Here is a 144,179-nt window from a genome sequence, read left to right as displayed (position 1 = left end):
CCCCCCGCCCCCCCAATTATTATTACGCTTAGATTGATCTTCTAGAAACCTATAAGCCTTTGAGGCTCATTTACTAAGGAAACTACCCCCATTCATTATATCAAGAACCTCATGATGATGTGAAAGCCCCTTGAAGAAGGCACAAACAAGCGTGTCTTTCGCAAGGTTATGATATGGCACTACAACAGAAGGGATCAGTTGTAACACCATTAGGCGTTGCTATAAGGGTGAAAAAGTGCTGCAAATGAACAATGGTGACACTAATGCAGGCGTCACAAAGGCGCTGCAAAAAATTGGGTCACAAAAACTAAATGGAGACGAAGCAATTGGCGTCGCAAAAGCTTGAAGGCTATTGCAACGCCTTGACCGTTGCTATTACTAGATTAGCGTTGCAAAAGTATTTTCCCAAACTGAAATGATTTTGAAAATATTTTAAACTGTTTGCAATGGTGGGCATTGCAAAAGGTTGATTGTAACCACACATCCTAGCATTGCAAAAGGGTTTCTTTTAGCTGCACCCTCTGGCATCACAAATAAAGAAGAGCATTAGCTGCAGCATTTTGTCACAAAAGGTTTAAACCATTAGTCGCACCAGAAGCATTGCAAAAAGCGTGCTTTTAGCTACCCCACTATTGGCGTCACAAAAGAGTGATTTTAGCCGCACCAAATGTGTTGCTGATGGTGTAAACACATTTGTAGCATCCTAATTCGTTTACATCGAGCTCGGCATTGCAAATAGTTTTATTCAGATATATATTAGGTATTACACATTATTTTGAATCATTTCAATTTATATAAACATGTTCAATACAATTTATGATAAAACTCAAAAACCCCAATCAGAGATATTCACAATAAATCAATGCAAAATATATTTCATTAATTAAGATCATCCATAAAATTATTTGAGCATCCACAAAATTAGTCTTTGCCAATACACTAAATTACATAATCTTCAAAGCTATAAGTCATCAACTAAATAAGATTAATTCTTCAAAATAAGATTTTAGCCCCAAATTCCTATAGTCCACCGATTCAAATAGCATCCACCCAAGTTTTCCTTATCAATCTACCACTAACCAATCGGTCAATCTGGTACAAACAACAAATTAAAAATGAAAAGAGACATAAGTATACTTATCCAAAAGAAGACTAAAAGGAAAATGCAAGTAAGCAATGCATGTGAATATTTTTAGAAGTCAAAATATGGTCCCATCAACGACATAGAGATACCTCACACAAAGAATACTTTTTAAAAAATAAAGCTTAAAACCATAATAACTAACACAAGTTTTCTTAGCTGAAGATCTTGACTCGCTTTCATATTGCAGATAAAAAAAAAGGTAAGAAAGAGTTGTAAGAAAGATTTGTCTAACCTATTTTATATTCTTGAAGCACAGTGCAGACTTCCCTCGCACCTGGCTAGTACAAATCAGATACCGAGTAGTCCACCAATAGGGAAAACCAAACTTAAAAAGTCAACAAATAATGATAAATTGTGAAGACATTGACACGTGGTCGAGCCACGTGTCCTTGTAGAGTTAGTATAGCGGGTTATAAAGAACAATGAGGGTTATGTGCTCCATTGCTCCGTAATATATGTAAAGTATTCATTCCATGACTAGCTATATATGTCTGTACTAGTGCAACTGTGCAAGCCATGAATGAAACAAAACTAATGTGCCTGTGTACTTAGTCAAATATGCACAATATATTACTTCCTAATAAGTGGAAGCTCAAACAGAATTAATTGTGTGGAAGAAACAAACAAGATCTTAATAGTATTTAGCTTCATTTGCAGCTTTAACACAAACAAGATCTCAATAAATAAGCTCAACACTCATAGTCAGTGAATTCATTAACGTTACATCATTTAATCAGTTGTAGACGTTCTAACTAAATGAACATTCTACCCCTAAATTAACATAATAGAAATTGGACAGTGAACTGAGCTACAAACCATAATAAGCTTGGGTGAACATTGAAACACTTTCAAAGGCATACCTAGGAGCGTTGTAGGCCTAAAAAGATTTGAAGTATTAAAACATATATGCAAATGTTGAGCCTTGTAAAGAATATGCTAAGAAATAAAAACTAAAGTCGCAACATGTAGGTGAATAAAGTTTTCCACACAAGAAAAACCAAACAAAGTCAAACAAAATAGAAAAGCAACGACTGGAGTGGGAGAGTCAGAGTCGAAAAGAGGATTCCTCACTTCTTTCTCTCATTCAAAACTGTGCATGAGGCTTTCATCTCGCATAGCTCCTAAGTGATAAAAGAAAGAAGAACTCATCTTCTTTCTTTTTTGATTACCTTCCTCGCGTATGTATATGACCGAATCCGTTCGATTTCTAAAAAGTATTAATAATCCTTAACTTTTCGAACAAAGGCAACTAGAAATTATGTAAGATACAAAATAGCACCTCCCTCTCGCCCGTGTGCTTCATCTCTTCTGCTCCCTGATTTGTGATATCAAAATGTGGATAAGGAGTATAACCAACCCCTTATTGTGTTTTTAAGGACACCCGAACCATCGATATAGGAACATGCAATATAAGCAAAGATGAATGTTGTAATCTGTAATAGTAAAGAAGAAGCAATTTAAGTGAACAATATCTAACTAAGATTGATAACTAATGGATTAACCTAATCTCTAATGAACATGGGAAAGCGAATTTGCATACCAGCTAGGATTAGGATGACCTTACCTGTTTTGAACCATATGCCCGGCTGCAAAGATTGAGATTCTTGTTCCACCTAGGAAAGAGTATAGCGGCGCAAGCTTTGATTGATGAGAGGAGATCCCCCTCCTAAATACATATAGCCGGTCGGATTCAACAATTTCTTCTTCGGTGCGTGCTTTCTTTTCACTTCGTAATCAGACTTTTTTCTTCGCTACATTCTAACGAGTTCTAGTGCACCAATCCACTGATTTTCTTCACTTTGAAAGTTCAAAGCGAACCTGTTTCATTTAGTTTTCATTGCGGTGATCTTTACTATTCTCTTAGTTTGAGTTCCGTAGGTTAAGCGCAACCATTGGTAAACACTTAACCTGTATCAACAAGGTATGGTGAGGGGGTACCTGATTAGGCTCTTGACCCCTTAATTCCTCTCGAGCTGACTTCGACCCCTCACAAGAAGTCATTTAAAGCAAGCAGGCGTATCACTATAAGTAAGACGATGAACCACAAAACCAATACTAATAAAGCAGACAAGCACACCAATACATTGGTTGTAATACAATGCATGTTCACGCGATTAAGGAAATTATTCCCAAACAAGCTATCTATACGAATGAGATATATGACTTAACAAGACTAACTAAGAAATTGAAAGGGGAACAGAAAGAATTGTTTTCTTGTTCGGAGTAGGATGTACTAAAACAACGGGGCCCGGCCTGATCGTACACATTGCACATGACCATAATAGTGAGGGCGCTATGGGGGCTATCTCTTCGATCCGTGAGTAAACCAATTGAAACTGTGAATCCTAAATCCTATATTACCTATTTATAGGATTCGATACCAGCCTTCCCTGACTCATCGTCTTATCTTAAAGCTGGGAATGGAAGTACATAGTAAATGAGCCATGAAGTCGGCGGAACAACAAGATTTAAGCATATGTTACTACCAAAGCTTTATGGTTAGTGGCTTAGTGCTTACTTCATAGTTGAAATCCTGAAATGACAATGACGCATAATGTGGCCAAAAATATCAGGACACATATTAAATTATATACTAAATTTTAGAATATTAAGTGCCAAACAAAATTGATATGAAGAAACAACCCAAGTGCTAAAAAAAGAAAATCACAACACATAATAATAAGAGCACAACCAATAATACTCATACTAATATGAACAAACAACCAATCCTCGATACTAACAATTAATATGAACTATCCGGAAAATGGTTCAACTAAACAACTCAAAACTCAAAACCCATAAGTTAGACTCCAGCAATTCGATAGTATTTTGACCCAATACAAGTAAAAGTTTTCTTTGACGCTCCAGGATGACATGACTTACTAGTCTTACTACCAATCTAAAAAACCACCTATCTAAAATCCGGTTAGGAATATTAGCAAACACAATCAATACCCAACCAGTAGCACACATAAGAAAACCAGAAACACATTATATTCTAAAAAGAGGCACTGTTTGCAAACATAGGGACTTTTGCCGATGCAGTTGACATATCAAACTCACAACTATCATTTACCTAAAGTTTCAAGTCTAAAAATGAAAGAACCAACCTTCAAATCCTAGTGCCCATGTATACTCCCGTCTTTCTTGAATAAATAGTTCAAATCAACATGTTCAAATCAAAACTTATCTTCGACAAAACCCACTTCTTCTTTCTTACTAACTTCACATTCCATTCACCAAAAAAAAATAATAATAACCATTTCACTAATATATTGCACTGGAACAGATGAACTTTATCTAGAAACCACTTTTTTTTTTAAAAATAGTCAATAAAACCATAACCCCCACCATAAAACCCGGTACATGCTTGCCGCATGTGCCTTTGCCAAAACAATTCCGGAGCTACATCATGAATATTTTGCATATAAAAGTCAATAAGTGCAAACAATGACATCGGATAAGTACTGAAAATTAAGAGAACTCTGGAAAGGAAGCATCTAGAGTACAAAACACACAACCATTCAACAACTAAGACCCTTAACATCTAGTACAAATTGCGAATGTGGTTTTTTACACATGAATTTAATGGGTAGAGAGGTCAAAAGGCAATAATAGGTACTTTGCACATTTAAAACAGCTATGTTCACTATATTACATGCATTTACTACATTCTCGCAACAAAATATGATAGGTTGCAATTTAAAAATTCATATGAATCTTAAAAATGTACCTTCCATTAAGGAAAAAAAAAACCAAGCTTATAGTTCCTAGGTAGAGAGTGGAAGAGAGATAAATGTTAGTAAATAGAACAAAAAGGATCCATATATAAAAAATAACCACAAAGTTGCAATAACTAGAAATAGAATGCCACCCACCAATAAAAAAACCACGCAGCTAAAGCAAATAATCTTGTATGCTCACAATCTACAAACTTAAGTGCACCTCTCAATAAATTGAATAGACAAATAAACCTAATTTCAATCAAAATCGATACAGTATCAAGCAAACAAAAAATAATCATAAAAACGCACCTTTGAGTCGAAACTAAGCGATAGAAACTCTAGAAAGGGAACTGAAACCAAAAAATTCAAAAGAGAGTGAAAGAGAAAGCTAAGAGATAGTGGAAACCGAAAATTCGAAGGAGAGTGAAGGTGAATGGGTACTTACTGATCAGCAATAGTGAGAGTGACTGAGCAGAGCATGTAATAAAAGATGGTAACTTGAAAAGTGGAGACAAAGAAGAGGCGCTAACCCTAATTTTGTGAGAAGATGAAATACAAGAAAGAAATATGGACTTTAATTTTGGAGGAATTATTAGATGAGTGATAATAGCCCAAAACTGTAGTTTTAACCCCTTAATAATCATACTGTTAGACCAATTATGTGAATAATAAGTAAGAGTTAATACTGATTACGTGTTTTTATGCATTTCGTGCTTCAAGGTCCATTATGTGCGAAATGTGCCACTTTAGCGAGATAAAGGAGCAAAAGTCGAACTTCCAATGCCATATCTTTGGACTCGGACCTCGGATTAAGGCCTACCTTATGTCAAAACGACCGCTCGGAAAGAGCTTTGCAATGGTCCAAGCCTTGACCCAATCAGAGGAGAAGAAGTGGACGAAAAGTCTGTGGAAGCCAACTGCAGCCTGAAGAGGCCTTTTGGACTAAAGAAATTGGGTTTTGGGCCGATTTTCCGCCCAAAACATGGCTCCAAGCCCATGTACGATTTTGGATCTGGAAGTATAAAACAAAAGCTTGACTCTTTGTTAATGGCAGTTAGGTTAGGAAGCTAATGTTAATGGAGTTTAGGGTTAGAAAAAGATAGATCTAGATTAGTTTTAGATCTAGATCTAGTTTTGAATCTCCATTTTTATTAGTTTTCATTTCCCTTGTTTTAATTTAAAGTATTAAAATATTGTTATTGCTTCATTAGATAAATCAAGTAGTTTTATTATTGATCAAATTCGATTTTGTCATTTATCTATTGCTTAGATCTAATTTCATTTCTTGGTTGTTAGTCATTTCGTAGTTATTGATGTTAGATTTTAATTATTGTTTATTAAATTTCATAAACTTAGAATCTTTAGATTTAGTTGTCTTAAATTTATAATTAGTTTTAGTTTAAACACCAAACACATCACTCTCACTGTTCCTTGTGTTTGAATAATTGAATTCTATTTAAGTCTTGAGGGTTTAAGAGTGGAACGAATTCCTTACTCATTATATTGCATGATTATGTTTTGAGAGTAAGAAGAATTGATTTAAACGTAAGAACGGTAGAATTACGTATTAGTGTTCTTGTAGCATTAATATTTAGGATTCTATTATTTTTACGGTTATCAAATGGCGCCGCTGCCATCTTAATCTCGTTCATGACAAGAATTCAATTGCTTGAATCCAAGGGGCAATCCCCCATTCTCTACCCACCCACCCTTTTAATTTTTCATTCTTGTTTCTTGAATTTTCGGAACTGTTCACTGTTTCAGCTTTAGGGGCTGCGGATTCACAGAGAAAAACACTGCGGTGAAGGTATTTCTAAATTTTCGAAAATTCTGAAAATATTCATACATAATATTTAATGTGTTGTTGATTTATTAGAATATTTTCAGATTTTTCAAAGTTGGTTTACCTTGTGAAAAAAATACGATCTTTACAGTGCTGCATTTCAGTTTTCACACCGTATGTTCTTGAAAAACAGACAAATAAGGTTACTTAGGGAGTTCTAAAAATTCTATAATTTTTACAGGAGTATCTATCCTAATCCAGGAGTTTGTAGTAAAAATTTGATGAGTTTTTGATTTGTTTTGACCTCCTAAATAGTAGAGTGTTTCCAGTGTGTTTCTGCAGTGTTGCAAACACTTAATATCTGGAACACCATCCAATAAGGAGAGGTTGTAGACATCCAATTGCTATAACTTTTTTACAGGAACAACTAGAATCTGTCAGGAGTCTCCAGTAAAAATTTGGAAATTTTTGGATTTTGTTTTGATGGGTTAACCATTCGGTTGTTTGTATTGTGTCCGAAAACGGTTTCGCAAACTTTGGAGGGCTGTAGAGGGACTTTCACTGCTCCGATCGATCTGAAATTTTACAGGCTACTTGATAGACGTCTTAGCAAATTACTGTAAAAATTTCAGATTTTTTGGAGTACGATAAAAGGCCTAAAACTTGAAAACCCTGGAGCGCGCCCGCGCCCATGTTGAGCGCGACCCGCCCTTATTCACTGTAATTTCAACTTACCTTGAGCGCCTGCGCCCAACCCGCGCCCTACCCGCGCCCAACAAGGAAAATTCATCCGAACAGCCCAATTTTCATAGGTAAATGCATATTTTTATTCCTTAAAGTTATTTAGTGTTTCTAACTTGTTAAATACACTGAAATCGCGTATACAAGACGCTATTCAAACGCGTAGCAAGGAGGCATTCAGTACTCCTTCTTCCACTCCTCGCCTCTTACGTGAGGAGGAGTTTTAATTATAGTATAATCAGGCTTGTTTTTCATAGAAATAAATACAACACGCCTATCTAGAATTTCACACACTACACTTGCATCAATGGCTAAAGAACAAGAGACTCCTCTCTCTGATTTTTATAAAGCCCTAAACGATGGCCCTAAGTCGTGCATCGTTCTTGCAGACCCTAGTGGGGATTTTCGAATCCCCCTAATATATTTAACTTGTTACCGGTTTTTCATGGTTTAGACCACGAGAAGCCTTACCAAAGACATCGTAGGATAGACCAAGTTCTCACTACATTCCATCATCCTAGCGTAAGTCGGATCAAGTTAAACTTAGGGTGTTTCCTTTCACCCTAAATTTACAAGGCGGCGTCTTGGTTAACTGCCCTTAACGCCAAACTCGTGGACTCATGGGCTCAACTTGTTCAATTGTTCATGGAACAATTTTACCCACCACTGAAGACAGATGAAATGCTTCACAAAATTCATTTCTTCAGCCATAATCCTCATGAATCCTTTTCAGAGGCCTGGAATCGTTTCACTGATCTTCTCATTGAATGCCCGCATCATAATCTTGCGAAAGACACGCTTGTTCGTGCTTTCTTCAAGGGGCTTTCACATTATCATAAGGAGGTTCTAGATATCATGACTGGGGTAGTTTTCTTAGTAAAGGAGCCTTGGAGGCTTATAAATTCTTAGAAGATCAATCTAAGAAGAACAACAATTGGGGAGGTAACGATTCCTCCCGCTCCTCTCCTTCTTCTCTTGAGGTTAAACATGATCCCGAGCTTAAAACTCTTATCGATGCCCTCACTAAGAAGGTAGATGCTATCTCTGTTCAACAACAACCCACTCCAATCATGAACATTAACTCTACTTTCGTTGTAATGTCATTTTGTAGTCTTGAGCATTCCGACTTCTATTGTCCTCTTGTCTATGCACAAACCACTACCACAACCACCACACTTCAACCAGCTTAACTCAACATCAAGGACAAGAGAACTTAGGTGACCCGGAATAGAGGTTTAGTACCCATAACCCGAATTATCAACATCAAGACATGAACACTCAACAAGCTTTAATTCCAATACAACCATCTACGACAAAGTAGTAGTGACCTTGTTGGAGAAACAAAATCAAATTATGCAACAAAACTCCAACTTGATGAAAGATCGGCATGATCAAAACTCTAATATGATGAAACAAACGATGCAAATGATGCGGTCTTTGTGCCAAAAGGTTATTGACATGTCTTCTAACCAAAATAATAACCAAACCCGGCGTGTTTCCAAGTCAAGCGATTGCCTAATCCTAAGTCAACAAACACCGCCTTTGAAATAAAATGCGGTTTTACGGTAATGGTAATATAAACCAAGGGGACCTACAGGCAATCACTACCCTTCGTTCAGGGCGAGTAGTTGATAACCAAGTGACTATGCCTAAAGATTACCCACAAACTAAAAATGATACCATACCACATACTATAATAGAAACTGAAGACCCTACAACCTAAGTAGAAGTACCAGTTAAACCACAACCAAAAGGGAAAACATTACAAGATCCAATAATAGAAAGTGAAGACCCTACACCTGTAGAGGTTCCAATATGGACACCTAGTTGGAAAACGGCTAGAGATAAAGCAAAGACTAATAAAACTTTTATCCCTTATCCCCAAAGACTAGTTGTGTTTAAAAAGGACGAGAATTTTGATGAGATTAGGGAAGTGTTTAAAAATTTGACTATAAACCTACCTTTTCTAGAAGCTATAAAAAGTCTACCTGGACACGCTAAGTTTCTAAAAGAGTTGTGCACCAAGAAGAGGAAAACCAACATACCCCACGAAGCATTCTTAACTGAACAATATCCTCTTTTATCCTAACATAACGGAATTGTTAAGTACAAGGACCACCGGTCGCCCTCTATCAGACAATGCACCTTAGGTGATACCTTCATAACAACCTGCTTTATTAGACACGGGGCGAGTGTTAACTTACTCCCTTTTTTTATTTATATAAACAACTAGGGTCTAACAAAACTTCAACCAACCAAAATGACTTTGCGGTTAGCCGATCGTTCTATTAAGTATCCCAAGGGTGTAGTTGAAAATATTCTCGTTAAAGTTCAGGATTTTTACTATCCAAATAGACTTTGTTATTCTTGACACGCCTCATGATTCCATTCCCATCATCTTAGGCGTCCTTTCTTGGCAACCGCCAATGCCCAAATCAATTGTCGGGATGGCTCAATGACTCTTTCTTTTGGAAATCTTTCTGTAGAAGTTAACATGTTTAGACAAAAACAAGGACAACTAGGTTTGCCTGTAGAAAGGGAAGTGAAGTCCATTGAGAGTGTTGTACCTTACATTAGTCTGGTGACACTTTAGTCCCCACACTAGTAGATACCCTCTTATGGAAGAAGACAAGGATCACAATTTCTACTCCCTAGGCGTAGATAACATCAAGGAGGATTTCCTTCGACTCTTTTTGCAACCCTTCTTTTTGCTTTCGCGAAGTTCTCTCCTATTGACATCCATCCATCTCTTGGCCATGGCCGGAAGAAGAATTTTTTCCTTTATCCCAAAGTGATTCTTCTTACCTACCTATTGAGGAATGTCTTGCATATCTTAAGGCCTCGATGATATAGACTTAAGAACACTAGTTGAACACCATTCACCCACCTCACATCCTCATGTCACTCATTCACCTTCCATCACGAATGTTCCTCGCCTCTACCTTTTCAAAGAACCATTGAGTTTGTACTTGACCTTGGCGTTTCTCCTATGCTTCATAACTATCTAAAACCAACTGGTGAAGAAGTAACACCCAAGGATAAGCCACCTGACACTTTTTCATTCTTCCCACCCTTTTCTTCAAACACTTATCCACATTCCAAGTATTTTCCAAAACCATTCATTTACTCACGATCATTCACTTGGACACCTTCTTATTCAACTAAGTTCAAGGCCGTAGAAAGTTTTGGAGCTTGATTTTGTTTGGTGGTGCATTCCATGTTAACTATTTATGGAAAGATCCACAATTGTTTAGATTATTGATATATGGGAAACTGCATGTAAATACATATATATATCACTTTAAGTCTAGGGAATCTGACTTTAAAAGACCCACGTTTTAAAACAAATTTTTACAAACCTGTTTTCAAAAAATTTGTTTGGGGGTGGGTGTTTAGTTTTCCATTCTTGATCACTCAAATTCCTATTCTTACCCCCACCCACCCCTTGAAGAGTAGCTAGATTTCTTCTTGTTTGTTGTTTTGATGTTGTTTTTATTATTTTTAGTAGATAGGATATTACGTTGTTAAATTCCGTAGTTAACTTTGAATTTGGTAGTTAAATGTTGTTTGAATTTCAATTTTAATATAATGTGGTTCTTTTCAAATTGTGCATGGATTTTAGTGTTAATCCCACCTTCCCCAATTGTTTGGGGGTGGTATTATTTATTATATCATGATTTGTAGAAGATCCTCCATTTTAGAGTTTGTTTTGGAGTGAAGGTTGAGAATATTGTCGTAATTGGCATACCTATGATTAGATGTGGTGGTAGGATGAAATCTAAGAGAGTTTAGAAGTTACTAGTCTAAATCCAAAGATGAAAGATATTAGGGTTGTTATAGAATCAAGAATATGAGTTGTTTCCGTTTTGGTTCGAAATTTTATTGTTTCGGAAATTGCCTTAAAAGTTTTTTTTTGGCAACCTACCGATTCGTTTTAACAATTCAAAACCTATATAAACTTCCTTCTTTCTACACTAACAAACCACAATACATTTCACCATCATCCCGCACCATCCACTCCAAGTTTTACTTTCTTTTCATCTAAACTCCGGTTTCAAATTTCTTTCGAGGCCATAGGCCATTTCGCCCATCCAGCGGCCGCTGCGCCCTTCACATTTTTGGAAAATTTAGTTAGAGTCGCCAGCTTGAAGCCGACCGACCCCCTCATCTATTGACCTAGAGACCCATATGCTTGAGTTAGCCGACCAGCTCAAACACCGAATTCTAAAATTTCAGAGCGCCAGCGCGCCAAGAGCGACCACCAAACAAACACTTAAATTCTAAAATTTCAGAGCGACTGACTCGCCTATATAATGAGCGCCCGCGCCCTGACTTCCGTGGACCAGAAAAATTCCAGTTTTCACTGGTAGTTTCGGATCATTCACGCTATTCCAGGCGTAATTTTGAGATGACATCTCCTACATTGATACCGGAACAATCTTTCGAAGATTTGTTTCAAAGCACTACTTATGGTGCTTGGTTTCGCGAGGTGATCACACACGTAGGCTGGGACTGCTTATGGTTCTTGCAAGCATTTGTTCTTGGACTTGCCATGCCCGCTGAAATACAAAACCCATGATGCTATTGGGTAGATAATATTCATGTCTACACTTATGACTTTTTGCATGAGGCTTATAGGTCCGACAATTTCCGTGTAGAGGACCAAGGGACATATAATGTAGCCCTTGGTAACTTGTCCCTTAATGTGATACGGTAAAGTTCTTTATCATGCTAAACATATTAGGGGAGTGACATTTTTCTTCTGCGAATAATGCCACTTGCGATGTTTTCCTTGCTTTAGCCGAGGAACGCTGCTATATGACCTTCCTAAGACCTTAATGTCTAGTTTAGCACGAGCCCATAGCATGAGGCATAAGTATCTTCTTATGCCTATATTAGTTTGCCGTATTATACTATGTTTTTCTTCCCTGTTTTTTGTGTGCCCCTTTCACGGATTGGGTTGGGGTTCGACATTGTGAGACCCACCAATTCTATTATTCGATCTTTCCATAATGACTTGGCAAGGGTGGAGGATACAACCTCATCGGGGTTGCACCTTACACCCCATCCGACCAAGTGGCGCTTAATAGGTTAGCAATCATAGATGATAAATGGCGTGAAGCATGGCAAATTATCATGGCATGGCGGAGATCGAAGGAACCTCTCACTCTTTATAGAAGAGGAGGATGATGATGAGTAAACGCTGGAGTGGAGGTAAGTTTTTAGTTTCAGTTAGTGTCTGCTTATGTCCCAAGCAATTTAATTCTGTTAACCCCATAATGGGTGGAACTCTTATAGAGTTGCGTCAGTTTTTTTATTTCCTATATTAGTATATTCTAACCTTGTTTTGCAGATGTTCCAGAATTTCACGCATTTCCATGGTATTTTTCTACCCTCTTTATTTAAATGCTTTGAGGACAAAGCATGCTTCTTGTTTGGGGGCATAGAAACACGTGTAATTAAGACATCTGTTAGGATATAGATATGTATAATGTGCACTTGTTTTCTAGTTAAAATTTCAAAAATTCAAAAATATAAATAAAAAGTATGCTATACACTTAGGAATATTGGTATTGTTTTCTTTCTCCATGCTCTTAACAATCTAGAAGTCTCCACGTGAGGCTGTTGCATCGGAATAATTGTTAGAAACTTAGGTTAATATGTAGGTAATAATCTTTACATCTATCTATAAATTTATTACATGAGTATCTATGATTGTTAGCGATAAGTTTAAAATCTAGGCTAGAGTACTTATTCTACAAATCTGTGGAGAATATAGCCTAAAGCCTTATATGAGCGAAAACATTTGAGAAATGACACAAGGGAGAAGTAAAATCCGGATAGAGAAATCACACGTCCACTTGCTTGATCACTAAACCATATCCTAAGCGAGAATTTAGGCCCTCTTTGGATCGATATGGCCGGAAATTCAAACCTATGAATTATTTTCCGCTAGTTAAGCCCCTCCGAGCCTTTCTTTAGCCTTCCATAAACCACAATTCCTTTACCCTGTTACAAAAACAAAACAAAATAAAAAAAATCAACCTACCCAATTTAGAATAAGTCTGAGAATAGAATGAGGAAGAAAGAAGAAGAGAAAAACCTGTGTAAACAAAAATTAGTTAGTTGCTTGAGGAAAAATAAAGAAAAGAAGTTTCCATCCAAAGAGAAAAGAAAAAAAAAAAAAAAAAAAAAAAAAAAAAAAAAAAAAAAAATAAAACTCCAAAAATAGAATAAAAGGGAGTCAAAGGCCAAAGAAAAAGAAAAAATATGGCTAAGGATGGAAACAAAGTGTAGAAGCAAAAGTAAATAACAAGGTTTTCTCTAGTTACATAATATGAAGACTCTATTATCTCAGACTTGTCCTCTAGAATATCCATTTCCTTCCTTCTTAAACCATCTCCTAATCCCCATGACACCTAATAAAGACCTCTAGCTCAATTAGGAATAGGTTAGTGTGATAGTAAATAAGCAGATGTGTTTGATCGACCCGGCTTCCTTGTTGTCATTGAGATTGTAAGGTAAAGTGTGCCCACCGCACACCGGAGTAGCTAAACTTGAGTGGAAAAATCAAAGTGGTTTTGTCTTGACATTTATGTGAGGACCTACTTAAGGGGCGCTTATTCCGAAGTTTTTAAACGGACCTCGCTATTACATTTCATAGTATTACTCATTGTTATATGTTTATTTTAGATGATTGATTATTATGCATATATTAGCTTAGGGTAATTTGGGTTATTCTTATGTAATTGCTAGAGAGATGTATAGATAGTTGAGCATGAATAAGGAAACAATAGTTTTATTTCTTAGTCGTTGTAGTATAGATGAAGTTTGTGAGTACCTTCATTTGAAAACTCTCACGAGGCTATAACTTCGTCCACTAGGGAATTCCTAGTGGTTTAAGGCCTTGTTGCATATGGTCAATGCAATCGCACTCAGTAACGAGTAGTTAGAACTCCATTTTTGGGTCACTTATTCTAATTTCTCATCTTTGCTTGAGGGATAAGCAAAATCTTTGTTTGGGGGTGGTTTGATAATAGCCCAAAACTGTAGTTTTAACCCCTTAATAATCATACTGTTAGACCAATTATGTGAATAATAAGTAAGAGTTAATACTGATTACGTGTTTTTATGCATTTCAGGCTTCAAGGTCCATTATGTGCAGAAATGTGCCACTTTAGCGAGATAAAGGAGCAAAAGTCAGCAGAACTTCCGAATGCCATATCTTTGGACTCAGACCTCAGATTGAGGTCTATCTTATGTCAAAACGACCGGCTCGGAAAGAGCTTTGCAATGGTCCAAGCCTTGACCCAATCAGAGGAGCAGAAGTGGACGAAAAGTCTGTGGAAGCCAACTGCAGCTGAAGAGGCCTTTTTGGACTAAAGAAATTGGGTTTTGGGCCCGATTTTCCGGCCCAAAACATGGCTCCAAGCCCATGCACGATTTTTGGATCTGGAAGTATAAAAACAAAAGCTTGACTCTTTGTTAATGGCAGTTAGGTTAGGAAGCTAATGTTAATGGAGTTTAGGGTTAGAAAAAGATAGATCTAGATTAGTTTTTAGATCTAGATCTAGTTTTGAATCTCCATTTTTATTAGTTTTCATTTCCCTTGTTTTAATTTAAAGTATTAAAATATTGTTATTGCTTCATTAGATAAATCAAGTAGTTTATTATTGATCAAATTCGATTTTGTCATTTATCTATTGCTTAGATCTAATTTCATTTCTTGGTTGTTAGTCATTTCGTAGTTATTGATGTTAGATTTTAATTATTGTTTATTAAATTTCATAAACTTAGAATCTTTAGATTTAGTTGTCTTAAATTTATAATTAGTTTTAGTTTAAACACCAAACACATCACTCTCACTGTTCCTTGTGTTTGAATAATTGAATTCTATTTAAGTCTTGAGGGTTTAAGAGTGGAACGAATTCCTTACTCATTATATTGCATGATTATGTTTTGAGAGTAAGAAGAATTGATTTAAACGTAAGAACGGTAGGATTATGTATTAGTGTTCTTGTAGCATTAATATTTAGGATTATATTATTTTTACGGGTTATCAATGAGCGCGACTATTTTTTTCTTTTCCCTCTTTCCCCAAATTTCCAATATAGGGTTTTAATTTGTTTATTCTTTCTAATTTTGTTATGTTTTTTTTTTTATTTTTTTTTAATTTTTAATTTTTTATGGTATTTCTAATTTTTTTATGACTTGCCGGCGGTAACATGAAAACTGGGGCACGAAAAATATTTGTAGCCAAAAAGAATATATCCGCCCAAACCAAAGCCCATTGGTAACACCGAGAACGTCGCAACAAGGACATACACATAGTCTATCCTGGAATTACCAGTGACAGCAAGGGGGTTACAATAGATATTTAATTTATAGCAGCACCACACTCGTTGCCAACAATAAACATTTTCAATTTAATTATTTTTCATAAATTTAAGAGAACACTTTTTGCAACGCTTAAGGCGTTGCTATAGGTATTTCCCAAAATGAAAATTCTATTAAGACAGATGACCTTTAGCAACGCCACACAGTGTTGTAAAATATGACTTGTTGCAACAAATTTTAGGCGTGGCAAAAGAGTGCGTTGCAACAAACCCCTTTTGTTGTAGTGTGGACACTCTATAAGAAGATAAGTATACCAGTTCCAGGCTTCTGAAAAGGATTCATGAGGGTTATGGTAGAAGAAATGAATCTTTTGAATCATTTCATCTGTCTTCAGCGGTGGGTAAAACTGTTCCATAAACAATTGAACGAGTTTGGCCCCTGAGTCCACAAAATTAGGCGTTTGGGTAGTTAACCAAGATGCCGCCTTATCAGCTAAGGTGAAAGGAAACATCCTCAGTTTAATTTGTTCAGAACCTATGCTAAGATGATGGAATGTAGTAAGAATTTGTTCTATCCTACGCATATGCTGATAAGGTTTTTCGTGGTCTAAACTATGAAAAACGGGTAACAAATTAAATATATTCGGGGGAATTCCAAAATCCCCCACTGGGTCTGCAAGAATGATACAAGACTTAGGGCCATCATTTAGGGCTTTGTAAAATTAGAGAGAGGAGTCTCTACTTCTTCAGCTATTGATGAAGGTGTAGTGTGTGATATTCTAGATAGGCGTGTGCGTTGACATTTACGATAGATAACGTTAGATGTTTTTATCTTACCAGACCTTAATCTCATGCAAGGCTAAGTCCAATATGAAAGAAACACTAACATCAATCAAACAACCGTGATATACTAGAATTAAAACTCCTCTGACAGAAGAGACGAGGAGTGAAAGGAGTACATGAATGCCTCCTTGCTACGCGTATGAATAGTATTTTTATGCGTAATATGAGTGTACAAAAGAGGTTTGGAACACTAAAAAACTAACTTGAACGAAAAGAGAGTCTATAACTAACCTGTGAATCGGGCTTTCTTCAGTAGGGACGTGGGCACGCTAAAATATAAGGCCACAAGGGCGCGGACGTGCTCCGTGATTTTTTTAGCACTAGGCTTTCGCATGGTTCTTTAATGGGCTAAGCCTTTAAATTTGAAATAAACTTACTGGAAGACAGTAGCTAAGCGCTTCGAAACAACGTAGATAGAGCGCACGCCTCAGAAAGTACAATTGCGAAAATTTCCGATGAAATTTGCTTCCGTGGGAGCAATTTTCTGTTTTTCTAAAAAAAGTAAACACAGTGAGAACACAAACAATCGGGTGGGTGGGTGAAGTGGGATATTGGTAGAATTGAAAACACGATGGGAAACTATTCTAAACACAATTAAGATGGCAATGGTGCCATTTGATAATTCTAAAATAACACGTTTCTATCCTAACGAATAGTGATTTTGCTAGGAATAAGAAAACTAAATTATTCTACAATTAGATCAAATTCATACTCTCAATTATCATGTAATAACTTGAGTAAATATTCGTTCCACTCCTAATTGCTTAGAACGTAACAATTTCACTAACTTAAACAATTCAACAATATTAATGAGAGGAGTATTTTTAATAAGACTAATATGTGGGAATAACTAATTAAGATGTTCTAAATAATTCTATGGCAATTAAATACATAGATGTGAATGAGAGAAGAAGGGATTAGGGAGATTTGATATCCACCTTGATTAATCCCTAACATGCTAGTATAGATTTTTATTGCATCCCTAATCTTTATGTTTTCACACAAGGTTCAACATAAATGTTAGGTATTTTTATCTCTAATTATTCATGACATCTCTAACCAACTAATAATTAGCATGAGAGAAAGTTTAAACCCATTCTCATGGTGAATGAACTACCCTATAGATTTAAACTCTTAAAAGCAATTATTCTATACTAACACATCAAGTCTTCATCAAAGCTTCAATCAAACCCTTCTAATGGAGGTTTAGCTAAGATTCATTAGAATATCATGGAAAACATAATAAGAATAAGACAACATAATTAAAGAATATAATGAACTTGAATTTTATTAATGGTGGCTAGGTTAAATAACATAAACTAGGTTTACTAAAAAGAAAAACTAAGAGACAAGAGACTAATTAACTAATGGGTGAGATATCTAGAGTTTTGCCTTAGTCCTTTTTATATAGGAGAGGGCTAGATTTACAATTTCGTGCGTGGGCTTTGGAGCCATATTTTGGGCCACTAAATCAAGCCCTAAACCTAATTACTTAAGTCCAAAAAGGGTTTCTCTGTTGGAAATTACTGCAATAGCATTTTTGTCCACTTTTACTCTTTTGATTTGATCAAAGACTGAACCATTAGAAAGCTCTTTCCGAGCTGGTCGTTTTGACGTATAATAGGCCCAATTCCAAGGTCTGAGTCCAAAGATACGACTTACGGAAGTTATATTGACTTTTATGCTCTATTTATGCCCGCGTTGACTTTGAATTTTCAGCTTTTACTGGGCTTTAAAAAGTCTTTTTCTCCTTGAAACTTGGGATTTAACCATAGAACTTCTTAGCAACCAACCTTTACTCCTTTCTCTTGCAAAAGTGACATATTTCTTCATATAATTGATTCCAAAACCTGAAATACACAAAAGTACATAAACAGTACTAACTCTTATTTATTATAAACATAATTGGTCTATATGTAATGTTATTAAGGGGTTAAAACTACAATTTTAGGCTTTTATCATATGACAACAATATTTGCTATCCATTATAAATTATCAATTTCCCGATTCAATATTCAAGCATCTTCTGAATCTCATATTGTACCGCACTTTCATATAGGCCTGACCCTCCTATGTTTCTGATGCACTGGAATTGCTCCTTCTCTTATATTCAGCTTATGAGAACATATAAGAGGATCAATTCCTAGAAGATCAGCCATTGACCAAGCAAATACATCTTTATTTGTCTTTAAGAATTCTACCAAATCTTGCCTGATTTTTAAACTCATCTCTGTACCAATAAAAGTAAATCAACTTTCATTATCCTGAGCAATATTTACTTTATGTACTTCGTCCATCGTTTTTCTTGGAATTATTTCCAACTATCTCCGAGGTTGTAACGCCCGTATTTAAAATACGTATTTATTAATTAATTAATTAATTTAATTATTTATTTAAAATTTGCTGGATTGGATTTGGGATATGTGGGCCTGATTTCTGGGCCAGAGTCTGTGTTGGGCTTAGGTTTCAAACCCAGATATATATTCATATTGTTCTGGAGAATAGGGTTCAAAGATAATAAAATATAATAAAAATAGAGGCAGAGATAGAAGCTGGATTGCTAGAGTGTTGGAGCATGACGATTCGGACGATGAGGGATTCGTCGAGTTTTAATACAGGTGAGTAGTTAGTTTTCTACTTCACCGGTATACAGTAACAGTTTTACTGTTCATTCTTCTTCGTCATGTCTCGTTATTTATTAAACTGGTTAATTATTAGTATATTGTTTTGGTTATTATTGAACTATCGAACCTTGTTTGGGCCCGTTAATGGCGGCTAAAGCCCAAAGAAAGTATCGGCCAGTAAATGGGTTGAACTGGTATACAGTCTTGATGGTTGGCTGATGTCGGGGTTTATGGATGGATGTTGGGTTGTGGTGGTACATTGTTAGGGAGCTGTTCAAGCTCTGAAGGAGCGTCAATGGCATCGCCCAGCCAAAGGAACGGAATCGTCCTGTTCATATTTGTTTAAACTATGTTTTTTTGTGATGTTAAACTGTTGTATTTTGTTATGGGATTGATTGATGATTGGGGATGATTTGGTGGTGGAGAAAGGGTGCTGTCGAAGCTTTGAGGGAGACGTTAATGGCGTCGCCTGTATGATGTTGTTTGATATCTTGTCATTTTGATTTTTACATTGGTCGGCTTGAATGGGTTGTTGGTGATGGGGGTAGCTAGTATAGTGTGTGTGAGGGCGGCAAATGGGTGCTGGTGGAAGCTTGAAACAAGCTGTTAATGGCGGACGACCATATCCCATTCAAAGGGGGAGGGTTAGCAATTAATATAGGAAATCGAGTTGGGCTTTTGTTAAAGTTGGTTGGTTTTTGATGGGGAGTCAAACCGATGTGATGAGGAGGTGAGGAGTGGTGGTCGGCACGCGAGCTAGTGCTGGTGGTGGCTGATGGAGAAGATGACACTGTTGGTCGGTTTGGGCCTTGGGGCTTGGGCCTTAGGTGGTTTAGTTGCTGGGCCGAAATTTCTATTTTTTTGGTTGGGCCGGACCACATAGTTGCTTTGGGCCATTTTTTTTCTATTTCTTTTGTTTTGGGCCAAACTAAGTAGAGTGTTGGGCCAATTTCTATTTTCTTTGGGTTTGGGCTTGGCTAGTTGGGTCCGAACCATTACCTTAGTCATGAGCCCATGAGCCATGCACCTTTGACCTTAGCCATGAATCATGGCTATGACCATGAACTTGTTGAACATGGAAATGACGTGTTGACTTTGACTTTGACCGTTGACCATTGACCGTTGACTGTAGAATGTTGACTTTTTCTAGATTTTCACATATTTAAGAATATGGACAAATGTAGTAATAAAATATTATCGAAAATTGTATAACTTTGTTTGTCATTATCTAATTAAGATTTGACGTGAGTAGTGTGTAAAGAATATAAATATTGGTACGTAACAAGAGGGGAATTCTTATAAGACTTAGATATATACGTTTTTATAAGAATTAAACTACACATGGACTTAGATTCATGGACTTTAGTTTTGGGCTTTTTGATGGTTGATCAGTTTGACCTGACTTGTGATTTGAACTTGAATAATTATGCGTGCCTTTGATGGGGAATTGAGTTCACATAAATATATTGAACGAATACGTTACCGGATTGATTATTATTATGAGTTGCTACTTAAATGAATTGTAGTATGTATGAAGGCTTGAGATATTCCATATGGTGTAGTGCATTATATGATTGGCACGTGAAATAATAAGTTTCGAGATTTGATATAGAGATATTTGGATATCGTGCAATGAATAGTATTGGCATGTGATAATGTGGATTGTATTATAATGAGAAACGTTGAGCTTCAGTACAATTAAGTATATTGGCATGAGATAGAATAAGAATTATTCTGAGATACAAATGTATGACACCTGAATAAATTACGTAACAAAAATCCTAGAACCTAGCTACCACAACTCATATGATTTGGCCTTTGTGATGGGCGTACGTGATATGATTGGCTCTTCTGGCGTTTCAGTGAATTTGAATGGCCCTTCGGGCGTAAGTAACTTGATTGGCCCTTCTGGCGTTTCAGTGAATCTGAATGGCCCTTCTGTGTAGCCGAATAGTGGTTTGATTATTCCGTTCGCAAAATTAGAACGAGACGCGCGATATTTTATGCCGAATAGTGGCAGTACTTACATAATGGCTTTCGTGTGAGGGTTACCTGGTGTGCGACATTCCGCCTAGGGGAGTTACGCACGGAGTGGTTCATTATGTAAGGGGAGGCATGTGGATGTACATGTTCGGCGTTAGAAAGCGATTGTGGTAGCCAGGGAAACTAGGTAAGACATAGATACGACGTGATTTTAGGGACACACAAAGAAAGCCTTCATTAATCTAATTATGGTAATATGTTGGTTAATGATATATCTTTAGATAGATGATTGTATATGGTTTTGCAGAAGGGTGGGTCAAACTAATTAGTTGTGCAGAGATGACCTACTCTATAATTGAGCATGAAATGCGGTAAGTATAGAATATGCTTGGCTGGTTATTAGTTTAGTTAGAACCTAAGGCGCCTCGTGGAGGAACTAAATGCCTTTTTATTATGCGTATGGTTTGTTGTGTGGTTAGTGGGAAGTTAAGGCGCCTCAGTGGAGGAACTACCTGCTTTACTTATTGTAGTTAAGAATGTTGTATTAGTTGTTGGAAGTTAAGGCGCCTCGGTGGATGAACTAACTGCCTTATGGATTGTGTATGTAATGCATAAATATATGTTGTATTTTAGAGCTACTCACACCAGCATTTTTATAATGCTGACACGATTTTGTCGGGTGTGTTCATTAAATGAACATAGTTGATAAGTCTTGATAGGTTTAATACTGAAGAAGGTTGGTTGCTGCTTGTGGTTTGCATTAGCGTTGCATTTCAGGATATGTTTTGTTTTCCCTTGAGGTGATATAGATTTTCAGTTGAGACAAGGTTATTTATATTTTCATTTGTAAATTTAATTAAAGAGTTATTGAAAGGAGAGTTGTAACCTAATCTTATTTGTGAAGTTTTGTAATGAAGGGGACTTTTGTTTAATGTTAAATTCTTATTGGTTTTTAATTATCCGCATATTTAAACTGTTTATGGGTTTTTGGAAGTTGAGAGTGCGTCACACCTCGAAAATCGAAGAGTCGGGAACAAATATTGTTTTTCCGAATTCTGTCGAAATTCAGGGTATGACAGAGGTGAATCTAAAATCCTTTTGTTATTTACTGGTATCAGATTTTGGAGATGAAGATTCTGTTAATTGCTATCTGGTGCTCTCCGAGACGCCCCCAGTGCCCACTTTTTTGTCTTTCATCATACCCTTGACAGTAACAAAATTACATTTCTCAGATTCTGACTGATCACCACTTATCTCATGTGGCCCATAAGCAGTTGGAAATCTGATAACCTTGTAGAAAGTATTTGGAACTGCTCTCATAGCATGTATTCACTTTCTTCCCAAGATAGCATTATGATCTGAATGATGTTTAATGACTATAAATTTAGTCATTATTGTCTGCGGACCTGCTGCTTACTGGTAATTTAATTTCCCTAACTGGCCTAGTAGAGCTTTCAGATGAGACTCATCAAATCCGATACCCGTATATGCTTTCCAAAAAAGAATATTCACTAAACTTTCACAATCAACCAACGCCTTTTACACATCATATCCTGATATCCTTAATGTAATCAACAAAACATTATCATGAGGTAGCATTACCTTTGATAGATCATCAGGTACAAACATAATAGCTCTAGGTATGCTTGCCGATACTAATGTAGGGCTAACCGGTATCGGCTCCACGTTCACTTCTAGTACTTCTTTGACTGTGGATATCTTCTGAATTTTATCCCTTATGATCTTTTTCTATAGGATAACCCCTTTATATATCATGTTGATTACCCCAAAGGGCTTATCATTTACCATAGCTATCACTTCCGGTCTAGCTGTCACACCCCAAATTTCCAGAAAATTTAAAATAGGGAATTATCCAAGATATAAATATCTCAATCGTTACCCTATTCAATCATCTGAAAACTCAGGATGAAATGAAACCCTAATAACCCATTAAGAAACACATTATAAAAAAACTGAAAACAAATGAAAACAAAATGAACAACTCTTCATTCACGAATGAAACTATTTCAATCATTTCAACTTGGAAGACAAGTTAGTTTCTTCCCAAGTAAGATTTAAATCCTTATATACATTTCCAAGAAACTCATATAACGGTACTCAATATTCCCATTTTCCAAATTAACTCACAATATAAATACCACTTACATTCCACTTATTAAATACACATATAATAACTTATTTAAATATGAGTTTGATACACTTTACCTTTAAGCCAACACGTCGTCTTAGAGTAGGATATGTACGTCCCTGGGTACAAGATTAACAGATCCTACCCTCCTGCAAAATAGAGTTAGACATCACAATAAAAGGATTTATCTCAACCAGTCAAATTTCCATTCATAATCAAAACCTCATTTAAGACATTGAAGTCTAATTGATACCACATAGTTCGTCCCGCAAATTAGGAAATATCACTTATCATTACACTAACAGGTCATTCATGACACATTCAATGAATACCTGATTGGGTAATTCCCGCCACATTCAAAGAATACCTATCATAACACCAACAGGTTATTTATGACACATTCAATGAATACCTTTTTAAACCACCACTATCACGTACACAATTTAATACTAACATTGTACATATATAGTTATCACTAAAACTATTATATAATATGTAATATGGTGGCTGCACTTTTGCTCAAAGCTGCCTACGTATCCAAATCTTTCAAGATTGGAATCAAGCCTTCGTAGTTCTTACTCTTATTTGTCTCGTATAAATATCATATATCCCTCTTGTAGACTCGTACTTGTGAGTGGCAGCCATCTCTGGGCTTTTAATGCTCATAAACCAAGCCTCTTATGGGCATAAAACTAACAGGTTATTCCCATACATTCAATGAATCCAGACCTACATTCCTGTATACTCGAGGAATAGAACCAACCCGCAAGGGAAATACCTTAGTTCCTCTCTAGGGCGATTTCTTACACGACTTCACTAGTCATAATTAAACATTTCTTTTTATTTCAACTAGGAGGCATGGAGAGTTATAAAGATATGGGTGACACGTGTAATTAATTTTCCTGATGTCTAAGTGTCATAGCGCCATATATCATAAAATAATTATAGTAAGAATGTACTTTCACATATTAATTAATACACGTACCGCTTATGTAAAAAATAGTCTTAGCCCAAAGCCCGACACACTAATAGCCCTAGACCTATCCTAATAGACCTAATCTTAGCCAAGTCAAAGGTCAAACTTGGTCAATTAGTCGAAGTCAACCATGGTCAACTAGTCAAAATCAACTCTGGTCAACAGCAGTCAACCTGTCCTAAACTCATCCAACCAAAAACCCAAAGACTAAGGCCCAAAAACCTTTAGCCTTTCCCAAGCAAAACTAAAAACTTAAGCCCATATGTGAAAATTTAAAACAAAACACTCAAGCCCACAAGCCTGATTTCGGCCCAAGCCCAACAAAAACAAAAGAAATAGAATTACTGTCTCTTCTTCTTCCTCACCAACGCACCTCCACTAACGAATCAACCACCACAAACCTCCACTCTTTCACCACTACGAACCGTTCAGTTTTCGTCCTCTACAAAAACCCCATTCCATCACTGATAAACGTAAAATTGAATAATTTACCAACGAAATGAACGATGAAACTCAAAACGCAAGTGAAACTAAACTTAATTACGCGTTGCTATCAAAGATTTCTATACTCTCAATTCTATCGAAATAGAGTGGAGTGATAAACATAAAAAGATAAAGTTTACCTACGAAATGAACGATAAAACTCAAAATGTAAGTAAACTAAAACTTAACTACGTGCCTAAATTTTATCAAAGATTGTTCTACTCTCGATCTATTGAAAATATATAGTGGAGTAGGAAGTTCGTTCCACTCCTAGTCCTTCCGCATGTTGTGTTTTCTAGTCTAATTACTCTACTCTAAGTCTAATGAGAGATTTACGAAATGATAACTAGACTACGATGCAACTACCCACAAGATGCAACTAGTCGACTATTTAAACAACTATGAGAATACTACGTCGATTCTATGATAAGGAGTTAGAGGGGGATTGATTCCACCTTAGCTCAACTTAATCCACTAACGACGAATCATCAGTAATCCGAATTGAATCGCTTCTTGAGAAAATGCAGTTATTCCTAATCCCTAATTACACATGACATTTCTACCAATTCATAACTAACATGTGAACGATTACACCCATTCTCATGGTGAACTAATCATTTCTAGAGTGGAAATGAAATTACGACTATTTAACATTAACACGAATCAAGCTTTCATCAAGGCTTCACAACCCCCTCTAATGGAGGTTTAGCCGAGAATCATCACGCTATCATTCCCAATCAAATTCGAACAAAACATGATATAAAGATTGAAACTTTGCTTATTTAAACTCAAATGGAAACTACTCATGCAAAAATCTATTCAATCTAATAAAGACAAATAATTGAATCTAAGAATTGAACTAAATAAGTAAATGGAAAATGAAACTAGATTACCAAGAACACTATTTTATTAATCTAATGAATAATAAAACAATGATTCAAATACTAAATTAATAATCTACTTTGTTCTAAAGTAATTAATTAAACATGAAACTAGATCTAAAACAAGATATGAAAAACTAATTAATTAACTAATTGAAATTCTAAAACTAATTAATGGAGGCTAACTAATCAAAATTTTAATCTAGGTCTAACTATCTACCATTAACAAAGAGCTAAGCTTTTGTTTTTATATGTTTCAGATCCAAAAATCGTGCATGGGCTTGGAGCCATGTTTTGGGCCAGAAAATCAGGCCCAAAACCCAATTCTTTCAGTCCAAAAAGGCCTCTTCAGCTGTAGTTGGCTTCGACAGACTTTTCATCCACTTTTGCTCCTTTGATTGGGCCAAGGCTTAGACCATTGGAAAGCTCTTTCTGAGCCGGTCGTTTTGACATAGGGTAGACCCAATTACGAGGTCTAAGTCCAAAGATACGACCTTTGGAAGTTCTGCTGACTTTGTGTGTTGTTTCTGCCCGCGTTGACTTTGACTTTTCAGCTTTGACCGGGCTTTAGAAAGGCTTTGTCTTCTTGAATCTTGGCCTTTAATCACAGAACTCCTTAGCAACCAACCATTGCTCTTTTATCTCATCAAAGTGGCACATTTCTGCACATAATTGGCTTTGAAGCCTAAAACGCATAAAAACACGTAATCAGTATTAACTCTTAATTATTACTCACATAATTGGTCTAAAAGTATGACTGTTACAGGGTTAAAACTACAGTTTTGGGCTCTTATCAAACCACCCTCAAACAGCATTTTGCTTGTCCTAAAGCAAAGATGAGAAATTAGAATAAGTGACCAAAAATGGAGTTCTATCTACTCTCGTTTCGCTGAGTGCGATTGCATTGACCATATGCAACAAGGCCTTAAACCACTAGGAATTCCCTAGTGGACGAGTTATAGCCTTGTGAGAGTTTTCCAGTGAAGGTACTCACAAACTTCATTTATACTACAACGACTAAGAAATAAAACTATTGTTTCCTTATTCATGCTCTAAATTAATTATACCTCTCACTAGCAATGCATATAGAGTAATCAAGTCGAAACCTAAGCTAATATATGCATAATAATCAATCATCTACAATAAACATATATACAATGAGTAATACTATGAAATGCCTAGCAGGTTAGTTTTCAAACTTCGAATAACATCCTTAAGTAGGTTCTCACAATAATAGTCAAGATACAACACTCTCGATTTTTCCACTCAAGTTTAAGCTACTCCGGTGTCCAAATGGGCACACTTTACCTTACAATCTCAATGACAACAAGGAAGCCGAGTCGATCAAACACATCTGCCACTTACTATCGCACTAACCTATTCCTAATTGAGCTAGAGGTCTTTATTAGGTGTTCGGGGGGATTAGGAGATGGTTTAAGAAGGAAGGAAATGGATATTCAAAAGGACAAGTCCGAGATAATAGAGTCTTCATATTATGTAACTAGAGAAAACTTTGTTATTTACTTTTGCTTCTACACTTTGTTTCCATCCTTAGCCATATTTTTTTTTTCTTTTTCTTTGGCTTTTGACTCATTTTATTCTATTTTTTTTTGGAGTTTTTATTTTATTTCTATTTCTATTTTTTTCTTTTCTTTGGATGGAAACTTCATTTCTTTATTTTACGGAAGCAATTAACTAACTTTTTGTTTACACGGGTTTTCTCTTCTTCTTTCTTCCTCATTCTATTCTCGGACTTATCTAAATTGGGTAGGTTTAATTTTTTATTTTGTTTTGTTTTGTAACGAGGGGTAAAGGATTTGTGGTTTATGAAAGGCTAAAGAAAGGCTCGAGGGGCTTACTAGCGGAAAATAATTCATAGGTTTGAATTTACGGCTATATCGATCCAAAGAGGGCCTAAATTCTCGCTTAGGATATGGCATAGTGATCAAGCAAGTGGACGTGTGATTTCTCTATATGGATTTTACTTCTCCCTTGTGTCATTTCTCAAATGTTTTGCTCATATAAGGCTTTAGGCTATATTCTCACAGAATTTGTAGAATAAGTACTCTAGCCTAGATTTCAGAAACTTACTGCTAACAATCATAGATACTTATGTAATATATTTATAGATAGATGCAAAGATTATTACCTACATATTAACCTAAGTTTCTAACAATTATTCTGATGCAAAAGCTACGTGAGACTTCTAGATTGTTAAAAGCATAGAGAAAGAAAACAATACCAATATTCCTAAGTGTATAACATAAACTTATTTATTTATATTTTTGAAATTTTTAACTTGAAAACAAATGCATATTATACATATCTATATCCTAACAGATGCCTTATTTACACGTGTTTCTATGCCCCCCCAAACAAGAAGCATGCTTTGTCCTCAAAGCATTTAAATAAAGAGGGTAGAAAAATACCATGGAAACGCGTGAAATTCTGGAACATCTGCAAAACAAGGTTAGAACATACTAATATAGGAAATAAAAAAAATTGACGCAACTCTATAAGAGTTCCACCCATTATGGGGTTAACAAGAATCAAATTGCTTGGGACATAAGCAGACACTAACTAGAATTAAAACTTATCTTATCTCCCGCTTTATTCATCATCCTCCTCATCCTCTTCTTCTATAAAGAAGTGAGGTTCCTTCGCGTCCTGCCATGCCATGATAATTTGCCAGGCTTCCCGCCATTTATCATTTATTATTGCTAACCTATTAAAAGCCACTTGGTCCGACCGAGGTGTAGGGTGCAACCTGATGAGGTTGTATCCTCCACCCTTGCCAAAGTCATTGCGGAAAGATCGAATAATACTATTGGTGGGTCGTGCGATTAATGCGCCGTAATCCAATCCATGAAACGTGTACAAAAAGCGAGGAAAGAAATATAGCATAATCACGGAAATTAGAACAGGGCATAAGAAGGTATTTATGCCTCATGCTATGGGCTCGAGCTAAACTAGACATCAAGGTTCGGGAAGGTCATGACACATATGTCCCGTGGCTAAAAGCAAGGAAGACGCTGCAAGTGGCATCATTCACGTAAGAAAAACGCCATTCCCTAAAATATTTAGCATGATCCAAAACATAACAGTTCCTATGTTCATGGACAGGCTACCAAAGGCGACGTTATATTCCCCTTGGTCCTCTATACGGAAAATGCCTGCCCCATACGACTCATGCAAAAACTCATAAGTGTAGACATGCATATTATCTACCCAATAGCACCATGGGTCTTGTATTTCAGCGGGCATAGCAAGTCCAAGAACAAATGCTAGCAAGAACCTGGTAATTTCCATTAGTTCATCATCAATGTTGATGGAGAACACTTGTTCTCCATCTGGTCTCTCAAAGAACATGCAGTTATCGTAAAAATAAGATGCTAGTGTTGGAGAATAAAGTTCAGCAGGTCTTACCATAAGCGGCTCCCAGCCTACGTATGTGATCACCTCGCGAAACCAAGCACCATAAGTAGTGCTTTGGAACAAATCTTCGAAAGACTGTTCCGATATTAATGTAGGAGATGTCATCTCAAAATTACGCTCTGGAATAGCTGCGAATGACTCGGGAACAACCCGCAGAAAACTGGAATTTTTCTGGTCCACGGAAAGTCGTATGTAGGTGCGCTCCACTTGGCCGCGAGTGCTTCCTCGGGGTTTTGACTTACAGTGTTTTTTAGGTGCGCATCGGCTTGGCGCTCTATGCAAAATTTCAGAAAAATGAGTAGGGCGCGAGTGCGCTCCGATGTTCTGATGGTTGAAAAATGAGACAAAACGTGGGAAACGTGGGAGTGAAAGGTGAGTGATGGAAGTTAGGTGTAGTGTGGGTTGTGAGTGTAGAATGAATGGAGTTTTTATAGGTTTTAAGTTGCTAAAACGAATCGGGGAGTTGCCAAAAAGCTTTTATGGCAATTTCCGGAAAAAACTAAAATTTTCAAACCCGAAAACAGAAACAACTCATATTCTTGATTCTAAAAACAACCCTAGTATCTTTTAGGTTGAATTTAAGATAAAACTACCTAACTTATCGAGATTTCATCCTACCCCATATTTATTCATAGATATGCCCATATCGGCAATATTCTCTCCCTAACTCCGAAATAACTTCTAGAAATGAGGGTCATATAAAAATCATGCTGGAATAAATAATACCACCCCAAACAATTTGGGAAGGTGGGATCAATATGAAACAACCACGCACAATAAAAATAACCACATTATATTAATTTTTTCATTTAAAGTACATTTCACAACAAAATTCAAATTACGGAATTAAAACTTACATTAAAATAACTAACAATAATAAAACTACAAATAAAAATCATCAAGCTATACTATCTCTAAACACGTCGGTACTGGTAGCGGAGGGCACACGCTCAGGAGATGGCACCTGAGCTCCCGATGGGCCAACACCATTCGTCTTTCGGCGACGACGCTCGTGCCTCGATGATGTATCATATCCTCAGAAGGAGAATCCCTGTGAGGTGGAAAGCGTGCAAGCATATCGGCCCGGAACTGGCGCTGAGCTTCTAGCTCAGCCCTCATCTGTTCCCACCGCTCATCCTCTCGCTGGGTACGAATCTCAAAGTTATGGTGGATAGTAGCCTGTCGAGTTTGGAGGTCTTCGCAGATAGTATTGAGTGAACGCATGCCACGATGAATCACAGTCATGCATTCTGCATCTGACCAACACCTCTCCAAGGCATCAGCATCAAAACATGTCAAGTCCTCCTCGTCCTCCGAGTCATTCTCATTTCCACCATCTTCCTCGTCCTCTACCCTATCCTCAGACAACCTCCAAACTCGTTGGACACAATCCTTATAAATACGAGGATTTCGGTGAAGGGTGAGGTAAATCCTATCGACGCGTCGAGTCGCTCTCAACTTCAAAGATGATCATGGTTATCAAAACGGGGGAGAGGTGCAATAGACTTTCCCACTCCCCTAATCATGCTAAGCAAAAACTCCAAAATGCGGAACTTCGTGACTTACGCTCCCCGGAGTTTCCATAGAATGTGGAGGCAGTTCAGACCGATGTCGCTGACCTTCTCCTTCCCTAGGACGTTCCGACCAATCCACTGAGCTGCAGCCAGCTGGTTGGTTATGAGGGATGCCTGGCGAACACAATGCGAGCTTGTATTGTAGCTCCCATTGGTAACAGTCGCGTTCATCAAAGGCTCTACCCCATTATATTGGGACTCCTGTAACGTGGCATCCAGATGGATTCTAGGCGGAATGCCTAGAATCTCAGCCAACAACCCAATAGTTACTTCTTTCCTCTTCTTCGCCATCGTAACAAAAATTCTACTCCTATCCAACTCCCTCGTGTTGTAAAACCGTCGGACTAACTCTTCGTGGTAGAAGGTGTTGGTGGAGTACCACAAGCTATTCCAATCTTTACTAACCATTTCGTCACCATAAAACGGCGCGAAGGGTCGCCAATAAATGCTTGCTCCGGCAAAATTTGATGTTGTTGAGCCATTGGAGTGTTTGGAATGTAGTGGGGAAGCAATGAGGGACAACCTCACAAAAAACGATGGTGGTGGTGGTGTGGTGGCGCGGCAGCTTGATTTTTTTATTTTTTGGTGGTTTTTGGTGATTTAAATTGGTGGAGGTGGTGGTGGTACGGTTTTGAGAAGATTTGGAGTGGGTTTGGATGTTTGGCGTGGGTGTATTGGTTTTTTTTTTTTTTTTTTTATTTTTTATGTTAGGGTTTAAAGCTTTGTTTTTATTGTTAATGGTGGTTTGGGAGGATGAAGATCGCGACTGTTGGTGTGAAGGTAAGGCTTTGTGTGCTTGAGTTAGCCCAAGCCCAATTCGAATTTTTCAATTTTGTCGATTTTTAGCGCGACTTCAAACTAATATTGCCGCTTCGTTACTGGTCTGATTTTTGCGAATGAGATATGGAAATGATCAGGAGAGAATTTCCAATCCAATGATTCATAAAATACTCTATTCCGACCGTGGATGACATATAAGATAGTGGAAAACGCCTCGAAGTGTGTGCATGACGTAAGTTATGCGAACGAATGAACTCTAAATTCCTAGATTATGTCAACCGGAATCGGAATACAATTAAATGGCCTAAGCAACTCTAATGGAACATAAAACATTCTAGGACAGAAACACGAACACCCCACCCCCAAACAAATTTTTTACAACAGAGTTTAGAAAATTTGTTTTTTAAAAATGGGTCTTTTAAAGTCAGATTCCCGAGACTTCCTAGATTTCTATGTTTATTATTTAATATTTTTTATTTTTATAAGGAAAAACAATAAGGAATAAGGACATAATTCACCCCATAGAGAAACATGACTCAAAAATCCGAGAAAACATGCAAGAGTGGAAAACGTGAATTATGTTAAACGTGGACTTAGGATCCGGTACTTACAGCCGCACACTCTATAGGGAGGGCCCGGTTACCTAAATGGTGCACTCACCAATATCTAGAAATGAAAGAAAATGCACCAAATACAAAAACTGAGTCGTTTATAGTCAGATACTCGAGACTTTATCTAAACATATGTATGAATATGCAGTTTATCATATATCAACAACCGAAATAGTTGTGGATCATTCCATAAATAAATATCACAAAAAATATACCCAAACACAATCAAGCACCAAGATTTCCTATGACGCAACCTAGTGAAATGAAAGCGAAGTCGGATAGACCTATAACATAACCTAGCATGCACCTTCTTTTTCATCTTTGAACGAGAGGGTGTCCTAGTGAATAAGTGTGGAAAAGTGAATGGTTGTGGAAGATATGGTGGATATGGATTAGTTGTAGAAGGAAAGCATGTAAACAATAAGGATGTGGGTTTAGCACAAAACTCATTCATGGTGTAGGTAGGGACTGTCTCAAGTCTGAAAATGAAGGTGTCAAATGGTTTGTCCTTCTGAAGTATTTGTTTACTAGGTGGATTTAAAAAATTATGAAGCACAGGAGAAACAAAAGGATCGAGTGCAAACTCGAGATTCCTTTGAAAGGGTGGAAGGAGGGGAGTCGAGGTGGATGTTGTGCAAAGTAGTTCTTGATAGGGTGAATCATCACCTGCTCTAAGAAACTCATCGAATTCCTCATCTAGATTGGTCATATCCACATTACTATGGTAGTCCTCTATATCTTTGAGAAAGTCATCTATCTCGTCCTCATCCGTAATATGTGTATCGACTAGTGTAGGGATGAAAATGTTGGAACTTCCAAAGGAAAGAAATTTGGGCATATGATTATCAGGGAACGTGTTGTTGAAATAATATCGAGCGAAGCTCTCGATCATGCTAACCTCTCCATCCATAGACGAATCGGGTAAATGTGTCTTTGTTTTAAAAACATTTACTTCAACATCAAGATGGCCAAAAGACATGGACGTCGAACCATCGCGGTAATTAATGAGCGCATTGGCAGTTGTCAGGAAAGGACGCCCTAAGATGATCGGACAGTGGTTAGCGATTTCTGTATCGAGGATGACAAAATCAGCCGGATAGTAGAAATCCTAAATTTTTACCGGCACATTTTCGACCACACCCTTAGGATACTTAATAGACCGATCAGCTAATTACAACGTCATTTTAGTGGGTTGCATCTCGTCTAGACCTATTTGTCTATACAAATAAAATGGGAGTAAGTTAACACTAGCCCCCAGGTCTAATAACGCGGTCGTCGTATATAAATCTCCTAAGGTGCATTGTACAGTAGGACGACCAGGGTCCTTGTACTTAACAATTCCATTATGTCCAGATAGAGTTGGGAATTGTTCTGTTAAAAAGGCGTCTTTTGGTATATTAGTCTTACGCCTAGTAGTACACAACTCCTTAAGAAACTTAGCATGGTGTGGTAGCTTTTTAATAGCTTCGAGGAAGGGAAGGTTTATAGTTAGATTCTTGAAAATGTCCCTAATCTCTTCATAATTTGTATCCCTAGTTAACATGGCTAATTTTTGTGGAAACGGTGGTTTCTCTCTATATTTAGCATATGTATCACCTAGATGTTTAACCTTGACTTTCTGTTTCTTAGGTTGTGTTATAACTGGTACCTCTACAGTGGTAGGCTCTTCAGTTTCTATTTCGGTATCTAGTAAAATAGCAGGTGTAGGGGCTACTGGTGGGGTAACTATAGGCATAGTTACTTTGTTATCAACTACTCTGCCAGAACGGAGAGTGGTGATGGCATTTAGCTCACATACATTTTCATATTCATTACTAGTATTATCGGTTACCTCAAAGGCTGTGTCTGTTGTTTTAGGATTAGGTATTGCGTAACCTGGAAACACACCTTTGGGTTGGGCTTTATGTTGGGCCAACTGTTGGCTTAAATTATTAATGGATTGTAGAAGCTGTTGGTTAGATTGAGCCATGGTTTGGAAAAGTTTTGGCTCACTTGTATGAAGGTGTCAAGACGATCCGGTTATGTGGGTGTAGTAGTCACGGGTGGTGTGACTGGAACTATCTCGCGTGAATTATTTATGGGCGGATTTTGATAGTTATTATTTACCGGAACGATACCTCTATTAGAATTATAATTATTATAACTACCTTGACCTTGTGCTTGACCTTGTCGAGGTTGCACTTGGTTGTTATAATTATTATAATTACCTTGACCCTGTCCTTGTCGTGGTGGAGCTTGGTTATAACTGTGCGTTGGCCTAACATATTGATTATTGTACCCTGGAGGTGTGACGTGTTGGTTATTTCTCCAACCGAAGTTGGGATTTTGTCTCCAAGGGGCGTTAGGTTCACTATTAATGGAACAAGCATGTTCATAGGCTATAGGGCGATTAAGAGTCGGGATGCTTTCGGGACTCAAACGAAACTACATGGATTTGAATTTACATTCATGACGGGGATAGGCTTTTGTTGAACGAAATGGCCTCTACCTTTTTAGTGAGTGATTCGATTAGAGTTTTAAGCTCGGGATCGTGTTTAATTTCAAACATACCGCCGCCTTAATCGTATTAGAAGAACTAGCGGAGCGGTGGATATCGTCACTACCCCCAGTTGTTATTTAAAACTTAGTTTGATCCTCTAAAATTTATAAGCCTCCGAGGCTCCTTTACTTAAGAAACTACCCCCATTCATTATGTCAAGGACTTCTTTATGGTGGTGTAGAAGTCCTTTGAAAAAGGCACGAACTAACGTGTCTTTCGCTAGATTATGATGTGGACACTCTATAAGGAGATCGGTGAAACGATTCCAAGCATCTGAAAATAATTCATGAGGATTTTGTCGAAAAAAATGAATCTTGGAAAGCATCTCATCCGTCTTTAGGGGTGGGTAAAAATGTTCCATAAACAGCTGAACAAGTTTAGCCCACGAGTCCATAGAATTAGGCGCTTGGGCAGTTAACCAAGACGCCGCCTTATCGGGTAAGGTGAAAGGGAATACCCTCAGTTTAATTTGTTCCACACCAACCATAGGATGGTGGAATGTTGTTAGGACTTGTTCAATCCTACGCATGTGCTGATAAGGTTTTTCATGGTCTAAACCACGAAAAACGGGTAACAAATTAAAATATTTGGGGATTCGAAATCCCCACTAGGTCCTAGAACGATGCAAGATTTGGGGCTATCGCTCAAGGCTTTGTAGAAGTCAGAGAAAGAAGTCTCTCCTTCTTCAGGCATTATATCAGGTGGTGTGTGTGAAATAGTAGCTAGAGGTGTAGTGGGTGGTATACTAGATAGACTTGTCTGTTGACGTTGTCATGTAATTACGTTCGGTGTTTTTGTTCGACCAGACCTTAATCTCATACAAGGCTAAGACCAAACTTAGCTAAACACGTCAACACTCCAAACAATCCTGATATACTAGTATAAACCTCTAATAGGAGATCACGAGGTGTGGAAGAAAGGAATACCTGATTAAGGCCTTGCTTCGCTTATGAATAGTGTCTTGTTTATGCGTGTTCGATTGTATATAACAAGTTAGAACAAAAACTTGAAAAACTTGAAAAATCGAAGTTCGAATCAAACCCTGTGGAAATCCGGCAAAATTCAAATTTTTCGAGTGGGTGCACTCACTTTGGGCGAGTCGCTCGGTGTAAACTTCGAGTTCACGGTGTTTGGCGGGTCGCTTCAACTTCCAAAAGAACTTTAAGCGCGGTGGGTGAAATGGGCGCTCCTTTTGAAGCGAAAAGCGCTCCCAATTTTTTTTTTTTTCGAGGAAGTTTAATCTTTGAAAAAAAACAACCACAGTTAGAATCGAACAAAAGTGGGTGGGTGAAATGGGACTTTAAGAAGAGTACTTATACTACGAAAACAATGCGAAAGTGAAATTAAGATGGCAGCGGCGCCATTTGATAAACATAAAAAGATAAAGTTTACCTACGAAATGAACGATAAAACTCAAAACGTAAGTAAACTAAAACTTAACTACGTGCCTAAATTTTATCAAAGATTGTTCTACTCTCGATCTATTGAACATATATAGTGGAGTAGGAAGTTCGTATTGAACATATATATTGAACATATATGAATAATAAAACAATGATTCAAATACTAAATTAATAATCTACTTTGTTCTAAAGTAATTAATTAAACACGAAACTAGATCTAAAACAAGATATGAAAAACTAATTAATTAACTAATTGAAATTCTAAAACTAAGTTCTAAAACTAATTAATGGAGGCTAACTAATCAAAATTTTAATCTAGGTCTAACTATCTACCATTAATAAAGAGCTAATCTTTTGTTTTTATATGTTTCAGATCCAAAAATCGTGCATGGTCTTGGAGCTATGTTTTGGGCCAGAGAATCAGGCCCAAAACCCAATTCTTTAAGTCCAAAAAGGCCTCTTCAGCTGCAGTTGGCTTCGACAGAATTTTTGTCCACTTCTGCTCCTCTGATTGGGCCAAGGCTTGGACCATTGGAAAGCTCTTTCTGAGCCAGTCGTTTTGACATAGGGTAGACCCAATTACAAGGTCTGAGTTCAAAGATACGGCCTTCGGAAGTTCTGCTGACTTTGTGTGCTGTTTCTGCCCGCGTTGACTTTGACTTTTCAGCTTTGACTGGGCTTTAGAAAGGCTTTGTCTTCTTGAATCTTGGCCTCTAATCACAGAACTCCTTAGCAACCAACCATTACTCCTTTATCTCATCAAAGTGGCACATTTCTGCACATAATTGACTTTGAAGCCTGAAACGCATAAAAACACGTGATCAGTATTAACTCTTAATTATTACTCACATAATTGGTCTAAAAGTATGACTGTTACAGGGTTAAAACTACAGTTTTGGGCTCTTATCATGGAGGAAAAAGTTCGTTCCACTCTTAGTTCTTTAGCATTCAAGTTTCCTAGATTGACTAATCTATTCAAAGTCTAATGAGAGCAATGGTGGGAATTATACTATGATGTGAATTAAAACTAGACGTAATATAAAGATTATAACTTTATTAAATTTAACTAAACAATAATTGAATTCTAAATTAATAACTAAGAATTGAATAACAACAACTGAAATTAGATCTAACAATTTTAAATGACAAAATAGAAATGAACAAGAAATAACTATTTTATTTATCTAATCAATGAAGAACTATGATTCAAAGAATTAATCTAAAACAATGTATGAAACTTATTAATTTAACTAATTCAATTCAAAACTAGATCTACAAGCTATTTTAATGGCTACTCTCTATTCTAGATTCTCTAACTCCCCCATTCTTAAGAGCTAAGTCTTGTTTTATGTAAGGGAGGAGACCAGATCTACAATTTCGTGCATGGGTTGAGGTCTCATGTTTTGGGCCGGAAAATCGAGCCCAAAGCCCAATTTCTTCAGTCTACAGAGCCCGTTTCAGCTAGCTTTGACTTCAGCATACTTTTCATATAGTTTTGCTCCTTTGATTGGGCCAAGGCTTGGACCATTGGAAAGCTCTTTCCGAGCCGGTCGTTTTGACTTAAGGTAGGCCCAAATCCGAGGCCTAAGTCCAAAGATATGGTCTTCGGAAATTCTGCTGACTTGTGCACTATTTCTGCCCGTGTTGACTTTTCAGCTTTTGACCGGGCTTCATAAAGGCTTGTCTCCTTGAATCTTGGCCTTTATCACAGAACTTCTTAGCAACCAACCCTTTGCTCCTTTATATCGCCAAAGTGGCACATTTCTACACATAATTGAGTTCTATGCCTGAAATACATAAAAGCACGTAATTAGCATTAACTCTTATTTATTACTCGCATAATTGGCCTAAAAGTAGTATTATTAAGGGGTTAAAACTACAGTTTTGGGCTCTTATCAAACCACCCCCAAACAGCATTTTGCTTGTCCTCAAGCAAATATGAGAAATTAACATAAGTGACCAAAAATGAAGTTCTAACTAATCTCGTTTCGCCGAGTGCGATTGCATTGAATGTATACAACAAGGCCTTAAACCACTAGGAATTCCCTAGTGGACGAGTTATAGCCTCGTGAGAGTTTTCCAGTGAAGGTACTCACAAACTTCATCTATACTACAACGACTCAGAAATTAAACTATTGTTTCCTTATCTATGTCTCAATTATCTATACATCTCACTAGTAATGAATACAGAATAATCAAGTCGAAACCTAAGCTAATATATGCATAATAATCTATCATCTACGAATAAACATATTTACAATGAGTAATACTATGAGGTGAACTAGCAGGTCCGTTTCTGAAAACTCGGAATAGCGTCCTTAAGTAGGTCCTCACATAAATGTCAAGACAAAAACCACTATGATTTTTCCACTCAAGTTTCGCTACTCTAGTGTGCAGTGGGCACACTTTACCTTACAAACTCAATGACACACAAGGAAGCCGGAGTCGATCAAACACATTTGCTACTTACTATCACATTAACCTATTCCTAATTGAGCTAGAGGTCTTTATTAGGTGTTGTAGGGATTAAGAGATGGTTTAAGAAGGAAGGAAATGGATATTCAAAGAGAACAAGTCTGAGATAATAGAGTCTTCATATTATGTAACTAGAGAAAACTTTGTTCTTTACTTTTGCTTCTACACTTTGTTTCCATCCTTAGCCATATTTTTCTTTTCTTTGGCTTTGACTCCTTTGATTATATTTTTTTTTGGAGTTCTAACTCTTTATTTTCTTTTTATTTATTTATTTTATTTGGATGGAAACTTCCTTTTCTTATCTGAAGCGACTAACGAATTCTTGATTTCAAAAAGTTCTTCTCTTTTCTATTCTTCATCTCTATTCTCAGACTTATTCAAAGAATTGGGTAGGTTGATTTTTTTTATTTTGTTTTGTTTTGTAATAGGATAATGGATTTGTGGTTTATGAAAGGCTAAAGAAAGGCTCAGAGGGGCGACTAGCGGAAAATAACTCATAGGTTGGAATTTCTGGCTATATTGATCCAAAGAGGGCCTAAATTCTTGCTTAGGATATGGTATAGTGATCAAGCAAGTGGACGTGTGATTTCTTTATCCGGATTTTACTTATCCCTTGTGTCATTTCTCAAATGTTTCACTCATATAAGGCTTTAGGCTATATTCTCACAGGATTTGTAGAATAAGTACTCTAGCCTAGATTTTAGAAACTTACTGCCAACAATCATAGATACTCATGTAACATATTTATAGATAGATGCAAGGATTATTACCTACATATTAGCCTTAGTTTCTAAAAACTATTCTAATGCAAAAGCTACGTGAGACTTCTAGATTATTGAGAGCATAGAGAAAGAAAACAATACCAATATTCCTAAGTGTATATCATACTTTATATATATATATATATATATATTAAATTTTTTGAATTTTTTAGCTAGAAAACAAGTGCATATTATACATATCTATATCCTAACAGATGTCTTAATTACACGTGTTTCTATGCCCCCCCCCCAAACAAGAAGCATGCTTTGTCCTTAAAGTATTTTAAATAAAGAGGGTAGAAAAATACCATTGAAACGCGTGAAATTCCGAAACTTCTGCAAAACAAGGTTATAACATACTAATATAGAAAAGAAAACTGACGCAACTCTGTAAGAGTTCCACCCGTTATGGGGTTAATGAGAAATAGATTGCTTAGGACATAAGCAGACACTAACTGAAATAAAAACTTACCTGCACTCCCGTTTAAACATTTTCCTCCTCATTTCCCTTTTTCATCCTTAATAAAAAAAAATGAGGTTTCTTCGCATCCTGCCATGCCATGGTAATTTGCCAGGCTTCACGCCACTTATCGTCTACTATAGCTAACTTGTCAAGCGCCACTTGGTCGGATGGGGTGTAAGGCGCAACCTGATGAGGTTGTATTCTCCACCCTTGCCAAGTCATTGCACGGAACAATCGAATAATACAATTGGTGGGTCTCACAATGTCGACCTCAACCCAATCCGTGAAACGGGCACAAAAAACAGGGAAGAAACATAGCATTATACGGCAAATTAAAATAGGCATAAGAAGGTACTCATGCCTCTTGCCATGGGCACGGGCTAAACTAGACATTAAGGTCTGGGAATATCATAGAGTGTACATCCCCCACTAAAGCAAGGAAAATATCACGAGTTTCGTCATTCACAGAAGAATAACACCATTCCCCTCTAATGTTGAGCATAATCCAAAACATAACAGTGCCCACGTTCATCGACAGGCTACCAAGGGCGACATTATAATCCCCTTGGTCCTCTATCCTAAAGATTCCTGCCCCGTAATACTCATGCAAATCATCATAGTTCTACATGTACATATTATCTACCAAAATGGCCCATTAGTCTTGTATTTCGGCCGACATAGCAAGCCCAAGCACAAAGGCTATCAAGAACCTGGAAATTTCCATTGGTTCATCCCGATGGTGATGGAGAACACTTGTTCTCCATCTGGTCTATCAAAGAACTTACAGTTATCATAAAAATAAGATGTAAGTGCGGGAGAATAAAGCTCATAAGGACTTACCAATAGTGGCTCCCATCCTGCTAGAATGATCACTTCGCGAAACCACGCACCATAGGTGTCACTTTGGAATAAATCTTCAAATGACTGTTCCAGTATGATACGAGGGAATGTCATCCCCAATAAACTTGCTGGAAAAGATGCGAAGGATTCTGGAACAACCATTGGAAAACTGGAAATTTTTGGTGCTCACAGGGGTCAGGGCACAGAGTGCGCTCAAGCTATGCCTGGGATGGGCGCAGGTGGCACTCTGGTGATATTTGAGGTCCAGGCACTTGGGCGTAGGGTGCACTCACTATTAGCCTGGGATGGGTGCGGGTGTCGCTCCGGATGAAAACTGGAATTCCAGTGTTTTGGGCGCAGGTAGCGCTCTGGTTTGGGTTGAGTAGGGCGCAAGTCACGCTCAGGGTAGGATTTCTCACGGCAGGCTTAGGCGCGGGCGGCTCCTGCAGGAAGCCAAAGCGCTTCGAGGAGCTGATAGGCCGAAGTGCGAAGGAAAAATAAGGTAAAGTGGGAGTGAAACGTGAGATGTAGTTGGGGTTGTGAGTGTAGAATGAATGTAGTTTTTATAGGTTTTAAATTGCTAAAATGAATCGGGAAGTTGCCAAAAAGCTTTAAGGCAATTGCCGGAAATAATAACATTTCCAAACCCAAAAACGGAAATAACTCATATTCTTGATTCTAAGACAACCCTAATATCTTTTAGGTTGAATTGAGGATAGAAACTGCGTAACTCATCGAGATTTCATCCTACCACAATATCTATTCATAGCGATGGCCATATCGGTCATATTCTCAACCCTCACTCCAAAACAAATTCTAAAATAGATGAACATATAAACGAATTATGCTAAGCTATTTAATACCACCCCTAAACAATTTGGGAAGGTGGGATTAATGATAACAACCACGCACAATTCGAAAATAACTAAATTTTATTAAATTTTAATTCAAACAACATAAAACAACAAAATTCAAATTTAATTACTTAACTAATATCCGACTAATAAAACAATAAAAACAACTAAATAACAACGAAACACAAAATTATTTGAACACCTAGCCATGTGATGAAGAAGGGCCCTGAGATGGAGATTGGTCATGGGATGAAGAAGGGCCCGATCCATTCGTTCTTTGGCGACGACGTTCATGCCTCTTAGATTCATCTGAAACAGAACCCTCTAAGGGTGGCATGCGTCGTAGAATCTCTACTTGGAACAAGCGTTGTGCTTCCATCTCAGCCTTTATTGCTGTATACTGGGCCTGGTGACGCTGGTGGATATTCTCCATGTTAATCAAGATATCTTCCTGACCTTTTTCGAGTATTCCAAAACTCGTGTTAAGGTTCATTTGTTTATTTCGAACTATAATCTGTCTATCTCGTATATCTTCACAAATAGCGTAAATATAACGCACGCTAGTATGCAACACTGACATGCGTTTTGAATCAGACGTACACCTCTCCAAGGCATCTTCATCCAACCATGTCATGTCCTCCCCTTCCTCATCCGAATCCACTACCCTATCCTCTGGCAACATCCAAGTCTTTTGGATACACTCCTTATAACTACTTTCATTTTCATGCAATTTCAACATTATCCACTCAGTTCTTGGTTTATTCCCCTAAGACAACATTATCTTCGTAATTAAAATAGGAAATGGTGCGATACTCTTCCCAACTCCTTTAATCATATTTAGCAAAAAACTCGAGGATACAGAATTCCCGATGTCGCTCACTTTCTCCTTCCCAATGACGTTCTTACCAATCCACTGAGCTACAACCAGTTGGTTGGTGTGCAGAGATGACTGTCGAGCACAATGAGAAGTCGTATTATATTGGCCCTCCATAAGGGTGTCGTTCATCAATGCAGGAACACTAGTATACTGGGATTCCTGCATGGTGGCTTCTATGTGGCGTCCAGGCGTAATGCCTAAAATTTCAGCCAACTTCTCTTTCGATAATTCTCTCCGAGTCCCAGCCACTTTCATGAAAATTTTGTGACCGGCCAACTCTCTCTTCTTATAGAACTGTTCGACCAAATCGGAGTGGTAGAAATCATCTGTTGAGTACCATAACCGATTCCAACCCCTGCTAATCATCTTATCACCGTAAAACGGCGCGCGGTTGGCCATAAACGCTTGTTTCGGCAACAACCTTCATCTTTGAGCTATTGATATCTTAGAACGATTTGGGGTTTAAAAAGACTGTGGGAATGGAGTTTGAGGCTCCCTTACTAACAAAACAGTAGTGGTGGCGCGGTAGTTCAAATTTTGTTTGGTTTTGGGTGATTTTCGGTGGTGGAAATTTTTGGGATTGGTGGAAGAGTGTTTTGGAGAAGAATCGAAGTTGGAATTGTATTGTGGGCATGGGTGTATTGAGGTTTATTTTTATTGGTATTTTTGGTTAGGTTTTTAAATTTGGAAATGGCGAAATTGGAAAGAATCGCGATTCGGTTTGTTTTGGAGGAAGGAGACGCACGCGCGTGCGTTGGGCCCAAGCCCAAATTGATTTTCCTATTTTTGTTGATTTTTTGGCAACTTTAAACTAAAATTCCCACTTCGTTACCGGTCCAATTTATGTGAATGAGATATAGAAATGATCAGGAGAGAATTTCCAATCTAATGATCCATAAAACACTCTATTCCGACCGTGGGTGACATATAAGAAGATGAAAAATGTCTCAAAGTGCGTGCATGACGTAAGTTATGCGAACGAATGAAATCTAACTTAATAGAAAATGTCAATCCAAATCGTAATACCATTAAACTGTCTAACCAACACAACTGGAGAGTTGAACAATCCAGGATGGAACGGACACCCGACCCCCAAACAAATTTTAGACACAGAGTTGAGACAATTTGTTTTTTTTAAAAGTGGGTCTTTTAAAGTCAGATTCCTGAGACTTCTCAACTTACTATGGTTGTGATTTTAACGATTTTTAATTTTTTTTATGAATAAAATTTAATATAAGAAAAACAAGAAAGCAATAAATGCATAATTCACACCATAAAAGAACATGACTCAAAAACTGAGAAAACATGCAAGAGTGGAAAACGTGAATTATGTTTACCGTGGACTTAGGATCCGGTACTTACATCCACACACTCCATAGGGAGGGCCCGATTACCTGAATGGTGCACTTATCAGTATACGAAAGTGATAGGAAGTACACCAGACAACCAAATGAGTCGTTTATAGTCAGATACGCGAGACTTTAACAAATAACTGGATATATATATTAATACCCTGCAGTTTCTATATATCAACAACCTAAAGAGTTGTGGGTCTTTCCAGAAATAAATAACATGGAATGCACCCCCAAACATAATCAGGCACCAAGATTTCCTACGGCGCAACCTAATGGAATGAAAACGAAGTCTGATAGACCTAGAACATAATCGAGCATGCACCTTCTTATTCATCTTTAAACAAGAGGTTGTCCAAGTGAATGAGTGTGAAAAAATGGATGGTTTTGGAAGATATGGTGGATAAGGATAAGTATTAGAAGGAAAGAATGGAAAGAATGAGAATGTGGGTTTAGCACAAAACTCATTCATGGTGTAGGTAGGAGCTATCTCCATTATGAAAATGTAGGTGTCATGTGCCTTTTCTTCGGGAATTATATCCGTATTAGGCGGATTTAGAAAATCATTAAGCACAGAAGAAATAAGAGGGTCAAGTGCAAACTCTAGGTTCTTTTGAAAAGGTGTAGGATGGGGTACATTGATGGAAGGGGAATGATGTGAGGTGGGTGAATGGTTATCAATAGGAGGAGACTCTCGAGGTGGCGGAGAAGAGTTGCAAAAGAGTTGAAGGAAATCTTCCTCAATTCCCTCCACGTCCAAGGAGTCCTTATTAAAGTTGGAACGTCCAAAGGAAAGGAATTTGTGCATCTGATTATTTGGAAATGTGGTTTTGACATAATCATGAGCTAAACTCTCGATCATACTAACATCTCTATCGATATTGGTATCAAGAACCTGTGTGATCGGTTTAAATACATTGATTTCAGCGGAAAGATGGCCAAAAGATAAGGACATCGAACCATCGCGTCAATTTATAAGCGCGTTGGCAGTTGCCAAGAAAAGGACCATAAAATGATCGGGACAGTGTTGTTAGCGACTTCTGTATCGAGGATAACAAAATCTGCAGGATAGTAGAAATCTTGAACCTTAACCAGCGCGTTTTCCACTATACCCTTAGGATACTTGATAGACCTATCAGCTAATTGCAACGTCATTGTTGTAGGTTGCATTTCTTGTAGACCTATTTGTTTATATAAATAATAAGGGAGTAAGTTAACACTTTCGCCCCAGTCTAATAAAGCGTTAATCGTGTGAGTATCTCCTAAGGTGTATTGTACAGTAGGACGACCAGGGTCCTTGTACTTAACTATTCCATTATGTTATGATAAAGTTGGAACCTGTTCAGTGAGAAAGGCGTCTTTTGGAATATTTTTCCTAGTCTTAGTAATGCACAACTCCTTAAGAAACTTAGCGTGGTGAGGTAATTTTTTAATTGCGTCGAGAAAGGGTAGGTTAATCGTTAGATTCTTGAAAACGTCCTTAATCTCGTCAACGTTTGTATCTCTTTTTAACATAGCTAATTTCTGGGGAAACGGTGGTTTCTTACTATGTTTAGCATATGGTTCTACTAGATATCTAACCCTTGCTTTTTGCTTCTTAGGTTGTGGTTTAACTGGTACCTCTACAGGGGTAGGATCTTTAGTTTCTGTTTCGGTATCTAGTATAATATCTGGTGTAGGAACTCCTTGTGGGGTAACTATAGACATAGTTACTTTGTTATCCACCACTCTGCCTGAACAGAGAGTGGTGATGGAATTTATCTCTCCTACGTTTGCAATTTCATTACTAGTATTACCGTTTACTTCAAAGGCTGTGTTTGGTGTTTTAGGATTAGGTATTGCTTGTCCTAGAAACACACCTTTGGGTTGTACTTTATCTTGAGCTAACTGCTGTAAGGAAAGTTGGATGGCTTATAAAATCTGTTGTTGAGATTGCATAAATGTATCAAAACGATCCGGTTGTGGAGTAGTATTTGCTACTGGTTGTGTGACAGGAACTATGTCACGTTGATTATTAATGAATAGATTTTGGTAGTTATTATTTATCAGAACAATACCTCTATTAGTATTATAATTATTATTGTTATAATTATTATAATTACCCTGACCTTGTGCTTGACCTTGTCGTGGTTGAGCTTGGTTATAATTGTTTGTTTGCCTAACATTTGGTTAAACAACCTTGGAGGTTGTTGATTATTCCGCCAACCGGTTGGGGTTTTGTCGCCAAGCTTCTGCGTTAGGTTCGCTATTAATGGAACAAACGCGTTATCTTGTTGTGATTGTTGTTGCTCATGTTTAAAAGGACAATAGGAGTCGGGATGCTCTAGACTCAAACATAAATTACATGGATTGGAGTTGACATTCATGATGGGGATAGGCGTTTGTTGAACGAAATAGCCTCTACCTTTTTAGTTAGAGATTCGATTAAATTTTTAAGTTCCGGATCAGGTTTCATCTCAAACATACTGGCGGCCTTTACTGTTGTAGAAGAACTAGCGTTGCGGGAGATATCGTCACTACCCCATTATTATTACGCTTAGTCTGATCTTCTAAAAATTTATAAGCTTCTGAGGCTCCTTTACTTAAGACACTATCCCCATTCATTATGTAAAGGACTTCTTTATGGTGGTGTAGAAGTCCCTTGAAAAAGGCACAAACTAATGTGTCTTTCGCGAGGTTATGATGTGGACACTCTATAAGTAGATCAGTGAAGCGATTCCAAGCCTCTGAAAATGATTCATGAGGATTTTGTCGAAAGAAATGAATCTTGGAAAGCATTTCATCGGTCTTCAGTGGTGGGTAAAAATGTTCCATGAATAGTTGAACAAGTTTAGCCCACGAGTCCTCAGAATTAGGCCCTTGGGCAGTTAACCAAGACGCCGCCTTATCGGCTAAGGTGAAGGGAAATACCCTTAGTTTAATTTGTTCAGCACCTACCATAGGATGGTGGAATGTAGTAAGGACTTGGTCAATCCTACGCATGTGCTGATAGGGCTTTTCATGGTCTAACCCATGAAAAATGGGTAACAAATTAAATATATTTTGGGGGATTCGGAAATCCCCCACTGGGTCTGATAGAACGATGCAAGATTTAGGGCTATTGTTCAAGGCTTTGTAAAAGTCAGAGAGAGGATACTCTCTTTCTTCAGCCATTACTTCAGGTGGTGTGTGTGGTATGCTAGCTAGAGGTGTAGTGAGTGGTATACTAAATAGACTTGTTTGTTGCCGTTGTCGGTTAATTACGTTAGGTGTTTTTCTTTGGCCTGACCTTAATCTCATGCAAGGCTAAGACCAATATTAATGAAACACAACAACACTCCAAACAATCCTGATATGCTAGTATGAACCTCTAACAGAAGATGCAAGCTGTGGAAGAAAAGAGTACCTGAAAGCCTCCTTGCTTCGTTTATAAATAACGTCTTGTTTACGCGTGCTCAGTGTATATAACAAGTTAGAACACTAAAAACTTTGAAGAAATGGAAGTTCGAAACAAACCTGTGGAAATCGGGTAGTTTCAGCAGAGGGCGCGAGTGCGCTCCGAATTTGCCTAGGCAGGGCGCAGGTCGCGCTCAAGCAAAAGGTAGGATTCCAGGCGTGTAGGCGCAGGTGGCGCTCCAAGTTGACCTTGGTAGGGCGCATGTGGCGCTCAGCCAAAGGGTGGGATTCCAGGCGTGTGGGCGCAGGGTGCGCTCCACTTTGGCTTGCCCAGGGTGCAGGTGCGCTCCGAGTAATTTTTCGTGGAAACTTGCAAAGCTGAAAACGCACAACCACAAAGGAGAGAATCCAAACAAGGGTGGGTGGGTTATGGGACTTTGAAAAACTATCAAGTCTACAGAAAACAATACTAAAGAGTACTAAGATGGCAGCGACGCCATTTGATAAACGTAAAATTGAATAATTTACCTACGAAATGAATGATGAAACTCAAAACGCAAGTGAAACTAAACTTAATTACGCGTTGCTATCAAAGATTTCTATACTCTCAATTCTATCGAAATAGAGTGGAGTAAAAAGTTCGTTCCACTCTTAGTTCTTTAGCATTCAAGTTTCCTAGATTGACTAATCTATTCAAAGTCTAATGAGAGCAATGGTGGGAATTATACTACGATGTGAATTAAAACTAGACGTAATATAAAGATTATAACTTTATTAAATTTAACTAAATAATAATTGAATTCTAAATTAATAACTAAGAATTGAATAACAACAACTGAAATTAGATCTAACAATTTTAAATGACAAAATCGAAATGAACAAGAAATAACTATTTTATTTATCTAATCAATGAAGAACTATGATTCAAAGAATTAATCTAAAACAATGTATGAAACTAATTAATTTAACTAATTCAATTCAAAACTAGATCTACAAGCTATTTTAATAGCTACTCTCTATTCTAGATTCTCTAACTCCCCTTTTCTTAAGAGCTAAGTCTTGTTTTATGTAAAGGAGGAGACCAGATCTACAATTTCGTGCATGGGCTGAGGTCTCATATTTTGGGCCGGAAAATCGAGCCCAAAGCCCAATATCTTCAGTCCACAGAGCCCGTTTCAGTTGGCTTTGACTTCAGCAGACTTTTCGTATAGTTTTGCTCCTCTGATTGGGTCAAGGCTTAGACCATTGGAAAGATCTTTCCGAGCCGGTCGTTTTGACGTAAGGTAGTCCCAAATCCAAGGCATGAGTCCAAAGATATGGTCTTCGGAAGTTCTGCTGACTTGTGCACTATTTCTGCCCGTGTTGACTTTTCAGCTTTTGACCGGGCTTCATAAAGGCTTGTCTCCTTGAATCTTGGCCTTTATCACAGAACTTCTTAGCAACCAACCCTTTGCTCCTTTATATCGCCAAAGTGGCACATTTCTGCACATAATTGAGTTCCATGCCTGAAATACATAAAAGCACGTAATTAGCATTAACTCTTATTTATTACTCGCATAATTGGTCTAAAAGTAGTATTATTAAGGGGTTAAAACTACAATTTTGGGCTCTTATCAATCATTCGCCAGAAATCGCGTTTTGACGCCATTAACACCACATGAGCTACTTTAACAACACTCAATCAACAACCAAACCACGCCGAAACCGCTCGATTTTAATCCCCAACAAAAACCCAACACTATGGTATAGTCAAAACTTAATTTCCCCATTCCTCACAAATCGCCATTACTGCTTCAACAATTCTCAAACAAACAAAACTTGAAAAAAAAAACCCAACCGCATGACATAATCCACAACCCATATGATCATTCCAACACTTCAACAGTCCAACAAAACCCAACACTCAATATATCAACCATTAACAATTTAAAACCATTGGAATAAAAAAAAAGTAGATAAACCATACAAATTAAATAAATAATCGGCAGTATGAATGTATTCCCAATTCGGCCGCATATAGAATGAGCAGAAAAAGTAGAAAACTTAGAATGAGCAGAAAAGCATAAAACAAGCAGAAAACTTATATCTTTCTATCTTTGTCAGTAAACCAAAAACAGGCGGAAGAATAATAAGAGTAAGAATGCATGTTCAGTGAAAGATGTATTCTCTACTCACACGTGATACGCTCCTGCTATGCTACCAGTAGATTTCCAGCAGGTCTCCTCCATTCTCTTTTATGTGCAAAACCTTTTTTTTTTTTTTCTTCTCTGAGTAAAAATAAAACTCTCCGTGTGTACCCCTCTGTTTGTTCCTTTTTTGTTTTAAAACCCCGAAAAACAGGGATGAACGTTTATTACTTTACCTACGGGGTTTCCTATCCTTAACTAATATTTATCCTATTTTTGTTTTATCTATTATTATTATTATTATGGCACTATGGAAATATAAATAAAAAAACGGGGTGTTATACTAGCATCATCTCTGAACTCCCTAAGCTTCTCATCTCTCATTAATTGATAAGAGCCCAAAATTGTAGTTTTAACCTCTTAATAATCATACTTTTAGACCAATTATGTGAATAATAAGTAAGAGTTAATACTGATTACGTGTTTTTATGCATTTCAGGCTTCAAAGTCCATTATGTGCAGAAATGTGCCACTTTAGCTAGATAAAGGAGCAATGGTTGGTTGCTAAGGAGTTCTGTGATTAAAGGCCAAAATTCAAGAAGACAAAGCCTTTCTAAAGCCCGGTCAAAGCTGAAAAGTCAAAGTCAACGCGGCGTAAAACAAAGACACAAAGTCAGCAGAACTTCCGAAGACCATATCTTTGGACTCAGACCTCGGAATTGGGCCTACCTTATGTCAAAACGACCAGCTCGGAAAGAGCTTTCCAATAATCCAAGCCTTGACCCAATCAGAGGAGTAGAAGTGAACGAAACATCTGTCGAAGACAACTGCAGTTGAAGAGCCCATTTTGGACTAAATAAATTGGGTTTTGGGCCTGATTCTTTGGCCCAAAACATGGCTCCAAGCCCATGCACGATTTTTAGATCTGAAAGTATAAAAACAAAAGCTTAGCTCTTTGTTAATGGTAGATAGTTAGACCTAGATTAGAAATTAGATTAGTAGCCTCCATTAATTAGTTTTAGATCTCAGTTTTAGAATTTCATTCTCTGTTTTAGATTAAAAATTTAAATCATTGTTCTTTATTGATTAGATAAATAAAATAGTTATTCTTGTCAATTTCGATTTTTGTCATTTACAATTTATTAGATCTAGTTTAAATTCTTGTTCTTATTTCATTCTTAGTTAATTAATTAGATTTCAATTATTGTTTAATTTAGATTAGTAAAGTTAGAATTTTGATATGATGTGTAGTTATAATTCAATGGGAAATGATGGGTTGATGACTCAAGGCTAAAACCTCCATTAGAGGGGTTGATGAAGCTTTGATGAAAACTTAGTGGTTTAGTGTAGAAGCGTTGTAGAATCTATTCCACTCTAGAAGGTCGTGATTAAGCCATGAGAATGGGTGGGCGACCTCACATGCTAGTTAGTATTTGGTAGAAATGCCATGAACACTAGGGATTAGAACTTCGAAATTCTTGCCGTAAGAACGTAAGAATCGAGATACAAGAATCTATGCTAGGTTATCAAGTTGGATTCGAGGTGGATTCAATTCCCCTCTAATCCTTTATCTAGATTCAAAACAATCATATTTCCATAGCATTAAGTAGTTTAAATTCAAATAATCAATTTCATATTGTATCGTAGTATAACACCCTTCGTAAAGCTCTCATTAGACTTAAGACCGACTAATTAGACTAGAAAACATTCCATGCTAGAGCACTAGGAGTGGAATGAATTTGTTACTCCACTCTATTTCGATAGATTTGAGAGTAGAAACTTTGATAAATATAGACACATACATAAGTTTTAGTTTTACTTGCGTTTGTAAGTTTAATCGCTTTATTTCGTAGGTAAAACTATTATTTTTACATTTATCATTAATCTGTCCACTTCTCTGAGCAATTGCAGACTCTTATTTGTCTTGTGATTCTTGACCTTATGGAAGTTGCAGAATGGTTTATCTGCTATTTCCCGAAGCTTGTATGTCGGATGCTGGAAATAAAGTTTTTTCCCCACCCTCCTTAAAATGTCTTCCACTGTAGTATTAATGGCGATGTAATTACTTTGATCTAATTCCTCTTTCAATGACCTTTCAAGCCTCTTTTTCTATGAAGGTTGATTGTATGATTTTGGATAAGATTTCATTGATTTTCTTTTATCAGATTTGCTATAGTTCTCTTCTTTAGTGGACTTACTTGATTCCGACACCTGCAACACTAGTTGAACCGATGCTGCTAGAATACCTTCTTCAACTTGCACATCTTTCTTAGTTTTATCATACAACTCTCTCAAAGTTTTAATATCCTTACGAAGCATATACTTGTGCATATTGAAACCTGGAATAAGCTCTGTTTGAAATGCCATCACCACTGTCATTTCTAATTCATCTAAATGCTCTACGAGCTGCGCCTTTGCCTTGAAACGCAACAAGAAGGTTTTAAGAGATTCCTTCTTTCCTTGCTTGAGTTGGAACAAAACCGACACTTGCTTTGGTTTTACTCGCTGATGACCATAATTAGTCAAAAACTTTTCCTCGATCTCCCTGAAGCATGATATTGATCCCTCTTGCAGAGAGCAGAACCACTTCAAAGCCTTCCCTTTCAGACTTGAAGAGAAGGATTTGCATAATAATGAATCTGGATAAGCTGTTCCTTGGTAGATAGAAAATTGGTGTCGATATCCAAATAGATGATCCATCGGATCCGACGTTCCATCATATTAAGTATATTTAGGAATCTTGAACTTGGGTGGAATGGACATCATCTCAACACTTTGATGTATCGGGTTCCTGCTGACATCATCAACCAATCTTCTTATTGATGCTGAAGTTTTCTCGAGAAGCTGGTTACCCAACTGCTTCTGCATCATCTCTTTAGTGATTGGCTGTGGTATCGGAATTATAGGTATCGGTGATGCTTATCCAATTCTTTCGTTTCTTGCCGATGCCTTTTCTGTATAGTGACTAACTGACTTTGAACTGCAAGCCTCCTCCTCTTCCACATGGAGATCTTTTAAAACCTAACTTGGACTTGCATTCTTCATCTCTTGATTCTCTTTAAGTAATATAGCATTCTGTTTTTCCACTTCCCTCAACTGCTTCAAGACTTCTTGAAGTGAAACTTCTACTTTAATGTTTTCCTCCTTGATATCGCTTACTTACTGAAGCTCTTGTATTCCTTGTTTGTGATTGATTATCATTATCCACTCACTTGCTATTTGCTCTTTTCTTTGGAGCCATTATGATTCAATTCTCAATTCACTACTCACTCTTCTTTCACTCAAACTCAGAAAAACTACGGATTCGAAATCGAAAAAGAAGAAAACTTTAAATTTTCTTGTTCTCAATGCACAGACGGTGCCAATGTGATGTCTAAGAAAACCTTTACCTGATTGTTCTAAGATCACTAAGATTCACTAATGGATTGAATGAATGAATGAGATAAACTGAAGTGAAATGAAGCTTTTTATTTATCAATAATGGAAGTTTTACAATTGCTCTATTTCTCTGTTTCTCTCTCCTATTTTTTAACAATTTTTGTGGGAATGATCGAATGAATCTTTTTTCTACTCCTTCAGTCTTTATATAGCCCTTTCAATTAGCTTTAACCCAATCAATTTAATTATGAAACGTGTCCATTGTCTTCCTCCTTCCTTTCCCGCTCAATACCTGCAAATATTTGAAATAACCACCAAACATACCGAGATATTGATCCTTATGTCAATATCTCAAGTTTTGAATTATCAGATAAAATATCTAAAGGTACGATATTTGCCCAGGCCACTACAATAGTTATGCCCCAACTACCTCCAAAATACTTCAATGCAAATATTGAAATTTTAAAATAGAAACAAGGGGTAAAACCGTCCAGAAAAAAGTGACAAAAGTCACTCATTTTTAATTAATATTTCACTATTGTAGGATTGTAGCTCAGCTCAGCATTTTTAAGATAATAGATATACATCTTTATTCAATTGAAAGGGGTAAAAAGCTTATCTGATTAATAGACAGAGGTCATATTTATTGATACTAAAATTACAATATGCAAATCAACTTAAGGATAGAATATTCTTGTTACATAACACTAAGGAAAGAAGATATAACACTAGAGGAAAGAAGATATATGGAGATATACTTCAACACTCCCCATTAAGTTGGCGCGGAGATGTCTATCAAGCCCAACTTGACAATGGAACTCTTGAGCAGTGACGGTCCGACTGGCTTGGTGAACATATCTGCAGTTTGTTCTATAGAACGAACAAACACTGGAACAATAATGCCAGCTCTGACCTTCTCTCATATGAAATGTATATCCACCTCAATATGTTTCGTCCTCTCATGAAGCACGGAATCTAAAGCAAGCATTATGGCAGATTTGTTGTCACAGAACAACGTGGAACAAGGTCCTACTGGAAAACCCAACTCATCATAGAGTGAACGTAGCCAAAAAAGCTCACAAGTCCCCTGAGCCATCGCACGATATCCAACCTCTGCAGAAGATCTAGAAGTAACATTTTGTTTCTTACTCTTCCAAGATATCAAGTGTGACCCAAAGAAAGTACATAAACCAGATGTCGATCGTCTATCTGTCTTGGAACCAGCATAGTCTGCATCAGTATAACAAGAAAACCCCGACTGTCTACCTGATACATAAAACAGACCAAGTCCTGGACATGACTTGAGGTATCTCAAGATATGATAAACAACATCCAAGTGAGATGTACGAGGAGCATGCATAAATTGACTAACAACGCTAACCGCAAAGGCTACATCAGGCCTGGTGTTAGTCAAGTAAATCAATCTCCCAACCAAACACTGATACTGAGATGGATCAGAAAGCAGTTCTCCAGACTCAGATGAGAGCTTTGTATTAGGATACATAGGTGACAATGCTGGCCTACAACCTAGCATGCCCGTGTCCTTCAACAAGTCTAGAATATACTTCCTTTGAGAAAGAGATATCCCATGTCGAGAACGTGCTACCTCAATACCTAAGAAATAGCGAAGGGGACCCAAATCTTTCACATCAAATGCCTTACTCAGATCAAATTTCACCTGAGCAATACCAGGAATGTCATCGCCTGTAACTATAATATCATCAAAATACACAAGAAGTAGGACATGGTGTCCAAACGTGTTCTTTCGAGCAAAACAAGTATGATCAGATTGGCAGCGTATGAACCCAAGAGACAATACCACCTGGCTGAAATAGGAAAACCAAGCACGCGGTGACTGTTTCAACCCATATAGAGATTTCCGAAGACAACACACTTTCCCAGCATACTCCCCCTCACCGCGAAAACCGGGTGGGGGATCCATATAAATAGTCTCAGTGAGATTAACATGGAGAAAAGCATTCTTGACGTCCAACTGATATAGAGGCCAAGAATGAGATGATGCCAAAGAGATGAAGAGGCGTACAGAGGAAAGTTTAGCCACCGGAGCAAATGTATCACCGAAATCCTTACCAGGAATTTGAGTAAACCCCTTTGCAACCAACCGTGCCTTGTAATGATCCACAGTACCATATGCACAATACTTAATAGAAAACACCCATTTACATTGAACTGTTTTCTCACCAAGTGGTAGGGAAACCATATCCCATGTGTGATTTCGTTCCAGTGCTTCCATTTCACATTGTATTGCAGCAACCCAGTGGGGATCACACAAAGCTTCAGAAACAGATCTAGGAATGCAGATAGAGGATGTTGCAGCCAAGAAAGCTCGATAAGAATCAGAAAGTCCCTGATAAGACACAAACTTGCTAATAGGATGGTGAGTACAACATATAGTAATGAGACGATCATTTGGATGTCTGTCCCGTGAAGACTTACGAGATGGTGGTGGTGGTGGCGGTGGCGGTGGTGGTACCGGTGATGCAATAGGTGATTCATCTGTAGAAGTCGGCTCAGCAACAATATCAAAAGTACGCAAAGTAGATAGAACTTGATCAAAGGAGTCAGGCATAAGTGGCAGTGGTGGAGCCTGAGGGTAAACCTGTTTTTGCTCCTCAAATGGTTGAGAGTCATTATCAAACACAGGTAAAGGCCGAACAAGGATAGAGTTGTCCTTCGCAGGTAAAGAAGAAGCTGATACAAATCATACAAGCGGTCTCTGTAAAGAGGGATTACTTCCAAAGAAAGGTGTATCCTCTAGAAATGTAACATCCATAGTATAATACAACTTTCGTGCTAAAGGATCATAACACCGATATCCTTTTGAAAAATGAGTGTACCCTAGAAAGATACATTTAATAACTTTATCATCTAACTTTGTACGAGTAGGGCTTCGGTTTTGCATGAAACACATACAACCAAATACTCTGGGAACAATAGAGAATAAAACTCTATCAGGATGAAGAACATGGAAAGGGGATTTACCATGTAAAACATGACTTGGAGTGCGGTTGAGAAGATGCGCAGCAGTGAGAACATCCATATGCCAATAAGATTTTGGGACATTCATGCCAGACAAAAGACAACGAACAACGGACATGAGACTCCAATTTTTTCGTTCAGCAACTCCATTCTGCTCAGGTGTGTAGGTATTAGAAAGTTGTTGAATAATGCCAAGCTGATTCAATTGAGACACAAAATCATCTAATAAATATTCCTTAGCATTATCAGAATGAATGCCCTTAACCACAACATTATACTGAGTCTTAATCATCTGAAGAAATTTGGTAAAAGAGGTAAGCACCTCAGATTTTTTCTTTAGTAGATAAACCCAAGTACATATAGTATGATCATTCATGAAAGTAACATAATACCGGTGCCCTGACCAAGAGTTTATTGGAGATGGTCCCCACACATTAGAATGGATAAGATCAAATACACAAGGTGAGCGATGCATCCGAGAAATATAAGTAGAACGAGTATGCTTAGACAATGAACATATATGACAATGAAACTTCTGAGATTTACAAGCTTTCATAAAATCAGGAAGCAGTAAACAAAGATATTGGAAGTTAACATGTCCAAAGCGAGCATGCCACAAACTCAGTGTCTGTGAAGAGAAATCATGGGAATCATGTTCTGGTAATATAGATGTCTGGAAGATAGTAACAGGTGTATGTGAAGTAAGTGGCGGATCTCCAAAATAGTACAGTCCATCGTGCTCAAACCCTTTACCAAGAATCATCCTCGTACCTCGATCTTGTATTAGACAATGATCAGAAAGAAAGATTACTGCACACTTTAAGATTTTTGTTAATCTGCTAATTAATAACAAATTCATAGCAAGATTAGGTACATGTAAAACAGACTGCAGTGTAATAGATGATGAAAGGGAAATCTCCCCTTTACTAAGAATAGGTGTCCATGACCCATCAGCAAGGCGTACATAACGATGATTAGTTGTGGGTACATCAGTTGATGTAAATAGACTTGACTCACCCGTCATATGATCATTGGCCCCTGAATCAAGGACCCAACTAGGTGTAGCATGATCCAACCGAGCATGAAAGGCTGCAGATGCACTTGTGACAGTCATACAATGTGGATTAGTCATTTTATACTTATCAGTAGCACTCTTAAGTAGAACCCAGCAGTAACGCAACAATCAAATACCTGGTAAAGGTAATACAGATCTAAATAGAACTGTAGAAAATCTTCAAAAAGACACAAATATATGTTGCACTTGCACTGAAAGTGGCTGAAAAATCCCAGCCACAAATAATATTACCAGATCACTCCGGTAACTAAAAAAAAATCAAAACAGCACCACAATATGGCTGGAAAAAAAACAGCTACCACCAATACACGGTAGCCACAAACCTCCAAAAGAAACGTCACTGCGAAAGACTGAAATAACCAGCCCTTTGTAACACTACCATATCACCATGACATCCCAAGAATACCAACAGTTAGGGGCAAGGAAACCATATTAAATCCCCTGATAGAACTGAGAATACCCATAAAAATTACTTGAACCAGGCAATAGATCAGTCAACAATATGCATAAAAAACAAAAAATACCAGAGAGGCGTTGCTGTTAAGAAAGAAGCCTGATACAGACCAAATAGCCAGAGCGACCAATAGCGAGAGCGGAAAGAAACATATAAGTGCCCAGACGATGAAAAAAGAATCCTTGGGATTTAAAGACTTCAATGTATTGTCTCTTGCAATTTAATACATAGTGGGTCCTTTGAGAGAAGCCAACTTCATAAACTCATACCAAATTATGGGTAGGTTCTTCAAGTTATATCACCACATTTACCCCAAAAAAAAGTTATATCACCACAACATACTGTGATGGTGTGGTGGTGGCTGTGATATGGAGTGGAGATGGTGGCGGCTTGATAAGAGCCCAAAACTGTAGTTTTAACCCCTTAATAATCATACTGTTAGACCAATTATGTGAATAATAAGTAAGAGTTAACACCGATTACGCGTTTTTATGCATTTCAGCTTCAAAGTCCATTATGTGCGTAAATGTACCACTTTAGCGAGATAAAGGAGCAAAGTCGCCAGAACTTCCGAAAAGCCGTATCTTTGGACTCAGACCTTGAATTGGGCATACCTTATGTCAAAACGACCGGCTCGGAAAGAGCTTTGCAATGGTCTAAGCCTTGACCCAATCAGAGGAGCAGAAGTGGACGAAAAGTCTGTTGAAGCCAACTGCAGCTGAAGAGGCCTTTTGGATCGAAGAATTGGTTTTGGGCCCGATTCTTCGCCCAAAACATGGCTCCAAGCCCATGCACGATTTTGGATCTGAATGTATAAAACAAAAGCTTAGCTCTTCATTAATGGTAGATATTTAGGTTAGGAAATAAATTAGATTAGTTAGCCTCCATTAAACCTTAGTTCTAGATCTAGTTTTTATATTAAAGTAATTAGTTTTATTCTTGTTTTAAATTTAGTATTGAATGATTGTTCTCCCTGAATTAGATAATAAAATAGTTGTTCTTGATTCAATTTCGATTTGTCAATTACAATTGTTAGATCTAATTTCATTTACTACTTGTTATTCAATGCTTAGTTGTTAATTAGATTTTCGTTATTGTTTAATTTAGATTAGTTAAATTTCATAAAGTTAGAATCTTTATATTATGTTTAGTTTAGATTCAATGGGAAATGTTAGTTTAATGAATCAAGGCTAAAACCTCCATTAGAGGGGTTGATGAAGCCTTGATGAAAACTTAGTTGTTAGTGTAGAATTGTTTGTAGATTCTATTCCACTCTAGAAAGTCGTGTTTCGCCATGAGAATGGGTAGACGACTTCACATGCTAGTTAGTACTTTCTGTAGAAATGCCATGAACACTAGGATTAGAACTCGAATTTCTTGCCGTAAGAACGGAGAATCGAGATACAAGAATCTATACTAGGTTATTAAGTTGGATTCGAGGTGGATTCAATTCCCCTCTAATCCTTTATCTAGATTCAAAACAAGCATATTTCCATAGTATTCAGAAGTTAAATTCAACGTAGACTCATTTTAGTTTCATCGTAGTATAACACCCTTCGTGAAAAGCTCTCATTGACTTAAGAGCGACTAGTTAGACTTAGAAAACAATCCATGCTAGGGAACTAGGAGGGAACTAACTTCAGACTCCATTTAGTGCAATTCGCATTGAGAGTAGAAGCTTTGATAATAGACACGAAAAGTCCAAGTTCTAGTTTACTTTACGCTTTGAATTCTTCGCTCATTTCGTAGGTAGACTATTCATTTAACTTTTATCAAATGGCGCCCATCTTCTTAGTTGCACTTTAGCATTGTTTTCATAATATAATTAGTTATTTTTAAGTCCCATTTCACCCACCCACCCTTGTTTGATTCATACCGTGGTTGCCGCTTCAGTTTTGGAAAAAATTCCGCGAAAAAAAAACGACCGAAGCCACGCTTCAAAGAGAGCGCCACCGCTTATCTTAATCGGACTTCGCTTATACATCGAAGCGCCAGCTTCAAAGAGAAAGAGAGCGCATATCTTATCTTAGCTCGACTTTGCCTTGAGCCGCGCTTCAAGTCGAGTTTACCTCCTCCTCTGAAATTCCGTGGATTTCCACAGGTTTGATTTAAACTTCGAATTGTCAAGTTTTTCGCTGTTCTAATCTCTTATTACATCAACACGCCACAAGACGCTATTCATAAGCTTAAGCAAGGACGCCATCGGGTATTCCTTTCTTCCATACCTCGCATTTCCAGTTAGAGGTTTTCTACTAGTATATCGAGAATTGTTTAGAGTGTGCATGTTTAGTTAAAGCTTAACTTAGTCTTGCATGAGATTAAGGTCCGGTCGAACAAAACAACAAAAACGTAATTACACCACAACAAACAAGTCTATCTAGTACACCACCCACCCACCTACCTCTAACTACTATCACACACACCATACCCCACATAATGGGGAAGAAAGAGAGACTCCTCTCTCTCGACTTTTATAAAGCTTTGAGCGATAGCCCTAAATCTTGCATCGCTCTTCTAGACCCTAACGGGATTTTCGAATTCCCCAAATATATTTAATTGTTACCCGCTTTTCATGGGTTAGACCATGAAAACCCTATCATCACACGCGTGGGATTGAACAAGTCCTTACAAACATTCCACCATCCTACACGGTTGGTACGAACAGATTAAACCGGGGTATTTCCCTTCACCTTAGTTGATAAGGCGGCGCCTTGGTTAACTGCCTGGCTAATTAATGACTCGTGGGCCAAACTTGTTTCAAATGTTTTATGGAACATTTTTACCCACCCCTAAAGACGGATGAAATGCTTTCCAAGATTCATTTTTTTCCGACAAAATCCTCATGAATCATTTTCTCGAGGCTTGGAATCGCTTTCACCGATCCGCTTATAGAGTGTCCACACCATAACTTAGCTAAAGACACGCTAGTTCGTGCCTTTTCAAAGGACTTCTACACCACCATAAAGAAGTCCTTGACATAATGAATGGGGGTAGTTTCCTAAGTAAAGGAGCCAATGAGGCTTACAAATTTTAGAGGATCAAACTAAGCGAAATAACAACCGGGGGTAGTGACGATTACTCCCGCCCCGCTAGTTCTTCTTCCATAGTTAAGGCTACCAAGATGTTTGAGGTTAAACCCGATCTAGAACTTAAAAATTTAATCAATCTCTAACTAAAAAGGTTGAGGCCATTTCTGTACAACAAAAGCCTATCCCCGCCCATGAATGTAAATTCAAATCCATGTAGTTTCGGTTGAGTCCCGAAAGATCCCTCCCAATCGTCCCTATAGCCTATGAACATTCTTGTTCTATTAATAGTGAACCTAACGCCTTTGGAGACAAAATCCCAACTTCGGGTTGAGAAAATAACCAACAAGTCACACCTCCGTGGTACAATAATCAATATGTTAGGCCAACACACGCTTATAACCAAGCTCCTCCAGACAAGGGGATTGGTCGGGGTAATTATAATAATTATAACAACCAAGCACAACCTCGACAAGGTCAAGCACAAGGTCAATATAGTTATAATAATTATAATGCTAATAGAGGTATCGTTCCGTAAATAATAACTATCACAATACGCCTATAAATAATCAACGCGACATAGTTCCAAATACACCACCCGCGGACTATTACACCCACACAACCGGATCGCCTTTGACACCTTCATACAAGTGAGCCAACAACTTTTCCAAACCATGGCTCAATCTAACCAACACATTCTACAACTGTTAATAATTTAAACCAACAGCTAGCCCAAGAGAAAGCCCAACCAAAAGGCGTGTTTCCAGTGCCAAGCGATACCCAACCCTAGAACAAAAACACAAAATTTTGAGGTAAACGGTAATACTAGTACGGAAACTACAAACGTGGGTGAGCTAAATGCCATCACCACTCTCCGCTCGGAAGAGTGGTTGATAACAAAGTAACTATGCCTATAGTTACCCCATCAAGATTCCCTACAACGGATATCGAACTAGATACCGATATAGAAACTCAAGAGCCTACAACCGTAGAGGTACCAGCTTAAACCACAACCTAAGAAACAAAAGCCAAGGTTAAACATCCTGTTGATTCATATGCTAATTATAGAGAGAAAACACCGCTTCCCCAAAAATTAGCCATGTTAACTAGGGATACAAATTATGAGGAGATTAGGAACGTTTTCAAAAATCTAACTATAAACCTTCCCTTTCTCGGCTATTAAAAAAGCTACCACACCATGCTAAGTTTCTAAGGAGTTGTGTACTACTAGGCGTAAGACCAATATACCAAAAGACGCTTTTTAACCCGTAACAATTCCCAACGCTTATCCTGAAAATAATGGAATTGTTAAGTACAAGGACCCCCGGTCGTCCCTATCAGACAATGCACCTTAGGAGATTCTCACACGACGACCGGCTTATTAGACCGGGGGCTAGTGTTAACTTACTCCCCATTTTATTTGTATAAACAAATAGGTCTAGAGGAGATGCAACCTACTAAAATGACGCTGCAATTAGTCGACCGGGTCTATTAAGTATCCTAAGGGTGTGGTTGAGAACGTCTTTGGTTAAAGTCCAAAATTTTACTACCCAAAAACCGACTTCGTTGTCCTAGACACGTAAGTCACTAACGACTCTGTACCTATCATTTTAGGCCCCTTCTTGGCTACTCGCCAACGCCTTATAAACCGCCATGATGGTTCGATGTCCTTGTCCTTTTGGCCATCTTTCGCTGAGGTAAATGTTTTCAAAACTAGGACACAAGATTCCGATTCATCTACAAATGGAGAGGTTAGCATGATCGAGAGCTTAGCTCAAGATTACTTCAAAAGCATGTTTCCAGAGAAACAGATTAACAAATTCCTTTCCTTCGAAATTCGACTTTAACAATGACTCCCCGGTAGTAGAATCGAAATCGAAGAAGAATTCCCGCAACTCTTTTGCACCACTTCTTTACCACTTCATGAGTCCCCCCCTTGCCAACAACCATTCATCACTTGATGCTATGACGGAAGATGAATTTTTCAATCTTTATCCCAGCTGATCCTTTTGACCCACCTATTGAGGAATGTCTTGCATATATCAAGATTTCTCGATGATATGGACTTGAGAGCTTAGCTGAGAATCATTCACCTTCCATCACCAATATTCCCCACCCTCCACCTTTTCAAAGGAACCTCGAAGTTTGCACTTTCGATCCTTTAGTTTCTCCCTGTGCTTCATGATTTTTAAATCCACCTAGTAAACAAATACTTCCCAAGGATAAACCACTTGACACTTTCATTTTCAGACTTGAGACAGAAATCCTTAACTACACCATGAATGAAGTTTTGTGCTAAACCCACATCCTCATTTTTCCATGCTTTTTCTCTAAAACTTATCCCAATCCACCATATCTTCCACAACCATTCACTGTTCCACAGTTATTCACTAGGACACCCTCTCGCTCAAAGATGAAACATAAGGTGCATGCTCGGTTATGTTATAGGTCTATCCGGGCTTCGCTTTCATTCCACTAGGGTCGCCAGTAGGAAATCTTGGTGCTTGATTGTGTTTGGATATGTTTTCTTTGATATTTATTTATGGAACGATCCACAACTATTTCGGTTGTTGATATATGATAAACTACATATTCATACATATGTTTAGATAAAGTCTCGATAGTATCCGACTATAAACGACTAAATTCTTGTGTTTGGTGCATTTCCTTTCATTTCCATATATTGGTGAATGCACCATTCAGGTAACCGGACCCTCCCTATGGAGTGTGTGGTGTAAGTACCGGATCCTAAGTCCACGCTTTCACATAATTCACGCTTTCCACTCTTGCATGTTTTCTCGGTTTTTGAGTCATGTTTCTCTATGGTGTGAATTATGTCTTTATCGCTTATTGTTTTCCTTTATATTAAACCTAATTCATAAAAAAGTAAAAAGTTTAAAGCTATAAAAATAGTAATCTAGCAAGTCTCGAATCTGACTTTAAAAAGACCCCGTTTTAAAACAAATTTTACAAACCCGTTTTTCAAAAATTTGTTTGGGGTGGGGTGTTTGGTTTTTCCATTCTTGATCACTTAAATTCCTATTCTTACCCCACCTCGCCCCCTTGAAGAGTAGCTAGATTTCTACTTGTTTGTTGTTTTGATGTTGTCTTTTATTATTTTTAGTAGATAGGATGTTACGTTGTTAAATTCGTAGTTAATTTTGACTTTTGTAGTGAAATGTTGTTTGAATGACAATATGAATATAATGTCGTTATTTTCATTGTCGCGTGATTAGTTAATGTTGATCCCACCTTCCCAAACTGTTTGGGGGTGGTGTTATCTATTCCAAAGATGATTTTATATAAACTTCATTCATTCTACACTCACAACCCACACTACACCTAATTTCCATCACTCACCTTTCACTCCCACGCTTCGCCTCAATTTTCAATTTTCAGCAACTCCGAAGCGCATTCTCAAGGCTTCTACAGAGCGCACTCGCGCCTCAGTATATTTTGTTCTGAATTTTGCTTTCGAAGGCCCGCGCTTCATGAGAGCCGCGACCAGCGCAAGTTCTCGGAACTCGAATTTACACCGAAGCCCCCACGCCAAGAGCGACCAGCGCTAAAACACCGGAATTTAAAAAAATTCAGAGGCGCCACTTCGCGCTATACGAAGCCAGCCGCCTTAACCTTCCGTGGACCGTAAAAATTCCAGTTTTTCCCGCGAAGTTGTGCCGTTGTTTTGCAGCTGTTCCAGAGCGTGAGTTCGAGATGACATCTCCTATAATAATACCGAACAGTCTTTCAAAGATTTGTTTCAAAGCACTACTTATGGTGCTTGGTTTCATGAGATGATCACACACGAAGGTCGGAACCGCTTATGGTTCTTGCTAGCATTTGTTCTTGGACTTGCCATGCCCACTGAAATACAAGACCCATGATGCTATTGGGTAGATAATATGCATGTCCGGGAGTGGAGGTAAGTTTTAGTTTCTGTTAGTGTCCGCTATGTCCCAAGCAATTTCATTCGTTAACCCCATAATGGGTGGAACTCTTATGAGTCAAGGCTTTTTGTATTTCCTATATTAGTATGTTCTAACCTTGTTTTGCAGATGTTCCACAATTTTATGCGCTTCCATGGTATTTTCCTACCCTCTTTATTTAAATGCTTTGAGGACAAAGCATGCTTTTTGTTTGGGGGCATAGAAACACGGTAATTAAGACATCCGCTAGGATATAAATATATAATATGCATTTGTTTTCTAGTGAAAATTTTCAAAAATTTAAAAATATAAATAAATAAGTTATGCTATACACTTAGGAATATTGGTATTGTTTATTTCTCCATGCTTTTAACAATCTAGAAGTCTCATAGTAGTTGCATCAATAATTGTTAGAAACTTAGGTTAATAATGTAGGTAATAATCTTTGCATCTATCTATAAATATATTACATGAGTATCTATGATTGTTAGCAAGAAAGTTTAAAATCTAGGCTAGAGTACTTATTCTACAATCCTGTGAGAATATAGCCTAAAGCCTTATATGAGCTTAAAACTTTTGAGAAATGACACAAGGGAGAAGTAAAACCGGATAGAGAAATCACACGCCCACTTGCTTGATCACTAAACCATATCCTAAGCAAGAATTTAGGCCCCTCTTTGGATCGATATAGCCGAAATTCAAACCTATGAATTATTTTCCGCTAGTCGCCACTCTGTTCTTTAGCCTTCCATACACCACAATTCCTTTACCTTGTTACAAAAACAAAACAAAATAAAAAAAAAAAAGAATAAATCAACCTACCCAATTTAGAATAAGTCCGAGAATAGAATGAGTGAAGAAAGAAAGAAAGAGAAAACCCGTGGTGTAAACAAAAATTGTTAGTTGCTTCCGAAAAATAAAGAAAAGAAGTTTCCATCCAAAGAAAAGAAAAATAGAAATAAAATAAAACTCCAAAAAAAGAATAAAAGGGAGTCAAAAGCCAAAGAAAAGAAAAAAAAAAATATGGCTAAGGATGGAAACAAAGTATAGAAGCAAAAGAAAATAACAAGGTTTTCTCTAAGTTACATAATACTGAAGACTCTATTATCTCAGACTTGTCCTTTTGAATATCCATTTCCTTCCTTCTTAAACCATCTCCTAATCCCCGTAAACACCTAATAAAGACCTCTAGCTCAATTAGGAATAGGTTAGTGTGATAGTAAGTGGCGACGATGTGTTTGATCGACCGCTTCCTTGTTGTCATCGAGATTGTAAGGTAAAGTGTGCCCACCGCATTAATCGGAGTAGCTTAAACTTGAGTGCAAAAATCAGAGTGTTGTTTCTTGACTATTATTGTGAGAACCTATTTAAGGACGCTATTCCGAGTTCTCAGAAACAAACCTGCTAAACATTTGATAGTACTACTCATTGTATATATGTTTATTGTAGATGATTGATTATTATGCATATATTAACTTAGGGTTTTGACTGGTTATTCTTATGTAATTTCTAGAGAGATGTATAGATAGTTGAGCATGAATAAGGAAACAATAGTTTTATTTTCTTAGTCGTTGTAGTATAGATGAAGTTTGTGAGTACCTTCACTGGAAAACTCTCACGAGGCTATAACTCGTCCACTAGGGAATTCCTAGTGGTTTAAGGCCTTGTTGCATATGGTCAATGCAATCGCACTCAGCGAAACGAGAGTAGTTAGAACTCCATTTTTGGTCACTTATTCTAATTTCTCATATTTGCTTGAGGACAAGCAAAATGCTGTTTGGGGGTGGTTTGATAAGAGTTCAAAACTGTAGTTTTAACCCCTTAATAATCATACTGTTAGACCAATTATGTGAATAATAAGTAAGAGTTAACACTGATTACGCGTTTTTATGCATTTCAGGCTTCAAAGTCCATTATGTGCAGAAATGTACCACTTTAGCGAGATAAAGGAGCAAAAGTCAGCAGAACTTCCGAAAGCCGTATCTTTGGACTCAGACCTCGGAATTGGGCATACCTTATGTCAAAACGACCGGCTCGGAAAGAGCTTTGCAATGGTCTAAGCCTTGACCCAATCAGAGGAGCAGAAGTGGACGAAAAGTCTGTTGAAGCCAACTGCAGCTGAAGAGGCCTTTTTGGACTGAAAGAATTGGGTTTTGGGCCTGATTCTCTGGCCCAAAACATGGCTCCAAGCCCATGCACGATTTTTGGATCTGAATGTATAAAAACAAAAGCTTAGCTCTTCATTAATGGTAGATATTTAGGTTAGGAAATAAATTAGATTAGTTAGCCTCCATTAAACCTTAGTTCTAGATCTAGTTTTTTATATTAAAGTAATTAGTTTTATTCTTGTTTTAAATTTAGTATTGAATGATTGTTCTCCCTTGAATTAGATAATAAAATAGTTGTTCTTGATTCAATTTCGATTTGTCAATTACAATTGTTAGATCTAATTTCATTTACTACTTGTTATTCAATGCTTAGTTGTTAATTAGATTTTCGTTATTGTTTAATTTAGATTAGTTAAATTTCATAAAGTTAGAATCTTTATATTATGTTTAGTTTAGATTCAATGGGAAATGTTAGTTTAATGAATCAAGGCTAAAACCTCCATTAGAGGGTTGATGAAGCCTTGATGAAAACTTAGTTGTTAGTGTAGAATTGTTTGTAGATTCTATTCCACTCTAGAAAGTCGTGTTTTCGCCATGAGAATGGGTAGATTTACTTCACATGCTAGTTAGTACCGGTAGAAATGCCATGAACACTAGGGATTAGAACTCAATTTCTTGCCGAAGAACGGAGAATCGAGATACAAGAATCTATACTAGGTTATTAAGTTGGATTCGAGGTGGATTCAATTCCCCTCTAATCCTTTATCTAGATTCAAAACAAGCATATTTCCATAGTATTCAGTAAGTTAAATTCAACGTAGACTCATTTTAGTTTCATCATTAGTATAACACCGCCCGTAAAGCTCTCATTGACTTAAGAGCGACTAGTTAGACTTAGAAAACAATCCATGCTAGGGAACTAGGAGTGGAACGAACTTTGTACTCCATTTAGTGCAATTCGCATTGAGAGTAGAAGCTTTGATAATAGACACGTAAAAGTCCAAGTTCTAGTTTACTTACGTTTTGAATTCTTCGTTCATTTCGTAGGTAGACTATTCATTTAACTTTTATCACGGCTCGGTGGCTCTGATACCAAATTGAAAGGGGTAAAAAGCTTATCTGATTAATAGACAGAGGCCCTATTTATTGATACTAAATATTACAATATGCAAATCGACTTAAGGATAGAATATCCTTGTTACATAACACTAAGGGAAAGAAGATATAACACTAAAGGAAAGAAGATATATGGAGATATACTTCAACATATTCTAACACAGGCAAAGATATTCTAACACTAGTTGAGTGGAATGGGTTCAAATACAGTTGACATGAGATTTTCCAAGCTTACACTTGGATCACCGTGCGGATCTCCAAATGACGAGAAGCATTCTGCTATCCGACAAAAATTTGTGGTGGCACTTGTAAATGGCTCACTGAAAGTATGATTAGAAATCCGAGCTTTGTTCATCTTCTTCCAATTATCTCTGATCAACTTCCTTATATGTTCACAAGCAACTTCCTCAGAAACTCCCAGTTCATCCATGTTTGTTTCGAGCCTATATTATGCTCATCCTTCACGAAACGATAATAAAAACTAAAAGTCAGGCATATTTTTCTGGCTTTCTGAAATATACTTTTTCTTAAAATACGGATCGCAAAACCCAAAACGCTACTCTAAGTGGATAGTATATACTATATTATATACCTTTGAAGCTGCCAAATCGTCTGCAAGACGAACAGCAATGGATGGTAGGTATATCTGACTATCTAGGAGCTCTATGCAGTTTATTGCTTCTTCTGTTATAGTTTTGGTAGCCAAGAAATAGCAATTGATTAGTACGAGAGGACCTGATGCTGAATATACGCCGTTGTCAAGATACTCTTGCACTGTTGGTGTATGTTTCTGGTGAAACCACTTTGCCTCCACCAAATATGCTTTACATAGTTTCACCCACTGAGGCGAAAAAAACTAAATCATCAAGTCCATTATTAATTTATTATAGTATAAACAGTACAGGACGTTATAATTAACGGGGGAAGGGACTCTACTGCTTTCTTTTGGTGCGATGTGATATCATAGCCTTGCTCTTTAAGGACCTGATAACCAATATTGTTATTAGCATTGAGCAAAGCCATGTAGCATAATTTCATATGTTGCGGAAGTTGTTCCACTGCAGCGACGTTCCATCTGTAAATTTAAACGTCTAATTAGAACTCGAAGATCGAGTATGTACTTCAACATTTTCATGAAAGCATGAAGAATGCTAGTTTCGGTATGGACCTCTCAACGGCATCTGTAAAGAGTTCTAGCTCTTCCAAGGATCCATGGATCTCATACAAGTCATCGATAGCAGTCAAAAGTATAGTTACTTTAGTTAGTGTATAGGACGTACACATGACCTAGGAGGTTAGTGGTGACAAAGGGACCGGATGCGGTATAGCGTGGGAAGACAAGTTGCACAGGATCAGATCCGCGGTATCCCAACCGCTCTAGAACTGCTGCGAAACGTGGAGAGTGGGAGAGCGGAACCAGAACCGCAAGATAACCGCTGCGGTACGTGGAAGGAGAGAGAGATATATAAGAGAGTGAGAGAGAAGGAAAAAAAGGGGGAAGAGAAAAAGAACTAGAGACGAGTGAGATTATAAGTTGTAATCACAGTTTATACATTTTGGCCGTCTGTGGGGAATAGCGAGATAAAATGGCCACCATAACAAAAAAAGGAGTAGGAAGACCTAGAAAAGAAGTTGTTCGAGAGGTAGTAGAGGAAGAAGTGAGTGAAGAAAGAGAGGTGGGTAGAGAGGAAGACATATCTGATGTGGCGGCAGATGCCACCAGACTTACGCAAGAAGAAATAGTCAGATTAAGAAACGAGAACGATGAGTTGAGAAAGGAAAGAGACACCGCACAAGATGACATGGAACATGGGGATCGCCGGGGCAGTGAGATGGAAGGGGAGAATGAGGTATACCAGTCTAGGGGAGTAGATACGGTAGAGGGCATCACGCTGGAAGTGGTACAGGCCATGATCGAGAAAGATAGAGAAGCTAACCGTGCGGTAGAAAAAATGAACCAAAGTGCCGCTCAAAAGGAGGTTGCTAACCTCAACAAGAATCCACTGGCGGATTCGATCTGGAATTCAGAGGTACCTAAGAGATTCAGTCAACCAAGATTCGAAAGGTATGATGGGAAAGGCGACCCAACTGATCATTTGCATCATTTTAGACAACAGATGCCATTGTGGCAGGAAAATAAGTATGACAGACTGCGCTGCATGATGTTCCCTGCAAGCCTTAAGGGGGGCGCTTCGGATTGGTATTACCGCCTATCTTCGCGGAGCATCAGTAGGTTTGAAGAACTAGAGCGAGCCTTCGTGGACCATTTCATCCACCAGAAACGGAGGGTAGTGGATATCGCGGCATTGTTTAACATCAAACGAGGTCGGTAGTCGTTAAGGAGTTTCGCGCGCATTCAAAGAAGAGACCCCGAGGGTGGAGAATCTGAGGAGCATACCGCGGTCATTGCATTTCAAAGACGGCTTGAAGCGGGGGACTAGGGTGCACGAATCGATGTCCAAAATCGAAATCACCACTCGCGACGCTCTGTACCCAAAGGTAGAAAAGTATATTTCGGTAATGAAGATATAATGCAAAGAAATGCGCGAGGAACAAAAGAGATCGGGGAAGGCAAAGTCGCGGCGGTGGATAAAGACGACATAAAGGGATAGGGGTAAGAGAGAAGAGAGAGAAGGGGGGATCCAACGGAGGGGAAGAAAGCGTGGACCCGACGGATCGAGATCGAACAGAGAGATATTCGTGAAAGAAAGCCGCATCGCGAGAGATAGAACAAACACCTCTTAATAGGCCATTAGAGGAAATCTTGCCACTTATCAAGGGGTTGCGGCATTATGAAGGACCGCTGAATACACCCTCGAGATTGAGGGGAAACCTTCTCGTGCCTATCATCGATAGAAACCACGCCACTAACGAATGTTATGCTTTGAAGTGGCTGGTGGAAAGAATGATTGAGAAGGGGATGCTTAGAGAGTATGTCGCGGAGGTTCATCATCGCGGAGAGAGACAGGGCTCTCGCTAGGATCTTGGGAACAATAAATGTCATTTACACGCCGGGAGACACTCGGGAGGAATGCCCACCGTGACAAGATGAGAAGGACGAAAATGAAGCTTACAACAAAGTTAATGAGGTGACAAGCATGACGCCGTTAGTTTCGAGAACCGCGATTGCGAAAGGAACATAACTTTCACTCAAAGACTTGGAATCGGTGATTTCGCCCGCATGAAGATCGCTGGTGATTACCATAGCAATGGGTAATTATCTAGTGAAGCGAAAGTTGATAGACTCATGGAAGTTCATTAGACATGTTGTTTATAGGGGCCATGGAAGAGATGAATATAGATAGGGATCGATTGAGGGTTTCTCGGACTAATTTGTATGGCTTCAATGGAAGCATGACAAAGCCTATGGGGAAATAACGCTGCCCGAGAATAAAGAGGTCCGGCCGACGGGTATTCACCAGATTTATGGTGGTAGATCACGGGTCCCAAAGATAATGCCATTCTAGGAGAAGATGGATTCATGAAATGAAGGCTATTCCGTCGACCTATTATCGGTGATCCGCTTCCCGGGCGGGGTCTGAAATAAAATAAAGGGATCAGTCACGGCTCGAATATACACCAAGTGACGGTAAAAAGTATGGTCCGTGGAATAGGGGTGAAAAGTCGACAAATGATAAGGGAGAAGCGTAGCAATTACAGGAAGCGATCCCCAACCGAAGGATCACGAGTCTCATCGAGGCCAAAACTCGGATGAAATTGAGATCGTGAACACAGGGGTGGGAGAGGAAGAAAATTTACTTCACTGGGTCGGACTTGCCAAAAGAGTGGAAATTCAAACCCACACAATTATTAGCGAGAGAATGCTTACATATTTGCTTGGGCGATTGAAGATATCACAGAATAGATCCGAGTTCGCTTGCCATCACTTACACATGAAGGAGGGTCGCGAAGCCTATAAGACGTAAGATGATGAAGCGTAAAGACCCAAATACGCGGAAGGGATTCGCGAAGAAGTTATACGGCTTAGGGATGCGGGTATAATCAAGGGCGTAGGATGTACGGGAGTGGTCATGTCCAACGTGGTCGCGGTTCCAAAAGAACGAACGCAAGGTTCGAATGTGTGTGGACTTTACAGGCGTAAATAAAGAGTGTCCTAAAGATCAAGTATCCTATGCCGCGGGTGGATGAGTTAGTAGATAGAACAAATGGTTTCAAGGTATTCTCTTTCATGGATGCTTCCATGGGATATAACCAAGTCGCGATGTTTGGCCCGTGATCAAGAAAAAAGACTACATTCGTGGTAGAAGGAGGTACTTATTGTTATACAAGAATGCCTTTTGGTTTGAAGAATCGCGGGGCTACATTTCAGGGTTGGGGAAAAAATGTTCGAGGACAAGATTAGAAAGGGCATGAAAATATATATTGATGATATGGTGGAGAAAAGCATGTCGGAAGAGGAACATTTGAAGGGTCTCCGTGAAACCTTTTCACATATCATGGAAGCATAGTCCGTTTTGAACCCGAGAGAAATGCACATTCGGGTATCTTCGGGAAGTTCTTAGGTTATATAGTCACGTATCGTGGAATAGAGGCCAATCCCGATCGATCGATCCCTAGTGGAGATGCCGTCCCCTCGAGAATGTAAAAGAAGTGCAACGGTTGGCGGGAAAGAGTCGCAAAGATTGAACAGATTTATATCTAAATCATCGGACAAATGCGCACCGTCAGATCGCTTGCTGAGAAAAAAAACCAGATTTTCGATGGACCAATCGAAGTGAGGAAGCCTTTCGGGAGTTGAAGGTTTATTTAGGGAAAGCCCCTTTGCTATCGCGGCCGAGAGGAGGAGAGATATTGTATCTCTATATGGGGGTTTCGAGCACGCCGATAAGTTCAATTCTTGTGCGCGATTGTAGAGAAGATAGAGAAGCCGGTTTATTTTCGAGTAAAACCATGCTAGCCGCTGATACGCGATACGGTAGAATTGAGAAGTATGCTTTAGCGTTGATGTTCTCTGCATTAAAGTTGAAACCCTATTTCGATGCACACTCATTGGTAGTGATAACAAATCTGCCTCTCAAGCAAGCGTTGAAGGCAGAAAAGTCAGGGAGAATGCTGAAATGGGCGGTGATGCTTAGTTGTTACGAAATCAAATATCGTTAGAACAAATGAAAAAGCGCAAAGCCATGGCGGAGTTCCTAGCAGAATTTCCAGCCGAGGATCCCACTCGGGGAAAGGAAATGGTTATGGATCGAGGAAGAATCTGGGTCGATCCCTTGGACCCTTGGGATACGCCGCAATGGTTGGAGAGTATTCAGACGGATCAGCACGCATTAACGAAATGGGATTGGCATGTTTTGGTGACTCGACAAACACAAGGCTGGAGTTATCAATGAAACTAGGATTTCGCGGCTTCTAATAATGAGTCGAGAATATGAAGCAAAGATAGCGCAGGTTTGAATATGGCACGGATCCGGGAGTAAGCGAAGTTATCGGTGTTCTCGGACTTTAACTTGGTTATTTGTCAGATGAATGGGGGGTTTGTGGCGCGTTGTCCAAGGATGGAACGATATTTAGAGGTTCTATGACAAAAAGCCGCAAAGTTCAAAAAGGATTCAATTTGCTCATTTGGGGCCGGGAAACATGATTATCTTGACGCGTTATCATTTGTTGCCCGGCTGCTTCCGTGAAACGAGGGTCGTTCTATTGAAGTAAGAGTTTTGAGCAGGCCTAGTACATCAGAAACTGAGAGTGTGTGTCTCACCATTGAAAAGGAGATAGGATGGATGACGCCCATTAAAACTTTTCTTATGGGAGCAGAGATAGAAAATACCAAGGAGAGACGCCAGATGGAGCAGGTTAGCCAAAGATATGTTTTGTTAGATGGGGATTTGTACAAAAAGAGTTTCAGCGGACCACTACTGAGATGCATAGGGCCACAGCAGGTGCAAGAAGTGTTGGCCGAAGTACATGAAGGTGATTGTGGAAGTCACTCAGCGGGTCGAACCACGACCCATAGATTGATATCGCAGGGATATTTTTGGCCTCATATGAAGAAGGATGCAACAGAGTATGCAACAACTTGTGAGAAATGCCAAAGGTTTGCACAACTAATCCATTCCCCGGCAGAGCCACTGCATAATGTGTTTAGTCCGTGGCCGTTCGCCATGTGGGCACTCGATATAGTGGGGCCTTTGCCCACGGCCAGCGGCAAGAGAAGATTTATGTTGGCCGCCACTGATTATTTCACCAAGTGGGTGGAGGGAGTGGCACTACAAAGAAGTCAAAGAAGAGAATGTGAAGAAGTTCCTCAGGGAGAACATAATATGCAGATTCGGTTTACCCCATACAATCATTGCAGATAATGGAACACAATTTACTGGGGGAAAGGTATGTCAATTTCTTCAAGCCTACAAAGTGAAACAGAAGTTCTCGACGCCATATAATCCGGAGGGGAATGGCCAAGCCGAGGCATCAAACAAAATCATCATGGACAATTTAAAGAGAAAATTGGAAGACCGAAAAGGAGCATGGGCTGATGAATTGAATCATGTTTTATGGGCTTATCGTACTACACCGCGGACTTCGACGAATGAATCACCATTCGCAATGGCATATGGAGTAGAGGTCATTGTCATACCGTGGAAATGATAGAAAAATGACAAGAACCGGGGCCGTGGAAATGGGTCTTAATGAAAATATATTAGCCAATCGAAGTTGGATATAATGGAGGAAAAAAGATACGGCTCGCGATAATGACCGAGGAGTATCATAGAAGGTTACAACAACGACAAAGATGATAAACGAGTAAAGCCGCTGGGATTCATGGTTGGGGACTTGGTGCTGCGAAGGGTTACTCCGGCCACTAAAAAGGAGAATGACGGCAAACTAGGACCCAACTGGGAAGGACCGTATGTCGTGACAACAAAGGGAAATTCGGGTACTTACAAAATAGAGACCCCGGGAGGGGTAACGGTGGAGAAACAATGGAATATAAGAATGCTGAAAAAATTTCATGAGAGGAGCAGTGTGTAGCTTTCAATGAAACAAGCATATTTTGTGTAATGTATATATGTTATGTGCGGAATTCTAAGTCAATGAAACAATGATTGCATTCCTGGCTCAATAGCATGCATAGGGATTAATCAGAGACAGCGTAGGGGATGAGCCCTTCGCGGACAACATGTCCGAATCAAACTAGGGGCAAAATGAGTTGCCCCTATCAGGCTTCACAGCCGTTCAGAGACAGCGGGGGACGAGCCCTTCGCGGACTATACGTCCGAATCAAAATAGGGGCAAAATGAGCTGCCCCTATCAGGCTTCACAGCCGTTCAAAGACAGCGGGGGGGACGAGCCCTTCGCGGACTATACGTCCGAAACAAAATAGGGGCAAAATGAGCTGCCCCTATCAGCTTCATGCTCAAAGACAGCTTCTTCACTATAATCGTCCGTAGGGGCAAAATGAGTCGCCTCTATCAGCTTCAAACCGCTCAAAGACAAATGCCGGGGACGAGCCCTTCATGCCCGGACTACACGTCCGAATCCAACTGGGGCAAAATGAGCTGCCCCTATAAGGCTTCACAGCCGTTGGAAGAGAGCGGGGGGGACGAGCCCTTCGCGGACTGTAAGTCCGAATCAAACTGGGGGCAACCCTGACTAGCTTCACAGCTATACAAATCGAAATGGGGGGACGAGCCCTTCATCGACCGTAAGTCCTAATCAAACCGGGCAACCCTGACTAGCTTCACAGCTATACAAAGCGAAGCTGGGGGAAAGATCCTTCATGATCGCTTTGTCCGAATCGAACTGGGGGCAACCCTAACTTGTGTAAAAACTATACAAATAGTAAAGGCAGGAGGAAGAGAGCCCTTCACCAATAGTGCGTCCAAATAACAAGGGACAATCATAGCTAACGGAGTTTGGAGATGCAAATGAAAAGGGATTAAGTCAAAGTAACATATTGATCAATGGCTCCATGCATAACGAAGTTAAAATACGTCGTAATCGAAACACAAATTAATAGTGAATTACATTGCAAAAGGAGCACAAAAGTACTAGCTACAAAAGCCATTGTTTTTCACAAACACAAAAATAATTGTTTAACTGTTACAAAACCAAGGCCATCTGCAAAGAAAGTAAGCCGACATGTGTTACTACTGAGGATCAGTAGTCGGTTCTTCGAGCGATTACTTTCATCTTCACCGACCGATGCCGCATCTTCATTCACCAGACCGAGAAGGGACCGCTACCGGTGATGGGAGTCGAACACCGCTGGTAGGCGCCTCAACGGCTTCTGATCGCATTGTGGAAAGTTCTACAAGGGACGATGTCCCTACAACAAGAGGAGGCGGTGGAAGCAAATGGCCGGCCGAAGTTGATCAAGTTGTTGTTGCAGTTCAAGCGTCGATCTTTTTTCGTAGCAAGCCCCTGAATCGATCCGCGGCCTCTTGGATAGCCTTATCCACAAAGAAATTGAGTGGCAAGCCTCTCGCCTCTGAGGTCATCCATTTTGAATTGACACCGCGAACGTAATCGCGGTTATCCGCCCCTCACCTACCGAGCTCCTTATGAAGCTTGACTGCCTTGATCCGGTTCTCGTCCCTCTCCTTCTCCAGCTTGGCATACCTTGCTTTCCAGCCGTCGTATCGTATCTATCTCTTCGCCCGGCGTCAAGTTCTCCACGGTGCTGGTCAGGCCACGCAGCACATAGCCGATGTCTAGACTCAGCTGCAGAGACATATGGGGTATAAGAGTAGCACAAAGAATGGAGAGATATCATAGACAATTGGTAAGCCACTACCCACTAGCCCAAGACATACCTTTTCCCATCCAGTGTAAATGGAGGCCCTGTGGGAAGCAACGGTACCAAAGATCTCCATAAGCTTGATCCCGAAGGCGTGAGAGCTGAAAAATAAGGAGGCGGCAACGGCTGGGTTTTCCAAAGCCGAGTCTCGTGTAGTCACATCGCGGTCCCTAGCCTTGAGCTTGGGATGCCACACCTCGACAGGCCCAGAGGTTAAAGGACCAGCCGAAGAAGAATCCTGTCTAGGGCGGCGTGAAGATATCACAGACCGCGGAGGTTCATTGCGGCCAGTAGTTGGGGAAGGAACAGCGGCAGAAGTTTTAGCCCTTTTGGTGGGAGGGCTCTTATTTGACACGTCAACAGGAGCATCCCCATCAGAGTCGCTGTCCCAAAGCTTGTACTTGTTCACATCCATGGCGGTGGCAGAAGGGGGAGCGGTATTAGCAGCAAAATCGTCCTCCCACTCAGCCACACGAGAGTAGGAAGGGGGAAGGGTGTCCGCGGTAGTAGTCTTGTTTTTAGTAGCAGCGGCACGTTGAGCAACAGCTCGTGAATGGGAGATTTTTTTGGTATAGTTGAAAGACTTGTAAGACGAACGTTTTCTTTTTTGAGGTGGGGATGGTTTGGGCTTTCTTTCTTTGGGGGGCGGCAGACGATAGAGGGGGCCTTGGTATTTGCCAATGTTTTTTAGAGAAGGGTCAAGCAACAGAGGAGTGGCTTTTTCAGGATCAATGCCAAGGACTTCATTAATCGCGGAACTCCCCGAAGTTCGCGGAGGGGATTGAAAATTTCGAGTAAACACCATTGTATATTTGGGATCGCTGAATCGGGTCTCCAACCTACATCACCAAGAACAAAGACAAATTAATGACAGGTGAGATAAATACCGCGACTCCTAACGGCTTACTTACCACTTGTTAGAAATGGAGATGCCTCGAGAAAACTTCCGAGGGAGGTCCGCTGGATAAAAAATTACCGACACACATACAACGGGTAATCGATGCCACACCTTGTCGGTGGTAATGTGAAGAAGGAAAGACTTCTTTTGAGGACGAAAAGTGCGATGATTGATATCCCACACCCCCGTTTAGTGCTTTTCTTTATATAGAAGTAGGCAAGGATATCACGGAGTTGTATTTTGGGGAGTGAGTCTCATTGTAGTGGTTGGCGGCATACATAACACGCCGGTTACCTATGCCCCGCACGGAGGAATGTTGAAATGGTTACGCACTCGGCGCCAAGGGGAGTCAAAAGGGAAACGTAGCCGGCCGCTATCCGGTCCTACAAGAGCTACTAGATAACCAGGCGCCGTGATACTAAGTGAGGAAAGTGGGTGACGCCGCACATGTTCGAGAATAATGTCACCGAATGCCGTAAGCGGCTTTAACGGCATCTAGATTGGGTCCGGCGGTAATAGGACGGCTGTGATGGCAGAGAAGGTGTCCCACCCGGTAGATGGAACAAATGTGGGATCGGTAGAGTTTGAAGCCGGGATTCAGATCCGTCCGCGGATTGATGACTAGATCTAGGGGTAGAGGATCCAGATTTACCCGATGTGGTGGCGGAGGATTGGGTGGAGGAGATGACCTCACATTCGATGAAGGCATAATGGAAACAAAAGGTAAGGAGGGAAATTCAGAAAAGATAGATCGCTAATCTAGGAAAAGAAGATAATGAGGAAGCAACCCCAAAATAAACAATGAATGCACAAATAATGAGAGGAAAGGAAAGGAAAACAATTTAAGACAAACTCAGAAGCAAGAAGAGGGCCAAAGCAATGGAGGGCGAACCAAAACGCGTCTCGGAGGTTCTTGGTGCCAAGAAATTGACGACGTGAAAAGGGGAAAGAGGTTGAAGAAGGTGAAGTTGAAAAGAAAAATGGTGAGGGTTTACCGCTTTGAGGGTTTTGAGGTCAGGTGAGAGAGGAGAGATTTGAGCCGGATTTGAGGGGGGGGACAAAAGGGTAACCGACCAACAGAGAACCAAAGGAATAGGGACGCGCGGTAATCTCGATTTTGAAGCGGGCAACATAATGAGGCGCCGCGGCGCCGTATTTCACCGTATTTCCAGGTGGCAGTACAGAGGAAGCACGTGGAACACGTGCTGGGAGAAAGAGATAAAGGGACAGAGTGGGAGGGTCAGACAAGAAGTATTCAGCAGAGGGTGTATGGAAAGAGAAAGAGTAGTTCTCGGCACCATTGCCAGTCGCGGACCAACAATAGGGTTGAGAGAGGGCATCTGTATAGGACGTACACATGACCTAGGAGGTTAGTGGTGACAAAAGGACCGGATGCGGTATAGCGTGGGAAGACAGGCTGCACAGGATCAGATCTGCGGTATCCCAACCGCTCTAGAACTGCTGCGAAACGTGGAGAGTGGGAGAGCGGAACCAGAACCGCAAGATAACCGTTGCGGTACGTGGAAGGAGAGAGAGATATATAAGAGAGTGAGAGAGAAAGAAAAAAAGGGGGAAGAGAAAAAGAACTAGAGACGAGTGAGATTATAAGTTGTAATCACAGTTTATATAGTTAGTTCTTCTCTGAAATGCCCAAAAAATGGCCACCATTCAAAACCATTTCCAAGACCTAGAAAGTAATTCATCATAATCCTGTCTCACAAAGCTCAACTTATGTAGAAGAATATCCTCCCACCACCTGAATGAACGAAACACCTTTAAAATTTTGAAAAAAAAAAAGTCGATATAAATCTATGTCTTGGATGGAAACCAATATAACTTAATAAAATTTTCCGAATTGAACCTACCTTGCAACATTGGTGATTTCTTTTCTCAGTGTGTTCATTGCACCATGTTGTAGTCCAAAATAGCCAACCGTCAAATAAAGATGGTATCATGGTTTCCTCCCCCTCATATATATCAATATACCACCTTGCCTCTCCCCACTCGAAGCCTCAAAATATGAGGCAAGCTCCAAAGAATGAGATTCAATCTTTTACCCGATGGGTAAGGCTATGTTCCCATTATTAGGATAATTTTTCAAGTGCTTAGTTGTGAAAATATTTGGCCTCATCCATGATGTTTTCATTTTCAAAACCAAGGTGAGAAGCTTCATACAAACTCAACATTCCTATAACATCCTCAACAAAGGCATCCCTTGAAATTTCATCCATCTCTTCTTGGAAGCTCTTAAATATATCTATCATCAAACGCACAAACAATTCAAGGTAATTAGATAATTTGATTCATACAAGATGTAATGATAAAGAAAGAGAACTGAGGATTGTACCTTGGGTAACATCATACCCATGGTCTCTTAGAGCCTAAACCGCATAGCATTACTGTATAGATCATCATCTGAGCATCCAACAATCTTGTTAATCTTAGATAAAATGGCCTGAAGTTCTTCCTCAAAGTGATACCCAACTCCTAGCTTTTCTATGGCATCAATTAACTCAAGCCTAGCCAATGGCCCTACCAACTCGTCCGCCAACAAATGTTTTACATTCTCTTTCAATTCTAGGACACGTATCTTCTGTGTTTCATCCTGCAGATAATTTTTCATATTACAACTCTATATATGCTGTCACTCAATTGCAAAGTTTAATCGACATTAAAAGAGATTTTATCACCTTGCTGTGATCACTCCTAGGTGAAATCATGGAGTCATAGTCCGAGCATATAACTTGGCACTTGTTCCTCAACGACTTGACAGTTTGAGCAGCGACATTAATGCACTGGATGTTATTGGTAATGGAAATGTTGGATCGATATCCTTTCAAGGCATGGTTCCCATGCTTCAGAGTCCACCATGTTGGGCCGCGGAAGAGGGGTAAAAATTGCAGGTGAAGAGCCATTTCTACTGCAACATCTTCGAGCTTGACTAGTTAGAAAAATTCAACATGTCACATGTATATATATATGTTCTGGATAAAACAATGTGGAAACAACGTTACCTACAACAAATAGATCAATCCTACACAAAGATCAATCCTACACATTAGACAAGACTTCAACACCCTCTAAAGTAATCCCAACACTTCTCAATGTCAAACAAACAAACATATAAAGTAAAACAATTAATGCTAAAGAAGAACAAACCACAAGACGAGATATATCATGGTTCGGCAATTTGCCTACGTCTACACTGCGAGTTCAAAGCTTTACTAGATGTCTGGAGTAAAAAATTACAAGTCTCTCAATTCACTCACAAAGAATTGCTCTCTTATAATCTCTCTCTTTCTTGGTTTTGGTTAAGTTAAGTTTCTACAGAAAAAACCTATATTTATACTATTTCAGAAAACTTCCGAAATAAGTCAAATTCGTCTTTGAATATCACGGTTGGAGCCGACCACCAGTGTGAAGGCAAAAAGGGAGCGCTATTAATGCGAAGAGCTTGGAGGTCAACCAAGGCATGAGCGCGACCCGCACCCTTGTCAAGGCAAAAGGGAGCGCAGGGTGCGCCCTATATGAGAAAAGCAAAAATCACCCTTTTTCTCTACTTTCTCCACCTCGGTGAGGTTTTAACACATAAAACCGAGCCGAACACATCCAAATGAGAACACATCCAAAGAGGGAACACATCCAAAGAAGGAAGATTCGCAGTCAATCGCCTCGGCGGCCATGCCTACAAAGGGCTCTTTCAAACATGTAGGATTTGGAGCAAGTCCAAACAGTGATTGGAACTTAACTCCGGTGACAACCTTTGTCAACATATCAGTAGGATTGTCATGGGTGTCCACTTTCTCAAGTGCTACATCACCATCCTCAACGGACATCAATATGCTTGGTCCGAGCATGATGAACCTGGTTCTTCGCCAAATGAATAGCACTCTGACTATCACAATACAAAGCAACACTGTTTTGCTTAATACCCATATCATCCAAAAGACCTCGAAGCCATAGTGCCTCTTTAACTGCCTCTGCCACTGCCATATACTCTGCCTCAGTAGTAGATAGAGCAATCAGAGCACAAGCATAGACCTCCAACTAACCGGTGCACCATGCATCATAAACACATAACCAGTAGTAGATCGTCGTCTATCTAGATCACCTGCATAATCTGAATCCACATACTCACTGACATAACAAGTGCATCCACCATAAGCTAATCCCACATCCAAGGTACCCTTCAAGTACCTCAATACCCATTTCATTGCTTCCCAATGCTGCTTTCCATGATTTGCCATATACCTGCTTACAACACACTAATCGCTTGAAATGTCCGGTGGGTGCACACCATAACATACATCAAACTGCCCACGACACTTGCATAAGGAACATTAGCCATATGCTTTTGTTCCTCAACCGAACTAGGAGAGAACTTAGCTGAAAGCCTAAAATGCCCAGCTAAAGGTGTAGAAACCGACTTTGCATTCTCCCTACCAAATTGAGAAATTATTTTATGAAGGTATTTCTTCCGAGATACAACTATCCGTCCTTTTTTTCTATCTCTCATCAATCTCCATGCCCAAGATCTTCTAGGCTCCACCTAAGTCTTTCATCTCAAACTCGAGCTAAGTTGAGATTTTCAACTTGTCTATCTCCACCATGTTTTTGGAAGCAATAAGCATGTTATCCACATAAAGCAGGAGATAGATGAAGTCATTACCACAAAGTCTACGAAAAGTAAACACAACAAATATACTTACTTACTGTAAATAATCTGTGATTTAAAATACATATTTATTTATTAATTAATTTATTTAAAATTCGCTGAATTGGATTTGGGATATGTGGGCCTGATTTCTGGGCCCGAGTCTGTGTTGGGCTTAGGTTTCAAACCCAAGTATATATTCATATTTTTCCAGAGAATAGGTTTTTTTGATTAAAAATAAAATAAAAATGGAGGCGGCTTGATTGCTAGAGAGTTGGAGCACGACGATTCGAACTATGATGAATTTGTGGAGCTTTTAATACAGGTGAGTAGTTAGTTTTTCTTTTCACTAATCCAGAGTTTTACTGCATACGCATGACAAATTTTACTGTCTAAGGTTTCCGTTCATTTTTCTGTAGTTATCATGCTATAATGTCGAAGTGTTAAACGGGTTAAATGTTAGTATAGTGTTTGCTTAATTATTTAACTGTCGAAGCTTTGAGAAGCTGTTAATGGCGGCGCAAGCCCCACAGCAAGATTTCGGCTTGTGTTTCCTTTAAACTCTTTTTGTTTGTGGTTTTGAATTTTTATCTTGTTGGGTTGTGGTGGTACATTGTTAGGGAGTTGTTTAAGCTCTGAAGGGTGTTAATGGAGTCGCCTGTCCGGACCTTTTTGATTTGAACCCTTGTCTTTATGATTTTTACTTTGTTGATTTGAGTTTGGTTATTGAGGTTGGAATGAGGGCTGTCGAATGGGTGATGGAAAGGGGTAAGATTGAAGCTTGAAGAAGCTTTAATGGCGGCGCAAATTCGAGATCTAGTTTTGAGAAAGAATATATATTGAATGATGGGTGGTTTTTGCTTTTGTTAAAGTTATTGGATTTTTGGCAAGGATCAAAACCGATATGATGGGGAAGCGAGAAGTGGTGGCCGGAGTTGAGCTGCTGGCGGTGGAGGAGAGTTGGTTACCAGCTGAAGAAGACGACCTGTTGATTTCTCTTGGGCTTGGGCTTAGTTGGTTTTCCTTTGGGCCGGTTCTATTTTGTTAGTGATGGGCCGATATTAATCTTTTGAGTTGGGCCGGTTCTATTTTTGGTTGGGGCCTTTTCTAATTTTGTTTACATGGGCCGGTTTTCTTTTATTTTTTTTGGGCTGGTTCATTATTGTTATGTGGATCCGCTAACATTATTTGAATATTTGGTTGAGTCATGGGCTTGGTTAGGGTCCAAACCATGACCTTAGTCATGAGCCCATGAGCCATGCACCTTTACCTTAGCCATGACATGAACTATGACCTTAGCCATGAACCATGGCTATGACCATGAACTTGTTGAACATGGAAATGACAGGTTGACTTTGACATTGACCGTTGACTGTGGAATGTTGACCTTTTCCAGATTTTCACATATTTACAAATATGGACAAATGTAGTAATAAAATATTGTCGACAATTGTATAACTTTGTTTGTCATTATCTAATTAAGATTTGACGTGAGTAGTGTGTAAAGCATATAAATATTGGCACGTAACAATAGGGGAATTCTTATAATAAGACTTAGATATATACATTTTTATGAGAATTAAACTACATACGGACTTAGATTCATGGATTTTAGTATTGGGCTTTTGACACTTGATCAGTTTGACTTAACTTGTGATTTGGACTCGAATAATTATGCGTGATGTTTGGACTTGAGTTGTTCTTTCTTTTTAAAGTCGATCCATTTTGACATTGGTAGAATAGACATAAATTTTGATTATTTATATACTATTTATATTGTGCACAAATAGAAATAATGCGTGCCTTTGATGGTGACTTGAGTTCACATAAATATATTGAACGAATACATTACCTGATTAATTACTATTATAAGTTGCTACTTAATTGATAATGTGGATTGTATTATAACGAGAAACGTTGAGCTTCAGTACAATTAAGTATACTGGCATGAGATAGAACAAAAAGTATTATTGAGATTATCCAAATATGGTGGCTTAGTGCAATAATTTATTTGGCACGTGATAGAGTGAAATGGTTATGAGATACTAATGTATGACACCTGAATAAATTACGTAACAAAAATCCTAGAACCTAGCTACCACAACTCATGTGATTTGGCCCTAGTGATGGGCGTATGTGATATGATTGGCCTTTCTGGCATTTCAGTGAATTTGAATGGCTCTTCGGGGGTAAGTAATGTGATTGGCCCTTCTGGCGTTTCAGTGAATCTGAATGGCCTTTCTGGTGTAGCCGAACAGTGACTTGATTATTCCGTTCGCAAAATTAGAACGAGACGCGCGATATTTTATGCCGAATAGTGGCAGTACTCACATAATGGCTTTCGTGTGAGGGTTACCTGGTGTGCGGCATCCCGCTCAGGGTAGCTACACACGAGTGATTCATTATGTGAGGGGAGGCATGTGGATGTACATGTTTGGCGTTGGAAAGTGATTGTGGTAGCCAAGGAAACTAGGTAAGACATAGATACAACTTGATTTTAGGGACATGCAAAGAAAGCCTTAAATAATATAATTATGGTAATATGTTGGTTAATGATATATCTTTAAATATATGATTGTATATGTCTTTGCAGAAGGGTGGGTCAAACTAATTACTTGGGCAGAGACGACCCACTCTGTAATTGAGTATGAAATGCGGTAAGTATAGAATATGCTTGCCTGATTTTTAGTTTAGTTAGAACCTAAGGTGCCTCGGTGGAGGAACTAAATGTCTTTGTATTATGGTTGGGAAGCTAAGGCGCCTCAATGGAGGAACTACCTGCCTTATTTATTATGCGTATAGTTTGTTGTGTGGTTAGTAGGAAGTTAAGGCGCCTCAGTGGAGGAACTACCTGCCTTAATTATTGTACTTAAGGATGTTATATTATTTGTTGGATGTTAAGGCGCCTCGGTGGAGGAACTAGCTACCTTATTTAGTGTGTAAATATATGTATAAGTATATATTGTATTTTAGGGCTACTCACACCAGCATTGTTTATAATGCTGACCCGATTTGTATGTTTGCTTATTGGGTGTGTTCATTAAATGAACATAGTTGATAAGTCTTGACAGGTTTAGTGTTGAAGAAGGTTGGTTGCTGCTTGTGGTTTGCGTTAGCGTTGTATTTCAAGATAGGTTTTGTTTTCCCTTGAGGTGATATAGATTTTCAGTTGAGACAATGTTATTTGTATTTTCATTTGTAATTTTAAATAAAGAGTTATTGAAAAGAGATTTGTAACCTAATTTTATTTGTGAATTTTTGTAATGAAGAGGACTTTTGTTTAAGTTAAAATTTTTATTGGTTTTTAATTATCCGCATATTTAAACTGTTTATGGGTTTTTGGAAGTTGAGAGTGCATCGCTCACACCTCGAAAATCGAAGAGTCAGGAACAAATATTGTTTTTCCGAATTCTGTTGAAATTCGGGGTGTGACATTGGGTGTACTCATGTTGTATCATGAATGTGTCAAAGCGCTTGTACTATTGCCTGGGCGATTGCTTTAACCCATACAGTGACCGATTCAATTTACATACATGATCTTCTTTCTCAGCAACAACAAACCCTTCAGGTTGTCTCATATAGATCTCTTCCTCCAAGTCCCTATGCAAGAAAGCAGCTTTTAACATCAAGTTGCTCTAACTCCAAGTCGGTGAGCAACTAAACTCAATAACACACGAATGGAAGTATGTTTGACCACCGGGAAAATACCTCATTGTAGTCGACTCCTTCCTTCCGGAAAAACCCTTTGCTACTACTATTGCCTTGTACCTAGTAATCTTTGTTGGACTCGAAATGATCTCTTTCTTTTAAACACCCATTTACTGCCGATAGTCCTTTTCCCTTTGGCAATAAAACTAGGTCCCATGTGTGATTTTTATCAAGAGACTCCATCTCTTCTTGCATAGCAACCAACCAATCTCTGTATTGAGCATCTCTAATAGTTTCCTTGAAACTATATGGCTCATCATCTTTGATATTCAGTTCATATGCCACTAAATCTACATGACCATAGTGTTTCACCGGCTTCTCGTGCTCATACTTGTGCACTTCTATAACTTGTCTCTTTGGCCTAGGGCTAGCCACTACAAGTTGCGGATGTTCATGATCTTCTTCCTGTTGCTATGTGGTTCCATGATTTGGTACCTCATCATGAACCAACCAGTCGTCTGCTACATCAGACAACTCAAGCTCAGTGGCTTGAACTTCTATAGACTCACCATTCTACCCAGCTCCTTCCGGCTTACTGAAAGATAACACGGAAGTCTCATCAAAGGTAACATCTCTGCTGACAAGGAACTTGTGGTCTTCTTGACACCACAATCTGTATCCCTTTACCCCATTTGTGAAGCCTAAGAATATGGCTTTCTTAGCTCTAGGATCTAGCTTGCTTTCCCTCACATGGTAGTAAGCAGTCGATCCAAACACTCGCAAAATACTATAATCAGCTGGGTTACCTGACCACACCTCATAAGGTGTCTTGCAATTTATAGCTAGAATTGGTGACCTATTATTTAGGTAACATGCCATGGACACTGCATCTGCCCAATACTCTTTGCCTAGACTAGTATTAGACAACAAACATCTTGCTCTTTCAAGCAAGGTTCTATTCATCCTCTCTGCCATTCCATTATGCTAAGGCATGCCCCCTCGACTATCCAAAGGTCTAGCAATTCCCTCATTTGCAAAAACTCTTGGAATGGCCCATAGGTATACTCAAGATTACCATTGTCGATCCGTAGTGTCTTTACTTTCCTATCCGCGATTCTCAACCATTGCCTTCCACTTCTTAAATGTCTCAAACACTTCATCTTTCGTTTTCATCATATACACCCACACATAGTGGGTATGATCATCAATGAATGAGACATAATAACGGTTACCTCCTTTAGAAGCCACTCTGGAGGGTCCCTAAACATCTGTATGCACATAGTCAAGGATGCCTCATTGTCGTGGTGCTTGCTTGACTTGAACTTGACTCTGCACTGCTTCCTATAAACCCAATGCTCACAGAACCCCATACTTGGCTTCTTCAAGTCCTTCAGGAACCCTCGCTTGCACAACTCAGACAAACCCTTTTCACTCATATGCCCTACTCACATATGCCACATCTTAGTGCATTCAGAATCTGTTGGAAATAAGGCTGGGTCAGACCTGATATGGATAAACGCCCACCAAGATAAGGATAAACCACAGAGATAAGGATAACCACCAGGTATTGGGATGAGTGTAGGACTTTATCCTAGCCTACATTAGATGAGTATAAGACTCTATCCTTAGCTGATTTTGGATAAGTATGGGACTTTATCCTATCCAATTTTGAGTAGGTGGGAGAGTTCTATAAATACACCCCCACCCCTCACATATTGATCATCCCAAAAACAAACAAATCTCTCTCTCCCTTTAATGGTGACCTCCAACGTTTTCTAAAGTAGAATCTAGTTTTTCGTGGAGATTCCATAGGTGGTAACCTCCATTGCTAGCCATTGTCAGTTCTTGGTTCTTGGTTTGTGAACAAAGGTTGCTTCCCGTTTATGGTTGGAACTGGACTCTAGCTAAGTTGAGAAGAATAAGATCTTGAGTGTGCGAAGAACATCATCTTCTCCGGTAGATCAAAGCTTGGAACTTCGAATTGAAAGCTATGACCAAGGTACGATCTTTTGTTTCCGCTGCGCTATTTTATGCATGTGATATAGCGTAATTGTACATATCATAGGAATCATGCATGAGATATCGGTAAAAATCTTATATTGGCATCGAGCCAAGTTTTCCATAGTTTGCATGCTTTTGTTTGTAGTTTTGATCTTGTGATCTACATTTTTTTTTTTTGAAAACCGTGTTTTTTCAAAATCTTTTAATTAATTTTTAAATAATTAGGTTGTTTAAAAACTAATTAGAAATTGCTTAAAATTTATTTTTTTGCAAAATAAATTATTTATGGAAAATAATTTGTTTTTTTAATTTTTAGTGGAAATTTTTTCTAGGAAATTTTTTTTTCCTTAGAAATTTTTACATGGAAATCTATTTTCTGAGATTATTTCCCTAGAAATTTTAGGATTTTTCAAATGTATTTTTTTTTCACGATTAAAAATTGACATTAGGATGTTTATTTTTACCATGTAGTAATTATTTAAATTTGGATTTTTACTATTGCATGTAAATAAAATTGTCTGTTTTCTATCAACGGTCATATGAAAACTAAGGCACAATGCCTAAGTCGCATAGACTCGAGACTTATAGGAAAATTGAACCAGATCTTGGGAGACAGGCTTCCAAGAAACGCATGACTGCAAAGCAATATAGGAGAGCTTTGAAGTGTGTTTGTCTTGAAATCGATGAGGGATAAAGACAGAGCCACCATCACCAGAATATACACCAAAGAGCCCTAGTCCTATTCAGGATAGGAATAAGGCTCGACCACTTCAATCTCTCCTACATCGATTATGGGACAATGCTAAGGAACCAAATCCATATGATGTGTCATCAGGGTTTATTTTCCCACCCGCACAGGAAACAAAGGAAGTGGCTAGTAATTTTCAAATAGTTGATAGTGACTGTGAGGATGAGGATGACCCCCCTGGGCACCCAGGACGTTTCTATGTTCATAGTTGATTGGCTCTTTTCAGTTCCACATTGTTTTTGAAAGATAGAAAACTCCTTTTTGTAGAAACAATTTTATTAAATGGAAATTTAAGTAGTAGATTTTTGCATATTCTATGTTATTGATAGTCAAATGCATTGATTTTATTTAATGGCTAGAATCATGCTAGTAGATTATCATGATCATCTCATATGTAAAAATGTGGATTACTTAGATTTATTTTAAGAGATGATTCCTATTCACCATCAATGCTTTTATAAGAAGTAAACCACTTTCTATTCAGGCACATATAGTAGGAACATCCGGAATCAAGAATCTGGCCACCTTTTGGTCATATAATCTTGTATGGACACACAGAGACTCAACTCGTCCCCTTCAGAGCCTGAAGCATAACTTGCCTCAATTTTTGCCTTACCTTTCTTCTTACCATCTCTCTTATTCTCTTTCTTCGAGTGAGGACAATTACTTGCGTAATGTCCCTTTTCATCACAATTATAGCACTTCACATGTGTCAAAGGCTTCTTTGACTTGGACCTAGACTTCTCATTACTTGTAGAAGCCTTTTCATACGACCTTCCTCTTGCCACTAGCCCCTGACCTGCATTAATGTTATTATCTACACGTGTCTTCTTTATCAACTCATAAGAAAGAAGTGCACTCTAAACTTCATCAAGATCAACGTCTTCTTTGTTCATAAATGTAGTCATTAGATGCTCATAGCTTTCTGGCAAGGAGAATATTAAACATGCCACTTGATCCTCATCATCCATCTTCATGCCCATATTCAAATAATCCGCTAGGCGTTGACGGAACTCACTAACGTGCTCTTGCATCATTGAACCATCCACCATCATGTACCGATAAAGACACTTCTTAAGGTACATCTTGTTCGTCATGCTCTTGGTCATATACATAGACTCTAGTTTGAGCCAAATATCGGCAACGGTATTTTCTCCCATCACACTATACATGACCTCATTAGCAAGACATAACCAAATTGATGAACAAGCGTGAAGATCGAACTCTTCCCAATCATCATTACTCATACTACTTCGCGCCTTTAGATTTAATCCCCTTTAAAGCCTTGTGCAAACCTTGTTAGTTGAGGATGTCCTTTACTTGGACTTGCCAAATCCCAAAGTTATTCTTCCCATTAAACTTCTCTACTTCAAACCTTGAGTTTGACATCTTGGGAGTTATCTTTCAAGTTACACACAATAACCCAAAAAAAAAAACAATTTCACTTCGGAATTTAATGGAACACCTTGTTTACACAAATTTCGAGCACTAAACTCAAAATCTTAGGTCGTAAACCTGCATTTTGATACCAATTGGTGTCGATATAACAATGTAGAAACAACGTTACCCACAACAAATAGATCAATCCTACACAAATATCAATCCTACACACTAGACAAGACTTCAACAACCTCCAAAGTAATCCCAACACTTCTCAATGTCAAACAAATAAGCATATAAAGTAAAACAATTAATGTTAAAGAAGAACAATCCACAAGACGAGATATATCATGGTTCGGCAATTTGCCTATGTCCACACTGAGAGTTCCAAGCTTTACTAGATGTCCGGAGTAAAAGATTAGAAGCCTCTCAATTCACTCATAAAGAATGAACACTCAACTCATAAAGAATTGCTCTCTTATAATCTCTCTTTTCTTGGTTTTGGTTAAGTTAGGTTTCTACTTGAAAAAACCTATATTTATACTAGTTTCGAAAACTTCGAAATAAGTCAAATTGCATCTTGAAATACGTTGAGTCGACCAGCACCTTTGTGAAGGCAAAAGGGAGGCCCTTGTGGTCTATATGAGAAAAGCAAAATCACCCTTTTTCCTACAATATATATATATATATATATATATATATATATATATATATATATATATATATATATATATATCGACAAGATCTTGGTGCCTTTAACCGGAATTTGAGCCATAAATTACACAACATGAGTGGACTGATGAGAATTGATGCAAGTATATTTGTTAGTCTGCTAGGCAGATGTTTCTGCCATGTGTCATGTTTGACTTGGTATTTAGTTGTTAGCTATTTTAGAGCATGTAGTTCTGTATTTTAGTTTAGAAGTTCATAGTGGGAATGCCCACTACGAGTATTGAGTCATATATATTTGGCAGTCTCTTCCAGTAGAAAGTAGAGAGTCTCGTATATATCAGTTTTTTTCTCTCAGACTTTCATCTTAAATAAACAAAGTTTTGTTCTTCAGACTTGAAGTTCCACATTTCCTCACATATCTCCTTTTTAAACCAACATTGTGGTATCAGAGCCTTTGGTTCTTTCAATTAGGCATTTTCTAGTGTTTTGTGGAGAATTGAATTGCTGTAGCAAAATCTTCACAGAGAGGTATTTGCTTATTTGTTTTTGGGTAATTCATGACGTCGTCTAATTTGAATACCCTAAACTTTTCCCAATCCCTTGTGCCCATTTTTAATGGTGAAAATTATGAGTTTTGGAGTATAAAGATGATGACTTTTTTATTTCACAAGACCTTTGGGATCTTGTTGAGTCTTGATTCACGTAGATAGATGGAAAAACAACTCGACTGAAGGAGCTTCGCAAGAAGGATCGCGAAGGCTTTACTTGTATTGCAAAGAGGTCGTGGTCGGATTCCATCTTCCCTTGACTAGCAAGTGCAACCAAATCGAAAGAAGTTTGAAGCATGAATTTCATGGTGACGACAAGGTAACCACTATGTAGACAATTCGAAACAGTTCTAATGAAAGCTAGTGAGTCGGTACAAGATTTTCTTTGTAGACTTTCAGTGATTGTGAATCAAATGAAAACTTTTGGTGAGAAAATTGTTGACCAGAAGGTTGTAGAGAAGGTGCTAAGAAGCCTTCCTTCCAAGTTGGATTATGTAGTCACAACTATTGAAGAGTATAAGGATTTGTCGGTGTACACCCTTAATGAATTGATGGGTTCCCTTTTAGCACATGAAGAACGGATGAATAGGTCGGCAGAAAAGAATATTGAGCAGGCATTTCAGTCCAAAGTAGAGATTAGTAATAAAGATAAAAATGGTGAAGTTGGTTATGGACATAAGTATTCAGGTTGTGGAAGAGGAAATAGTGGTTATCGTGGTCGTGGAAGAGGCCGAGGCAGGTCTAATTTTGGTCATGGAAGGTCAGAAAATGGTGATAGAGGCGGCTATAGGCAAAACTATAAGGACTATAGGGGAAATTAGTGCAATTTTTGCAACAAGTTCGGGCACACAGAACCATATTGCTTTGTAAAGGCTAGACAACAAGAAGCCAATTTCACTAAAGGAAAGCAAAAAGGTAACCTGTTTCTTACTTATCTACTTCCGAAAGATAGTAAGAACGATGTGTGGTTTTTGGATAGTGGTCGTAACAATCACATGACAGTGAAAAGACCTTTTTCGAAGCATAGATGAATCTGTGAAGTTGCGGTCCGCCTTGGTGATGATAAACAAGTTCAAATTGAAGGTAAGGGGAGTATAGAAGTTAAGACTAAGTCGGTATTGATAGACTTATTCAATGATGTTTATTATATACCGGTTTAACTAATAACTTTCTAAGTGTTGGTCAATTAATTCAAAGACGCGTTTTCCAATCTTATTTCATGATGATACATGTGAAATCGAGAAAGAAGCAATCTGAAAACCTTTGGTTATGATCCCCATGACGAAAAACAAGATGTTTCCTCTTGAGCTATCTTGTATTGATGATTTTGCACTTGTTGCTCATGCTAATGATGATTCCGTGATTGTGGCACTTACGGTATGGACACCTCCATTTTAATGGGCTGAAGTTATTAAGTCGAAAAAAAGTTCATGTTTGGTTTGCCATCTATTACTTGTGTTGACGATGTATGTGAAGGTTGTATATACGGGGAACAACACCGTCTTCCATTTCTAGTGGGTAAAGCTTGGTGAGCAAATATGCCGTTAGAACTACTCCATGCAGATATTTGTGGCCCGACACATACTCATTCCCTCAACAAAAGTCGATATTTTACGCTCTTTCTTTTGATGATTATACTCATTATGAGTTTTGGGTGTATTTTCTTTCTTATGAGTCAGAAGCATTTAACAAGTTTAAGGAGTTTAAAGCTTTTGTGGAGAAAGAAAGTGGCCATGTGATCAAAGCTCTTAGAACCGACAGAGGAGGAGAATTTCTATCCGATGAGTTTGAGAATTTTTGCAAGCAACATGGTATACAACGACAACTCACAATACGGAGAACTCCAGAACAGAATGGGGTCGCGGAAAGGAAGAATAGGATTGTGGTAGAGATGGCTCGAAGTATTTTAACCGAAAAAGCAAACCTAATATTTTTTGGGCGTAAAGGTGTCCTCATTCGTGTTTCTTTTGAATATTTCTCCGACAAAGGTAGTGCGCGACATGACTCCTTATGAAGCATGGTGGGATCATAAATCAAATGTGAGTTATTTAAAAGTTTTCGGATGTATAGCTTATTCTTTAATTGATTCAAGTTCTCATAGCAAACTTGACAAGAAAAGTGGGAAGTGCATTTTTGTTGCGTATTGTGCTAATACGAAGGGCTATAGACTTTATAATCTCGAATCTAAGAAACTTATTATTCGTCGAGATGTTATATTTGATAAGAAAAGTTTTTGGGATTGGAAAGCAAAGGACAAACCGAATGTGCCATTTGTTGAAGGCCAAGTAGAGCCGGATCAGTTAAAGGAGACGAGTGGTTCCAGTACACCTTTTCAAGTTTCTCCTTTGAATTCACCTCAGCGTTCTTCTCCTGTGCATATGAGTCCTCCTTCTTCAAGTTCATCTCTGTCAACTAACTCAAGTTCAAGGAATTCAAGTAGAATAGACAACAATCTATATGATCCTACACTTGATACTGACACACCTCCGCGTAAGTTTAAATGCATTAAGGATATTTATGATACAACTTTTGCCCTTATAGCTGCAGAACCCACGAACTACGAAGAAGCGGAAGGAATAGAAGAGTGGGAGCAGTCTATGCAAGACGAAATGGGCACCATTGAAAAAAAAATCGGACATGGGTTCTTGTGGATCGGCACACGAAAAAAATGCAATTGGGGTGAAATGGGTCTACACAAAGTTAAGTACAATGCTGATGGGACAGTGCAAAAGTTCAAAGCAAGGTTCATGGCTAAAGGGTATGTGCAACAACACGGAGTAGATTTCTTCGACACTTACTCTCCGGTTGCTGTTAGGAATATACAACATAATTGTACTTACTCTTTACCAATTAGAAAACTATACAAACCTTTTGTCTTGTAACTGTCTTGTACTTCTTAATTAAATCTGAGCCTAGTATAGATACACTATGTCCTTAAGACAGATTTTCCCCCTCATGGTGTTTGAAGGTTGATGGGAAACTGTCTCCCAAGATAGAACGGATTTCGTTCTATAGAAAGCTAGCACTTCAATTTTATAGAATCAGCGATCACAACATAGTATTTGACTAAGAACAGAGGGAGAAAAGAAAGATCAGAACTCTATGTGATCTGATGTTTTTTTCTCTCCAAATTCATCCACTATTTATAGGTGAGTGGTGCCTCTTCAAAACAACACAGTGACTCTGGTGAAAAAGTAAGTAGCTCTTTGAAAAGTCACATGTTTCGAAAAGACATACCATTTCAAATGAAACACATTTTTTGAACCGGTGCCTATTTTTTGAAAGGTCACACCTTTTCGGATGATGCACCGCTTTCAACCAAAGGCACATTTCGAAGGTCGCACATTTTCGGCATAATGCAATCGTTTCTAAAAGTGCATCCTTTTGAAAAGGTTTTTCTCACTTTTACGCATCGTTTCAAGAAAACTCATTTCATCTCAAATTGGGGTAACTTGGGAGTCAAACTACTCATTCATATTTTAATGGATTTGTGCAAATTCATTTTTCTAACAATCCCCCGCATGAATGAAAATTTGGCTTCGTCTATCAAAAACATCGGATTTATGTTCTTTTACAAATGAAAAAATACCGCATCAGGTCAAGTAGCATGGGAGGCCTTGAACTTGCCTTAGTGAAAGACGATCGGATTTAATTGGATGATCAGTAGACTTCAATTAATAACCTTGAACTGTCAGCCGTTTGTATAAACCTAGACAATCATCTTCACGCAGTACCTTCTCGAATATTGTTGGTTCTCACGCTTGTGTTCATTTTGGCCTTGAACACTTCTTTGGTTTCGTATAGTGCTTTTTGAGACATTTGCCTTTAAAATTCTCATAGAAACGCCCCACTTCACACTAACATAGATGATTTCTATAAAGAGTATCCTGCAATACTCCACTTGGATAAAATAACTTTCCAAGATATAGTAAATCATTAAAATCTTGACTTATCCTGGGTCTCGCGACAGATATGCACTATCTTATATAGGAATGGATTAGAGTATAATATTACTCTCCAGTGCTAACTGAGTCACAAACATAATTCAATTGGCCCTTTGAACCTAGATCTTGGGATCTCCAATCAACTAGGTTGGTTTTTCCATTATGATGACTCACTACAACAAATATGACATATGACATCACTAATTTTAGATCACTTTCAGTGAAGTGATGTCATATGAAAACTATGACATCACTTTTCTCAACATGTGATGTAATAATTATTACAATCTTTTTTTAACATCACTTATTTAAAAGACTGATTTAGTAGAGTTGTACAACATCATTTTAATAAGTGATGTCATGATAGTGATATAGTAACACTTTTTTACGTCACTCGCCATATCACTTATAAAGTGATGTAATATCTATGTATTCAACATCACTTTAAAAGTGTTGTTACTCACCGTGTCACTTATAAAGTGATGTAATATCTATGTATTCAACATCACTTTAAGAGTGATTTTGCCAAGTTTTTGAAATCACTTGTGATGTGACTTCCAGAAGTGTTATTAATGATATACCTATTAATTATTAAGTTAATTAGTTAGAAAAACAATCGAAAAAAAAATTAGGTTAAATAGAAATGAAATAGGCGCGTGATTGGTTTGCTAGACCAAGGTCCAAAATATTGAATTCGGTGAATATTTCGATGTACCTAAAAATCGATATATATCGAATATATCAGAAATATCAGAGATATCTATTTTTTGTTGACCAGTCAAAATTTTGTTTTGTATGTTGATATATCGAAAATATAAAATCGATTATATCGGAAATACCGTCACAATATATCGGTCAAAGTCAATACTTTATATCGAAATATCGATATATCGGTCGATATATATCATTATATCGAAATTGCGATATATATTGGGAAAAAATAATTCAATATTCGGTTGAGATATATCGAATATTTCTATATCGGTGTACCAAAAAAAACGAGATATATCGGATATATCTCCGATATATGGGCTTATATTTTGGGCATTGTCCTAGCCGAAATAAAAAATAAAGAGACCGCGGTTTTTTCTAGTTAATATATTTTGGTTTCCCTTTTGAATAGAAAACCATTGAAAAATTAGTTTAAATAGAAATTAAACGACCAACTGGTTTGCTCGACTACCCTTAAACCAAAATTAGAAATAAAAAACGCCAATTCGATCATCAAAATTTTGGTTTCGGCTAGAACTTGGTATAAGTTATACTTAGGGCAAACTATTATGGGAAAAATCGAGAAAAGTCGGCTGAAAATTATTGGCGGCGGGTTTGTTTCTTCCTCCTTTCTTCCTCCCCTCTTGATTTTCTTCTCATATACCAAATTTGAAATTAACTAATTTATACCTTGTTTTCATGATTTCTTCAAAAAGAATCTTCTTTTTTTCGGTTACCGCGAGCCGAAGGAAGAAACGCAAACAGTTCCTATTTTTTCTCTCCCTCTCTCCATACTCGATTTCCGATATTTTTTTGTGTCATTAAGTAGTTTTTTTGTGTGTGGAATTGGGCATGATGATACCGCAATGGTGATACTTGATGTCTAGATGGTAGTCATGGAATCCGGTTTTACAAGTTACAAGATAACTCATGGTGTGTATTCAAAAGGCCTACATGTAACTAAACTTACGGACATAAGTCATTATAATGTCTTACTACATTAGTGAGGCAAGTATTTATTGATTTTTAATGTTTGAATGCAAAGGTAGTTTAAGCCTTTAAAGTGATCTCTTTGAAATCACCATTCCTTTCATGTCGAGTCGAGTTTCTTTTCTTCTCTAGTAACAAGTTTTGGAGCAAATCCCCCTCTACGTTATATAGTTCGAGAAAAGGTTGCTTGTACATTTTGGCTTCCGGATTTTACCGTTGTTTGAAGTTCAATATTCCGCAAGTCACGGACCAGGCTACATAAAAACAGTTTTTGTATTACATATCACCGTTAGAAACTTAAGGTTGTCATAGGATGCATCTATTATTTTGTCTCTTGTAAATTATTCCGGATAAAATAGCCGATTTAGTACAATTTCCTTATGGGTCTTTGGAACGTTATAATTTGTAATCTTGAGATGTATCTTCATTGGGTGTTAAGCCATCTGTAATTTGAGTAAGTTGTGGGTATGTATGTTTGGAAAATGTTGATAGCACTATCCATGGTCTTTGTTTTTGAATATTTTATACTATGAGATGGGGTAGTAGAGCAAGTTCGACATTGAAGCGAGGATTAGTTGGAATTGAATGGAAAAGCAACTCCATTTCTACTGGCCTAAACTTTGGAATAAACGATTGTGACCTTGTGATAATTGCATATACTACGGTTTATGGCTTAGTGCGGTTGATGATATCCGCTCTAGTGTTAATTACACGACCTCGACTATCAACTACAGAGGTCATTTTTGGAGGAGAAACCATGCACTTTTGGGATCTCCATTTCCTTGGTTTGAACCTTTAAGCTCTTATTGATGTGGCCACACTTTGGAATAAGAGAATGTGACCTTGTGAAGGTCTTAATTACATATACTCGGTTTTATGGTGGGTTAAGCGTTGATGATATCTGCCCCAAGTGTTAATTACACGCGACTATGACGCTCAACTACAGAGGTCATTTTGGAGGAGAAACTATGTGTTTTGGGATCTCCGCCTCCTTGGTTAGAACCTTTAAACTCTTATTTATGTGGCGGACTTTGGAATAAGAGAATGTGACCTTGTGAAAGTCTTAATTGCATATACCGTGGTTTATGGTGGGTTAGCGGTTGATGATATCCGCCCAAGTGTTAATTACACGACTATGACGTTCTCTTCTGCAGAGGTCATTTTGGAGGAGAAACTATCGCGTTTTGGGATCTCCGTGCTCCTTTGTTAGAACCTTTATGCCCTTATTTATGTTCTTAGCTTAATTTAACAAAGATGTAAATCCCCATTCGGTGGGGGAAAAGGGCTAAGTGGCAATTGAAGTGAGTGAGCTAATGCCTACTTCACATATCTCCCGAAATGCCTCGATAGACATCTTGTTTTACGCCACGATCATCTCAAACACCACAATCAAAAGCATGTCCGGTGCAATGTGAAATTTCAGCTCTATGGTTGGGCATACATGCTTGGGTATATTTGTTTTACACTACAAAAAGATAAGTTTGTTTGCTTTCTTTGGTTTTGTGTTGGTTCGGTTTATTTTCAAAGACCGTAATCTATTTACGTGAAGATGCGGTGGTGCGGCGGACTTCGGTGCCCTTTTGGGTAATTAGCTAAGTGGTTAGATGCACTACTAAAAAAGGGGTTGTTATCTCGGTTCTAAAATTAGCTTTATCTCTCGTTATCTTTGATAAGCGAGATAATATGTCCTATAAATGAGATAATATGTCCCATAACTTAGGTACTAACTCTGAGTATAAATATGTTATCTCGCCTTTTACTTAACCGAGATAAAATATATGGATTTTACCACTGGTGGTGTGGAACTGATATAATAGGAAATATCGTTTATCTCACCATTATGGAACTGATATAATAGAAAATGTCGTTTATCTCACCATTATGGAACTGATATAATAGGAAATTTAATTTATCTCGTATTGAACTGATATAATTGATATTATACCAAATATCTCGGCACTCAAATGATATAATTGCTATTATATCAAATATCTCGGAATAAATTTGGCAAAGAAAACAGAAATCACAAAAAAAAAAAAAAAAAAAAAAGTAGGGACACACGCGATAGATAAGGAAGTCCCGCTCTACAGGACTCTCTCACGACTAGCACGAAATAAGGTACGAAAATCTGATTTTTTCCTTTACTTGTATTGGGGTTTTTTTTAGAAACCGATGGTTTTCTTCTTAATTTTGGTGAATATATGTGTCAGAGCAACCATCAGTTTTTCAGAAATCGATGGTTTTCATCAGCTAGCTAAAAGGAACAAAAATCGGTTTTCTTAGAAATAAAAATGTTCTAACACCTATCTGATGCAAGTTATATGTTTGTTGAAATGCTTCGTAGAATTCCAATTTGCTAAAATTAAATTTTGCATCATCAACAAATTTCAAAAATTAGACTGAAGTTATTTAATTTGTGTGGAATTTAACTGTAAATTGATTGACTCCATTCAAGCTTTCCCAGAATCAGCTTCTCCATTGCAAGTATATGTGCTCTGCCGTAGGCATTGTCCATAATGCAAACAAAGTCATTAACCTCAGGTGCCCAAATCTCCTCATGTTGCCAAAGCTACTGCGGTTTGGCTAGATTCCGAACTAACTTGAAAGAAGTCTCTCATGAAGAATAAAAAACAGCTGAAATCAACTCATCAGCTACGACCTCAATGCCCTTATCAAGCTTGCCCTTTCGAAGACGCCGGCATCGAGGTACTCTCCTCTCTAATAATTCACTTCTGCTTCACCACCAACATTTCCATGTAGTAAGCTTCAACCTTTCTTTGCAGCCAAATGAGTATGGCAATGCCTTAGTGGTGCCCAGGGATTGTCAAATTCCAGTAGATATTGAAGGTTTAGCTTCCCAAAGAATCATTCGTGTGGTATTTACTCCGACCAGCTGTTAAACAAGTTTTTGTTTCTAAGTATATACATCAGTTGTCTTTCATATAGGAATGTGGTCAACCTAATGCTCCATCTAGAGATAACATTATGGATTACGATGTTTTAGGTCCCTAGAAAATAAAGTATAGTCGCCCGCTCAATAATTTTAAGCTTAGATAGATTGTAGGCTTTGAATGAAAATAAACAGTTTACAAAAATCTCAAAATTGGGTTTTTATGTTGCTGTAATTATGTGGGCAGACTTTGGTTTCCATGTGTTCCACAAATCTGTTTTTATGTTACCTGGAGATCCTCTTATGTGAAAAGTTGTGTCAATGTGGAAACACGGTGCATCCCAAATAAAGACAGGATAAGAAAATCCACTTCCTAAAATTTTGAATGGAAAGACAGCCTATTTGAGTATGTACTTCATTTTCTGTATCAATTATTGCAATGGCATCAGAACAACAAAATCCCAAAGAATTGTTAGTTCTTGAAGGTCAACTGCTTTTTTTGTCTAGTACCTTCTCAAACTGAAAACCTTGGTCATACTTCAGTCTTCAACACATATTACCATTTGTTCTTATGAGGTATACATCATAATGGTATTGAAGTCACCGCGTGGATAAAAGGAGAGAGATATTTGCTTTTGACCTCGTGGGTTCTCTAAGGGTTTTCTGTCAATCCCATGCTTGAAAAGCTTCTATTTTATAACAAGTAGCTGCACCAGTTAGGGTGTTAAAAAAGAGCTGTGACATAGTTTGCTTTTAAATATGGTAAATAGTTCTTTTATTATGTGCTTGCAAAACTGACATTCTGGCCTTATCACATTTTAGCATGTTATATAGACTTGTGTGTGTTGGAAAGTTTGAAAATGGTTATTAATCTCACACTTTGTTGATATATGTTTGTTGTTCTGTCAAAATGTTTCAACTTATTTCTATGCAAAGCAAAATTTAACTGAAATATTTTATTTATTTCAGGATTTTTAAGGTTACTTTATTTATTTCTAGAGTACATTGCTCTTTTCCTTATTTTAAGGTTACTGTATATGAGTTGCATATTTCTGTTTGTTATTTTGATATAAATACCTGCAAATATCTTAGATTACTTTTTTTTTTTTTTCAATTGTTCTAGCTGCTGAAGTAAAGGCTGGAGAGCCCTTGAAGGTTCCGGCTGTGGAGGACTCGATGTTGCATATTTCACAGGTTAAGAACCTTTACTTTATATCGGATATTTTTTTGATTTAGCAAAATGGGTATATCTTGATTTAGATTGTTCTAACATCTTTAATCAATTAATTAATATTTAGGCAGCACTTGGTGAGGTGAAGAAAGAAAGAGGAAATGAATCAATCCTCCTTTATGCAACTGTTGATGGTAAAAAGATTGTTCTGGGGACACTATCTACTGAGAAGTGCACTCAGATAACTTATGATTTGGTATTTGACAAAGACTTTGAGCTTTCACACAGCTGGAAGAATGGGAGTGTTTACTTTGTTGGCTACCAAGTTGAAATGCCAGCTGAAGAGTCCGACGATGATCAATTTGGATCTGGTGATGATTCTTCTGAAGATGATGAAGTTCCTCCTCTTGTCGCTGCTGCTGCTGCGAATGGTACTATATAGTTGTCTCTTGTTGTATAAATGATACTCATCTGTCTTTTGTTAGCTATTTATGTTTCGTTGTCGTTTCTTAGGGAAACCTGAGCTCAAGGTTGAAAAATTAAAGGCTTCTGCTGATAAGGCCAAAGTTGTGAAGCCAGAAACTTCAGTAGCTAAACCTAATGCAAAAATTGCTAAACTAGTTAAGGATGATAAGCCTAAGGTTAGTGATGATGAGGATGATGATAGTGATGATTCTGATGAGGAAGATCTTGAGGAAGATGATTCTGATGATGAGGTATTCACCAAAAACTGAATCATCTGTTGGTGTGTGTAGTAAATTTAATATAATTAGTCAAATTCTGCGTGTTGATAACTTGCCATCTTGTTGCAATTAATATATTTTGGAGATAACTACTGCATCAAAATTCTGAGTTTCATACAAATATTGCAACAAAATTCTGAGTTTCATATTGCAAAACAGAAATAGTTTGCAAACCCACTCTAGAACAAAGACTTGCAACCATTGTCAAATAAAGCATAACATGAGAAACTAACAGAGAAAACACCAATGCAATAATCTAAGACCTAGGCTTTTCCTTCTTCTCCTTGAAGAGGGCAAGGAGAGACACACCAGATACCTTGACCACCTTAAACCGTACTCCAGGAATATCACCGACAGCATGTCCCTTTCGTCCAAACCCTGCAATCAGCACCTCATCATTTTCCTCGATGTAGTTCAAACAACCATCATTGGGTACAAAAGCAGCAATCTTCTTCCCATTTTTAATCAGTTGAACTCTTGCACACTTTCGGATGGCAGAATTTGGCTGTTTAGCCTCAATGCCTATCTTCTCAAGAACAATGCCTTTTGCATGTGAAGATCCAGCAAATGGCTTTTTCCACTTCGCTTCAAAGATGAGACTTTTTGTAGCTTTTGTCAGCCCACCTCTGCCTTCTGCGGTGGGACTTCAGCTTGCGTCCAGCTCCCATACCACGTGTCTTCCCCATGATTGTTCGAGTGTGAGTTTGCTTTTCTGTTGAGATGAAGAACGCCGCAGCTCTCTACTCTTTTACTACGGCTCTTTTTAGGGAGGATTAAATTAAAATTTTAAATTAATATATTTTGAATTAAAATTAATATATTTTGTGTTGTTGTACAAGTGTTGGTATGTCAATAGACATGGTTGTATCATGATATTCATATGATCTGTTATGATTCTTTTTTCTGTGAACTTTAATGGCATGTGCTCTGCATTGTGCTTTGGCTTGTTGTGCAACGGCTGCCGCATCGAGTCCCTTTCTGAAGGCCTTTCTTTTGGGCTTTCCTGGGCGCATGGGGGAAGTACTTTGGAATGATTTGATTGGGACGCTAGTGAGTTAATGAGCACTGTTTGCATGGTTCCATCAACGCTTTTCTTGCGTGTTCTGAATAGAATTCATAATCTATAAAGCTATAAAGAAGAGATGCCCGTAGAAGACTCCAGGCCACCGGCTAACAAAAAGGCTAAGGATACCCATTTAGTTGTTTGTTCTTATGCCGACTAAAGCTAGCTGCGCCACAGCTTGAATCTCCTAGAAATCCCCACTCGTAGCCCTTGACTTGGGTGTTTTAAGCATATTCGATTGGCTTCTTCACCGGTTAAGCGATAGTTGGGGGCACCTTGGCACTAAGCAGTCTTTTGGAACCGATTCTTCCTCTCCACCTCTGTAAGTCGAGGCATTGAACCCGGTAGCTAACTCCACCTGCTTTCGGCGGAACCTTAAGTTAAGGAGAGTGCCTGTAGCTGATGATCCTAAGATGGGAAAGAATGAAGGGGAATTGGTTGACTTTTCTCCTTCTCTCCCGCCAAGAACCCATTCCCCCGTTTAGCTTAACCGTCGCAGTCAGGTACCTTCTAGCTTGCCAACTCCAACTCTGCACCGTTTCCGCAGAAAGAGTCGGATGAGGCGACAGTAGCAGTATCGTAAGTCCCACCCGTAGGGTGAGACAGCCAACGCCTTACTACTGCCCGTGGATCGCCTTCTTGTACTGAGAGTGCGTTCAAGATAACTCATATTGATCACTTTCCCTGAATCCTGGGCTCCACTCAGAATGGTTACTGGACAAGAGCAGGGTTGGCGAGTCCCTCAAAACATAGCCGAACCAGAGGTTTTGTGTAGTGAATATATCTTTCGCGTCTCCTATTCGTTCCTCCTTGAGTGAATGAACTCAAGAGGAGAGCAGCGGTCTACTGGGATTTTATGGCCTGAACGTGTGAGATACGCATTTGATCGGAACAAGTTCTCAGGTATCGATCTTGACACCTTTGAACGGACTTCCCTTTAGCTGCAGCTACAAACAACTCCTTACTTGCTACCAACTCCTTAATGCCCGGACTCGCTCCTTACTGACCAGACTTAAGGCTTTAGCTGAAGCTACAAACTAGGGACTTGGAACTTGCTAGAGAAACTTCGAACTGAAGCGGCTTCAGCCGCAGATAACAAATGGGGACTACTTGCCCTAGCCACTAGGTATTAGGATACCTTTACGGACTCTTCTAAGACACTTGGCTTCCGGGGAGTTGACTCTTGCATTCGGCCGACGGATAGCGACTAACTCATAGATACGAGATACCATACACTAACTAACAGAGCTCTTAGCTCTAGCTTCCTTAGAGGCTAGCCACCTTCACTTCCTCTGCTAAGAAGACCTTTAGCTTACTCATAGGTGGGGAAGGGAGTGGTTGCTTATGAGTTACTTGCTTTAGGGCAGCTTCCACCCGAGAGAAAAACTTCGTTACTAGCTTGCCGTTTAGCTTCATCCAAGGGAGAGCCACTTGAAACCACAGTCCGGGGGCGAGCAACAATCATACTTTGAGAAACGCTTAAAGAGATGCTCCTAAAAAGGACTTACAAAGAAGACAGGGTAACAATAAACGGAAAAGAAGAAAACAGAGATGCCACCATAAGGCGAATGAGCGATCGCGTATTCGCCTTATGGTCTGCTAAACCCCATTACCAAATGTACTGAAGGGTGATTGTATGAGCGCTAACTCTTCGTTCAACTTGGCATATGGACTGAAGCCGCCTTTTGTAGTTTACTATCAAAGTGTCCTTCAGGTCCCCACACTGAGGTTATCGTCAGAGATAGAAGACTCCACTTGCGTAGCTTGGATACTACTCCAAGGTAACCGGGTGAACTCCCTTGTCCCTGGACCTAGCCAGGTAATGTATTACGCCAAAAGACATGATAGCCCCATCCCTACCTTCAGGCCCAGAGATTTCCCCACACGGCAAGGACCGCCAAGCATGGGATCGCGTGCCTTGTTACGATTGACCGCTCAAGCCTTATCCGTACAACTAATCAGAACCACCAGGCAACGTGAATCTCACTCTATCATGAACAATCGGGACCTCCCCTGAGGCCCTCACGGGGCCGCCCCTCCGCCTCCTTCCCCTATCTTATCTACCTGGCCTATCTTCCGAAAAGACTGGGCTAGCTTAGCTTACTAAGCCTCGTGCCAGCTTCGCCAGTCTAGCCTCGGGGCACTTGTCTTTCTGAACCGAATAAGTCTCCCTCCTCTACTGGCTGGCCCTACGTACTGGTGAGATCGTTGGCTAGGTTCCGACTTTACGTGATAGGGCAGGGAAGAATAAATTCAGTAAGTCACTAGACCGAAAAGTGAGGTCTCTTTCCAGTACGAAGTCGTCTTGTCTTAATCTTAAGGGAGCAGATAGGCCAATTCGACTGATACCAATGGCATCTCAAATAATAATAATGAGAGATGATGCAGTTTGCAATTTGATTAATTTTCATGTTTGCATTCTCTCATTTGTTGTTTCTTTTAATGTTGACAGGACATGCTTGCAGCTGAGGGTGATAGTGATGAGGAAGATGATGATTCCTCTGAGGAAGATGAACCCACTCCCGAGGTAATAACTGACTCTTTCTTTGTTGAAAATTATGGTTAATGGTTGCATTATTCAGATGAATGTGCACACTGTAGATGTTTGTGGTTACCTCAGTTACTAAGTTCATATTTTTTTCTTTTTCCCCTGTTTTTTTTTCTTCTTTCCTTCTTTTAGGTTAAAGCTTCAAAGAAGAGGCCTGTCGTTGAATCTGCTACGAAGACCCCTGTTCATGAGAAGAAAGCAAAGTTAGTTACTCCTAAAAAATCAGGTAATTGCTGCGTTCTTAATTCTATGATGTCATTATGACTCCTTTGAGTGTGTCATTAGTTTCAGGAATGTGAGAAGGTTTCATTGATACTTTTTGGCAAAACCATGTGGAATCTAGTTTGGTGTTCTGGACTTCTAGTGTGCCATATCTTTGCAAACTATTTGTATGTAAGGTGTTTTATCTTGTCTTGGTGTAATGATCAATATTATTTTGAAAATCCTCTGCTCCACGAAAGCAGTATTGTACGTGAGATGTCTCTCCATTCATGCGATTTATCTTTTATCCCCCCTTCTTTAGTGTGCCATTCTTATGCAGTTTTTATCTGTGTAAGTTCTGCACTTCTACTGTTCGTGGAGCAGCATTCTTTCACTGACCCTTTAACAAAAGTTATAATGGTAGTTTTGTGCATTAAAAGTGTTTTAGAAGCTTTCCATTTTCTAATACCAGTTGTATGTGTTTGGCTGTTTTGAATGGTTAACCTCTTTAGAACCTAGTGTTCTAGGAAACTAATTGTTATATATGCAAGAAGCACTCTTTCTAAACCTTTGGATTTTTGTTATCTTGTCTAGAATTTACTTACGTTTACAATATTTTCAATGTTTGATTGTAATTCTTCTATACATAGATTCGAAAAATGCTTTTTCACACGCTTTATGTCAATTGATAGTGCTCAAACAATTGAGGAAAGGATGAAGAGTTAATAAAACGAGCTATTGACCTTGAATCCTTGATGATATATAATTTTTAATTATTGTTGATGGAAATAACTCTACATCCTTTTTCTTTGACATATACATGTTTTCTCTTAAACGAACATGTCCTGGCCACCGTTCCAATTGATATGAAAGTAGAAGCACATTTCTTCGTCAAGGAGGTCGACATTGCCGAATTTCTCTTTGCGAGATGATATTTAACGAGATCGATCCCTCATTGGAGGTATGTAAAGGTATGTAGGGAGTCTTTTCTGCAATTCCTATCTCTATTATATTTATTTTAAATGCACAAAAGCGTCTATTTATTAACAACGTTTTTTACTCTTAGGTCAAGTGCTTTAAGAAAGATGGAGATTCTATAAGTAAAGTGACACAGTTTGCAAAAGTTTCTGGTAAGGTCACTACTGCAACATTTTTATACTTGTTCAACCCTTTCTTTTTTTGCCCTTCTTCTTTTGTTTATATCTATCTTATTGTGTGGTTCTATTGCTTAGAAGTTACTTCTAAGCAATGTGAGGACCCTGCATCTATCCTACCAGAGCTTCATTGGGGTGAGATAGCTTCGAGTGACACACATAGTAATTATGTCCTTGAGCAATCAAATAATTCTATTTTGGTACAGGCCTCCACTAAAGATGCACCTCAAGTTGAGTCCTCAGTTGCCAAGTGTGGAGATAGTCTTATTGACATCAATGACCGATTCCCTCGAGATTTCCGTCGATATATTTTCAAAGGAAAGATTGGATCAAGAGTCCTCTAGCATAAGTCCGTTTATGCGTTGATGGAACCGATTGAGCATAAACATTGGTCATTCTTTCCGAGGTTAGCACGTGATGAGTTTGTTAGAAATGATGTTTCTCTTATGGATCGGGGCCATCTTGGATATTTGTCACCACTTACTAAGTTGATGAAGAGAGTCTTGGAGCCTATAATTTTTCACAAATGACAACCGACGTGGCGTGAATACTTTGGGACCGTGGATTCTCAAATTTTTTTGAGTAGGAAATTCGCAAAAACCATCCGTAAGGAGGAAATTCAAAGAGGGAACCATCTGATATAATTTGATATAATAGTAGTTGATACAATATTTGAGTTTCTATATATAATTGATTGATCACTAGTACTCTTTGAAAGTTAAGTTTATATTCGACATTGTTCTTTCTTATATTAATGAAATAAGTTCTTTAAAGAATTTACTTATGTTGGGTTGCTTTTGTTAATTGGTATTGATGTTTGTGAATATGAAAGGGAATGTGGTGGTTTAGGACAGGTCTTTATTTGCTGGTTAATTGTCATGAGCAATAGCAACAAAAAATGACAAAGGGTGAGATAAAAGGTTGTCCAACAATCTCCCTTTCCAAAAAAATTTATCACGGTTATTTTTTGATATTATCTCGGTTTCAATAAAAAAAACATCTCAGTTTTTTTCTATACTAATTGGTTTCAATCAACAATTTATCTCGGTTTTATTTTATATAATATCAGTTTTATTTAGAAAACCGAGATAATATATTTAGATAAGATCTCAGACTTATGAGATAATTTAGTAGCTTATTATCTCGATTTTATAGAACTCTATTATCTCAGTGGATTTTATCTCGGTTGTTTTTTTCTAGAAAACCGAGGTAAAAACTCTAACATCTCACCTTTTAGCTGAGCTTATAAACCCTTTTTTTAGTAGTGATGGGCTACTTCAAATTCCAATAATGGGACTTTATGCTAAACAGTATGTGGCAACATTTTGACAGTACATTTAACTTCGTGCCTATGGCTCCCGTATTAAGGTCCGGGCAAATGTTTTGAATGTCGACATCATAAAGAGCTTTTCAAGTAGTTACTAGTGATCTTCCCGTTGGTAATTAAGTGCTCGTGGTTAGGTTGAATTCTGTAGTGAGGTTGATATATTCATCATGCCAATTTGCCGCTTTGTGCTTATTATAATTGGCTTGAGGGATTATAATGGTGCAAAAAATGCAATCCGTTATAAATTGCAGTTGGGATGAAAAGCTATTTTTAATGGAGTGCAACCTGAAATCATGGGTATCCTAATTCCTATCGAAACAACGGCAAATTTGCTAATAGAAATGCCAAAGATGATTTTGTCGGACCACGCTTTTCTGGTCCACCGTCCCCGTGTTATTGATCGGCCTTGTTTTGGTTAATTCACCTCATTATAATGCGTAACATCAAATGCCATTAATTTTGGCTCTGGCGGTTAATTAAAACCGACTATGCCGACATTTACGTAGCAAAATTTGCCGAACCGGGAAGCCTATTGTCTCTCTTATTAGTGCAGAAAAATGGGTGATCCACGAATGCCTAAAATGCTCAATTAGGAGTTTAGGGCGCACCAAAGTTTAAAAACACCGCTGCAAGATTAGGACACACCAATGTGGGTGATCGACCAATGCCTATAAATGCCGCAAGATTAGGACCGCACCAAAGTGGGAGACTAAATGCCCGAAACCATCTGCGTCCACAAGAATTGCACCTCATTTGGCATGTTATTCTCAGTATGCAACTATGTTTTGATGAGGCAAAAACTAAAAAAATCTAATGATTGGCTAAAATTTAGGCCATAGTATCGCTGGACCCGGAGGAACAAAACTGTAAAATTTATGTACTATTTCAAATGTTGACATTTTTTTTCGATAATTCAAATGTTGATTGTTTGTGCGGTTTAAAGCTTAATCGAGCAAGTCACTCCAAGAGCTTATAGCGATTAATCAGAATTAATCGCCTTAGTTAATCTATAATACATATGTCGCATAATCTTAATACAACAAAGTGAATAGCTCGTAAACCGTTTAATGTATGAGGTTGTTGAACAAGATAATTTTGTTCAATTTTTCCAATTATCAAATATTTGGACAAGATTAATTTGTTGAATTTTTTTCCCCTTCGTTCATCGTTCAGCATACCACTTAATGAATTTATACTGCAATGATAAATATCATTGACACAGGAATTTTATCTCATAAAATAAACTGATATCATAGCCTTTGTATGATCCCGCTTCCTAACATGAGAACTGTGAGAGTTTATCATTAGCTGAGAGATTAGTTAAGCATGATCCCCCTCCATTTTCAAAACGGATTCGTGGGTTTTTCTGTTTTGGGTTTTTTTGTGGACTTAAATTTAAAAACAAACATACAAAATCGGCGTAACTATTAAGCGGCGCTTTTGTTATGCCGATTTTTGAAATCGGCCGATTAAAGCGGAACAAATCTCCGATTTGTGGCACCCTTCGAGCCTCTATTTATTTTATTTTTTGTTGTTCGATTCGAAGTGGCGATAGCGCTTATGCTCCAATTAAGCGACGATTAATAGGCTCTTACTCTACCCAGCATAGGGGTGAAATATCTAAGGGAATGACACAAGAAAGAAATAAAATCCGGTAGAGAAATCACACATCCACTTGCTTGATCACTATACCATATCCTAAGCGAGAATTTAGGCCCTCTTTGGATCGATATATCCATAAATTCTGACTTAAGTATATTTTCCGCTAGTTGCCCCACTAAACCTTTCATTAGCCTTTTCACAAACCACAGATATTTTACCCAATAAAACAAAATAAAAAAATAAAATCAGCCTACCTATCTGGATAAGTCTGAGAAATAGGATGAGTGGAGATAGAATTTTGGACACTGCAGTTCTATAGGAAAGTGGAACTTATAAATAAGAACATGATCATTAAATACTAGGAATTTAGAAGTTTAAGAAAATTCGACGTCAAAGAATTATAAAATATAGCATTTCTCAAGATTCAATTCACATTAATGTAATACCAATAAGATAGATCTTCTACGTAATGAGGAGGCCGGTCGCTACATAAGAACAAAGGTGTAACTGTTAGTGGTTATAGAATGTGCCATTGTATGCTCCTTCTATTTTAAATTACCAAGTCGCCTTGAATTGCTAAAATTCCCAGGTAATTTCTCGTTGGTTGAAGATTCTTGACTATAATAGGTGAAACTTCAAAATTAGTAGAATATCAAGACCTCAAGTATGGTGGGGCTTGCCTTGTGTTCATATCGCACCAAACAAACTTATGGATGTTTAACACTTTCTACTTCATAAGTTTTTGTAGTACTACATTTTTTCTCAGATTCTTTCTTTTTTCTGAAATGTGGCTCTCAGGCCTTAAGTTCGGTCATTGATTTTGGTTGAATGGTAGTATAATTTGATAGAATTCCTACCATTAAGTGACTGCTCACCATGACCAGGTCATCACAAAATATCCAATAGATCCAGTTTTAGTTGTAACTATATCTTAAGATTTATGCAACAACATCTCACCGTAATATACCTCTTAACCGGTACACTCAAGAGTCAAGAGTGTGTAGACATTTGAGATCTACATATTTGTGGGAACTGCATCCCACGATTGCATCACTTAATTTCTCCTGACGATTTGTTAGGATTGACTCATCGCTAATGTTGTTCGATTCTTATACATCTAGGTGCTCCTCTTCGATATAGTAGGTTCAATATAAGCAACGTTATGGACAAGACTTGGAGAACTTTAAATAGGTTAAATAGTTTACACTTCTATTGCTTTATTTGAAACAAGTGCTTATTACTATGTACATATATCATTGACTATGCTGAAATTTTCCGAGCTAGTGATCGGTCGAAGATGCTTTGTTGATGAATTCATCGCGATTCGCTTTGGCTCCTTTGATGGATAAAACAAGCATTAGATGTCCGTGCATTAGTTGCAAAAACTTTAACCATTTGAGTCCCGATATTGTAAAAAGACCATTTGATCATTGAGGGTATTGATATGACTTATGATCCTTTCGCTTTGCATGGAGAAGAAGGGCAAGTGCATGTAGTAGATGAAGGAGTTGAAACTACGGACTTTAACCTCACCGAGACTTATGAGATGCTTAAAAGCGACAAATGAGAGTAATAAGAAAGAAGAGTTTTACGGTGATCCAAAAAAAGAGGCCAAATTCCAAAAGGCGTTGAGGAGTCCGAAAGGCCATTGTATGAAGGTTGTAGCAAGTATACGAAGTTGGAAGTTATTACTCTGATAGCATAAAAGCTAAACATGGTTTGTCTAATAGAGGTTTTACTGAGTTTTAGAGGCGTTGAAGGATATGTTTCGGAGGGTAATGTTATTCCAAAGTCAAATAATTCAGCAAGGGGCTATTTGTTAAGGAAGTTTGACTGGATTATAAGCAAATCGACGCGATGTGTAAATGATTGCATGTTATACACCGGGTGATTTTAAAATGATGTGAGCTGTCGAAAAGTGCAAGACTACACGATGGAAAACTGATCCTCATACAAAAAAAGTACACGAGAAGGTTCCAAAGAAAGGTTTTGAGGTACTTTCCTATTATTCCAAGGTTCAAGAGGATGTTTCAATCATCGAAATGGCAAAACAGTTGACGTGGCATGCATCCAATGAGAGTACCGATGGAAACATGCGTCATCCGGGTTGATAGTCCCCGCATGGAAACATATTGATAGCAGTTGGCCCCTCTTCGGTGATGAAGCACGAAATCTTCGACCGGCATTGTCTGGCCGATGGTGTCAATCCTCATCGCACTCTTAGCTCGAGGTATAGTTGTTGGCCATCATTTTGGCAATATATAACTTACCTCCTTGGATGTGCATCGCGAAAAGAAGTATTTGATGTTGACATTGATAATCCCCGGTCCTAGCCGCCCGTGTAATGACATAGATGTTTATTTAAAGCCATTGATTGATGACCGCTACTTTTGTGGACGATGGTGTGGAACGTATGACGATACCGAAAAATCCACCTTCACATTAAGGTCTGTTTTAATGTGGACCATTAATGATTTTCCAAAGATTTGGAAACCTAGCCGGATGTGCAACGAAGGGCAGATTAGCATGTCCAAGGTGTGGCGTTAATACATGTGCAGATTGGCTAAAGCATAGCAGGAAATTCTCTTACATGGGAAGTCGTAGGTTCCTTCCAGATGATCATCCATATCGCTTGAAGAAAAGTTGGTTTAATGGGAAGCAAGAACACGGGGCTAAGCCAGTTCCTTTGAAGTCTGATGAGATTTTTACTCAAGTAAAATCTATAGAAAATGATTGGGGGAAAGATCCGAAAAGAATTTGAGAGATGATTGGGGAAAACCTATAGGAAAGAAAAAAAGAAAACGTGGAAAGGGCATACAAGGTAAGCAAAAAAAAACTAGAGGTGCAAAATTATGGAAGAAACAATCAGATTTTTGATTTGCCATATTGGAGATTTCTTTTGTTAACTCATAATCTAGATGTTATGCATATAGAGAAAAACATTTGTGAAAGTTTGCTCGAACTTTGTTGAATCTGAAAAAAAATCAAAGGATAACCTTAAATCTAGGAAAGACTTGGAAGAAATGGGATTAAGACCTGACTTACACCCTATACGTAATGGGAGTAGAACTTTACTTCCTCGCATCACAATGCACCTTGTTAAAGAGTGAGAAGCAAATTTTTTGTGAAAGGTTGAAAGCTAGTTGCCTCACGATGGGTATAGTTCCAATATATCATACCATGTTTCCTTTGTCCGACTATGCTATATATGACTTGAAGTCTCATGATTACCATGTATTAATGCAACAACTCGTTGCCTTTGGCCTTATGGGAATCTCTTACCAAAAGGGCCTAGGAATGCAATTTTCCGACTCTGTTCATTCTTTAATGAACTATGTCAAAGGACTATTGATAAGGAAAAAATGGAACAAATGGAGGATGAAGTTGTAGTGACAATGTGCTTACTAGAAAGATATTTTCCTCCATCTTTCTTTGACATTATGGTACACTTGACGCTTCATCTTGTGCGGGAGGTGTGCCTTGGAGGACCGGTGCAATTTCGTTGGATGTATCCCTTTGAAAGGTATTATTTTTTTTATTTTCCTGTTATTACTACAATATATTTTAGCTAAAAGATACACCTTTTAGTTTGTAGAGTGTTGCATTCTAAACATTTGATTATTCATCGAAGTATAGGTATATGAAGGATTTGAAAGCAAGTGTAAGGAATCATGCAAGGCCCGAGGGGTGCATGGCGAATGTAACTTGGTGAAGAGAGTGTAACATTTTTTCCGAAAGCATATGAAGCGAAGTTGATATTAATAATGACCAACCAAGTAGAAATGAAGACTATAATGATGAGTCCACAAAATCCAAAAGATTCTTGAAGGTAAGCCACTATTGAAGGGGACAATTATTACATTAACAAGAGACATGGTTGAAGCAAAGACATCGTTGCATTTTGTTCAATTTCGAGGAAGTTCAGCCAGACATTGAGTAAGTTAATATGTTTAATGTGAAAACTTATATATATATATATATATATATATATATATATATATATATATATATATATATATATATATATATATATATATATAATGAACACCTTTTAAAACGAAGACACAAAAATGCTCATCCGCAAGGGAACCTCGCTTTAGGAAGAAATGAAGGTGCTTTAGGAGCAAAGCATGCTGAAACGTTCAATGAGTGGTTTAAGCTTGAGGTGAAGAAGCAGGTTTTGTTATCTAAATTTATAGAAGTTTTAATCGATGTAAGATTTTGACTTTCAATTTTTGTTTGTCTTTAGATTGAAAATGAGAAAAAAACCAAACATGTATCTGATATGTTGGATTGGCTCTCGGATGGACCTTGTTGCGATGCTTGGAGCTATAAAGGTTATTTGATAAATGGCTACCGCTTCCACATAAAGGATGGAGAAAAAGGAACTCAAAACTCTGGAGTGTCATTGTCAGCTAGTAGCTTGTGTAGGGCAAGTGCTAAAGACACCAGACAAATCGAGGAAGATGTGACATATTATGGTGTGATAAAACAGATAATTTTGCTAGATTATGGTGTTTTTCAGTACCCATTATTTAATTGTGATTGGGCAAACGTAGGAAGTGGGATCAAAGTAGAAGAGGGATTCACATTAGTTAATCTGCATCAAAGTTTAACACACAAGCAAGACCCTTTTATCCTTGCATCCCAAGCTTGAACCAGTTTTCTACTCCACGAGAATCACATGACAGCAGCTTGGTTTGTGGTTTTGAAAGCACCTTCTCATGGATTCCGTGATTTTGAATGTAGTCGGAGGAGGACCTTAGCAATGTGCCTGCACCACCACCTTTGCAAGTGTGGAGCTAGTTAATGACATCGGCGGTGATGTAGAAGGTGAAGTCTATAAGCGTCAAGATTGTGAGGGAACTTGGGTGCTACAAAAAAAAAAGAAATAGAGTGTAATTGGGTCCGTTTGTTTTCATTTTGTCCATTTAGACTGATTATTATGTGGTTTTGTTTTTGTCTATTTAGTTATTGACTTTATTATGTTTTGTGAGTGCTTCTTATAATGGTGCAAGGCATGTTGTGTTATGGTCATGATCAAATTATGTACTTTATTTTACCTAAGTGCCATGTATATGATTGTTTTGTTTTTTGTCAGACGTATTTTTCTAATCTTTTCAATGCATGTGAAGAATGGCAAAGGAAAAGACTAGAGAACTAACCCCGTAAGATATTTTGATTCTCTCTCAATTTTTATTCGCCTTTGTATTTGTAGTAATTTAATTTTGTTTTCTTCTGTTTGTTTTGATTTTCTAGTACCAAAAAGCGGCAAGAGCTAAGGTTCAAAAGTTTAAAAGAGCACTTGTAGAAGCATCTAAGAAAAGTGGACGGCACATTCAGGTTTGTGTATATTGTTAATTTCCACTTAGAAAAATAATTATGCTTCGTTGTGATTGTGTCATTAAGGTGTGGTTGTAAGTATATTAAACCAATTTATTTTGTCATGTACAAGGTTCCAAAAGTCCAAATAAAGTTTATGGTAAGAAAGTTCAAGAAGTGGAAAGGTTGCCAAGGGATATGGAAAAGCTACCAAGTGAGCAACAAAATGGAAATCATGACCGGAAATGGAAGATGATGAATGGTTGGAAAACCACTATGAAAATGACTACTGAAGGAGAAGGTAATGCATCGGTTGTTCGAATGATCTTCAGCCAACCAATACCGGGGGCCGACAAAACTGAATCAATTGATCCAAAAGCTCAAAAACTTGTGCTTGACTTTAATGAAAAAGGTCTACCTATAGGTCCTAATTCGAACTTATACAGCAGTTACTTGGGCAAAGTAGCAAGGGATCATCCGCCAATTGGCTATCCTACTTGGCATAAAGTAACACCTGAGATTAAGGACAAAATGTGGACTGTTATAAAGGTAAATTTCTTTATTTACATGGCAAGTTATATATTATTAAAGAAATATAGTAATATTTGTTTATGCATCTTTTTACAGCAACATTTTGTAGCACCAGAACGTGCTAGAAAACAGACTTTTAAGTCTATTGGGAAGCTCAAGCGTGGGTTCAAAACAAAATTGAGATCAAGAATTTATGATGCATATGATAATCGACCAAGCTAGAATTGCACATTGCCCAACCGATGTAAAACTACTACGATTGGAAAGCATTTGTTGCAAATTGTTCACGGAAGGATACAAGGTATTCATCATACATTATATGGGTTATAAAATCCATTTTGCATATCAAGACTCATATATTATTTTTTGTAGAAACTAAGGGAAAATGGGAAGAAGGCAGCTTCAACACCACAAGATGCCCCATACTTGTAGTCATAAAGGTTATGCAAGATTGGAAGATGAGTTGGTAATTGAATGATCTATTTTTGACTTGTGAAGATTTTTCCCCTTAAGAGTACTTAATATATATATGTGAAATGTTTTATATACTTGTTTTGTAGAGGCGTAAAAGGGTAAGATTGGTAAGCCCTGTTACAAGAGGTAATTGTATGGGTTGCAGCCACAAGAGGAAAAATGGAGAACCAGTAAATGAGTTTGCTAAAGAGAAAATAGTATGTCGCTCAATCGTTTCATAAAATATTTTCTAAGATAAAAGGCATGCTTATTCGATTTCCATGCGACTCTAGTTATATTATTTATTCTTGTTGTTGTTGTTGCTTGTTATAGGATAAGTTGAATGAAATAGACCGTGATATAGAATGTGGAAGAGGAGATGCCCTCTCACAAGTTTTAGGTCCCGATCCTAATGGGCGGCGGCGGGAGTGGGATATGGAGTTACTCCATCTACTTTGTATGGTATCCAACAATGCAATGGGAGGATGAGTGAATTGCGTGAGAAATATGATGATGTATTGGAAGAAATGTCTTCTATCAAGAAACTTGTTGCCAAACTATTGAATAGTGAAGAGGTATTCCAATTTGTTTGGGGATTCCATATATACTTTTGTTTTGATTTACTAACATCAAAATTATTTTCAACCAAACCATTCGCCTGCTCAACCTTCTCCGTGAGGGTGGCAATGAACCCTCAAAGTCCATCTTCCCAAAGCAATCACAATCTGAATTCTGTATGTATACAATGTTAGATTCTATTTTTTTTTTTTTTTAAATTTCAAATTCCTAGATTTACATTTATATTATTGTTTCCTTATATGTTTTCGCATGGGGGACGGACTAAATCGAAAAGATGTGTCTACTGAAAGATCTCTTGAGGGTCGACGTGACCACCAAAGTCCATCTGCCCCAAGCAATCAAAATTCAGTAAGTTTTCCATGTTAAATCCTATTTCATTAAATTTGAAATTTTCATTGCTTTTTTTTATTTTCCCTTTCATGTTTTCGTAAAGGGTGGGGGCTAAATCCAAAGTTGTATCTATGCAAAGACCTACTCATCGCCTCAACGCGGACCATCAAAGTCCATCTGCCCAAAGCAATCAAAATCTGATTTCGTATGTTATCCTTGCTAAATGCTATTTCATTTAACATGTGAATTTCTAGAGTCATGTATGTATATCTTTTTGTTTTCATACAGGGTACTAAATCCAAAGTTGTGAAGTGCAAGTTGTTTAGACTTGTTCCCGAAGATGTTGTGGCGTAGGATTGTGGTATACCGATGATCCAAAGAGCCTACAAAGGCATACTAAGCCTTTTAGGCCCGGTTATTCAAAGGTTTCGCTGAAGTTGCAATTCAAAAGAATGCTTGGCTTGTTAGGGGAATAACGCTTTGAAGACGATAGAAGATGTCGCCTCTCTAGTTTTGTGGCTTGGCCAACCAATTCCATAATTAAGTTGTGATGTGCACTCAATTTTAAGAGCTAGTCTTTTGTTGTTTGAAAACACTTAAATTTTGAAGACCTTTTAATTATGCGTTGTTTGGGCAGTTGTGTTAGTTGGAATTGGACTCAATGAATGGTGAATGGTTTAGATTCTTCTACTTGGTGCTATATGTATCTGTTTTCTTTATTATTCTTTGCTTTGTTATTGATCCGTTTTGCAGATTTTAGAACCGATCATTATTCATATATCCATACGATTGTTCTCTATTGCTTCTTGCAGGCCAAACACTTTTAACTCCGCCTTTGTAAAGTTGTCGCTAGCTTTACAATGCCGGGTCCCAAGCCCGGATAAAGGAGGAGGGAAAGGGAAGAGTATAGGGTATTGCAATTAAAATTTTCACTTTTAAAATATATCAAAATTTGGGAGTGAAGCGATGATGATCTATGCTGTAACACGGTATTTACTTCACCTCTTTTTGTTCTTGATTTATTCCGCATTGCTTTTGTTCTTGTTCATAACTCTATTTTATGTGAACTTTGTTGGTATCGCATTGCTAAAACAAGAATACACCAAATTTAGAACTCACAATCGTTGATGTTATTGCTTTATCTTTCTTTTCCCCGGTTTTGTTGTATACCTTTTTACCTTTAACAATAGTTTGTGGTCGACGAGAATCTCCGAGCTTTCACTTTTGATTCAGAACAAAGGGACAAGTCTTCTCAGCCTTAAAATTTCTGCTCCGATTATGTACATCCGAGACCAAAGATCGCCATCTCCAAATGTAATCGAAGACAAAAAGGTAAACACAGAACACTACTTGGAACTCAAAAAGTCGAGTTAGTTAGTACGAAGCTAGTATCCTCTTTTCTGGGGAGAAAAAATTAATTAGTAGCAAGCTAGTATGTGCATTTGAAGATCTGTGTATTTCTCAGAGTTTCTCTCTCCATTATCTATATTTCATTTTAAGAGAAGCAGGAATATTTAATTTTCAGTTGAGCAGAATGCAATACTATACCCATCTTCCTTCCTAAAAAAATTTGGGGAATTTAATTCTCCTTGGTTAACCATATTATACTATTATGAAAAAACTTTACTTTCGATAAAGAAAAAAAATGATGAGCTAGGGTGAAGATGACGAACTCAAGGCTAGCTATTTTGAGGCTATGCCATGTATTTAAGACAATCATTTCTTGGAATTAACCACACATCTTCTATATCGAAGGAAAGTATGACTAGGATTATATAATTCATGGATTTGACTTGGTGTCATCGGAAGGCTCTAAGATAAATTCATCAAATACAATATATTAACCATGGATTCACTTCTCTATGAATTTGCTTTTAGACAAGAGTCTAGATTTTGGGGATTGCATTAGATGTTTTCTTTTTTCGTTCGTGTTTTCAAATTTCATTTTTCACTCTTTTGATGAAGATTCATATCACAAAAAGGCAGTTTGATTATAATCTATGCAATACTCAGATACTGATCATTAATAAGTATTTAGCTTGAATAAGGTGCAAGTCTCATGCATTCAGCTTGAACTTCCTTAAGATATAGACTAATACAATGAGGAGTCGAGGACAATTCATATTTGAGTCATCTTGTTTATATCGTTGACCAGTTCATCGAAGTTTTCCCAAGGTTATTATATGACTTTAAAACTTACCCACCGGCTCACCGATTCAAAAAAATTAGTGGTGTTATTGCTTGGGATTTAGGGATTTCTACTACTCTCTCCGTACCGGGGAACATTGTGAGTGTTGTTCTCCTCATAGAAAAGTTGAATTTTGTTTGTTCTGCGAGACTGCATATAGATAAACGGGTAGGATGTGTTGAAAAGCTTAAAATTGTCTACTTAGATCTTTGTATCTCCTCCTCGAAATCTTATTCCCCTACCTATTCCCCGATGTCCCTTGTCTAGTCATTTAAGGTTCGAAAGTTCCTTAAGAAATTGCTGCATTTTTTTTCCGTTTGGCATGTGCTCTTAGACCGTGTTTTCACCACGACAACCTTAAAGAGAGATTTCAAGAAGCAATTCTCAATTTTCATCCGTTGTGTTTGTCGATGATAGTCCATAAGTTATACCCGCCTCATTCATTTCGCTTTCTCTTGGCGGTTCTGGAATACCATCATTATGTTGTCGGGGTCTATGGGGGTCCAGGTTTGATGAAGGGATTCTAGCCTTATGGAACTTAAGGGTTTACTCACGTAGGGTATTTGCACTTGGAGAGTTGGAGTATGATTATGTAATTATGCAGCCCCATGGTTGGAGAGGAATAGCGGGCACTTTAATCATGTCAATAAAGGGTTGTTTTTCTTTGGGTCTAAGGTACCTTTTGAAGGGATGCAAGATATCTTTGCTAGTATTTTGTTTACTGCCCTGCCGTTGCGCATCATTGCTGATTGAGTCCGGACTTGCCCCCGCTTCGAATCGAATGCACCTTTTTTCATCGTTGTGCTTTCATGTTCTTTTTTCTTTTTTTTATTAGCTTTGTACTTCATGGATTTTGATTGATTTATTGTTTGTGATTAAATTTAAATAGAGAAATGAGCATATTTATTCCAAAGATGAGGCTTACGCCTCATACTGCCTCGAAGCCTTTAGATTTTTCAAACATTGGGTTGAGGATGGCTATAAATAGTATTTTATTAACCAATAACATTCAGGAACTGATCTTGATTATACTAGTGGTGAGGCTATCATCTTAAGAAACAAAAAGTAGCTACTTTGTTATCAATAAGGATTCCATTTAGTATGTTTAATCTCCATAGTTTGTCCATGACCAAAGATTTCAATAATGCAGGTCAAGGTTTCAATTGGGAAGGAAAGTAAGGATACCTTTATTGTTTTGACTCGCCAAAGATAGAAACCTGCAGATATCAATTTCAAGGATCCGATTCCACACAACTCGAAAGAAGATCGATTCCACACAACTCTGCGCAGCCTATTGCTCTTGACGCAGGGTATGAACAATGTTATCTCATGTTTGTCTTGTAGTGACTTTTATGCGTTCACTCGATCTAGCTATCTCAGATAATAGAGTTTTGAGTTCTTAGATCTAGCTATATCTATGAGAGTTCAAGTTCATAACCAAATTTGCTACAACTTTACCTTGCAGGCTCATTTATATACTATCTTGGAACTTTGTTTCGCATTTGACCAAATTTTCAAGGAACATCTAGATGGAGGGTAAGCCCTTCTCAAAAGCTTTGATCTTCCCTCTATTTAACCTAGCCCCATGTCCCCACTCGCTGATTTTAGAGACCAAATAAGAGTTTTTAATTTTTTTTCTTTAATCAAACTTTTCTTTATGATGCAAAGTAGAAGGAAGACGAGTTCATATTTCCGAGTTGTTAGTCATGGTGTTTTATGCTTTAAGAGATGGGAAACAACCTTTTCGATCAGCATGGGTGCTATCTCTCTCAATGCCTTCTTGGATTGGCTTTTTGTGTCCGTGTTCTACCTTGGCGACGAGGACCGGTATGATACATTTTACTTGATGGGGGCATTGAGAGCCTATTGTGTGAAGTTGTGTTAGTATATTTAGAGTCCTAACGTCACTTTCACTGTTAAGGCACTTTCTACATCTTTGGTTACTTCTTTGTCAGCCTTGGCGCTCTTCACTCTCCTCTCAAGAAAACTTAACCAAGCCGGACTGCTTGATCGCTCGACGCGACAAAGACTGGTTCACCCTCTCTCTTGCATAGAAGGTTACTTGCTAAAATAGGTAGATCCATATTGATTTCTCATCAAAACAAAGTACATCTTTGTCAGTCTTACTGTAATGACCCGGAATTTTACCTACGGGTAAACCGGTCATTTTACATGTTAGTTCAGTGCCACTCTAGGTAATTACGTATATGGAGAGGTTTAACATTTATCTTTTGGCGGGCTTGATTAATTGATATGGGGTTTTTCATTGGGTTAATTTTATTTTGGGCCTGGTTATTGTATTGGGCTTGTTATTCTGTTGGGCCGTTATATAATTATTGGGCCACTTCTTAAGCCTTGTTTTATATTGGGCCTGCTTCTAGTATGGGCCGGTTTGAATGGGCTATTGAAAAAAAAAAAAAAAAAAAAAACCAGGACCGGATGGGTGACGGGAATTGGGATAGGAAGTCCTTTTGATATTTTCAACACCTGGAGTTAAGAGAAAAAAAAAAAGAAGGAAAACAAGCTTTGGTGTCTTATGGCTATAATCAATAACCGAAATGAAACTAAGACAGTCCATCAAGTTAGAAAGATAGAGTGTTATAATTGGAAATATTGGGTTTGGTGTTGCTGAAATTGAAGGATTAATCCACTCAAGTTCTTTTGGGTAGTTAGACAGCCACTTTTACATGTCTAGCTAACTAGTAATTAGGAGAAAACCTGGTGTTTATTCATTTAAGTTGTTTTGTAATAATTTAGTATTTCTTTATTGTCTTTAATAATGAATCCATATTAGGATGCATCAATTAGTTAGAAACTATGACATGGATTAGCGTCAATTGTGAAAGACCGATATGAGGAATGAGATTTGTTTCTGTATTGCAGCCTACTTGATTTAACTGGCATTGTCGAGATGGTTAAGTAGCCGGTGCCACGAATCAATATCTTTAGTAGTTGGGTTTACGGTTGAGGTCTTAATATGATAAATGAAAGTGTGTTATTTGATTTTTCAGGTTAGGACAGGTTGTAAATTTATGAAATGTTAGAAATACAGAGGAAATTCTGCCAAATTTTTGTTAGAACGGGATGTTCATGGGGGGTTATATTTTAGTTTAGTTTGGACTCGTGTGAGTCAAAACCGCCCACGTCTTGGTTTATTAGATAGTTGAATATTTGGATTGAGCTCTTTTATCCGAATATTCAATTGTCTGGAAAATCGGGACGTAACACTTACAAGCTGGAATAAGTTACAATGCAGGACTGTTACTCATTAGTTCTAACTACTACTTGATAATTTTTAGGAATTCATCGCAAAGGTGCTTACTCTTCTTGGAGATGGGGAGATCATGGATATGATGGAGGTTGCAAATCCGATGTTGTTCATCTTTGTCGCCTCTTTCATCGAGAAACTTCTCGCCTCGAAATGAAAGCTGAATTTCTTAGCACAAGATGACATCTTCAAATATAAATATATGTTAAATCAAAATAGTATTTGCTTTTATTGTTTTTATTCTCTATTCATTTGGTTTTCCTCGCTTCATTTAACGCATCACATGTTCTAGGTCGAAAATAATAGGAGTATTGAGCCTTACATCTTTGACCATGCTAATATCTCCGGCACGGCGTGCTTTGAAGAATATTTCTCTTGGTGACTCTCCAAGGGTTTTGTTTGTGTAAGATGGATGCAAGAAAACTTGTTATGCTATCAAGTACATTATCTGACTGCCTGGTTTTGTTCCTTGTATAGCCTATCTTGCTTCTCATGAAGATCCAGACATTGTCAAACTATTCTTGCATGAGTACAAGTTCCAGATTGATTTTCTAGTACAATGTTTCAGATCTTGTAAAAAAGAAAACAGAGTGGTCTGTTAGGCTATGATAGGTTCTTGGATTAAATTGATTGCATCAAGTCAGGTTGTGATAGGTTCTTGGTTGGGTGATTGTGTTCTCTTTGGCTCGGTTAAGCATTGCCAGATTAGATTTTGTTGGTATATGTTGGCTCGTTACAATTTTTTTGTATTTAGTGTAATATTTGTAATTGGAGATGGTATTTGTGTGATGAATGTGATTTTAAGATACGTTTCATCTTTATTTGATGATAAATGACTAGGAAAATGGTATTATATTGGGATGATATTAGCAATTTTATTTTATTTTTATTTTTTTTTATTTTTTTTTTAATTATTTTGATAAATGGGACATCACTTTTAAAGTGATGTATAGAGTTATTTCACATCACTTTACAAGTAATTTAGAATCTGAATGAGACGTCACTTCCTAAGTGATGTTAATCGGCCTTATTGATTTCACTTAAAAAGTGATGTTAAACGTTATGACATCACTTGTGGACATCAATTAAAAAGTGATGTAACGTTATAACATCACTTGTGGACATCGATTAAAAAGTGATACAAAGTTATAACATCACTTGTGGACATCAATTAAAAAGTGATGTGAAGTAACATCACTTGTGGACATCGTTTAAAAAGTGATGCAAAGTTATAACATCACTTGTGGACATCAATTAAAAAGTGATGTGAAGTAACATCACTTGTGGACATCGTTTAAAAAGTGATGTGGAAAACCCTGACTTTTCACGTCGCCACCAGTTACATCACTTGCAAAAGTGACGTCGTATATTTTTGACATCACTTATGGTGTGATTTTAAATGTCTTTTCTGTTGTAGTGACTCTTGGTTGATTATCTCAAAGGCTTTAAGCTCATTCCCCTTGATAATCTTTCAACTTGCTCTCTTGTTAAACCTTTTGTAAGCGGATCCGCAATGTTATCTTTTGACCTTACATAGTCGATTGAGATAACTCCATTTGAGAGCAATTGTCTAACAGTATTATGTCTACGACGTATGTGTCGATACTTCCCGTTATACATGCTACTCTGTGCTCTACCAATAGTAGATTGGCTGTCACAGTGTATACACACTACTGGCACAGGTTTAGCCCAGTTTGAAATATCCTCTAAGAAATTTCAAAGCCACTCTGCTTCTTCTCCAGCCTTGTCTAATACTATGAATTCTGATTCCATAGTGGACCTCGCTATGCACGTTTGTTTTGAGGATTTCCAAGAAACAGCTGCACCTCCAAGTGTAAAGACATATCCACTTGTGGACTTTGAGTCTTTAGTGTCAGATATCCAATTAGCATCGCAGTACCCTTATGGAATGGCTGGATATCTTGTATAGTGCAGACCAAAATTCTGAGTATACTTTAAGTATCCTAAAACTCTCAGTATGGCAGTCCAATGATCTCTGCCAGGATTACTCGTATATCGACTTAGCTTGCTCACAGAGTATGCTATGTCAGGCCTTGTACAGTTCATGACATACATTAAAATGCCAAGTATACGAGAGTATTCTAGTTGAGATATGCTATCTCCAGCATTTTTGGCTAAATGAAAATTTACGTCAACTGGTGACCTTTTTGGTGTGATGTTATATTTCTTGAAATTTTCAAGAACCGTCTCAATGTAATGAGATTGTGATAGAACAAGTCCATCCTCTGTCCTAGAGATCTTAATTCCTAGGATAACATCAGCGACACCTAAATCTTTCATGTCAAACTTACTAGACAATATTTGTTTGGTAGATTTTATGACATCCATATTACTACCCAAAATTAGCATATCGTCTACATAGAGACAAACAATGACACATCCCTTTTGAGTGCTTTTGACATAGACACACTTGTCACACTCGTTTATTTTGAAACCATTTGACAACATTGCATTATCAAATTTCTCATGCCATTGCTTAGGTGCTTGCTTTAATCCATATAAAGATTTAACAAGCTTGCAAACTTTCCTTTCTTGTCCAGGAGCAATAAACCCTTCGGGTTGTTCCATGTATATTTCTTCATCTAACTCACCATTCAAGAATGCCGTCTTTACATCCATTTGATGTATCTCAAATCCATATATATATTGATGGTATTGCTATTAGCATCCTTATGGAAGTTATTCTTGTAATTGGAGAGTAAGTGTCAAAATAATCCAATCCTTCCTTTTGTCTAAAGCCTTTGACCACAAGTCTAGATTTATACTTGTCGATTGATCCATCAGTCTTAAATTTCCTTGTGAATATCCACTTATATCCCAAAGTCTTGGAACCTGGCGGTAAATCCACCAATTCTCATGTATGATTTTGCATTATGGATTAAATCTCGCTATTTATTGCTTCTTTCCAATAAGTAGCTTCTGGAGATGACATTGCCTCCTTGAACGTTGGAGGATTATTTTCCAACAAGTATGTTAGAAAATCAGGTCCAAAAGACGTTGACGTCCTTGACCTTTTGCTACGTCTAGGTTTCTCCTCAATTTCGCTTTGTGTAGGATGGTTACTAGTTGTAGCATCTAAAGTTCTTTGTTGAACTTGGCTCTATACACATGTTATACGGAAACATATTTTCAAAGAATGAAGCATTCCTTGACTCAATAATCGTATTGACATGTATATCTTGAATTTCTGATTTATGAACAAGAAAACGATATGCACTACCATTGTTTGCATATCCAATGAATACACAATCAATAGTCTTGGGGTCCTATCTTCACCTTCTTAGGTTTAGGGACTTCCACTTTAGCAAGACACCCCCACACTTTTAAGAATTCATAGGAAGTCTGATGACCTTTCCACAATTCGTATGGTGTTTTAAGCATCTTCTTGTTAGGAATCTTGTTGAGAATGTAATTGGCAAAAAGCAAAGCTTCCCCCCACAAATTCTGGGGTAAACCATAACTTAACAACATAGCATTCATCATCTCTTTTATAGTTCGGTTTTTGCGTTCCGCAATACCATTTGATTGAGGTGAATAAGGAGCCGTAGTTTGATGAATGATTCCATGTTCAGAACATAAACCTTCAAAAGGTGATTCATATTCACCTCCTCTATCACTCCTTATAGCATTAATCTTTTTGCTTAGTTGATTTTCAACTTCATTTTTATAGTGTTTGAACACTTCAATTGCCTCATCTTTACTTCTCAACAAGTAAACATAACTATATCTAGTGCTATCGTCAATAAAAGTAATGAAATACTTTTTACCACCTCTAGTTTGTACGTACTTAAGATCACATATATCTGTATGCATTAAGTCTAGATGTTCAGTACTTCTTTCAATGGAATGAAAGGATGATCTGGTCAACTTGGATTCTACACAAGTTTCACATTTATAGTGTGGGTATATTTTTATCTTTGGTATATAGTCCAAATTAATTAATCTACGCAAGGTATCATAATTAACATGTCCTAATCTACCATGCAATACATGTGACGACTGAATCAAGTAAACAAAAGATTCAACTTTTATTGGCGCTTTTTGGCGCAATAGTAAAACAAGATATCCTAAAGAGCCCATCCTGAAGATATCCCTTTCCCACGAATACATCATTCTTAGTTAGTACAAATTTATCAGAAACAAAGACTAACTTAAAGCCATTCTTGCTCAGCAGCGACCTAGAAACCAAGTTCTTGCGAATGTCAGACACATAGAGCACCTCATTCAGAGTTAGTTCCTTCCCAAAAGTCAACCTCATCACCACCTTTCCTTTGCCTTCAACCTTGGATGTAGAAGAGTTTCCCATAAAGAGTTGTTCTTCCTTTTCCATAGCATGATAAGTGGTGAACATCGACTTGTTAGAGCATATGTGGCGAGTAGCATCAGTATCCACCCACTATTCCCTTTCATTTCCAATCATGAGACATTCAGAAACCACATCAAATAGGTTCATGTCATTAACATTATCAGAAAGCGTGTCCATTGTCACATTTGCTTCAGTCTTTTGCTTCTTGTACTTCTTTGGCTTGCGACATTCACTTGCCTTATGTCCAGCCTTCTCACAGTTGTAGCACTTACCCTTGAAATTAGTAGGCATACTACTCTCTCCGCCTTGAGCTTTGTCTTGGCGTTTCCTCTTTCCCTTAGCACTTGATCCTTCCATAACATTGGCTTTTGCCACCATGGGATCCTTGCCCTTTTTCTTAGATAGGCGGTTATCTTCCTCTATCCTTAGACGGACAATTAGTTCTCCAAGATTCATATCTTTGCATTTATGCTTAAGATATTTCTTAAAATCCTTCCAAGATGGTGGTAATTTCTCAATCATAGCAACCACTTGGAAAGATTCTCCTAGGGTCATTCTTTCAGCAATGACATCATGGAGGATTACTTGAAGTTCTTGGACTTGGCTTATGATGGTCTTACTATCCGTCATTTTGAAATCAAGAAATCTGCCAACTATGAATTTCTTTGTGCCAGCATCTTCACTCTTGTATTTCTTGTCCAACGAATCCCAAAGTTCCTTAGCAGTCTTGAACACACTATACACATTGTATAATGAGTCAACCAACCCACTAAGGACATAATTTCTACACAAGAAATCAGAATGAAACCAAACATCCTTAGCCAAAACCTTCTCCTTGTCGGTTTTATCAGGGCATACATCAGGAGCCTTATCCCATAGAAACCTTTCCAAGTTTAGGGTGGTCAGATAGAAAAACATCTTTTGTTGCCAGCGCTTGAAATCAGTTCCATTGAACTTTTCAGGCTTCTCCCCATGAGGAACAAAATGGGAAATAGCAGTAGGAATAGTAACAACATGAGTAACTGGTGGTGTTGCCATATTCTGAAATATAACTACACTTCGTTATTCCCTTAAACCAAAAAAGAAAAGAAAACAGAAACAAATTCTGTTCGGTAAAGAAGAAGAAGAAAAAGAAATCTGTCTTAAGTTGTTAGGAATATACAACTTAATTGTACTCACTCTTTACCAATTACCAAACTATACAAACCTTTTGTCTTGTAAGTGTCTTGTACTTCTTAATTAAATTCGAGCCTAGTGTAGATACACTATGTCCTTAAGACAGATTTTCCCCCTCACGGTGCTTGAAGGTTGATGGGAAACTGTCTCCCAAGATAGAACGGATTTCCTTCTATAGAAAGCTAGCACTTCAATTCTATAGAATCAACAAACACAATATAGTATTTGACTAAAAACAGAGGGAGAAGAGAAAGATCGGAACTCGCGATCCGATGTTTTTCTCTCCAAATTCATCCACTATTTATAGGTGAGTGGTGCCTCTTCAAACAACACAATGACTCTTGGGAAAAAGTAAACTAGCGTTTTGAAAAGTAACATGTTTCAAAAGACACACCATTTCGGCATAAAGCACTGTTTCGAACTAGTGCCTATTTAGAAAGGGCACACCTTTTTGGCATGATGCACTGTTTCGAACCAATGCACATTTCGAAAGGTCGTACCTTTTCGGCATAATGCACTCTTTCGAACAAGTGCATCCTTTTGAAAAGATTTTTCTCACTTTACGTACTGTTTTAAGAAAAACCCATTTCATCTTAAGTGGGGTAACTGTGGAGACAAACTACTCATTCATATTTTAATGAATTTGTGCAAATTCATTTTTCTAACAGCTTGCTTCGGTTTGAAACCCGCGGATTTGTTCTCGTAGTAGCGCAGCTCAAATGACATGGTGTGTATATCAATTTGATGTCAAATCAACTTTTCTCAATGGTTATTTGAATGAAGAGGTATATGTTCAACAGCCACAAGGGTTCATTGTAGGAGGAAAGGAATAGAAAGTGTACAAACTTACAAAGGCACTTTATTGTCTTAAACAAGCGCCAAGAGCGTGGAACAGCAGACTCGATTCTTATTTTGAAAGCCATGGTTTCAGCTGAAGTAAAAGTGAGCCAACCTTATACGTGAAGGTCAAAGGTACTGAAACTCTTATTGTTTGTGTTTATGTGGACGACATTATATACACTGACAGTTCTAGCAGTCTTATCAAAGAGTTTAAGGATAGTATGATGCATGAGTTTGATATGTCTGACTTGGGTTTGTTGCACTATTTTTTGGGTCTTCAAATTCAGCAGACTCTTGACGACATTTTTATTTCTCAAGAGAAATATGCAGTGGATTTACTTAAGAAATTCAATATGGTGAACTGTAAGATGTCTTCTACACCAATGAGAAGTTGTCTATTAATGATGGGACTATGAAGGCTGATGAAAGTTATTTTTGAAGTTTGGTTGGTGGACTCATGTACTTGACAAACTCTCGCCCAGATATTATGTACTATATCAGTTTAATTTCCAGACTTATGCATAGTCCTTCCGTACATCATATTGGAGCAGCAAAGAGGATTCTCCGTTATGTCAGGTCAACTAGCAACTATGGAATTTGGTACAAACCAGTTCCTAAGTTTGACTTGATTGGTTTCAGTGATAGCAATTGGGCTGGTTTTGTGGATGATAGGAAAAGCACTAGTGGTCTAGTGTTTAGTCTTGGTTCAAGAGTTGTCTCGTGGAGTTCAAAAAAGCAAGACATCGTTGCACTGTCATCGTCAGAAGCTGAATATGTTGCAGCAGCATTTGCAGCTGGTCAAGCAAAATGGATGAGAAGGATATTGGAAGATTTGCACTAGACTCAAAGAGAGGCAACAACGATCTATTGTGACAACAAGTCTGCAATTTGTATGACAAAGAACCCATCTTCCATGGGAGGACAAAACATAGAGATATGTCATCATTTTATTCGAGACATGGTTGAAAAAGAAATTATCACTATGAAGTATGTTCCAACAACGGATGAACAGGTAGCTGATGGACTTACCAAAGCACTATCATATCCAAAGTTTGTTAAGTTCAGATCTTCTCTAGGTGTTGCGGCATTTGCATCAAGGGAGAGTGATAAGAATTGATGCAAGTATATTTTTTAGTCTGCTAGGTAGATGTTTCTGCCATGTGTCATGTTTGACTTGGTATTTAGTTGTTAGCTATTTTATAGCATGTAGTTATGTATTTCAGTTTAGAAGTTCATAGTGGGAATGCCCACTACGAGTATTGAGTCCTATATATTAGGCAGTCTCTTCCAGTAGAAAGTAGAGAGTCTTGTATATATCAGTTTCTTTCTCTTAGACTTTCATCTTAAATAAACAAAGTTTCGTTCTTCAGACTTGAAGTTCCACATTTCTTCACATATCTCCTCTTTAAACCAACATGAACAAGTATTCATCTGCTTCGCAATATATATTGACTTGTCATCACAGAGCTAGCTATTCATTTCTATTGCATTGCTACTAGCTAAAAATTCCCTTGTTATATTCCTTTGAATCTTTGTGGAACATAATGAATTAAAACAAACTAAGAATATATAATGTATATATTGTTGATGAACAAATACTATACGAAATTCGCAAAACTAACTACAAAAATGCAAGCAGAGTAAAGTTGGACAGATAACTATATGAAATGTGCTAGAGTAACCTGAAAAGTTGGCAGGTAATTGGAGAACCTTTCGAAACCAGAAAAACTTTGTCGGTCACACAGCTATCTGCTTTTCTTTCGGGAAGAAGACCATAACTAAATAAAAATTCAAAATACGCATTATTATCACAAGCAAACTTTGCCAGAGACCATCTTGGTGAATTGTTTAATGCCACAAGTGGGTCTGCACGTCAGTTAACCATGCATGAATCTGACTATGTGAGAAGCTGAGCATTAAGCCACCTTTTGAATTGAACATAACATTAATTTTGAGACCGGGAAGGTCGCGCCCCATTCCCTGCATTTATTTGGCGACAAATAATCGGTTGGAGCAATGAGATCAACAATAATGCTCATCAGATATTGTTTTGTCAATTGAAAGGTGAGGCAAACTGGCAAAGAACAAAAACTAATATAGTATATACAACTTCGATTACAAACCCTTTCTTTAGACGTGCTTCAGGGTTAGTCAGGGATATCCCCGTTGGATCTTGCGAAGGGGGAAGGGTATTCCTAACTAATCCTAGTTATAATGTGGTTATTATAAAGAGAACTCTGTCAGAGATGCATCTTCAAGCTTGTCAAACTCATCAGTACTAAAGGCTTTGTTACTCAAGTACTCAACCGACGTCCATTAGTAATAGGTTAACTTATTTAGTCATTCAAGCGTTCGTCTACGGGGTTTTCATTTATGTAATTATTAAGCCTTTTGGGCTGGTGATTTCGGGGCGAGGTTACGTTCTGAACAGTGATGTGGCTACATAGGTGGACCAAAGATAAAACAAGTCGATCTCCATAGAGGTAGAGGCCATGAGACCACCCTAGCGGCACTACCACATGTTCAAAGTCTCATTTCTTTAACACCTACCTCATTATATAAAGAGGTGTTGGAAAATTAAAAATAAAACCCTGCATTGTTTGTTTGCCGATTTCGATCCAAGTTCTGTAGCTTTGCATGTACATAATTTATCTTATTATTGATCAACTGACCAACTGTATAAGCCATATTTGCCACATATATGGCTTGCCACTTGTACTGTTTTACAATTGGATCTTGGAAGCAAACATCAATGCAATGACAGTCCCAATATCAGAGTAGTATCTTTTGCAACTATGAGAAAGCGCAGACTCATTTTAGGAAGGATCATTCTAAGATTGTTGAAGAAATTATGATTAGAAAGTAGGACTACTATCTCTACTTTCTTAGGTTTGATTGCATGAAGACTAGTATGTTATTATGTATGTTAGGCTTGAAACATGTAGGTATAGTTTTTGTGTCTCTCCTTTTAATAATCTAACTCTTAATAATAACAGGTGGGGTCTGCCGTAGTATCATATATCAGATAATCAGAGTAGTCACGTGGTTAGTTAAATGCGGAAAGTAGCTACAAGTGAGAATTAATGAAGCAGAAAATATAATTAATAATATATCCTTACTAAGAGGGCGACACTCTTGATTTATAGAATCTCCATTTTGTACCTTGGAATCTCCATACAAATCCCTCTTTCGTAACGGCCAACACACCAAGAACCACCAAAAAAGAGAAAATACTAAGAAGATGTCTTCCCTAACCACTCCTATCTTCCTCTATCCAACACTTCCTCGCCTATTACTGCGCCCTTCTTTTTGCCTCTTTTCCAAAACCTGACCTGCAACTACTTTCATCTGGTGAGTTCTAGTCTTCTGATTGAATCATGTTCGATCAACTTTGTCATGATCTTCCCAAGAACTCAAATCTATACCTAAGTGATTTGTGATCAAGTTGTTGAGTTCTTGCTGATAATATGGTTTTACGTACTACTCTTCATTCTTTATTGTCCTTTCGGGATTATCCCATAAAATTAGGTCATTAACTCTTCTTTCAAACACAGTGTTGGGTCTGTCGCACACGTACCCCAACGTACTAATGGTACTATACGTGTCCCAACTTTTTATGAGTCCAGACATGTTGGATACTATATCTTCTAAGGGATACTTTGGTGAAGTTTTGGATACAAAGAAGTTGGACGACTTGTATCCACCATTTTACTGTACATCTTGGCAACCAAGAAATAACCAGTTTCACATACCCCATCTAAGTCCACGTTCCCATTTATAACTTCACACTTTAATTCTCTTAAATGTCTTTTTAAAACCTAGGCAGGCATAGAAGGTTCCAACTTAAGTGGATTTAAAAAACCTTCCATTTCGAAAGTTTTAACATAGCTTTTATAATATGTTTTTTTTCATTTTAGAAATACAAATCTTATTATTCAGCAATTATAAGGTTGGACTATAGAATTGGCCTATTAATCCCTTGGTTTGAAATGTTCACCGTATTTTTCAGATTAAACAAAAAAAATCGTATAAAAACATATAAAAATATGTATAAAACAAAATATTACTAGCTAGGAGTAGTTCTACTCAGACTCCTTCCATTACTCTCTTGGGACTCTATTTTCTAAGTGGCATCAAATCCTATTATCTCTTTCCAAAATTTAAAAAGCAAACATATAAACAAATTAATTATAAGTAACTTACTTAATTAAATAGCTAATACAAAAAATAGTAACAAATAAATAATAAAAAAAAATACCTATATGTCCACAAACAATCAAACAAATAAAAAAAGAAAATAAAGAAAAAATTAACCTTAATACCCAAAAAAAAATTGAATTGGGTGCCTAAGTGCAAAACAAATCATTATATTTTTTTACATTTATATACAGCATACATATGAACCATTTGTTAAGTCAATAGGTAGATAACCATTCTAAATTAATATAAACTAAAGTAAAGTGATAAAAAATTGAATTTTGTAAGAAGAAAAAGAGAGAGAGAGAGAAATGTGAATTTTTTGGGTGCCCAACTTTTTTTGGGTTTTGGTTTTTTTTCCTTTCTTATTTTGTTTTATTTGTTTGTGGAAATATAATTTGCTTCTATTTTTGTTTTTTGATTTTTGGATAGAGAAATATAATTGGAGTCCCTAAGGAGTTTGGAGTCTAAATGGATTTTTTGACTAGCTATATGATTCTACCTACACTTCTACGTGGAAATTAACATTTCATGCTCCAATCGATCTTTCTTGTTCTTTTGGTTCTTCGGTTGAGCACCATTTTGTTCATTTTTAAACAATAAATTATACCTTTTGTGCGTTAGGTATTTGGTCAAATGGTGCTAAGGATAAACGAGCCAATGACGTTGGTCTCTTTTGTTCAAGATGTAGGACAACGTCTAAACGACCCAATCACGGTAATGGAATCTTTATAGTTATTAGCATGCTATGCACGTAACACAAAAAAATAAACATGCAGTTGTGCTAATTATCGTTTTCGTGGCAGTGTGTCAAGCGACTTTAGAGCAAAGTACTAATACTCTAACCAAATGGCAAGACATTAGCAAACAAGATAGTGAAGAAGGTGGTGCTTTTAAGGTTGGTTTCACAGTTTCACTTTTAATTTGCTGCATATTAGCAAGAATATGCATATCATATATATAGTTAAGGTACGTTTGATGTATTCCTTAAGTAACACTGAGTTTGATGTTTAAACGTTAATGCAATCTTTATTTGAATGGAGGTTCAAGATTTGGACACGTTCAGAGAATGGATTGAGGTAATAAAATCCATCCTCACTTCTATGGGAGATGGAGAAATAAGCATCTCTCCTTATGACACAGCATGGGTTGCTCTGGTTGAAAATGTTCATGGCAACGGTGGCCCTCAATTTCCTTCAAGTATTCAATGGATCGTCGACAGTCAAATGGCTGATGGTTCTTGGGGTGACGAATTGATATTTACAGCTCATGATCGGATCCTCAACACGTTGGGTTGTGTTGTTGCGTTGAAGAAATGGAACCTTCATCCTGAAAGATGCGAAAGAGGTCTAAACACATTCACCAATATTCTTAGCTACTACTTATAATGTTCCTTTTCTTGCTTTTGTTTATAATGCTAAAGTATACATTCACTTTGCTGGAATTGTAGGGTTGTCGTTTCTCCGTGAAAACTTTTATAAACTCGAAGATGAGAACACCGAACACATGACTATAGGCTTCGAAGTTGCATTTCCTTCTCTTGTTGAAATTGCTCAAAAACTCGACTTGGAAATTCCAGATAATTCCCCAGCCTTGCACAGTATATACGAGCAGAGAAAACTAAAGCTGACAAAGTAATTTCCCATTCCGTAATAATATCAATTAAGGCCATGTTTTAAATAACACCTGTTTTATCTATCTATCAGACCTTCTCTTAAACAGATTATCCGGACATGGTGTTTTGGGGACAGCTTATTTAGTTATGTCTTAAACAGTTTATATAGTGTTTTGAACAACTTTTTCATTTACACTTATTACATGGTCGTGGGAAAAACACTAAATAAACTGTTCAAGACACTAAATAAAATGCGTCAAAACACTATATAAAATGTCCATATCGTTTAAGAGAATTCCTGTCATAATCCATCTATAGTTCTATACCCATGACTGGATTGCCCCCTATGTTGATGTAAATATTGTATATGTGGCATAGGATACCAATGGATATAATGCATAAAGTGCCCACCTCACTACTCTTTAGTCTGGAAGGAATGGAAGGCTTGGATTGGGAAAAACTTATAAAATTGCAGTGTGAGGAGGGATCCTTCTTGTTTTCACCAGCATCGACGGCATTTGCATTTATGAACACTAAAGATGAAAAATGTCTTGAATATCTGAAGAAACTAGTGCACAGATTCAATGGTGGAGGTAAACACTTAATTAATCGTTATATTTTCTGCTTCTAGATTAATACAACACGAAATGTGTTTCTTTAATATATACAAAACTAAACATACAAAATAATCAGAAACTAATGTCTTCCATTATAGTATATGTGCTTCTGGAATACTCCGGCCTGCAAGTTTTGCTTATAGTATCTCGAATGGTTTTATTTCAGTCCCAAATGTCTATCCAGTCGATTTATTCGAACGCGTTTGGTCTGTTGATCGCTTGGAACGTCTTGGAGTGTCTAGATACTTTCAGACAGAAATCAAAGAATGCATCAATTACTTATCTAGGTAATGTTGATTTATTGTAGATATATAGAGTAATGACAGACATCTCTTGACGTACCCAACAAAGTTTTTCAAGTACAATTTTGAATTTTCAAATCATCTCTTGCCAGATATTGGACCGCTGATGGAATTGCTTGGGCTAGAAATACAAATGTTTGTGACATCGATGACACATCCATGGGTTTCAGGCTCTTAAGATTACACGGACACGATGTTTCCCCTGGTAGATTAGTACAAACATTATGAATCTGTTTAACGAATCAGTACAGGACGTACGTAGTATGCTTAATGCTCGAAACATTTGTTGCAGATGTATTTCGACATTTTGAGAAAGGTGGAGAGTTCTTTTGCATACCTGGACAATCAACTACTGCTGTCACTGGATTATTCAATCTTTATAGAGCAACTCAAGTGTTGTTCCCTGGAGAGACGATTCTCCAAGAAGCTAAGGACTTCGCATATAAGTTTCTTCGCAAAAAGCAAGCATCTAATCAACTTCTTGATAAGTGGATAATAACAAAGGATTTGCCAGGAGAGGTACACTATAATCAATATACATTACTAGCTAAAACAGATCGAATTTTAACTTTGGCTCGAGTTAAATTGAATTTTCCATCGAGTATAAAAACTAAAGATTCCGAGCTATACTATCTAGGTAGGGTATGCCCTTGACATACCATGGTATGCCAGCTTACCTCGCATAGAAGCGCGATTCTATTTGCAACAATATGGTGGGAAGGACGACATTTGGATCGGGAAAATACTTTACAGGTTCTCGTTCACTGACCCTTAAATGCTGTTTCAATCTGGATATACTTTCTTTGTAGTTCAACTTCATATATATATATTTTTGTTGGTATGGATATACCTTATAATCCTTCAATATATGATTGTAATATTTTTGACAATTTGATGTTGAAGCAGCCATTGGTACTCATGTTTTCAAGAATAATCTTTCCAAAAATGCATGCAGCTATATAATTTCCACATTATTCAGCAGTTGAGCATCTTTGCTTTGTACTCACCGAAGCATTTTTATAAAAGTTGAGTTCTTAATTCGTAAACTACTGATATATTGGTCCCTTAGGATGTCGAATGTCAATAACGACGCCTATCTTGAATTTGCAAAGTTGGACTTCAACAATTGTCAAGCTGTGCATCAAAGTGAATGGGATAACATCCAAAAGTAAGTGATACTTGGTTTTGAATTGTAATTGTAATTTCAATATTGAGTGAATGACCTTTATTTTTTAACCGTAACTAATTGAAAAATGAGATTTATTTTTCCCCAATGAAGATCAAAATCATGACTTAAGATGGACAACATGCAGGTGGTACAATGACTACAGTCTAGGAGAATGTGGCCTAAATGATACCACACTTCTCCGGACATATTTTGTCGCAGCAGCGAGCATATTTGAACCAGAAAGATCAACTGAGAGGCGGGCATGGACCAAAACTGCAATGCTTGTAAAAGCAATATTCTCTCACTTTGAAAATAATTCTAGAGAGCAAAGAATTGCCTTTGTCAATGATTTCATCAGTAGTAGCTTTATTGACACAGGTCATAGTTCAAGGTAAAACTTATCACGTACTTCCATTTTTTTTTTTACTTTTATTTTTTGATATGTTTAGTTTAAATGAGATCAGTAATTTATTGATGCTGGTGGTTACGAGCCTCATACCCTTTGGTATCATCACCCAAAAGTTTTACAGTAGAATGATATTACATTTCCAAAAATAAATTAATATCATTCCTTGTAAATATCTTCTCTAATTAATGAAAGATTGCTACTTTTTTACGATTAAAGGTTGGGTTACGGCACCATACAATAAAGTTCATTTCCTCCATGGAATAAAGAACAAAGTGCAAACCAGTAGCAAAAAACTCTCTGGGCCTTTAACACCCCAAAAACTAGATATATAGCTCTTCCACCAAAGTAACACTTAATCCGTAAATGTGATCCTTAACAACAATGACACAACCGATCATCAATTACGCAGTTTTGTGGCTACTGCAATGGAATCCGATCGGATCCGATCCATTAACATACTCTCCGACGTGTATGAATTTGTCCTAACAATATCGATTGCAGTATATGTCCTAATATGCGAACGATCTTTGAGAAAATATCCCAATCATTTGTTTTGCAGGAAGTTCAACTGGAGTTCGAGCAATACATCAAACAGACTAGTCCACATTCTACTTGGAACCCTCAAGTCCGTATCTGTGGACGCACTTAAGAATAATGGAAAAGATGTGCATAACGTTCTACACAAATCAGTGAGTTTCACTCGATCTAAGACATTTTTACATGGTTGATTTTATCAGGATGTCAACATTTTAGCCTTGTAGTGGTGATACATGTATGATACTGAAATATGCTGATGTTTTAAGGATTGTAATTAAGATTTTGAACTATAGACTTCTTATAATTGCACATACATCCTTACACATGTTATGCCTATTTTATGTGGAAGTTACATTCCACCTCCATCTACTGCAACATTTAAAACATGACTGTTTCTAATTCAGTGTTGTTTCACTTGATTTGGCAGTTTGAGAAATGGTTGTTGACATGTAAAGAAGAAAATGACAAGCCGGACCAAGTAATAGCAGAGGTATTTGTGAGCATTATACTCGCTTGTGGTGGCCATTCCCTTTCGGAAGAGCATTTGTCTCATCCTCAGTACAAACATCTCGTCGACCTAACCAATAGACTCTGCTACCAACTTGGTGGTGTTCACAAACCAGAGGTAAACATCAAATTTAACTTATCCTATACACAGATAGCTGCTTTGTATTTCCAGATATTCCCACTTGAAATTTTCCAATTTTGACTCCATATGCACTGATGTACTGAGTGATGGATGTATCATCCATCAGAACTACTCTTGGGTAATAAAACCCTATAACATTGTAATCCAATTTGATCAAAAATCGAGTAGCTAGCCTACAGAATTTAAGCTCACTTTGCAGCAAAATAAGGAAAAATTGTATATTTAATATCCTCGGCATATAGGCAAAAATCTAGGAATATCCTAGAACCGGTGCATCTTAATTTGCGACATGAATATTTTATAATGATTTCGAACTGATTTAAATTTGATGACTTCATACATTTATAGGTTGAAACAAGTGGTGCAAGTACAGATGGAACAGCAACACTTACAATTGAATCTGACATGCAAGAACTCGTACAAACAGTAGTCCGAAATTCTGATGGCATCAACTCTGAGATCAAGCAAATATTCCTCACAGTCGCCAAAAGTTTCTTTTACATTGTTTACTGTCCACTTGAAACAATGGACCATCACATCTCTGAAGTACTTTTTAAAAGAGTTGTGTAATGTGTATCCAACAGCCCAAGGTTTTGGTTTTTAATCACGAGGCAAATCCTTAAATAAAAGTATTAAACAACGGGATTGGAGAATGAGAAGAAGGAAACAGCCAATCGGTTGCTCTTGTACTTTCTTATTTCCTAATCATATAGTACTTACAATGCAATGCAAATCAATTAAAAACAAATTGCAAAACCAAATTAATTAGTTCTTTCCTAATTGTCTATACTTTTCCCAGGGGCAGACAATTGACTAAGGTACAACGCATGGGTGTGGTGTGGGGCATTTTTTTTTTCGAATGCCCCCACCACAAATAACTTGTAAAAGATAAAAAATATCCAGATCCAAGATGACTTTTGATTCGATGTGGGATTAAACCTGCCAATTCAGAATATCACAGTCTCGCCACCTTAGAGCATTCCCAATGCAAGTAACAACTTGTTACTTTCACATATGACTATTTTCTCTCATTCTTACATTCTCGGTGAGAAGCTGGTAATAGTTGTGTAATGCAGATGTGACTTTAAACTTTGGGCGGTGTTATGGCCTTATTAAGGCCTATGAGGCCCATAGGTCCAACAGATGAGGTCCATAGGTAAGCAATATAAAAAGAATAAGATGAGTGAATAGTAGGGGAGAGGGAAAAAAGAGAGCTAGGGATTTTTTAGGTCGTAACAATGGCGCCGTCTGTGGGGATTGCAACAAAAAGCTATGTTTCGACTTTCAAGTACAAAGATAGTGAAGGGGTAATTGATGTTTTAGTACACAAATGAGAGTGTTCAATTTAAAAGTTTATGGCATCAGATTTGAACTCAATCCAAGATTGTTTTGGACTTCATAAGTTCCGACCTACATTTCAGCTCAAGTCGTGGGGATCTACACTTGCAAGTGGAACTTTACTTAATATTATTTGGGGAAGCATGAATTATTTGTCGAACAAGACCCTTGCAGTTCGCACCTTCAATCTCTTGTTATTGAGTTCGTCATCTCCTTCTATCTCATGTTAAGTGATCTCGTGGAGTTGCTACTGATAATCGAGCGATTGCGTAAGCTTCCACAATTACTTTCTACAAGGACCTCCATGGTTACACCGTTTAGGACTTTAGGAGTTAAGGCTTTGGTTATAGTCAAAAGTTTTGGTAGAATTTCTGAGTTTATTAATGTTTTGCTAGAAATGTTCATTGGATAGACTTAGAAAACTTTGAACTGAAAAGAATGAGGGGACAATGCAACTATGTAAGAATGATGGTAACCTAGCAACCCGAATTCACGAAATTCGGATTGTTTACTTTTTTTCCTCTGAGAATTATTTTGAGTACGATCACCCATAGACCATAGTAATGATGTTTGTAAGCATGGTAAAAGGTATAGACAAATAATTAAATCTAGTTGAACTCATTGTTATACTAGTTGTTCAGTTCTTTTTTGTCCATTACAACACTTATTTCACAAGTAGATGAAGACTTCACATTGAAGTAAAAGTCGGTAAAAACATGAAAGCACTAATTTGGTCTAGAGATTTTTCATTCTGTTGATAGATGTGGTGTTTCTTAATGGAATAAACAGGTGAGATGAGGTAATCTTGTTTAATTTAAATGTTATTGCGATATATCTATTGTCCGATTATTGTTGATGTACATTTGTTCGTATTAATAACTTGTTGTTGTTGTCTTTAATGAGAGTCGGAGTTAGAGTTCTTTACGTTGGAACTCGACGCAGTGAAGAAGACACCAAAGAATCTTATACTCATGCTAGAACAGGTTAATGCCAATAATACTCGAGAGTATGGAGTCCCGATGCAAAAGGAATCTTCTTAGTGGCTTCGGTTTATGATACTATCGAAATAAAGACAACAAGATTGGATGCCTTGAAAGTTTTGTCTGCATATTCAATAGTGTATATATATATGTGCTACACTGTGACAACACATGGGGGCAAGCTGAATAGTCTCTGGTCATGCCTCATGCCGTTCAAAGATCTTAAGTGGGGGGAACCGCGACGCCAGTCCAAAGCCCACGGATGGCGAGGTGGCTAGGTACAACTTCCTCTACTCATACTACCCCAGTAGTGATGGCTAGGTATAACTTTTTCAATTTCGCTCTTTATATTTTCTGTTTCTAACTTATAAAACCTTCCCATTGTGTTTGATCGGTAGCATGTTTCCCTTTATATATTCTTTCTATTGTGTGATATGACTTTACTGGAAAAATATTTTGTATACAATACATAACTTAAGAATAAGATTCTATGACGAGGTAGATGAGATAATATGAATCTTGTTGTTTTAGGATCATGGTTAGTACCTCGACATTCCGCTAAAGTAGTTTTTCTAATATTACATGGGTTTTTGCATATTACATATGTCCATAATAATACATAATAAATAGCTTGAATGGTTATAAATAGTGTTCCCTCATGTATTTATAGGATAGAGTGGAATAGACCTACATTGGTTGTATTTTCTTCTTTTACGTGGCATTATTGTAGCTCTGAATTCATGAGTCTAGTACACACTTGCACATAAATAGATTTTGTTTTGGATTTTTTCAAAAGTTAATACACACTTGAATTGGTTCTTGTTTTTAATGAGTTCGTTGAGTTTTAAGGAGTCTATTTCGGATTTTTGTGAAAGGTTAAGTTTGGCATTAATAGGCTTGTTGCTATTGTTGTTGCTAGTAATTACTATTGATCTACTCTAAGATCGGTTCTAAATCAATAATATGATGATATGATCTTTGATGGGAATATAATCATAGAAAGGACACAAATAGATGTCATAGATGAGACATGGTACGCCATCCGAAACATGAAAAGGTCGCAAGTCCTGGAGGCGGCGTTTGGGCCCTCCGAAACATGAAAAGGTCGCAAGTCCTGGACGTGGTGTTTGGGCCCTCCGAAACATGAAAAGGTCGCAAGTCCTGGACGCGGCATAAGGGCCAGTTCAAAACATGAAAAGGGCGCAAGTCCTGGACGCGGCATTTGGGCCAGTCCGAAACATGAAAAGGGCACAAGTCCTGGACTCGGCATAAGGGCCAGTCCGTAACACGAAAAGGGCGCAAGCATTTGGTCCCCGGACGTGGCATGGTACGCCAGTCCGAATCAAAGACTCTGGGGCAGATAATAGTTGTCCCTGGACTTGGCATGGTACGCCGGTCTGAATCAAACACTTGGGGCGGAGGTCCCCGGACGCGGCATGGTATGCCAGTTCGAATCAAAGACTCGGGGGTAGATAATAGTTGTCCCTGGACTTGGCATGGTACGCCGGTCCGAATCAAACACTTGGGGGCGGAGGTCCCTGGACGCGGCATGGTACGCCAATCCGAATCAAAGACTCAGGGGGCAGATCATAGTTGTCCCTGGACTTGGCATGGTACGCCGGTCTGAATCAAACACTTGGGGGCGGAGGTCCCTGGATGCGGCATGGTACGCCAATCCGAATCAAAGACTCAGGGGGCAGATAATAGTTGTCTCTGGACTTGGCATGGTACGCCGGTTCGAATCAAAGACTATAGGGCGCAATTCCTGGATGTAGCGTGTTGGGCAGTCCTAAAAATGAAAAAGGGGCAAGTCCTCGATGCGGCATTTGGGCCAATCCGAAAAATGTAAAGGGCACGAATGTGTGTCCTAATTAACACTTGGGGGCAACCTAAGCAAGGAAAGAGCTAAGTATCCCTGAGGACCAGCAGTACTTGGGGGCAAGATGATATTCGGATCCAATAGTTACATTTGTTAGTTGATCCCTGGCTTGTTTTACCAAACCAGCCGACATCAACTTGGGGGCATGCGAATATAACAAATAGTCATATATAGATACTCGAGTACTTGGTCAAAAGGAAAGAGTGGATTATGAGGAAAATGGTGATCATGCTCATAGAGATGGAGGGTGTTCTCATATCACAATATATTCGTGTTTAAAATAATTTGTTCAAACGTGGAAACATATAAGAAGGGGCTTTCTTTTAAGGGGATGGTTTTCTATAGAGCTTTTCCTGATTCGAAAACTTATAGTAACCTTCTTAAGTTCATGCTTAATCTTAGGAAAGTGCGAGAAGTTTCAGTCATTTTCAATGAGATGGTAAAAAATGAGTTTATTCCCACTCACGAAAACTGTAGCGCTGCACTTACGCTTTATGTGGATATTGGTGATCCTAATATGGCTATAAAAGTTTGGAAATGCATGCTTGAGAATGAAATGACGCCTGGTTGGGAGATAGCTGGAAACAAGCTTATGGTTGGGCTCCGTGACCTCAATAGACTAGCAGAGGCACGCAAGTACGCAGAAGATATGATAGAGAGGGGAATTAAGTTGCACTCTAAAACTTTGTCCAAGTTGAAACAGAGCCTTACGCAATTAGGCAAGGCATATGCTTACGATGAACTGTTAAGGAAATGGAAGTCTAATGCTCATTAGCCCAACTGATGGCACTTCTGTAAAATACATAGGTTCAGATTTTGTTATAGTGGGTTTTGGTCATATATGTTCCTCATGAAGCTTGCTGCCTCCTGACAAAGACTTCAAGTTTGCAAATGAACAGACAATAAGATATTCAAAGTGCTACCCAATGTATGGTATTTTCTTATCCTTATGCATAGTGACATATTTTGGAGCAGTTTGTCGTGATTGGTATTTCTGGCTTTGTTGGTACATGTTGTCCTTCTCACTTCCCCATTTCCTCGAAGGAAACTTCTTCAGATGTTAGTGTTTAACATTATAACTTGGTTGTTGATTTCCTTCCGTCTGTGTTTCTATCCATATAAAAGAAATTGATTGATTTTACAAATTATTAACTGCATTTCTCTAATATATTTGGCCTGTGAGGCAAATCAGTGTTATATTCATGTGTACGGATTTGTTGGAGTGCATTGCTGAAAGCAAACTGTTTAAATATTTGGTTCAATCATTATATTACCTCAATTGACACAGTACCATTACAAGAATATGTGAGTTAACATGCAGTGCAGGTTCGGCAATGAGTAGACAGTTGAATGACTAATACAACACATATGGGGTTGTTGCTGAAACAAAGTCTACAGGTTTGGTTTTGATGCCCACAAGCAATGAGAGACAGTATGAACTAATGAAGAGAACCTGGTGCCTGTGCGTAGAAATATTTAGCAATGATATGAAGGAACTCTTTCCTACAATAAATCACTCTACAATCTTATATATTTTACACATTAAGGTCCAACTTATTTTGGACACGTCTACTCTAAAGCAGCCCTCAAAGAATCTGATTATGCATTGATCTGTTCCTTATTCTTATGAACTATACTACTCCCAAGTGACCCCTTCTTAAATTATAGTCCAAAATTTGATACACATGAACTTGAACTGTCAAGAAGTGTATCCTTTATGTTCATGGTTAGTTGGTAACACTAGTCACACCTCCATGACTCCATCACGCATTTCAACATATCAACTAGGAGCTTAATTCTTTCTAGTAACACAACAAAGTTACGAACGAGTTCTTAACTATATAGAAAATGTACTTAAAGCACTAGAAACCACAACAAAGTAGCGGCTATTGTAGGCTAGAGAGATGCAGAAAATGCCTAGGCCATATTCTCAGTTCAAAGGGTCATTGAATATAGTTTCCAAGATATCAAAGAACTAATATGATAGTTGTTAATGTAAATTGCAGTTCAGGTAAGTTTGGTATTAGGAATGAAGATAAGTGTACCGTGATAGAATTTGTGGAAGTGGAAATAGTAAAATGAACTCTGGCTTCTTGGCACCACGGGCCAAATTAACGGTCCGCGGTACCAAGAGGGGGCAACTGTTATGGCCTTATTAAGGCCTATGAGGCCCATAGGTCCGAAATAGTATGAGGCCCATAGGTCCGAAAGATGAGGCCCATAGGTAAGCAGTATAAAAAGAATAAGATGAGTGAATAGTAGGGGAGAGGGAAAAAAGAGAGCTAGGGATTTTTTAGGTCGTAACAGGTGGGATGTTTCATTCCGTCTGAATGTGTAAAAAAAAATGCATGAGGAAGCAACTAAAAGAGAAAGCGACAGGAAAGATGGAGAAGCATGAGGAAGCATGCAGGGCTAACCAGCATTGTTTCATTCCGTTTAGTTTTGACATTTTCGATTTCTTGGAAAAACAAATCATTGAGCTCTCCTCAAGAGACTTCAGAAAGTTATGGACAGTAACGTTATGACCAGGGATAGATCTAGGGCAGGAGTGTGCTGCAGCATACCCAACTTTTCCGTTGAAAAAAAAATACCAGTTATAATAGT

The 144,179-nt window shown here is 38.0% G+C and overlaps 3 protein-coding genes, 1 long non-coding RNA gene and 1 pseudogene across 5 annotated transcripts; 2 read left to right on the top strand and 3 right to left on the bottom strand.

The window, feature by feature from the left end:
- Positions 1-67,179: 67,179 nt before the first annotated feature.
- LOC147492457 (terpene synthase 10-like) lies at positions 67,180-68,500 on the bottom strand. Its single transcript, XM_086567508.1, has 4 exons — positions 68,385-68,500; positions 68,153-68,291; positions 67,809-68,057; positions 67,180-67,675 (listed from the first exon to the last, which is right to left on the bottom strand). Exons 1-4 carry the CDS (start codon positions 68,498-68,500, stop codon positions 67,601-67,603), a joined length of 579 nt encoding a protein of 192 aa, XP_086423634.1. The 3' UTR covers positions 67,180-67,600.
- Positions 68,501-79,290: 10,790 nt separating this feature from the next.
- Positions 79,291-129,713, bottom strand: LOC147492454 (uncharacterized). The gene is made up of 3 exons (XR_015200191.1): positions 129,567-129,713; positions 79,566-79,795; positions 79,291-79,480 (listed from the first exon to the last, which is right to left on the bottom strand). It is a non-coding gene; the product is annotated as an uncharacterized LOC147492454 (long non-coding RNA).
- Positions 98,988-105,734, top strand: LOC147492455 (histone deacetylase HDT1-like). The gene is made up of 7 exons (XM_086566584.1): positions 98,988-99,047; positions 100,185-100,255; positions 100,360-100,663; positions 100,746-100,948; positions 104,491-104,565; positions 104,719-104,812; positions 105,664-105,734. The coding sequence occupies exons 2-7, from the start codon at positions 100,238-100,240 to the stop codon at positions 105,717-105,719; spliced, it is 750 nt and encodes a 249-aa protein (XP_086422710.1). The 5' UTR covers positions 98,988-99,047; positions 100,185-100,237; the 3' UTR covers positions 105,720-105,734.
- Positions 101,069-101,710, bottom strand: LOC147492456 (small ribosomal subunit protein uS12 pseudogene; annotated as a pseudogene). Its single transcript, XR_015199107.1, has one exon. The product of XR_015199107.1 is annotated as a small ribosomal subunit protein uS12 pseudogene (transcript).
- A 1,760-nt stretch (positions 129,714-131,473) lies between the features above and the next one.
- Positions 131,474-138,345, top strand: LOC147492453 (ent-copalyl diphosphate synthase 1-like). Its single transcript, XM_086567507.1, has 15 exons — positions 131,474-131,597; positions 132,706-132,798; positions 132,888-132,979; positions 133,125-133,428; positions 133,532-133,715; positions 134,075-134,289; positions 134,480-134,600; positions 134,708-134,820; positions 134,908-135,134; positions 135,253-135,368; positions 135,685-135,783; positions 135,929-136,174; positions 136,752-136,881; positions 137,157-137,354; positions 137,727-138,345. Exons 1-15 carry the CDS (start codon positions 131,474-131,476, stop codon positions 137,946-137,948), a joined length of 2,484 nt encoding a protein of 827 aa, XP_086423633.1. The 3' UTR covers positions 137,949-138,345.
- Positions 138,346-144,179: the final 5,834 nt, after the last annotated feature.

Source organism: Coptis chinensis, chromosome 6 (genome assembly GCF_015680905.1).
Source record: "Coptis chinensis isolate HL-2020 chromosome 6, ASM1568090v1, whole genome shotgun sequence".
Lineage (NCBI taxonomy): Eukaryota > Viridiplantae > Streptophyta > Magnoliopsida > Ranunculales > Ranunculaceae > Coptis > Coptis chinensis.
This window is presented reverse-complemented; position numbering and strand designations above follow the sequence as displayed.

Bases quoted from the DNA above. Each gene is read 5' to 3' on its own strand.
- LOC147492457 (XM_086567508.1), bottom strand. From the start codon at position 68,500: ATGTGTACGTCCTATACACTAACTAAAGTAACTATACTTTTGACTGCT. The intron at 68,292-68,384 runs GTCCATACCGAA...TTAAATTTACAG, and splicing joins TTTACAGATGCCGTTGAGAG to ATGGAACGTCGCTGCAGTGG. The intron at 68,058-68,152 runs GTAGAGTCCCTT...TTTTCGCCTCAG, and splicing joins CATCGCACCAAAAGAAAGCA to TGGGTGAAACTATGTAAAGC.
- LOC147492453 (XM_086567507.1), top strand. From the start codon at position 131,474: ATGGTACTATACGTGTCCCAACTTTTTATGAGTCCAGACATGTTGGAT. The intron at 133,429-133,531 runs GTCTAAACACAT...CTGGAATTGTAG, and splicing joins TCCTGAAAGATGCGAAAGAG to GGTTGTCGTTTCTCCGTGAA. The intron at 133,716-134,074 runs GTAATTTCCCAT...TATGTGGCATAG, and splicing joins AGAAAACTAAAGCTGACAAA to GATACCAATGGATATAATGC.
- LOC147492455 (XM_086566584.1), top strand. The intron at 104,566-104,718 runs GTAATAACTGAC...TCCTTCTTTTAG, and splicing joins AAGATGAACCCACTCCCGAG to GTTAAAGCTTCAAAGAAGAG. The intron at 104,813-105,663 runs GTAATTGCTGCG...ATATGAAAGTAG, and splicing joins AGTTACTCCTAAAAAATCAG to AAGCACATTTCTTCGTCAAG.